The 144,179-nt window shown below is 34.9% G+C and overlaps 2 pseudogenes; one reads left to right on the top strand and one right to left on the bottom strand.

Moving 5' to 3' along the window:
• Positions 1-47,799: 47,799 nt before the first annotated feature.
• Positions 47,800-60,123, bottom strand: LOC141519032 (ribosome production factor 1 pseudogene; annotated as a pseudogene).
• A 48-nt stretch (positions 60,124-60,171) lies between these two features.
• On the top strand, positions 60,172-123,320 carry LOC141518964 (PHD finger-like domain-containing protein 5A pseudogene; annotated as a pseudogene).
• The last annotated feature ends 20,859 nt before the right edge of the window (positions 123,321-144,179 follow it).

The following is a 144,179-nucleotide window of genomic DNA, read 5'->3' as shown; positions in this document are numbered from 1 at the left end:
CGTAATGGGGGAACACCTGGAACTTTTAATCAGAAGTGACTTAATCAAATCTCTACTTTACAAATATCAATCTGTTAGCTGGGTGAAAGTTAAATTAGTGAATAAGCGGATGAGTGACTGAATCCATACCAATTAGAAAGGCAAGAGAATATGCAAGGTTATACCAGTGTTAAGTGTGTGAGTAGAAAAATTGATTCAACATATACTATAATGTAAAGGAAAAATCTATAAGACATGGCAAAGAATATTGAAATGAAAGTGAGGATGACACCAACATTACAAAACTAAATGACAGGGATGGCTAGGTGGCACAGTGGATAGAGACCCGGCCCTGGAGTCAAAAGAACCTGAGTTCAAATCCGACCTCAGACACTTAATAATCCTAGCTATGTGGCCTTGGTCAAGCCACTTAACCCCATTCGCCTTACAGAAACTTAAAAAATTTAAAACAAAACTAAATGACAGGAAGAAATGTAGTGCTTTCACCACAACCAACCACATATCAAGAACAACTGGTCAAATGGTTCTACTTTGGCAGGATACAAAATTCAAATCTCCAGAGTATTTTTGTAATGGCTTGGGTTCATATTTCTAATTTAGAGATTAGGGTATTAAACTTGTTCATATAAATAGTACCATCTCCCTGTCAATAGAAGATCTATGGAATGACTGTCCCTCCATGGGCTTAAAGGGAAAAGAGAGTGATGTTCCTATGATTCCCAAGATCAAATTACTAAATCTACTAAAGCTCAAGTCCAAAGTTATTGAAGTTAAGAGAAGTTACAGACTGGTAGCTGACTGAGATCCAGAATTGGGAAACAGCTATCTCTGCATCCCTGGAAAAGATAGGTTGGAGAGACCTTAAATTTGAGGATTATAATGAAATTCTTTACATTTAGAATTGTATCTCCAGCTTATTTTATAATATGGAGAATTGAGGCAAATAGGGTTAAGTGACTTATCTAGGGTCACATGACTAGTAAGTAGCTAAGACTGGATTTGAACTCATGAAGATGATTCTTCCTGATTACAAGTCCATTGATAGATTCTAGAGCTGTATTCAATGTGCCACTTAGCTGCCTAAAGATAAAGGAAAAGGCTATTTGTATTACCAGGGACTTTATTTTATAAAGAATTCAGCATAGGATTTGTTTAACCATCAAGGTCTTTAGTTCATTTTACTTAAGATTTCGATAAACAATATTTTTTTTTACTCACATTTGAACAACGCATTCTATTACATTATGTTAGATGTATAGCTATATGTACTCTGCAAAGGCTGCAATGCAAGCCTTTTTCAGTTGATTCACACAATAGTGAAAAAGTCACATTATTACCAGAATGCTAAATAGATATTTTTCTTCATCCAATTTTTATGTAGAGGAAAAATCCATGAAAGTTCATCACATTTTAAATATGAGAAAATAAGGGAGGGGGAGGAAAAAGAGGCAATAATAAAATTGATATTGATGATGATAGCTAGCATTTTCATAATACTTTTATGTTTTGCAAAACTTGCTACCAATATATTTCATTTGATCATTGCAACAAGCCTGGAAGGAAAGTGCTCTAATTACTCCCATTTTACAATTAAGGAAATAGGCATAGAGATTAAGTGTCATGCCCAGGGTCATTTCAGAAGTAAATGTATGAAGTGAGGTGAGATTTGAACTCATAGTTTCCTGAATTCCCCTAAATGGCTTAGTAAGTAGAGCACTAGACATAAAGTTAGGAAGATCTGAAATCAAATAAAAGTAGCTAATTCATACTAACTGTGAACCTGGGCAAGTCACTAAATCCTCAACTACTTCAATTTCCTATCTATAAAATGGAGTTAATATTTTCCTGATTACAGTTGTTGTGGGGATCAAATAAAACAATATTATAAAGTGTTTTGCAAACTTTAAATCTACCCAAATTCTAGATAATGATATTCTATATTAATTATCTAATAAAATATTTTATTAGCTGTTCCCCCACAAAGTTCAAATGTGTGATCCTTGTAAAATCAAGGAAGGAAATGGGTAACTTGTATAATTTTTGTTGTTACATTCAGTTAAGGACTTTCATGAAAGCTTACCTTTAATCAAATTATTGGTTGTTGAAAAACAAGGCACTTATATGGTTTTATAACATTTCCTCACATGCATTTTTGGTTGTTAGCAATATTAATGTCCAGGCTGCTAAAATACCTCCTAGAATGTGTCCCTGTTTATTTTACAGAATTTAATACTGTTGGTAATATGACCAATAAAAGTATAAAGTTAATTCCTTCCATGAGTGTTTTGCAGGAGAGTTATTCTCAGAACTTACATAAAACTCTATTAAACTGACATTGGTTTGTTCAAAATAACATGTAATTCGAAGCAATTGTTTTTCACCAGATACCTTTGATGCCCTGTTATTCTTTAATATGTGTATCAGATGTTCTTAAGCTCAATTCAAATTTCTCATCTCTAATTTCTCAAGGTTTTATTCTATTAGAATATGATTTTTGATTGTTCTAGAAGACATTAGAAAGCACATTCAGTAGGAGTAACAGGGAATTAATTTGTCATATAAATAAACTTTTCAGTGGTTATGTAAAGATTTTTTGGCATATGTTAAGTACAATGAAGAGTTAGATAAAGACATTATAAAGCAATAATGTAGATTAAAAAGAACAGTGTAATTCTGTTCTTAAAATCATGTTTATTAATGTCATCACATTGGAGTGGGGGTTGGGGGTGAGCCAAGATGGCATAGAAAAGTAATTTCCACAAGTGCTTCCCCAGACCACACAAAATACTTTTAAAATAATTACTCTAACCAAATTTTAGAGTAGCAGAACCCACAAAAAGACTGAGTGAAAAAATTTTCCAGACCAAGATAACTTGGAAGATCCATGGGAAGAATCTATTAGATCAGGTTAGAAAGAGTCCAGGCTGCACCTGAGCAAACTTGCTCCAGACATTCAGGAATAGACCTGTGGAGCACCTGGGTCACTAGGGACTCCTGAGTCTGCAGCAGTTTCCAGTAAAGTGTTTCATGGCCATACATTTTTAACCTATACAAAGCAACTTGCTTTCTCAATGTGGGAACTGAGGGGGGGGGGTGGAGGAAGGGAGAGAATTTGAAACTCAAGGTTTTAGGAGTTAATGTTAAAATTTGCATTTTCATATAGCTGGGGTAAAAAAAAAATCTATCACTTTTAAAAGCACTTGACTTAAGGGCCAAAGGCCTAGATCCAAATCTGACTTCTGATACTACCGTAGTCGAGGTTCTTCATCTCTTTGGGGCTAGGCTTTTCCATCTTTTAAATAAAAGGAGTTTGGATGCTATATGTGCCCTTTTAAAAAATCTTTGCCTAGCAGTAGAAGCTCCGGGACAAAGAATACTGACATTAAAAGTATAATTCCAAATTGCTTTCCAGAATGAATGAACTACTGCCAATAATGTGCTTAGTCTTCCACTTCCTCTCCCAACGTTGACAAAATTCATCATTTGTCATCTTTGCCAATTTGTCAGTGGGAGATTAAAAAAAAAACAAAATTCTGTTAATTTGCATTTCTCCTTTTCATGATTTAGAGTAATCTTTCATACAGTTGTTAATAATTTTAGTTGCTTTAGGTAGTCATTTGTTAATTTCTTCTTGTTTTTTATTCATTGAAGAATAACTCTTGGTCTTATGCTAGCTTCATATTAGTAATACTGCATGCAATACTCCCATTACTCCCCCTACCCACCCAAATAAACAGCTTTCTTTCTTATTCTTACTTGCAGCTATTTTTCCTTGCCAAAAAACCTCGTTACCTTGTAAATCAACTGTTTATCATCTGGAATCTTCTCTTCCCTTAGTTCTAAATTTACCTTGTTCATTTATCTCTTCCACATACTTCCACATCCCATCAGTCCAAATAACTTCATTGCTTTTAATATTTTAAATTGATCTTTCAATGAATTCTTACTAATTTTCTTTGTTATTTTGCAAATGAAAAGTAGTTTTTTTTATGCATCTCTGTTTAAAAACCTCCAAAGAGGCAGAATTTTTTTCAGGGTGACCTGGAAAGCAGGAGAGGTGTTTTATATCCATTAATTTCAAGTGTATGCTATTTGGGCATTTAAAAAAATACATAATGCCTATATTCCAAAAATTGATGCATATAAATTAACAAGAATAGTTCAAGAAATTTTATCTGAGAGGAAAACTCATGTGTATATATTTTTCATAACTTTTTAACACTTAAAATTATTTGGAATGTTCCTAGGATTGTCAAATGAAGTTGCCTCCTTACACAAGGGACCTATGGTTTTGCAGAGGTAGTTGGGCTTTGCGCCATCCCAATTAAATTCTTTAGGGATATCTAAATGTATTTTAATGTGGAATTTACTATAGGAAATGGGATCTTGCCAACTAGATAATTGAGTTGGGGGTTGATATTTATTTAATGAGCTGACACCATCCCTGAGGAGAACCTTTTTGCATTCTTCGGCAGGCTTAACTTTTGTGAAATAAAAAAAAAAGTTTGAGTCAGTTTTTAAAAGAGGAATTATGAAATCATTACTTCATAGATTCCAGCATAGGTTTCTCATCTTTTTTTGCCTTTAACAGAATTTCAGGTTTAAATGGATTGGGAGGCCATCTAGTTTAAAACAAGTCCAAAATGGTACTTTAGAAATAGTTATTAAATCTTTGCTTAGATTTCAAATGAGAAAGAGTAGACTGTCTCTTTTAAAAAATATTTATTTATTTACACATTACTAAAATTGTCTTGTAATAGTAAATATAATTCCCCTCTACCCATAAAAATTGAAAAACCTCACAAAAAATAAAGTGAGAGAAAAATAAAAAAAAAATTGTACTTCAGTCTGTGTTCAGATACCATCAGCTTTGTCTCTGAACTGGAAAGCATTCTTTATCATAAGTCCATCAGAGAAGTTGCTTCAATATTTTTTCCCACAGTTGCTGTAATTTCTAATTGTATTCCCCTCCATATCCATTCCTCCTCCTCCTCCTCCTCCTCCTCCTCTCTCTCTCTCTCTCTCTCTCTCTCTCTCTCTCTCTCTCTCTCTCTCTATCTCTCACCACTTCATCCCTCCTTGAACATGTATGTTGTAGAGCAACTGAATGGCACAGTGGATAGAGCACCAGCCACAGAGCCAGGAGGATCCAAGAACAAATACCACCCCAGACACCCAACAATACCCATTTTTTGTGGACCCTGGAAGGCCATGCAACCCCACTACCTTGCAAAGAAAAGTGTATTGTGTTGCTTCCTCTCTGATCTAATTCCAACAATAATGAAGCCTCACTTATTCCTACTCACCTTCCCCCCTTCCACTCCATTGCAAAAGTTTTTCCTTGACTCTTTTACGTAAATCATCTTTGCCCATTCTTACTCTCATTTTCCTTTCTTCCAGTACATTCCTTTTTTCATCCATTGACTCTATCTTTATATGTTATACCTTCATACTCAGCTCTCTCCTATGCCTTATCTATATATGCTCCTTCTAACTGCTCCATTATTTGAAATGGTTCTTTTGAGTTATCACTATCATCTTCCCATAGAGGAATACAATCAATTCAACATCATTAAATCCCTCATAATTTGCTCTTCCCATCCACCTTCTCTATGCTTTTCCTGTGTACTGTTCTTAGAGATCAAATTTTCAGTTTAGCTCTGGTTGTTTTAACAATTAAGTTTCAAATTCCCCCTCTTTCACTGAATGTCCACCTTTTCTACTGGAACAGGGGAATTACCCATTTTTGATGGGAAGTTGATTCTTTGTTATAGCCCAAGCTCTTTTGCTCCCAGAAATATCATATTCTAAGCCCCATGAGCCCTTAATGTAGACACTGCTAAAACCTGCATAATTCTTATTGTAGCACCATGATATTTGAGTTGTTTGTTTCTGGTTGGTTGCAATATTTTCTCTTTTGACTCAGGAATTTGAAATTTGGCTTTAATATTACTAAGTGTGATTTTTGGAATCTATTTCAGGAGGTGATGATGGATTCTCTCAATTTCTATTTTATCTTCTGCTTCTAAGATACAAGGGCAATTTTCCTATAGAAATTCATTAAAAATTAAGTCACAGCTCTTTTTCTGATCATGACTTTCAGAGAGCACAACGATTTTTAAATTATCTCTCCTGGATCTGTTTTCCAGGTCAGTTGGTTTTTTTTTTCCAATGAGACATTTCACATTTTCTTCTAGTTATTCATTATTTTGATTTTGATTTATTTTTTTCTTGATTTCTCAGTCACCAGCTTCCTTTAGCTCCATTCTACATTTGAAGGAGTTGTTTTCTTAAGAGAAATTTCTTATCTCTTTTTTCATCTGGCCGATTCTACTTTTTAAGTCATTCTCCACCTCATTAGCTTTTTAGACTGCTTTTTTCCATTTGATCTAAACTGGTTTTTAATGTTATTTCTTCATTTTTTTTGTATCTCCTTGACCAAGCTGCTGACTTGGTTTTCATGAGTTTCTTGCATCACTTTCACTTTTCTTCCCAATTTTTCCTCTTGATTTTCAAAATCTTTTTTGAGTTCTTCCGAGGCCTGAGACCAATTCCTATATTTCTTGGAGGTTTTGGATATAGACACTTTGACTTTCAGTGTGTGATCTTCTTCTGAGTGTGATCTTCCATGGGAACAAAGGGATTATCCATGGTCAGGTTCTTTTTTTTTCCCTGTATACTCATTTCTTCAGTCTAAGTCCCTGGTTTTGAGGTGCTTCCCAAGTTTTTGAGTGCTATTGGAATACCCCCACACACAAGAACCTCAGTTCCTTCAAGTATTATGAGAGGATCCAGCTGCTCTCCTGCTCTGTGTTCTGGTCTGTGGATAATCACAAGCATTCTCCTCTGCCCTGTAGCTGTGAGGAGGGTCGCTGCTCTGCTGTGACAATAGGGGTGCCCAGACCATGACCAGGGTTTGAACAAAGTATCGGGGTCCTATCCCAGGGATAGTGAAGAGACTTCAACAGTCTTCCCCCTTACCTGCCATAGGCTTAGCAATCTGGAAGCAGCTGCAAGGTGGCTCCCTGCTGGGTGGCTCTGCAGGCCTGCTTCCATTTCCCAGGATCAGGGATGTGCTTGCCTGGGCTCCCTGCTCCCTCTGGCAGAGTCTGTCCTGTTGATCTTCCAAGTTATGCATGGTGATTCTTGGGTTGGGAGATCTGGAAACTGCTTCCACTGCCACATGTCCAAGCACTTCTAGGGATCCAGGTGCCCCATAGGTTGCTCCTAGAAGGCCAGATCTCATTTGGTCCCACATGGTGTGACCTTGGCTGTACTGCCCCTCCCAATCCTAGTGGAACAGAACTTTCCCATGGATCTTCCAAGTTACCTTGGATTGGTGAATTGTTTCACTGGGTCTTTCTGTGGGTTCTATTTCTCTAAAATTTGGTTTGAGTCATAATGTTAAGGTTTTTGGAGTATTTTAGAAGAGAGCTTCTGGGAAATCCTGCCTTTACACTGCCATCTTGGTTCTACACCTAGAATTGAGTATCTCTTAAGGCAAGCATTACAGTTTTGTATAGTTCTAATAATTAGGATAGTGACAGCTAGATTGTTCAGTGGATAGTGCTGGTCTTGGAATCAGAAAGACTTTAGTCTGGCTATGTCACTTATCCTCTATTTACCTTAATTCTCCAAAGATGGAAATGGCAAACCACTCCAGCAACTCTGCCAAGAAACCCTCATAATGCGCTCACAAAGAGTCAGACAGAACTGATCCAGTGAAAGACAACATATAATTAGAATGGTTCTATCCTTTTCCCCATCAAATGAAGCTTAAATTTGATCCTTATAAAGCAATTCATTGTTCCTACTTCCCACTGGGACCAGGAAAAACAAGTTTGATCTGTCTCTCACATGGCAAACACTTCAAATATATAAGTCTTCTTTTCTGGCCAAAAGACCAATTCATCCAGTCCTCATATGAGATAAACTTGAGATCTTCCAAGATTCTTTCTACCTCCTTCTGATCTCTTTCCAATGTTTTTAAATCCTCAAATTGTGGAGCCAAGTATTCTAGATGGTGGAGCATTAATGGGACTTTCATCTTCATTTTATTTGAAGATATACCTCTCAATGCAGAACAAGATCATATTTACTTTAGTAACTACTATATAATATTGTGCAACATGTTGTCTGCAATTCACTAAGAGTTCAATATCTTATCAAAACAGATATCTGTAAGACTTTTCATAAACAAAAAACATATATGTTTACATAAACCTTCATCCTACTTAGTTTCATTGCATTAGATTCAATCCAGAGCTCCAGTCTTTTGGGATATTGACTGTATTCTCTGCCATTTTAGCTATCTTTCCTAGAGTACTATAATCTATAAATTCAATGTTTGTGCCCTCTATGCTTCAACCCAATTAATTCATTAAATGTTATATAGCAAACACCTAAGCAGAAATCTCTGGGATGCTCTTCTTGTAAGCTCCCACCAAGCTGATACTGAACCATTGACATTTATTCATTGAGTCCAGTCATTCAACTAGTTCTGAACTGAACTGTCTGCATTATTATCTAGCTAATACATCATCATTTTCCCCCCAACAGAAATGGTAGGTGAAAACTTTAAAAATACTTTGGTAAAATTTAGATAAGTTGGATGTACAGTATATTTTTGATCCACTGATTTGCAACTTTCTCAGCAAAAGAGTAAGCAGGCATAGCCTCTGCTTGATTAAAAAAAATGAAAAAGAAAATGGTAGCTATTCTTTTTTTCCCGAATACATATTTCTTCGAGAAAATAAAATCATTGCCTATCCTTTGAAAGATAGATATAAAGATGAGAAGGACAATGATCAAAGCAATATAAAGGCACTCAAAAAATATTGAAATACCACTTATTATTATGGAATGTCCCATCATGAGATGAATGTTACCAGTTGCTTTGATCTAGCTTTCAAAAAATGTTAATTTACCATCTATCTTTAACTGTTCATTCTATGCAGATATAGCAAAGGTAATGAGAGTTATCAATTTCCCTCATTGTAATCCCCCCCAGAGGACTTTCTACAAAAAACTGAAATAGTTGTTACCTAAATGACAGAGCATAACAGACTGAAATATACTGTCACAGTGAGGCCGAGTGGCAGGATTATTAACCATGGCAATGGAGAGTGGAATGATAACTTTTAAAATTATAATACCAAAGGGATGGACAGAATTTCTGAGAGATCATCAAGACTTTAAGAACTAGTTCTAAAATACCTTCAGCCAACCTATATCTATGTCAATGCTACCAGGGTGTGCATTATTGCAGTATTTATGGTATCTTATTCTACTGTACAATAATTTTCTTTCTAACTCATCTCTATATAGCCTCTATCATAGTTGGAAGACAAGCAAATGATTTTGGAACAGTGGGATGAGTGGGATTTAGGCTGAATAATTTGAGATGGTGTATCTTTTATTTTTATCTCAAAAGGACAAAAACATATTTTTTTCCCATTGTGGCAACAATCTTCCCAACACCTGTCAGAAGTACCACATTCAAGTTTTAACTATTCTAAAATTGACTGTATTGAATAATATGGGTTTTGGGTAAGGGGTGTGTCAACTCTCTGGTTTAAAGTATTTTTTCCTTTATTGAGAAAGTTGATTACTAACAATCTATGAGAAAATTTTTAAACCACACAATCCAATTCTAAAGTACCTTCACTTCTTCCATTATTAGTAATAAATCTTTTCATCTGTGTTTGTAAACTAAGGAGATATATATATATATATATATATATATATATATATATATATATATATATTATCCTCTTCCTCCTCCTTCACACACACACACAAACACACACACACACACACACACACACATACACACACACACACACAGAGGAATGAGGTTCTGTGTATTATCTTAACTGCATTTTTTTTCCTCCCCTTTCTCTCTCATTTCTTACTCTAAGCCATTATCTAAACTGTTCTATAGGGCATGCTGTCAATTGGTCCAACTTTTCATCTCTTATACTTTCTTGAAAAAAAATTAAAAATTTTGTGATAGCTATTTAGTCAAAAAGCATCTATTAAATGTATTAAATGTTTACATTGCTAATCACTGGGAATACAAATGCAAGTAAAAGTAAAGACAATTCATGCCTTCAAGGATTTTACCTTTTATGGAGAAAACAAAAAACAAAAGAGAACTGAAAAAGTAAGCACAAGGAAAATAAGAGTGGTCAAGTACGATGGAGAACTACAAGGGAGAAAAGTCTCCTTTGAAGGAGGCAGAAATGAAGAGATAACTGATCTGTAATAGTAATCTTTGATGAGTTACTGGACCTATTTTCACTTAAAGAATAATGTTGGATTGCTAAGTTGTGCCTGATTTAAGTTGTATTAAGTTGTGTCCATGTGACACCATGGATTAGTCCAGGGAGCATTTTTGGCAAAGATATCAAAGAGTTTTGCCATTTCCTTGTTCAATGTGTTTCCATTTTTCTGGATCTAATGGCTAGTTATGGATCAAGATAACTAGAGATGCCCCTGGAAACAGTGAGATATCTTCACCTTTAGGGTTAGGTAAAAAAGACATGAAGCAAAAAATGTTCACTTAAACCTAGTCCCTCTTCTCTTCCAAAAAAATCTGGAGGGGAAGAAACTCGTGATTTCTGTCCAAAACTGAAATCTGTTATTTACTTTCTATCTTAGCCAATCAATACCCAAACAATGACCAAGGTGGGATTGATCTGGTATTTACTGTTGATAAATCAATGAGTACAATTTGAGGCTTGTAAACCCCAAGCTATTTTGCCAGAGAAGGGGCCAAGAGTGGGTGAGTCCAGTTCCTACTACTCACATGTGTTATTACTTGTTCTTCATTCTCAAAAAGAACCATTATATGTTCTCTAGTTCATTATTCTCTTCTCCCTTCTTTACAATATATTCATATTGCTGACAAATGTGGTATTTAGATTTAGATTTAGATCAAATGCTCACAAAGTGATGTTTAGATCAGCACATTTCCCTACTTAATGGCCTCTAGTAGCTCCTTATTTCCATTAGAGAAAGTAGAGGGATTCTAACTTTTTTGGTCTTTGGTTTCTTTGGGACCTTTTCTTAGAATAATGTTTTTATATACATAAAATAAAATATACAGAATTACAAAGGAAACCAATATATTGAAATGTAGTTATCAAAATATTTTTAAAAATAGTTCCAGGTGGTGCAGTGGATAGAGCACTGGCCCTGGAGTCATGAGTACCTGAGTTCAAATCTGGCCTCAAACAATTAATAAAAGCCTAGCTGTGTGACCTTGGTTAAGCCACTTAACTTCATTTCCCTTGCAAAAAACCTAAAAAAAAATAGTTCCAGGGACCTTAGGTTAACCTCAGGTTACTCACGTGTAAAATATGAATTTCTTGTGTCTTTGCCATTGAAAATCCTTCACAGACTTCAGCCAAAATGGCAGAAAGAAACCAGGCACTATCCTAAGCTCTCTTGGCTTTCCAACAAAACTGATATGAATCAAGCCTCAACAGAATTTAGAACCACAAAACCCAGAGAAGAACAAAGGAGAAGAACATCTAAAACAAGTTCTGTATCAGAGGAGCATGAGGGATCTGGGGAGAGAGAACAAAGAGCCAGGGGTGGCAGAGTGAGGCCCAGGGACTAACTTGAGAATAGCCACAGAAGTTTTGGCTCTGTAAGTGGCAGGTAGGAAAGTTCCAATGAAGCCAGAGGGAGAGTTCCAGCACAGCCAATGGGAGAGTTCACCAACTAGACATCAATCCAGTCAGCTCCATTGATCTGGAAGACCAGGTTCACAAGCCCCTTTGTTTACAGCAGAGTATCCTTGTTTCTAGTTCAGTCCCCTTCCTCTCATCTCTGTGGAGAAAGTGACTCTTCCCAAAACAAACACAGTAACATCCCCTTCCCCCCCTCCCAGGCTCAGGTGTGGGCAGCAGATCTCCCTCAGTGCTGAGTGAGGATTAAGGAGATTAACTATATAGCCTGAGTGCACAGCCCACATTGTTCCAGGATAACCTGTATACTGCTGCACTCCCCACACCCCCAGGCCTAGGGAGCTGTTCACAAATAAAGGTCACAGACACTTCAGAGAAACTGTCTAGCATCTGCTACTGGCTGGTCCACTTGGAGTTACTAAGCCCAGTGGACTAAGTCATTAAGGACTTTAATACCAAAGGTTTGTGAACTAGCCTCTCCTCAATGCAAGATCCTAGGAAAATGAAGAAAAGCCAGCAAGGGAGACCCATTGAAAGCTACCTTGAAGACAAAAATCCTAACTCAGAGAGATCTAGAACTTCTGAGGAGAAAATGAATTGGTCTCTAGCCCAGAAAGACTTTTTAAAAGGAATCAGGAAAGATTTAAAAAAAACAATTGGAAAAATTGGGAAAAGAAATATGAGTAAACATTAACCCATTTGCAAGAGAAAATTAACATCTTGCATCAAGAAAATCAGTCCTTCAAAATACAATTGAACAAGTGCACAAAGAATCTAATTGTCTCAAAATCACAATTGAGCAAATGGAAAATTCCTTCAAAAATAGAATTAATCAATTGGAAAAGGAGTTGTAAAAAGTAAATGAAGAAAATTCTTCTTTTAAAAAAAGATTTGAATCTGCAGAAACTAATGACTTATTGAGACAATAAGAATCTGTAAAAACAAAACCAAAAATACCCCAGAAGAATAGAGGAAAATGTAAAATACCTCATCAGCAAAACACCCATCCTAGAGAATAGATCCAGAGACAACTTAAGAATCATTAGGCTTCTTGAAAACATAGAAAATATGGATGGATATCATGAAGGAAAATTGCTGTGATAACAAGAAATTAAAGGGCAAAATAGTTATTGAAAGAATATATTGATGCCCTCCTGAAAGGGACCCCAAAATGAAAGCACCAAGGAATGTTGTGGCCAAATTCCAGATCTATCAGATATGAGAGAAAATCCTGCAAGCAGCCCAAAAGAAACAATTTAGATTACAAGGAATCACAGTAAGTATTACACAGACCTGGCTGCATCAACAAAGAAATTCAAGAAGCCATTATTAAACTCCTTAAGAAAAAATCTCCAGGGTCACATGAATTCACAGGTGAACTCTATCAAATATTTAAGGAAAAATTGGTTTCAAAGCTATAGAAACTCTTTGGAAAAATAGGTGAAAAGAGAATTCTTCTTAACTCCTTCTATGACACCAATATGGTGCTGATACCTAAACCAGGAAGAGTCAAAACAAAGAAAGAAAATTATAGAACAATTTCCCTAATAAATATTAATGCAAAAATCTTAAATAAAATATTAGTAAAGCAATTACAACAAGTTATCACTAGTATAATGCACTGTGATCAAACAGGTTTATACCAGGAATACAGGGTTGGTTGCTGTAATATTAGGAAAACTGTCAGTATAATTGACTATATCAAGAACAAACCTAAAAGAAATCATATGATTATCTCAACAGATGCTTAAAAAGCTTTTGACAAAATGCAACACCCATACTATAAACATAGTAGAGAATATAGGAATTAATTGATTATTCCTTAGAATGATAAACAGTATCTATCTGAAACTATCAACAAGTATTATATGCAAAGGTGATAAACTAGAGGCATTCACAATAAGATCAGAGGTGAAACAAGGATATCTAAAATTTACCACTATTATTCAATATTATATTAGAAAAGTTAGCTTTGCCAGTAAGAAAAGATAAAGAAATTGAAGGAATTAGAATTAGAAAGGAAGTTACAAAACTCTCCTTCTTTGCAGATGACATAATGGTATAACTAGAGAACCCTAAAATATCATCTAAAAAAATTACTAGAATCAGTTGCAGGATATAAAAGAAATGTTCATAAATCCTCAACATTTCTATATATTACTTAGCAAGATATAGCAGCAAGAGTTACAAAGAGAAATCCCATTTTTTTGAAGAAAAAAGGCTTTTTTAATCTAGATAAAAAGGATCACAAACCTGTGACTTTGGGTCACCCATGTATCTGAGTATGTAGATGCCCTCGAGAAAAATGGGGAGGTGTGAGGTCTGATCATGAGGCCCTTGAGAGTCCACCCTTGGCATTCCACATTTTATTTGTTTTCCAATTATATACAATAGTAATATGAAACCATCATTTTTTGCAAGACTCTGAATTCTATAATTTACCCCCCTCCTCCCTTACCCTTCCAAGGCTGTCTGACAGTCTCTACATTGTTTCCATGCCATAAATTGATGTAAATTGAATGTTATAAAAGAAAACAAAAGAATAAACATAACCCCCCCCCCCCCGAAGATGGGAAACCTCAAGAATTGAGAGAGAGAAAAAAATGTACTTTAGTCTATTCATATTTCAATGGCTCTATCTCTGGGGTGAATTGCTTTCCCTATCATAAATCCACCAGAGAAGTTGCTTCAATATTTTTCCCTCAGTTGCTATTACTAGCTGTACTTCCACTCTATTTCTCCCCACTCTCATTTATTGTATTCTCGCTCTCCTTTCATCCTGGCCCTGTCCAAAAGTATATTGCATCTGAGTACCCTCTCCCTCGATTTTCCCTCTCTTCTATCACCGATTCCCCCTTTCCCTCCCCCCATTCCCCCTCATCCCGTCCCTTTCCTCCCATTCTTCTCCAGGGCAAGACAGATTTCCTCACCCCATTAATTGTGCATGTCATTTCCTCCCTGAGCCATTTCTGATGAGAGTGAAGGCTCACTTGTTCTCCCTTCCCTTCCCCCTCCCTTCCATTGAAAAAGCTGTTTTTTTGACTCATGTGACATCTCTCGGCTTCTTCTTCTTCTTCATCTCCTCTTCCTTCCTCCGAGTACTTTCCCCCCATTACCCATTGACTCCATCCCTTTACCACACAATGCCATCATATTCTGCTCCTTCCTATGTCCTATCTATATATATGCTCCTTCTAACATCTCTTATAAATGAGAAAGTTCATATGAGTTATCAATATCTTCTACCCATGCAGGAATACAAACAGTTCAACATCATCAAGTTCCTCATAGTGAGTTCCTCTCTTCCACTCCCTCTATGGTTCACCAGTATCCTGTATTTGGAGATCAAAGTTTCTGTTCAGCTCTGGTCATCTCATTAGGAAAGTTTGACAGTCCCCTGTTTCATTGAATATCCATCTTTTCCCCTGAAAGAGGATGATCAGTTTTGCTGGGTAGTTGATTCTTGGTTTTAAACCAAGATCTTTTGTCTTCCTGAACACCATATTCCAATCCCTATGAGCTCTTAATGTAGATGCTGCCAGATCCTGTGTAATCCTGACTATGGAGCGTCGGTAGTTGAATTGTCTGTTTCTGGCAGGTTTTAGAATTTTCTCTTTGATTTGGGAGTTTTGGAATTTGGCTATAATATTCCTGGAAGTTTTTCTTTTGGGATCCCTTTTAGGGGATGACCAGTGAATTATCTTGATTTCTGTTTTACCCTCAGCTTCTAAGATCTCAGGGCAATTTTGCTGTATTATTTTTTGAAAAAGGAAGTCTACTCTTCTCCTGATCATGGCTTTCAGATAGTCCAATCATTTTCAAATTATTTCTTCTGGAACTGTTTTCAAGGTCAGTTGTTTTCCAGTGAGATGTTTCACATTTTCTTCTAAATTTTGGCTTTTTTGGAAGAATTTTATTTTTTTCTTGATTTCTTGCAAAGTCATCAGCTTCCTTTAGTTCCATTTTGCATTTGAAGTAGTTATTTTCTTCAGAGAGCTTTTTTATTTCCTTTTCCAGCTGGCCAATTCTGCTTTTTAAGGCATTCTTCTCCTTGTTTGCCTTTTGTTTTGCTTTTTCCATTAGGTCTAAACTGGTTTTTAGCATATTATTTTCTTCAGTATTTTTTTTTTTTGTATATCTTTCACCAAGATTTGGTTTTCATGATTTTTCTGCTTTGCTCTCATTTCCCCCCTGAATTTTTCCTCCACCTCCCTTAATTGCTTTCCAAAGACTTTTTAAAGCTCATCCTTAGTCTGAGCCATTTTCTATTTCTCTTGGAGGTTTTGGATATGGACACTTTGATTTTGTCATCTGAGTATGTGTTTTGATCTTCCATGGGGCAAAAGTAATTCTCTATGGTTAAATCCTTTTTCTGTTATTTACTCATTTCCTCAGCCCAAGGCTAATTTATATCACTTCCATGGCTTTGGGCTGTTTTTTGGGGACACTTCAGTGGGACCTTTATTCCTCCAAGGTCTTATGCTCTTTAGCCTGTGCTTTGATATGTAGATGACCACAGCACTGCCCTCTGCCTTGGGCTTATAAGGCAGGATCCAATTATCTTAGTATGGAAGCCCAAACTGCAACCTGGGTCTGTTTAGGCAAACAGCAGAGTCCTACCCCAGGGAGAGCAGATAAATCTTTGCAGATTTCCCTTACTGTCTCTGGAGGTGCAGGTTGCTTTCTCCTGATTCTCACTACATGTTTTTCAGCTGGTAGTCCTCACTCCATGCTCACTCAGGCACAGCAGAGTTCTCTCACCTCCCCTTCAAGCTGTTGCAGGTGATCTCTGCACTGGGCTGGGCTGGGCTGTGAATTTTTTTTCCAGCCCCCAGTCCTGGTGAAGCACACCTTTCCCATAGAACTTCTAAGTTATCTTGGACTAGGAAAATGTATCACTCAGTCTTTCTGTGGGTTCTGCCTCTCTAAATTTTGGCTAGAATCATCCTTTGTTTTGGGGGGGATTGGGGGGGTCGGAGTTGTTGGGGAATGTTGCCTTCAATGCCACCATCTTGGCTCCACCCCTGAGAAATCCCATTTAAAATAACTTCAGACAATATAAATTATTTGGAAGTCTACCTGCCAAAGGAAACTCAGAAACTCTGTGAAAACAACTATAAAACACTTTTCACACAAATAAAATCAGATTTAAATACCTGAGCAAATATCAACTGCTCATGGATAGATCAAGCTAACAAAATAAAAATGAGAATTCTATCTAAATTAAACTACTTATTTAGTGCCTTACCAAACACACTTTCAAAAATTACTTTAATGAACTAGAAAAATATTGCAACTAAATTCATATGGAGAAATATAAAGTCAAGAATACCCAGTGATATAATGAAAAAAGTGCAAAAGAAAGTGACTTAGATTTACCAGATCAAAAATTATATTATAAAGCATTAGTCATCAAAACTGTCTGGTACTAACTAAGAAATAAAGTGGATCAGTGGAATTGTCTAGCTGCAAAAGAGACAGCAGGGAATGATTATAGTAATCTGCAGCTTGATAAACCCAAAGAGCTCAGTTTCTGGGATAAGAACATTCTTTTCAATAAAAACTGTTGGGAAATTTGGTAATTAGCATGGCAGAAACTTACATTAGAACATCCTACACCCTATACCAATATAAGATCAAAATGCCTATAGGATTTAGACATAAAAGACAATATTGTAAGCAAACTAGGAGAACGAGAAATAGTTTGCCTTTCAGATCTATGAAAAGGGAAGAAGTTTATGACCATGGAAGAGATGGAGAACATTATTAAAAACAAACTGGATAGTATTAATTACATTAAATTAAAAAAAATCTTTTACACAAACAAATCCACTATAACCAAGATCAAAAGAAATGTAATAAATTGGCAAACAATTTTTACAACAGTGTTTCTGAGAAAGGACTCATTTCTAAAATATATAGAGAACTGAGTCAAATTCTTAAAAATCAAAACAAGCCAGTCTTCAATTGACAATTGGTCAAAGGATATGCAAAGACAATTTGCATATGAGGAAATCAAAGGTATCAATAGTCCTATGAAAAGTTGCTCTAAATCATTACTGATTAGAGAAATGCAACTTAAGGCATCTCTGAGTTACCACCTTGCACCTCTCAGATTGGAAAATATGACTAGAAAGGACAATGATCAATGTTGGAAGGGATGTGGCAAATCTGGAACACTAATCCATTGTTGGTGGAGCTGTGTACTGATCCAAACTTCCCTGGAGATCAATCTCAAATTATGCCCAAAGGTCATTAAGAAATGTGTATACTCAAACTTGTATACTTGTACAAAATATTCACAGCAGCTCTGTTTGTGGTGGCAAAGAACTGGAAATCGAGAGGATGTCCATCAATTGGGAAATGGATGAACAAATTGTACTATATCTATGTTATGGAACATTATTGTTTTTTAAAAACCAGAAGGGATGGAATTTCAGAGAAGCCTGGAAAGACTTGTGCAAATTGAACACAATAGTGTTCCATAATGTACATTTACCACAGTTTGTTCAGCCATTCTCCAGTTTATGGACATTCACTCAATTTCCTATTCTTTGCTACCACAAATAGAGCTGCAATGAATATTTTTGTACAAGTTATGTTTTTACCCTTTTTCATGATCTCTTCAGGTTATAGACCCAGTAATGGTATTGCTGGATCAAAGGGTATGCACATTTTTATTTCCCTTTGGGCATAATTACAAATTGCTCTCCAGAAAGGTTGGATCACAGCTCCATCAAGAATGCCTTAGTGCCCCAGATTTCCCAAATCCCTTCCAATATTGATCATTGTCCTTTCTGGTCATATCAGCCAGTCTGAGAGGTGTGAGGTGGTACCTCAGAGATGTTTTAATTTGCATTTCTCTAATAAGTAGTTGTTTAGAGAAATTTTTCATATGACTATGGATCACTTTGATTTCCTCATCTGTAGATTGCCTCTACATATCCTTTAACCAGTTGTCAATTGTGGAATGGCTTGTTTTTTTATAAATTTGACTCAGTTCTCTATATATTTTGCAAATGAGTCCTGTGAAAAAAATACTAGTGGTAAAAATTATTACCTAACTTATTTTTTTTATTTTGGTTATAGTGGTTTTGTCTGTGCAAAAGCTTTTTAATTCAATGTAATCAAAACTGTCTAGTGTGTTTTTTTTTTTTAATGATGTTCTCCATCTCTTTCTCGGTCAGAAACTGCTTCCCTTTCCAAAGACCTGATAGTTAAAGTATTCATTGATCTCCTAGATTGCTTATAATATTTTCTTTTATGTCTAAATCCTATATCATTTTTGATCTTATCTTGGTATAAGGTTTGAAATGTTGGTCTAATACAAGTTTCTGCTATACTAACTTCCAAATTTCCCAACAGTTTTTATTGACAGGACAATTTTTATCCCAAAGTTGGACTCTTTGGGTTTATCAAACAGCAGATTACTAAATCATTTCCTGCTATAGTAACTAGTCTATTCCAATGATTCTTTGCCAATACTAGACAGTTTTGTTGACTGATGTTTTATAATATAATTTTATATTTGGTAGGTCCAAGCTACCTTCTTTTGCACTTTTTTTCATTGAAACCCTGGAAATTCTTGACTTTTTATTTCTTCATAAGACTATGCTTCCATTTCTTTTCTAATTCATTAAAGTAGTTTTTAGAGCATTAAATAAGTAGTTTAATTTAGGTAGAATTGTCATTTTTATTATAATAGCTCAGTCTATCCATGAGCAGTTGATATTTGGTCATTTCTTTAAATCTGTTTTTATTTGCAAGAGAAGTTTTTCTGTACTTGTTTTCTGAGTCTGTCTTAGCAGGTATTTTGTATTATCTGAAGTTAGTTTGAATGGGTTTCTCTTTCTAGCTCTTGATTCCATATCTTGCTATTAATATCTAAAAATGCTGAGGATTCATGGTGGTTTATTTTGTATCCTGCAACTTTCCTAAAGTTGCTAATTGTTTCCAGAAGTATTTTTAGATGATTTTTTCAGATTCTCTAAGTATACCATCATGCCCTCTGCAAAGACTGAGAGTTATGTTTCTTCCTTCCAAATTCTAATTCTTTTAATTTCTTTCTCTTTTCTTATTGCTGAAGCTGACATTTCTAAGACAATATTGATAACAGGCATTCTTGTTTCACCCTTGATCTTAATGGAAATGCCTCTAGCTTATCACCATTGCATATAATGCTTGTTGATGGTTTCAGCTAGATGCCGCTTTTTATTCTAAGGAACAAACCATTTATTACTATGTGCTCCAGTGTTTTTAGTAGGAATGGGTGTTGTATTTTGTCAAAGACTTTTTCAGCATCTATTGATAATCATATGATTTCTGGTAGGTTTGATCTTGATATAGTTAATTAAACTAACAGTTCTCATCATATTGAACCAACCTTGATCCTGGGATCAATCCTACTTGGTCATAGTATATTATCCTAATGATAACTTGTGATTGTTTTGTTAAGATTTCATTTAAGATTTTTGCTTCTATATTTATTAGGGAGATGGGTCTATAATTTTCTTTCTCTATTTTGACTCATCCTGGTTTAGGTATTAGCCCCATATTGATGTCTTAGAAAGTGTTAGGCAAAGTTCTGTTCTCACCTATTTTTCCAAAGAGTTTATACAGAAATTCCATCAATGGTTCCTTAAATTTTTAATAGAATTCATTCATGAAGCCATCTGGCCCTGGAGAATTTTTCTTAGTGAGTTCAATAATGGCTTGTTGAATTTCATTTTCTGAGATAAGGTTATTTAAATATTTAATTTCCTCTTCATTTAACCTGGGCAATTTATATTTTTGTAAATATTCATTTTTCTCAGTTAGATCATCAGATTTATTAGAACACAGTTGGGCAAAATAATTACACATTGTTACTTTAATTTCCTCCTCATTGGTGGTGAGTTCACCTTTTTCATCTATGATACTGGTAATTTAGTTTTCTTCTTTCTTTTTTTAATCAAATTAACCAGAAGTTTTTCAATTCTATTGGATTTTTTCATAAAACCAACTCTTGTTTTATTTATTAATTCTATAATTTTCTTGCTTTCAATTTTATTAATTTCTCCTTTAATTTTTAGAATTTCTAAATTGGCATTTGATTGGGGGTTTTTAATTTGTTTTCTCTAATTTTTTATTTGCATATTTAATTCATTGATTTCCTTCTTCTCTAATTTATTCATGTAAGTATTTAAAGATATAATATATCCCCTGTTAATTGCCTTGGTTGTATCCCATAAGTTTTAGTGTTGTCTCAATATTATCGTTATCTAAGATGAAATCATTGATTCTTTCTGTAATTTTTTGTTTGAGCCACTCATTTTTTAAAATGAGATTATTTAGTTTCTAATTATTTTTAGGGCTATCTTTCCCTGTCCTATCATGGCATGTGATTTTTATTGCATTATTATCTGAGAAGGATGTATTCACTATTTCTGCCTTTTTTACATTAAATTATTAGGTTTTAATTTTTAAGGCCTAGTATATGGTCAATTTTTGTGTAAGTGCCATGTACTATGGAAAGAAAGGTTATTTTTTTCTATCCTCATTCAGTTTTCTCCAAAGTTCTATCTGGTCTAAGTTTTCTAACACTCTATTTACCTTCTTAATTTCTTCTTGTTTATTTTATAGTGAGATTTATCTAAATCTTTGAGTGGGAGATTTGACATCTATGTCATCATCTAAGTCATTCAAACTCTCCCCTAAAAGTTTGGATGCTATACCACTTGATGCACACATATTTATTAATGAAATTGTTCCAATAATGTATGGTACCTTTTAGGAGGATATAGTTTCCTTCCTTATCTCTTTTACAGCTATCTAGTTTTGCTGCTGCTTTGTCTTAGATTAGGATTGCTATCCCTGCTTTTTTCACTTCAGCTGAAGCAAAATATATTTTGCTTCAACCTTTTACTTTTATTCTCTACATCTCTCTCTGCTTCAAATGAGTTTCTTATAAGCAGCATATTGTAGGATCTGGTTTTTAATCCACTCTGCTATTCACTTCCATTTCATGGGAGAGTTCATTACATTCACATTCAAATGTATATTTACTAACTCTTTATTGCCGTCCATGCTATCTTCTCTCTGTTTATATTTCCCCCTTTTTTTCACTTTATCTATATTTCTCAGTATTTTATTTCTGAATACCACCACCTACAGTATATTTGCCCCCTTGTATCCAAAACCCTCCCCTTTTGTTTCCCTTTCCTTTTATCCCTTCTTCCTTCTGCTAGTGCCTCTTTTCCTCCCCACTCCCCCTTTCCCCTTTTAATACTTGAAAGGTAAGAAAAGTTTTTCAACTTAACTGAATGTGTGTATGTTAACATTAAGCCTAATCTGATGAAAGTAAAATTCAGATGGTGCTTAGATCCTCCTTTCTTCCCCTCTACTGCCATAGGTCAGTTGTACCTCTTTATGTAATGGGATTCACCTCATTCATTTCCTCCATCCTCCTGTCTCTTTACTATCCCCCCATTCTAAGGAGATATTGTTTTTAAATAATTCTATCAAAGTCATGCATAAATCATGAGTGTCCATCACTTCTGGCTAAGTATATTTTCTCTAATAGAGTTACAATTCTAGAGAGTTATGAGAATCTTTCTCCCAAGTGGGTATATAGCCAGTTTTATCTTACTGAATAGCATTTTTTCCTTTTTTTTAACCTTTTCATGTGTCTCCTGAGTCCCCTGTTTGATGCCCACATTTTCTATTAAGCTCTAGTCTTTTCCTCAGGAAGAGATGGAAGTCTCCTATTTTGTTAAATGTCCATTTTTTTCCCTCTGGAAAGAGGGCACTGTTTGTCAGGATAGTGAATTCTTAGCTTCATCCTAAGCTCCCTTGCTCTTTGGAATATCATATTGTAGTCCCTTTGATCCCTTAATGTTGATGCAACCAAGTCTTCTGTTATCCTTACTATAACCCCTTGGTATCTAAATTGTTTCTTTCTACCTGCTTGCAGGATATTCTCTTTTTTGCTGAATTTGGCCACAATGTTCATCGGTGTTTTCATTTTGTGATCCCTTTCCAGAGGGAATCAATGTATTCTTTCAATAATTATTTTGAAAGAAGGTTCAAGCATATATGGCAGTTTTCCAGTCACTAAATCCTGTAATATTAAGTCCAAGCTTTTTGCTTTTCAATGTTTTCAGGAAGCCAAATGGTTCTTAGGTTGTCTCTCCTCATTCTATTCTTGAGGTCAGTGGTTTTGTCGATGAGGTATTTTACATTTTCTTCTATTTTTTTTATTTTTTTGGTTTTGTTTAACAGATATTTGTTATCTCATGAAGTCATTATTTTCCACAGATTCCTGTCTGGTTTTTAGAGAAGAATTTACTTCATTTATGTTTTGCAACTCCTTTGCCATTTGGTCAATTCTACTTTTGAAGATTTCCATTTCCTCAAGTGCAGGTTTGAGAGATTTCTTTTCTTTTTGTATTTTCTCAATTGAGGATTTGAAAGAATTATTTTCTTTTTGTATTTGTCCAGTTGTATTTTCCAAGGATTTTTTTTTGTTGTGAGATGATAATTTTCACTTGCAAAATGTTAATTTTCTCTTGAGTATCTTTTCTCAATATTTCCAATTGATTTTTAAACTTCTTCCTTATTTCTCCTAGGAAGTCTTTCTGGACTGGAGAATGATTTTTTATTCTTTACAGAAGTTCTAGATCTCTCTGAGTCAGGGTCTTTATGTTCTAGGTAGTTTTCTATGGACTCCCCTTCATTGGCATTTCTTCATTTTCCTAGGATCTTGTTTTGGGGTTGTGGCTGGCTGACAGAAGTTTGATTTTGAAATCCCTAGAGACTTTGTTCATGGCCAGAAAGTAGGGAGTGCTGGTTGCTTTCTCTGGAGTGTCTGTGATCTTGATTTGAGGCCCTCTCCCTAGGCCTGGAGGGGGTGAGGGGGGCAGCAGGGTCTGAATTATCCTTGAACAATGTGGGCTATGCACTAGGGTGAGAATGTTAATTCCCCTTTCAGGTGAGAGAAAGTTCTGTTGCCCACACCTGGGCCTGGCGTGGTGAAGGCACAGTTACTGTGTTTGTTTTGGGAAGAGGATTCTGTTGAATGTATGGAGCTCATAGGCCAGAGCTGAGCAGATAGATGTCCAGCAGAACTCTGCACTTCTCTGTGCTGGGGCTCCCCAGACCTCCACTCCCAAGGCCAAAGTCTCAGTGGCCTTGTACCCCAACTCCCATGGTCACGCCTCCACAACTGATCCTAGATTAATCCAGATTTCACCCCAGCCCCACTGACTCTCTGCTCTCTGCCTCTGGCTCCCCCATGATCCCTGGAGACAGAACTCTTGGTAGGTGTTCTCCTAACTTCCTTTCTTGGTTTTGTTGATAGAATTTCTTTTTAGAGGTTTCTTTTCTATTATTTCTGAGTGTAAACCAGGATACCTTAGCTCAGAGCTTGTCTTCTTTCTGCCCTCTTGTCCAGAAGTCCCAATCAATATTATTAACCATTTCATTATTTTCATATTCTATCAACGAAGTTGAGATCAATGTTGCATGGACAAGCCATTGCTACTATTTTGTGCTTTCTACTTAATAGATTATTGCTCACAGATCATTATATTCTTATCCTCATTGCCACTGATTATTAGTAGAAATAATAATAATAACAGCAATAATAATAATAATAATAATAATAATAATAATAATAATAATGACTAGCATTTATATAGGACTAGTTAGGTGGCATAACCAAAAGAATATTGGGCTGAGGACCAAGAAGATTCTTCTTCCTAATTTCAAATCTGACCTCACATACTTACTAGCTGTGTGATCCTGGGTAAATCACTTAATCATTTTTGCTTCAGTTTCCTATCTGTAAAATAAGTTGGAGAAGGAAATGGTAAAGTGCTCAAATATTTTTGCCAAGAAAACTTCAAATGGTCATGGAGAGTCAGACATGACTGAAAAGACTGAACAACAACAAACACATTTAAATAATGCCCACTATGTCCCAGACATTGTGATAGAACCATTTTACAAATATATCTGATTTGACTCTTGCTATATATTTATGTTCCTGTTCTATAAAATAGTATACTTGAAACTCCTGGAAGGCAAAAAATGCATTATTCTTATCTTTTTATTACTAGTGTATAGGACAGTGTTTTGCAAACAATTAATAACCATTCTTAGGTGTCTACTATATTTCAGCCATATTAAAAATACCTAGTAGATACTTGATAAATGTTTGATGACCTAAGATGAATATAAATATATATATATATATATATATATATATATATATATATGTTTATATGTTTATGTATGTGGATATGTATGTATAAGTATATGTATATATATACAAATACATATATATATATAATTTGAAAATATATATTTATATGGAAGCTGAAGACAGATTCCTATGGATGCCAGAAAAAGAATTAAAATATTTTTTGGAGTCATGCAATTTAGAGGAGAGATTGGAGACATTGCATAAGTCACTGATTGCCTCACACTTTTCCCCGTAGAATTTCCTTTCTTCTCTCAGAGACATCCTAATACAGAAAACTTGATTTTCATCCTACTGCTTAGACAATTTAGGAGCATTTACTCTGCATAAAGATATTTTGTGTGAATTAGTTGTACCCTTAGAATTGGAAAGAAAGCGATCTCTGAACTCTCTTCTGTCTGAGCTTCCATAAATTTTCTGCCTTGCTAAGGAATGGAACAGTCAGACTGCAGCAAGCAGTTGCATATTCCTTCAAACAATGATGAAAGACTGTTGTCTGGTGATAATTCTATTTCAGGTTTGCCAGAAAGATAAATTTTCTTTCCTTCCTTAGTAATAAAGCACAGCTGACTGAAGAGGTAAAACACATTAAAAAATTATCAAGATGGAGGTACCATTTTCTGAAAACAAAGTCAGCCAGGTGAGCAGTATAGGCATTGTAAAGCAATGCTTTGTGTTGCTCATCTCTCCTTGATGGCCTGCTGTCTAGAACATCCAACTCTCCTATCTAAAGCCTGAATCTATCCAAACTTCTATAAAAGCCTACATTTAATTAGAGGAGCTTTCATACTCCTCCTGTCATGCCTTCTGGGGCATGAACAAACTTCACAGCTGGCTCTGCAAAATCTCAGGTCTTCTATATGGTTTAGAATGGCTTTGGGCTATGGGATCAAACAGAGAATATAGCCAAAAGATGTGAGTTTGGAGGCATACATAGGTGAACTGACTTTCTCTCTTTCAATGATACTCTTGTGTATAATTTGAACAATGTCTTCTAAAATATGCCTCAGGAGAAACTCAATTATCTCATTATATTTCATATGCATATGATCCTCAGTGTCCTTGGAGGCTATTGAGGACAGTAGAACAGAGAGATATTTGAGTCAGTACTCAATTTTTTTAGTCCTTTTGAAAGGAAATCTTCTGGAAAGCCAATGTAAATAGGATTGACAGCATATATATGAAAAAAGTGCTTCTAAACTGAAAGGTATGTTTTTGCTGAAATAAGGAAGAAACCAAGCCAATAAACCCTGATTATTAAGACTTTATTATACTTAAGGTACACAGTATAGAGCAAATCATTCAATAACATTCATTCAGTTAGTCATTCTTTCATCATGTAGTTCCTGAATTCTTACTGGGTGCCTAATATTATGTTATGTAGTATATATGATGCACAGAGATGGGAACCACCGTCCCTTGCCATCAAAAAATATATAATATAACTGAGGAGACACATAAATAAATGAAAACTTTGTTGCTCAGTAGTTTTTCAGTTGTTTCTAACTCTTCATGAGTCAATTTGATATTTTGTTGCCAAAGATATTGGAGTGATTTGAAATTTCCTTCACACACACACACACACACACACACACACACACACACACACACATATACCCCAGGTATATATGGTTGTTGTCCTTCTTTCTTGAAGAGGACCAAAACAACTTCATTATAGTAGAGTCTTATTGAGTGTTTAACTCTGACTAATCAGACCAATTGGAACTCAAAATACTCTACTACAGGTTTGGCATAAACAGTCTAAGCTTGGAGGAGACACCACCCCCAACTTGCTGAAGAATTTAAGATCCTTGGTTATCCTCACCCTGCTTCTAATCTGTGAAAATGTTTTACTGGAGTGTGACCGCTGCAGTTTAGTGTTTGGGAGGCTTTGAGGGAAGTTGTGGAGAGAAGAGTTATTATTAGACTGACTACAGAGCCTTTGTGCTGAAGTCATTGTTGTATGACTGTGAAACCTGGATAATCTACCAGCACCATACCAGGAAACTGAATGACTTCCATTTGTCTTAAGATTTTGAAGATCACTTGGCAGGTAAGGATACCAGACACTGAGGTCCTTTCTTGATCTAAACTGCCAAGCTGACTACATTGTTGGAATTCCAAATGTACACTTTGCCAAAAAGACTATTTTATGCTGAATTCATGAAAGACTCTTGCTCATAGCAGGGTCAGAAAAAGCAATATAAGGTTAGTCTCTTAAGAACTTTGGAATTCAGGGCAGCTAGGTGGCACAGTTTATAGAGTCAGGTGTACTTGAGTTCAAATCCAGCCTCAGAAACTCTATGACCTTGGGCAAGTCACTGAACCCCACTGCCTTGCAAAAAACAAAAACAAAAAATAACTTTGAAATTGATGGGCAAAATGGCAGATATTAGCACAGGATTGCCCAGTGTGGCATGCTGTGCTCTATGAGCAAACCATAATTGAAAAAACTCAAGGTAAGAAATATGAGATGATCAAGTTTAGTGATGTTCACTTGGACTCCTTGTGCCTAACCTCTGGTAGGGCATTCTGAGCTAGTATTGGATTGATCAGTAAGAGACAGAAAGTTAAGGTCTTATTATCCCCATTTTATGGATAAGGAGGATAAGGAACAAAGGAATCTGTGGACTTCTCTAAGGCTAATTCCCACATTAATATATGATCCAACTGGACCTTGAATCCATGTCTTTTAATTCCAGGTTAAGTACTTTCCCCAGGAAACCATCTGTTCTTTCAATCACATGTAAAAATGATATATAATTATATCATCTACATTCAGATTTAGGGACAATTTTAAGAAGTCAATGATTTTTTACATGATAGAAAACTTTATAAAAACAAGAGTTTCTAGCAGAGGGATGCATCTAGTAAACTGTTACATCCTAAGTGGTATTGCCTTAATAGATGAAAGCTAGGAAGCCAGATAGCCTAAGGTAGCATGATAAAAGACACTAGCTTCATAGAATCTAAGAGGTGGATGAATCCTTAGAGATTAGCTTGTTCAAAATGTACTTCTGTAGCAACCTTAGTTAATCAATGGTCGTTCAGCCACTGATTCAAGGCTTGTGATTAAAGAGAATCTGCCATATCTTGAGGCAGCTGATTCTACCTTTGGACAGCTACCATCTTAGCAAGATTTCCTTACATAAAAACCATATTTGTTTGTTTGTAGCTTCTACCCCCTGTTCCTAGTATTGTTCACTGTAGCTACATAGAATGAATCCAATCCTTCCAGTAGACAGTCTTTCAAATACTCAAAGACAGCCATCATGTTATTCTAATATCTTTTTTTGTTCTCCAGGCTAAATGTCCCTAGTTTCTCTAAATGATCTTCGTAGGGCTTGTTTCCTAATACTCTCACCATCCTAGTTATTCTTTCCAGAATGTGCCTTGGCTCATCTATGTATTATAATGTGACTGACAGAATGGAACACAGATCTAGATGTGGTCTGACTAGGGATAGCAAAATAATCACATCCTTTGTTCTCAGAACTATATGCTTGTCAGCGCAGTTTAAAGAATGGGGAAGGAGGGAGAACAAGCATTTCTTAAGAGTCTACGATGGTAGAGTACACTTTACAAATCTTTGACTTCAATTTCACAAAACCCCAATGACATTTTTCTGATATTATTATTCCCATTTTACAGATGTGGAAACAGGTTTGTGGAAGCATTAAAGTTTTTGATTGTCATATCATACTGTTGATAAACATTAAATTAGAAACAATAAATGCACTAAATTGTCTAGCCCCATTTTCACAGTTCTCTATTTGGTCTTTTGAAATCAGCTCAAAGTAGATCATGACATAGTAGATGAAATGTCTGACTTGGATTGGAAAGATGTGAATTTGAATTCTCCTTCAGATAGTTGCCAGTTGTGTGACATTGCATAAATCACTTAAACTCTCTTGATCTCAGTTTCCTTATCTATTCCTTATTAGCTATGTAATTCTGGGCAAGCTATTTAACTCTAATAGTCTCAGATTCCTCATCTATAAATTGGGACTAATTATTTCACCTACCTCATGGGATTGTTCTGAGGACTGAATGAGATAATGTTATACGGAGCACTTTACAAACATTAAATAACAATAAATGGTAACACTATAAACATTACTATCATCATCATTATCATCATCAACTTTTACCATCAGCAGTTCTATTTTATGGATGAAGAAATAGGTGAAATGTCCAGATATTCATTCTATAAACCTTAGTAATGATTTTTCTGCTATATTCAAGCCACTGAACTGGGTATCAGGAATACTAAAACAAAAAAGTTAAATCCTCATAGTCTTTATATTCTTTTGATGGCATGCAACATATACATAGGTAAGTCATTAGAAAATCTATACAATACCATTTCAAGAAGGAAATAATGCTCATAACTGTGAGTGTCAGTAAATTTCCTATGTAGGAGATGGCAATTGAGTTATCAGGATTCTATAAGTTGAGGCAAGATGAGGAGGGGCGAAGTAGAACAAAGAAATTGGTATGGAAGTTAGAAAACCCTCTTAGGGAAACAAGCAGCAGGCTAGTTAGACTGGAGAAATATGGAAAGGGGAGTAATATAAAATAAAATGAGAAAGCTGGGTTGAAGACAACTTGTAGAAAATCTAATCTCTCAGTTTTCCAATCTGGCTGAGATAATATGCCTTCTTTATAAAAATTGCTATGAGGATCAAATGAATTACTATATGTAAAGAACTTTGCCCAATGTAAAGCACTATACATTAATTACTATTTTTATTATTATTCTCTAGCAAATCAAAGTTAGATGTAAATGAAGCTCTGAAGTTAACATAGAGATTCATAGAATGGGGAAAAAGATATAAATCCAAGAGACGATATGGAGAGAGCAATGGATATTTTTTAGTTATTTCAGTACTATCCTTCTCCATGTACTCCCTTTTGGGTTTTCTTTTGTCTTTTATAAATATTTTATTTGTTTTCCAATTATATACAATAGCTGTTTCTACCTATCATTTTTGTTATATTTTGAATTTTACATATTTTCCTAAACTTCCCTTCCCCACAGAAGACAGTCTGATAACCTTTATATTATTTCCTTCCTATACATTGATCAAAATTGAAAGTGTCAAGGGAGAAAAATCATATCCTTGAGGAAAAAAATAAAATATTAGAGATAGCAAAATTATGTAGTACATATGAAAACTTTTTTTTTTTAAATTGAAAATACTAGTCTTTGGTCCTTGTTTAAATTCCACAGTTCTTTCTCTGAATACAGCTGTTATTCTCCATTGCAGATAGGCTAAAATTTTCTCTTTTGGGGTTTTATTGACAAAGATACTGGAATGGTTTGCCATTTCAGGACAAAAGAGAGGCATAATATGTCATGAACATTTTGAGAAGAGAGGCCATTTTTTAACTGCAGGGTTTGGGTTGAGAATTTGGCACCTGAGGGAGAAGGAAAGTCAATGATAACTCTAACATTGTGAACACAAGTTTCTTATAGGTGGATAATACCAACTGTAGAAAAGGGAAAGTATAGAGAAGGTATGACAGGATGAAAAGGAATATAAGTTTAATCATATTGGATTTGAACTACCTATAAATATTCACATGAAAATGACCATCAGTTAGTTGGTGATATGTAATAATTTTTAGTAATATATAATTAGTAATCAGATAGTATGAGGCTGAGTTTCAAGAAAGATTAGGGATTGGAATATAGATTTTAGAATCATCTGCACATAGATAATAATAGAGGTAATTTTGGGGTGATGGGAGACATGTTCATATATATATATATATATATATATACATATATATATATATATATATATGTATGTATGTATCTAGAGAAGGAATTTAAATAGTCCTACTGATTCCAAGTAAGGCACTTTAAGTCCACAGCATGATAAACCTAAGCTTAGCCATGAAGGAAGGAATTCAAGGATACTGAAGGGCAGAGACAAGGTAGGAGCACATTCCCTAGTATGGCTAATGACCCCTGTAAATCCCCAAAAGCAGGAGAGAGAATGTTGAGTGTGGAGAATTGCAAATTAATTTCCTAGTTTAACTAAAACATATTGTGTACAATAGGGAATAGTATGAAGTAACATGAGAAACGTGTTGTGATGCCAAATTTGGAAAGACCTTACTAAGATGAGAAGTTTTATTTTATGCTATTGATTATAGGAAGCCAGTGAAGATTATTGAGGAAGGATAAGATGTTCTCATTAGAAAGAATTAATTTACTAGTTGTAAGATATATATATATATATATATATATATATATATATATACATATATATATATATATATATATACATATATATATTGGAGAAAGGAAAGAATTCAATTACTAAGGGATGACTTTACTTATACCAAACAATAATAGATAAATTTCTCAACTCTGGTTGCAGTTTGCAAAGAGAATGTATTGTCTAGAAGACAGATTGCTGTATTAGCATCAGTAAGACTTAATAACTAATTGAATGTTATAGGAGGCAGAAAGGGAAAAGAATGATGTAGAGGGCAAAGTCCCAAATGAGTCTGTCTGTCATTCAACAATCAAAAAAATTAATTAAGTGCCTATTATGTACTTAATAACTAGAGATTTAAAAAAGGTACAAAACAATTTTCTTTCAAAAAAAAATTTATAGTCTAATGGAATGGGATGGGTTGGAGTGCGGAGCCAAGTGGAGATGTTAGGCTTGCCAAGAAAGTTGGTTTCCTTACTCTTTGACACTGGACCAAGGAAGAAAATCTGAAGATGGGTGAGGATCTAAAAATATTTGAGAGCAATTCAAATGGGATTGGGGTACTGTAGGTGATATCAGCAGGGAAAAGAGGGAGGGGATCAGTCTGCTACTGGGTGAAGGCTAGGTAGTTAATCCCCAGTAAATAGAAAGATTGTTCTTTAGCACTGAAGAACGTGGTGAGGTTAGCCATTATCTCAGCTGAATTTAGAAAAGACCTAGTATACGTGATTTCAAGATTTTTTTCAAGGAACTTTCAGAGGTTTAAACTTAATATTTTGCTGCCTTTCCTTTCATAATTCATTTCTTGATTCTGCACTTATTAACCAAAGGTCAGACTCTCAGGTAAAACTATCTCGCTAAGACTAAATTTGGAATTTTTAAGCTAGAATTAGTGAGTTTGTGGTGATTATATATATATATATATATATATATATATATATATATATATATATTTCAATATAACTTATTTCCTTTATAATCTTATGTATTATATTTTATGCATTCAAAAATATAGTTCTGAGATGGCATCTATAAGGTTTATCAGTCTTCCAAAGGGATCCATGACTGATAAAATGATTAAGCACACCTATAAAAAGATGACAAGGCATTTTTCTTCCCTGGAGATTTTTAATTTTACATGTGATAAGGGAGGAGTCTTGAGTTTATTTTAAAAAGATCTTCCTTATTAAACAAGATGAGCTTAGACTAGTTAAAAGTTCAAGTAAAGACATTTTTCAGGACCAGATCCTGCCTCATCATCTTAAAGTTATCCATTCCTCTACCTTTTAACTGTTGGCACTGGGAGGATCCTCTTCTCCAGCATTCTGTTGAAACAGATCTTAGGCTTGAGACTTAGAGCAAAAAGTGGACAGGTAATTTCATCTTAGACAGGAGAATTCCATAACAAGAGAGAACCCTGTAGCTTTCAGCTCTCTGCTCACTCCTGTCTTAAAGGAGGATAAGGGCAGAAAACAAAGCCATCATGACTCTGTGCTGAGACAGCCCCTCCAACATCTTGTCTCATGGATCATTTTTAAGCTCCATGCCTGTCAGATTGGATGAGTCTGTGGAGGCTCTGGGCTTGGCCTTCTCACAGCTGGCTTTTCTGATAAATGAAGCCTTTAATTGGGGCCTTGTTCTTATGTAACCATGTCATTATTTGTCTGCTGCAGTATATTTGGAGCAGTAACATGTGCTGACTTCCTGCAGATCTTTTTAATGATGAAGCCCAGTCTCCTCAGGAAAAAGGAGGAAAAAAAACACTTTAGAGGAACAAGAAGAAATGAAGGGAAGTCATTAGCAGACACATGCTGGATTGTTCTGAGGATGTATACATGCATTTTAGACTAACCTTTTTTTTCTGATATAAAAGTGAAATATGTTGTTCTTTTTTTTTCCTGTTCCTATTTCAGAGGAGGAACAGCTGTTGGACTCTTAAAAGTAAAATGCCCATTAAAATGAATATGTTGTCAGTGATTCACTATAACCAGTTTTTGAATTTTTTTTTTTTTTTTGCTTTTTGTGGTATGTGTGTATGCGCTAATGTGTTTTTCCTTTCCCCCATATAGGAGATTTGCTTTAGGAACAAATAAAAAGGGGTAAGACTTTAAAGAACAACCTGCCTACTCCTGCACATCAAAATAAATCCCAATTTGAGGAACTGATTTGAATAGGCCTCAAAAGAAAAGTCAGCAATTCCTGAAAACAATTCTAGAACAATAGTTTAGGTTTTCCTCTTTACTTGAAAATGATCAGTCTATTCTACAGGATAAGAACCTGAAGATGAGAAGAAAATTTAAAGTGAATATTCTGGCCAGCAGAATAGAGTGACCCTCCCACATAATGCCTGTTTTGAAGGAATATGTGGAAAGAACTATGGAGAGGATTAGGTGTTGGACTTGCATAATGGATGTTATACTCATGATGATTAAAAAATTTCAGAGGTTCAGATTATAGAAACACAGAATAGGGGGAACTTTGCCAGGGCTGTGAAATTAATTTTTTTGATGACTAAAAAGAACATATTTTTAAGTTATTCTTTCTTCTTATATAGCACCACAAAACTAACTGTTGTCCACAGCAGAGAAAGACAATTTGTTATTTCATTACTGGTACAATTATGTACTTGAGTATTCTCCAAAAGTGCTGCCACCAGCTCTGACTCAAATCAGTTCTTAACCTTGTTTGTGTCAAGATCTGCTTTAGCAGACTAGTCAAGTCTATGGACCCTTTACAAAATAAAAATTTAAATGCATAAAATGAAATATATGAAATTAGAAAATAAACCAATTGTGTTAAAATGTAACTATCAAAAATATTTTTTTAAAAAAGCTGAATTCAGTGACCCAAGGTTTAAGCCAGAAAATGAAGAAACCTGGGTGCTACCAAAATGGTCCCACAGAATTCTTTTCTGGTCTGTATCACATTTTAGGAATGGCATTGATAAATTGGAAAGCATTCAGAATATGGACTGAAGGAACTAGGGAAGAAAAGATTCTACTGTGTACATGATAGTCATTTTAAGGCATTTGGATGGTTGTCAAAAAAGGGATTAGTCTTCTTCCATTTACCTCCTAGAGGGTAGGACTAGAAACATTGGGAGTTTTGGGTAGAGAGCAAAGGAATCACAAAGAAGTGAAAGACACAAAAACCTTCCCTACAATGAGAGTTGTTGAAAAAATGAACCAGGTTCATGGCAGCTAGGTGGTGCAGTAGATAGAGCACCAGCTCTGGGTTCAGGAGTGCCTGAGTTCAAATCCGGCCTCAAACATTAATAATTACCTAACAATCTGGCCTTGGGCAAATCACTTAACCCCAATGCCTTGCAAAAAAAACAAAAAAACAAAAAAGAAAAATGAACTAGGTTCACTGAAAAATAATGAATTCTTCCTCATTGGATATATTTAAGCAAAAGATGATGACTTGTGAGCAGTGCTCTTAATTCTTTGTACACCATGCATTCTTTTTAAAAGTGTGGTTTGGGCTCTTCCATGACCCATTGCTACCACCAGACAATCAACTCAGAATCGAAAATCATAAATGCACTCATTGTATACAATCTTTCAGGCTGGGACTGATCACTGTTTGCATTATCATTTACTTTTCCAATTCTAGTGCTTACTGCTTTTGATCTTTAAGATTGCACCAGATATGGTCCCTACTCTACCAAAGTATTCCAGCTCCAAAGATACTTGCCTTTCTTATGCATAGAGATTACCCACCTCTTAGTATAAGCCAAGAAGGGAGCCATTAATGATGTAAAGGTTCCATTTTCTTTAGTGTGCCTGACATGCTCTATTTCACTGTTGTTGCTTTTTTCTAGGCCAAATGAGTCTGTATAGAAAAGGGATTATAGCTTATTCATGTCTGCTTAATAATCTATGTACCTTCTTTTTGCAGCTCTCCCTTTCTGGAATGGCTTCTCCTCAGGGCCACCTCAATTTTATTTCTAACCTGTCCAAATCTTCAGGTTTTGCCAAGAAGCAGAGCTTGTTCAGTCTTGCATATTTACCTATTTCTATTTCCCCCCTTCCATGTTAATGTCCCAAATTTAAAACTCCAGTCCTCTGGAGTTTCCTTTTTCATCATCTCTATTTTTCCTCAATTAAAACAGGAAAGTATAAATACTGCAAAGAGCTGAGTCCCATATTCACTCAATATTTATTTGTTGGGGAGGGTTCTCTACCATTGTATATATCTCTTTTTCTAGTGAAATGTAAACAGGCAAGAAGGAGCCAGATCAACAAAGATAGCCAGGGTTGACTAACCTTTTGAATGCATTCCAGTTCAATTTAATAAGCAATTGAAGATCCTTTTCATTATGGGGGTCAGTGGACCAGAATTGGTTACAGTTTGAATGTATGCTCTAAAGTTCATTTGGAGATTCCATCAGCAGAGTACTCTGGGTGTATTCATAAGGACTGGGATCATTAGCTGTTCTCCCAATTTAATAGAATAGAGAATGAAACAATCCAATTTGACTCTTGTGTCTTGACTAGATAAGAGAACATTTTGAGTGAATCAAATAAACAGAGCTGAGCTTTAGTAGGATCTGTATACTTCCTTGAATCAATCAAAGCCATTGTGTGAGAGCTTGGTCCAGGCTCTAACAATTTACATAAAATGGAGAAGCTATTTTAGATCTCAGGGGGAGATTATGAGTTCCTGGATTCAAGATATTGGAGCAAGTATGCAGTTTCTAAAATGTCTTTGAGAAGGAAAGGGAAGACTGTATTTTGGTAGGGAAAGGAAGGAAGGATTGTTGGCTCAATAGACATCTCAGATAGGAGGACCAGTGCTAAAGAAAGTCCCAAGAAATATTAGTTCTTCTTTACTGAAGCCCATTTATATACAAATACTATACTATAATTTACTCCTTTTACCCAAATGATTTCAGTAAATTCAATTTTGCCATAACTACAAATTGGTGAAGGATCAATTGGAGAAAGATAGAAAGAGAACATAGGTATTAGCATTTTCCTAACAGGAGACTCAGAGCATTTGACTGAATACAGAACTTTTCATCTAAAATAAACTCCCTAAATCCAACATGTACCTTAGTGATCCATGTTGCCTATCAGGCTGTGAATGAGTTAATTATTGCTATAAGCCATTATAGTTGCATTGATATATTGATATATTTTTTCAGATAGCTCATGTTCAGTGATGAGCATTCTTCTTCTTCTGCTAGGGATCACAAATCAAACATAAACTCAGCTAGTACAATTTAAAAAAAGTGGCTTTAGCAGCAGCCTAAACTGAGTTCTAATTTACACTCTGGGCTTAATATTTTCCTAGTCTTAACGATAACCCCCTCCTTCAATTTCAGCTCACTTTTTGAGAAGAATGAGCCACACTCCTGGGTCAATGCAAAGAACACCCACAGATACCACAATGAAGATGAATAGTGAAAAGTATGTGGCATCAAACACTGCCCCTCCCAGCCTCCATAGTTCTCTCCTTACATTCCTTCTATTCACTTGATAACCCAAGTTACAGTCAGCTTGACAAAGACCAATTCAATCCAATGTTCACAATCTGTCTTCTTTCTATATTCTGGATGTCATAGGTCCCCTGAAATAAGTGAAGATGTAAGCATCTGTTTCTGTTTTCTTATTCTGAGCAGGCTTGATTTGAGAAGAGAATATCAAAGGAAATCTACCTTAGGTGAAAAACCAGGAGAAATAGTTAATATAAAGATTTGCCTTTACCCCCTCTTCTGCTGTCATCATAATGCTCTACAGCACGCCATCTTCCCAACTGTATTTTTTCTGCCACTAGTTTAGCCTTTGTGGGACTCAGTTTTTAGATTTTTTTAATAATATATAAAATCAGTGGGGTGGATTGTAAGATTTCTAAACACCCTTCTAGCTCTAACATTCTTAGAATCACAAGAAAATATCCTTTAAAAATTATTAATTCAAATAAATGGTAGATCATATTGTAACATTATACATCTTCAAGATAGTTGTTTTTATTTTCTCTCTTTTCTCTCTCTCTCAAGACACCCTAAGTGCCAATAAGTTCTGCTGCATTTGATGGACCTGTCATCCTGGTGTGCAAAAAAAGCCTTTAGGGATTCAAGCATAGTTGCAAAATTTAATGAGCTTTCATTTACTAGGTTTCTAATTAATCCAAACAGAACTAAATAATTAGACTTGAAAGCATAAGCATAAATAGAAGCATAGTTTGTAAACCTTCTAATTTTTCTTTGCTTTCATTAATAAATACCAGCTAGTATTGTAAATAGCTATATACCTTCAAGGATGATTCAAGACCTGTGATTGTATTGATATAGGGATCTCCCAGTGAAGAATTTTCTCTACCAATGCACTTTATTGCTTTTCTCTTCATTGTGTATAAGGGGAAAAAAATTAAGCAAAAATGATGATTGGTGGAACTAGCCCAATATAATGTTATAGAAATAGCATTTCAGTGTCCTTTTTTACAATTTTCATCCATTTGGACATGCATATTTCCAGGTTACAAAATTTCCCTCCACCTTTCCTTCCCAGCCCCCTCCCCTCAGTAAGGAACAGTCAGGTTAGCATTTTACATAGAAATTATGTTAAACATATTTACAAATTAGTAATTTTTGGCATAACGAATTAGGATTAAGGGAAAGAGATACATAAGAGAGATTTTATATAAAGTGTTCCTCAGATTCAGTAGGGATGGGTTATTTCTGTGTGTTTTGTTCTATCTTGTCATTCTCCAACTGATAAATGGTCAAAGGTTATGAACAGATAGTTTTCAAATGAAGAACTTAAAGCTATATATATATATATACATATACATGTAAAATCATATAAAAAGTGCTCTAAATCACTACTACTATAGAAATGCAAATTAAAATAATGAGGTATCATCTCACACCTATTAGATTTGAGAAAAAGGGAAGAAAATCACTGTTGGAGAGGTTGTGGGAGTATTGGGATACTGATGCATTGCTGGTGCAGTTGTGAATGGATCCAACCTTTCTGGAAAGCAATATGGAACTATTCCCAAAGAGCAATAGAACTGTTCATACCCCTTGACCTAGAAATTCCAATTCTAGGACTATATCCAGAAGAAATTGTAAAAATTGGGGAAAGTCCTACATTTTCCAAAATATTCATAGTAGCTCAGTTTGTAGTGACAAAGAATTGGAAATTGAGGGAATGCCCATCAATTGGGGAATGGCTAAACAAGTTATGGTACATGAATACTATGGAATATTATTGTTCTATAAGAAACCATAAATGATTGGATTTAGAGAAGCATGGAATAACTTACAGGATCTGATGCTGAGCAAAGGCATTAGAGTCAACATTAGCAACATTAGGAGATGAACAATTTTGATTGTCAGAACTCCTCTCAGCAGTCTAGAGAGCTTGGACAACTGACTGTATCCTCCCCAACAAGAGGAAGAAAAACAAAACAAAACAAAACCACTGAGAAATTCTATTGAACCTGATGAACATTTTATAAAAAGTATCACTTCTGTATCTCTTTCCCTTAATCCTGATCCCTCATGCCAAAATTACTAATTTGTAAATATGTTTAACAAAACATGTATGTAAAAAGCTAACCTGACTGTTCCCTACTGAGGGGAGGGGTGGGAAGTAAGGGTGGAAGGAAATTTTGTAATTTGGATATTAAAAAAAAAGGAAATGGAGAGAATGGAGAATACCCTTCTCAATACAGAAAAGCCTCAAAAGATTACAGGAAAAAATATTTTAACAAATATTCATGGCCAAATTTTTATATTGTCCTAGTCTTTTCTTTGGCATCCTTCTCTCTTCCACTTGTAGGCAATGTTCCCTGGAAGCTAGACACTTATGCAACTGATTTATCCACTGGCAGAGGTAAATAGGTTGGTGTTAAGCAAAATTGTGAAATAAGTCTATTCAATAAAATACAAGTGAGAAAATGTATGCAAAACACTCCGTAAACCTCAATATACTATATAAATGTAACTATCATCATCAGCATTAAAATATAGCAATCTGTTTAGAAGTTTACCTTCAATTTCATCTTCATTTTATCCCCCCTACACCTGCTACTCCCTTCTGTCTTCTGGTATGAAGAGACATCACATTCTCCCCCTCTTTCCTTTTCTCCTCTTAACATCTGACATTACTCTTTTGTAATTTAGCTTGAATAAATTTCAGTTAAGGTGTTTCTATCTCTCCCTGCAATATTTTTACTCCTTCAGTTTTAGTATGGAAAACTTTGTCCTCTGATAAAGAAATTTAAGACTTCATCAAACAAAATGAGAGAAGTATTTTGAGGGAAATAGAGTATTGAGAGTACCTATTTAATAAAAATCTGCCAGAATTAAAAAAAAAAAAAACTCTTTAATACAAAGGGTTCTTTATATTATAAGGGTAGTTTATTCTATATTTATCATTGTATTACAACGTAACTCCAATCACAAATCAAGGAATAATGGGTATACAAGTACATTACTTGGTTCCCACAATTCTGAGATGTACTATAACATTCAGGTGATTCTCCATTTATGACTTTTTAAAGTTCACAGATAAAAAAGGTACAGCAGCAACTAGAACTCCACAACTTTTGAACTCAGTAAAATCACTTTATTATATCTTACATTTGGGGTGCATTTTAGGATTGGTTGTTTATATTTAGTTATGGTGAATGAATGTATTACTCTTTAAGATGATTGTTCTTGACTTCCAACCAAGATGGCCTAGAGAAGACAGGCACAGTTCTAAAGTCTCCTGATCCTTCCCCCTCTATCATATGAAACAAACCTCTTAACAGAAATCCAACCCACAAAACCCAGAAAGAAAAGCCAGAAGAAAGAACATCTACCTTATGATTTGTCTGTCTCAGCAGCATTGGATGAAATCAGGCGGTTGAGTTTGGGCTCAGAGGGTGGATCAGCCCTGGATCAGCCAGATGAGCAGCTGAATTGGAGCCAGGGAGTCTGAGGGCCCAGAGCTGGACCTGCTGGATCAGCTGGGGGGGGGCCTGGGGGGCTGGGGGGGGGTAGATGGCAGGGCTTGAGTCAACTAGGGAGCAGGCACACTGACCCTCTGGAGCTTGCCAACAGGGCTGGGGGTGAGAGTTCTGGTGCAGGATAACTGTGGACACACCATCCCTGGACTTCCTCTGGTCTGAGGAACTCAGAGTCTACGCCTTCATTACAGCTGAGGCCTCTTCCTGGAACAAACAATTGCAGACTACTTCTGCCTCAGGCACAGGTGCATGAGCAGAAGAACCAGCCCAGCTGACAATAGAGAGAGGAATGAACTCAGGCTACAGTAAAAGCCCACCATTGATTGAAGGCTAAAGGATTCATTAGCTCCAACCCCTCCCTTCAAGCTAGGGGAGAAAGCCTCAATCAAGGTCACAGACACTTCAGAGATAGCAACCAGCACCTCCTACTGGCCATCCAGATTTCTCTGAAATTGCACTCAGTGAGTAAAGCCTCTAGTGAATCCCAAACCCCTGAGAACCAGCCCCTCCCCAACTCAAGGTCTTAGCAAAATGAAGAAGGGTCAGCAGAAAGGTGGATGCATAGAAAATTATTGGAAGGGAAAGACCCTAACTCAGAGAGAGCTAGAACCTCTGAGGAGAATAAAGCCTGGTCTTCAGCACAGAAAGACTTCCTTGAAGAAATAAGGAAGGAGTTTAAAAATCAACTGGAAAATTTGGGAGAGACAATTAATACCTTGCAACAAGAAAACAAATCCATAAAAAAATACAATTGGACAAATACAAAATGAGAACAAATCTCTTAGATCATTAATTAGACAAATACAAAATGAGAATAATTCTCTCAGATCCTCAATTGGGCAAATGCAAAAAGAAAATAATTCTCTCAAAACCTTACTTGGTCAAATGGAAAGCTCTTTCAAAAGTAGAATGGAAAAATTGGAAAAAGGAGTTGCAAAAGGTTAATGAAGAAAACTCCTCTCTAATAAAAACAATGGAGGCTGCAGAAACTAATGACTCCATGAGACATCAAGAGCCAGTTAAACAGAACCCAAAAATAGAAAAAATAGAAGAAAATGTAAAATACCTCATCAGCAAAACCACTGACCTTCAGAATAGGTCAAGGAGGGGCAACCTGAAAATTATTGGACTTCCTGAAAGCATTGAAGAGAAAAAAGCCTGGGCTAAATATTACAGGAAATAGTGATGGAAAACTGCCCTGATATCATGGAAACAGAGGGCAAAGTAGTTACTGAAAGAATACATCGAACCCCTCCAGAAAAAGATCCTAAAATGAAAACACCAAGGAATGTTGTGGCCAAATTCCAGAACTATCAGATAAAAGAGAAATTCCTGCAAGCAGCCAGAATGAAACAATTTAGATACCAAGGAGCCACAGTAAGGATTACACAGGACCTGACTGGATCAACATTAAGGGATCAAAGGGCCTGGAATGAGATATTCCGAGATGCAAAGGAGCTTGGAATGCAGCCAAGAATGTACTATGCAGCAAAGCTGAGCTTTCTCTTCCAGGGAAAAAAGATGGACATTTAACAAAATGGAAGAATTCCAAAAATTCCAGATGAAAAGAGCAGAGCTAAATAGAAAATTTGGACATCAAACAGGAAGTTCAAGAGACGCATGAAAAAGTTTAGAAAAAGGGAGGGGCAGCAAAAAAAAAAAACTGCTATCCAATAAATTGAAACTGGCTATATTCCAGCATGGGAAAAAGATTTTCATAAATCTTGAGAATTGTAACTCTAACAGAGAGAATATACCTAGCCAGAAATGATGTACATTCATGACCTATCCATGAAACTTCTATCCAATGGAATGTAACTGGCTTTAATCCCACTAGGGAGAAAGACTCTAATAACTCTCAAGAATGTTAACTCTATTAGACAGAATGTACTTAGCTAGAAGTGACAGATACTCAGATAGAATGATCTAAAAAGACTACTTCCTTAAAAAGGGGGACAGGAAGGAGAGGGGAAGAGGGAAGGGATTGAATGGGGTAAATCTCATTATACTAAGCAGTACAAAATACCTATGGAAATAGAGGTGAAGAAGGGAGGAGATAAGAAATACCTGAATCTTCTTCTCATCAGACTTGGCTTAAAGTCAACTTATACATACTTCATTTACTTAAAAAAATTTTACCCTTCAAGGATTAAAAGGGGAAAAGTGGAGGGGGGGATGGAGAAAGGGAGGGGGGAATGGGGAGAAAAGGAGAAGGAAGGGAAGGGAAAAGGGAAAAAGGGAAAGGGGAAAGAAAGGGGAAGGGTGATATAGGATGGCAAACACTGAAGAGGGTGGTATTCAGAGACAAAATACTGGGGAATACAGGTAAAGGGGGGGAGGGAGAAAAATACAAACAGAGAGAAGAAAGAATGGAAGGCAGTAAAGAATTAGGAATCATAACCTTGAATGTGAATGGGATGAACTCTCCCTTAAAAGGTAAGCAAATAGCAGAGTGGATTAAAAACCAGAATCCTACAATATGCTGCTTACAAGAAACTCATTTGAAGCAGAGAGATACATACAGAGTAAAGGTAAAAGGTTGGAGCAAAATTTATTTTGCTTCAGCTGAAGTAAAAAAAGCAGGGGTAGCAATCCTTATCTCAGACAAAACAGTAGCAAAAATAGATAACATTAAAAGAGATAAGGAAGGAAACTTTATCCTCCTAAAAGGTACCATAGACAATAAAGCTATTTCAATACTGAATATATATGCACCCAATGGGACAGTATTGAATTCTTAGAGGAGAATCTAAAGAACTAGAGGAAGACATATATAGCAAAACTCTACTAGTGGGAGACCTCAACCTCCCACTCTCAGATCTAGATAAATCAAATCATAAAATAAACAAGAAAGAAGTTAAGGTGGTAAATAAATTATTAGAAAAACTAGATATGGTAGACTTATGGAGGAAATTGAATGGGGATAGAAAGGAAAATACCTTTTTCTCTGCAGTACATGGAACTTATACAAAAATTGACCATGTACTAGGACATAAAAACCTAATGACCAACTGCAGAAAGGCAGAAATAGTGAATACTTCTTTCTCAGATCACAATGCCATAAAAGTCACATGCAATACTGGGCCAAGGAGATATAGACCCAGAACCAACTGGAAAATGAATAACACCATTTTAAAGAATGACTGGACCAAAAAACAAATTATAGAAAGAATTAACCATTTTATCCTAGATAATGATAATAATTAAACAACATATCAAAACCTATGGTATTCACTCAAAGTGGCTCTCAGGGGATATATTATAGCTTTAAATGCTTACATGAATAAATTGGAGAAAGAGAAAATAAATGAACTAAACATACAACTAAAAAAATTAAAGAAAGAACAAATTAAAAATCCCCCAATTAAATATCAAATTAGAAATTCTAAAAATTTTAGGAGAAATTAATAAAATCGAAAGCAAAAAAAAACTATTGAATTAATACATAAACCCAAAAGTTGGTATTATGAAAAAAACCAATAAAGTTTATAAACCCCTGGTCAATTTGATTAAAAAAATAAAGAAGAAAATCAAATTGCTAGTATCATAAATGAAAAAGGTGAACTCACCACCAATGAGGAGGACATTAAAGTAATAATTTGAAATTATTTTGCCCAACTCTATGCTAATAAATTTGATAATCTAAGTGAAATGGATGAATATTTAAAAAATATAAGTTGCCCAGGTTAAATGAAGAAGAGAGTAAATACCTAACCAACACTGTCTCAGAAAAAGAAAGTCAACAAGCCATCATTAACTCCCTAAAAAAAATTTCCAGGGTCTCATGGATTCACAAGTGAATTTTACCAAACATTTAAGGAACAATTGGTTCCAATTCTATATAAACTCTTGGAAAAATAGGGAAAGATGGAACTCTGCCTAACTCTTTCTATGAAACCAATATGGTGCTGTTACCTAAACCAGGAAGAGTTAAAACAGAGAAAGAAAATGATAGACCTATCTCCCTGATAAATATAGATGCAAAACTTTTTAATGAAATCTTAGCAAAATGATTATAACAAGTTATCACTAGGATAATACATTATGATCAAGTTGGATTTATCCCAGGAATGCAGGGTTTGTTCAATATTAGGAAAACTGTTAGTATTCTCAATTATATCAACAACAAACTTATCAGAAATTATATGATCATATCAATAGATGCTGAAAACCTTTTGAAAAATACAGCATCCATTCCTACTAAAAACATTAGGGAGTGGGGGAGTAAATGGACTGTTCCTTAGAATAATTGGCAGTATCTATCTGAAACCATCAACAAGCATTATATTCAATGGGGAGAGGCTAGAGGCCTTCCCAATAAGATCAGGGGTTAAACAAGGGTGCCCATTATCACCACTACTATTCAATATTGTATTAGAAATGTTAGCTTCAGCAATTAGAGAAGAAAAAGAAATTGAAGTAATTACAATTGGAAAGGAAGAGACAAAACTCTCACTCTTTGCAGATGACATGATGGTCTACCTAGAGAATCCCAAGAAATCATCCAAGAAACTACTGGAAACAATTAGCAATTTTAGCAAAGTTGCAGGTTATGCAATAAACCTTCATAAATCCTCAACTTTTCTATATATGTCTAGCAAGAAACAGCAGGAAGAGCTAGAAAGAGAAATCCCATTCAAAGTAACCTCAGACAATATAAAATACCTTGGAGTCTATTTGCCAAGACAGACTCAGAAACTTTTTGAAAACAATTATAAAATATTTCTCACACAAATTAAATCAGATTTAAATAACTGAGCAAATATCAACTGCTCATGGATAGGTAGAGCTAATATAATAAAAATGACAATTCTATGAAAACTAAACTACCTGTTTAGTTCTCTACCAATCAAAATTCCAAAAAAAATTACTTTAATGAGTTAGAAAACTTGTAAGTAAATTCATATGGAGAAATAAAAAGTCAAGAATTTCCAGGAACTTAATGGAAAAAAAGTGCAAAAGAAGGTGGCTTAGCCCTACCTGATCTAAAATTATATTATAAAGCATCAGTCATCAAAACTGTTTGGTATTGGCTAAGAAATAGAATGGTGGACCAGTGGAATAGACTAGGTGGAAAAGCAGGAGACGATTATTGTAATCTGCTGTTTGATAAACCCAAAGAGTCCAGCTATTGGCATAAAAACTCCCTCTTTGATAAAAACTGCTGGGATAATTGGAAGTTAGTATGGAAGAAACTTAGATTAGACCAACACCTAACATCCTTCACCACGTTAGACATAAAACAACATTATAAGCAAACTAGGTAAATAAAGGAATACTTTAACTGTCGGATTTATGGAAAGGGGAGCAGTTTATGACTAAGCAAGAGTTGGAGAACATCACCAAAAACCAACTAGATGATTTCAATTATATTATATTAAAAAGCTTTTGCACAGATAAAACCACTGTAACCAAGATCAAAAGACATGTAGTAAATTGGGAAACAATCTTTACAACTAATGATTCTGACAAAGGACTCATTTCTAAAATATACAAAGAACTGAGTCATATTTTTAAAACAAAAAGCCATTCCCCAATTGACAAATGTTCAAAGGATATGCAAAGGCAATTTATAGATGAGGATATTAAAAAAATCCATAGCCATATGAAAAATTGCTCTAAATAATTATTAGAGAAATGCAAATTAAAACTTCTCTGGGGTACCACCTCACACCTCTCAGATTGGCCAATATGGCCGGTCCCCATCATACCAACTTCATAGGATATGCTACTGCAAGATTATCATCTGATGAATAGATGTAGAAAAGTTCTTTCAGTGACTTTATGTGTGAACAGAAGTACTAGAATCTTGTTCGCCAGAAAGGATAATGATCATTGTTGGAAGGGTTGGGGTTGTGGGAAATCTGGGATACTATTACACTGTTGATGGAGCTATGAACTTATCCAACCTTTCTGGAGAGCTATTTGGAAATACGCCCAAAGGGCAACAAATATGTGCATACCCTTTGACCCGAGCAATACCACTACTGGGTCTATACCCTGAAAAGATGCTGTAAAAGGGTAAAAACATCACTTGTACAAAAATATTTATAGCAGCCCTGTTTATGGTGGCAAAGAACTGGAAATCAAGTAAATGTCCTTCAATTGGGGAATGGCTTAGCAAACTGTGGTATATGTATGTCATGGAACACTATTGTTCTATTAGAAACCAGGAGGGATGGGATTTCTGGGAAGCCTGGAGGGATTTGCATGAACTGATGCTGAGTGAGATGAGCAGAACCGGAAAAACACTGTATACCCTAACAGCAACATGGAGGTGATGTTCAACCTTGAAGGACTGGCTCATTCCATCAGTGCAATAATTGGGAACAATTTTGGGCTTTCTGCAAAGGAGAGTGCCATCTGTATCTGGATAAAGAGCCATGTAGTTTGAACAGAGCTCACAGACTATTCCCTTTAATTTAGAAAAAAAACAGATATATTGTTACCTTTTAGACTTCTTGTCTCTTCCTTAAGGATATGATTTCTCTCTCATCACACCCAATTTGGATCAATGTACAACATGGAAACAAACTAAAGACTGACTGAGTGCTTTCCTTGGGGGTGGGGTATGTAAGATTATGGGGGAAATTGTAAAACTCAAATAATATCTTTAATAAAAAAATTTAAAATGTTGTTCTTCTATGTAAACTTTTTTACCCTTTAGATTATCAAATCCAGTTTTCAAATGTCAGTCTGTGATGTGATATGATATAGTGACATATGAATTTTGACCAGTCATAGGAGAGTGAATTCTGAAGTCTGAAAAACCATGTACAGCAATGTGTCAATTTAATCATCCAAATTTCTACTTGTGTCAGACTTTTCCCAAAAGAAAAGTTTCTGCTAGTTCATACATTTACCAGAAAACAATATTCAGATGAAAATCACATTTTTATAGTTCTTTAAGGGTTAATAAGTTTCCAAGAATCATAGAATAAATCTGCAATAAGTGTTATATTTGTTTCAATGTTCATAAACATGATTCAGTTCATGCAGAATAGAGAGTTATTATTCCTATAATGGCAAATAGTTCTACTGAATAATTAGAGTCTCTCTGCTGGTCCCCATCATACCAACTTAATAGGATATGCTACTGCAAGATTATCATCTAATGAATAGATGTAGAAAGGTTCTTTCAGTGACTTTATGTGTGAACAGAAGTACTAGAATCTTGTTCTCCAGATTCTTAGTCTAATTCCATTTTAAACCATTCTATAATTATTCTTTTTTCTTCTATCAGATAACAACCTGACTTTCAAAGGGAGGGAGTTATTTATACTTTTTCAAGCTCTTACTACAAGGTGAAAGTTATAAAAAGTGAATATATTGAAGAACTTACCTTAACACATTTTATTTAATGTTACTACCAGATCTGATCCATTCAAAGAATAATCAATTGATGAAAGGATATTTAGTGATAAATGGCTGAGAAGTGAGTGTGTCTTTCTTCAGACAAGATGTCTTAGTCAAAAATAACTGACAAAGTTCAAAACAGCCCCAGTCCAGTGATCACCAATCCTTTTTTCTCAATACTTCATAAATTAAATTTCCTTCTACTTATGTCCATTTCACAGGGTTCATTAACTGATATATATATATATATATATATATATATATATATACATATATATGTATGTATATACTTCTTATTTGGAATTAAAGATTAGATTTCTTTTTTAAGAGATCATAACTTTAAGATAAAATGTGGTTAAAGTTCTTGATTGCCCAAGTTTCTATTCACTCTTAAAAAGATATAAGTAAAATCTAAAAAAAGATATAATCTCACTGATTATGGAATGTTGCAACTTGCCTTCCAATGAACTAAGGATCACATAGGAAGAGAGAAGCAAATATACATTCAAAGAAATGACTCCATCTTCTTGTAAATTTAGTTAGAATTACTTCAGATGAATGTTAGGTAGGTACTTTATCTTTTCTCTTTATCTTTTTGAGGGGGCAAACACCAAGCAGTTCGAGCTTGCCAATAAGTATGTTTGGTATGACAATAGATAGTTGTTTGCAGAACCTCACTGCTCTCCCACAATATCTGTCTGGTGTGATAATAAAGAATCTTGGGTGGTTTGTCTGTTGAAATGAGAATCTAATTCTTCTGAAGTGTCATCATAAACAACCTCTTATTCATTAGAGCCTACTATCATCTTATCATATACTCAGGTTTTTGATGGTCTTGGAAACTGGTTTTTGGTGGTGTCTCACCTTTAAGTGTCTCTTTTGATATTTTTTTTAAGTTTTTTTCTTAACTGTCAATTTTTCCTTTTGATTCTGATGCTTTCAGTACACAAACATGAAGTGGGATACAGCTGCTTGATCTTGATCTCAGAAATACTAAATCTAGGGATGAAGGCTACAGGTCATTATTGAATCTACTCCAAGGCCCTACTCCATGCAGCCCCTTCCCCAAGGGCCTCCCAAGGTGCTGTAACTGGAACTTTCCACTTCATATCCAGCTGGTCCTTATCTCTAGCTTGCTCACTCAGCACCATGCTTTGGCCCCCAGAGCATGGGCCTGACCACACACTTACTATTGCTTTTGACATCACAGTACATCTACCTATAAAGATTCTCTAGTAAGGGAGTATATCTTCCTTAATAATTTTATTATGCCAGATATGTGTCTCTGTCCAAGGGAGGGGAGTGACTATGGGTTTCCCTAGAAATGATGATCCAACAGTTTATTAGCTTTAAGTCTGGTAAGAGAGCCTAAAGCCTGTAGAAAGGAAAGCTATAAAAATTTGTTTAATTATATGGAACTTATAAGCCTTCATTTTCTATCATTCCAGTATTCATTATTTTATATTTAGTTGCGACAAAAGTTTCTTGATCAACTCCTGATGATCACTGAGACCCTTTTAGGACACCTCTCCCTATAATGTGTCTTCTGTCTCCATAGCTCTCTTTTGTCATGAACTTTGACAAACAGGACTTCATCCTTGACTAATAAAAACATACTTAATGTGTTAAATAAATGCAGAAATTCTAAAGTAGGAGTACTAATAATTGTTATCAAGAAGGCCGCATAACCTAACACAGGGAGAATAAGATAACCTAGATTCCAATTCTGTTTCACCTAGACTTTAAGTATCAGATAGATTGCTAATCTTCTTCAACACAAGGAGTTTTAATACTTGGAAATAATCATACTGATGAAATCACAGGTTAGGACAACATCAATAACAATGTTAAGAACAACATTTATAGTGGTAATAATAACAATTATTTCCAGAGGAAATTGCCTATGGAAAAGTACAAGTTCTGTAAATACCCCTGAGCCAATGACTCCAAAACAAAGAACCATCTTCTTGTTTAATATAAACATTCATCCAGTGCCATTATATGTCTATGTATCATATCATATGGTTGTTTCTCCCAAAAGAATTGAAGTTACAGATCATTCAAAGAATGGTGGAGAGGCACATAGTGGGAAAGAACCATGCAGGCACTCTTTATAAACAATACATTTTGAAAGAGAAGTAGAATAATGTATATAAAAGAAGAAAAAATAAGATATGGTGTATACTTTTGATTCCAAGAGAAGAAATACCTAGAATATTCAGTAGATCCCCAGGGATGGATCCAGAGGAAGACATGGATAAGAATATCATAGAATAGACAAGAATAGATGTCTGGTGATCTATGCCACTGGAAGGAATAACCTCACTAGAGAGGTCACTCATCAATTTGACTATAATTATTTAAAGACATATTACTGATTGATGTCACTGACATGAAGAGTTTACCACTTGTACTTAAAGAGCATATAGCATAAAGATGAAAGATACCATTATATTATATGCCCAATAATTTTATTTAAGGTTATATTTGTTATGACTATAAGCACTATTCATGTATAAGGTGTGACCTTAGAATGAAGAGCCTGATTTCAAAAGCTATACATAGAAACCTGTCACATTATTTCATAATCTAAAAACTCATTTTATATGTAGATATAATATATATATGTATACTCACACACATACACACACATACATATATATATATATTTGATTATAAAATTATTCATTGCTTAAAAAAAGAATAAAATACCATGATTTAATATTGTCATTAAAGATTAAGTATAGGAAAAATTTCAGATAGTGTTCTAGTCCCACCTAAGTCCAAACTCACTGGCATTGCATTCCTTAAATACACAAAGTAAAAATGAAATATGCATATTTGTAAAGCACATATCCTCCCTTCCTCCTCATAATGTAAGGTGCTACCTATCATGGCAGAAAGATGGTTCAGGTGCTATTTACTAAATGGCAATACTTTTTCTTTTCCCTCTCCTCTTGTCCATCTCTTCCCCAGTAAGTATCAGGACTTTCCTTGAAATGAGTTCATATATCATTTTTATTTGCTTGTGTTTTGCACCCCCCATTCCCTCATTATCTTTGGAGGACAGAGATTATATTTGAATCCTTAGAGACTAACAATGTTTGGAAGGTTTTAGAAGCAGAGTACAAAAATTGAATTTGTAGAACTGAAGGCAAAATGAATAAGACTGGTCAAGTCTTCATGACAAGGCTACACTAGCATCCTTTTCCTCTAAGATCACACCATTTTAGACTTACCATTCTGGATCCTTGTATGTAGCCAACTGTTCAGTTGTAGCTTAGACTGTACTACCTAACTCTTACCTCTCCATTTTCTGATAAACTTGCAGATAGTGGCAACAAGCATTCTGGGATTTGTGTTTTCATGTCACTACCTTTTAAAAGTAGAATCTGCATCTTATTTTTTGGCCTTTGGTGGATATCTCTCTCTCTCTCTCTCTCTCTCTCTCTCTCTCTCTCTCTCTCTGTATTTTTCTCTTTGTCTCTCTCTGTCTCCCTTTCTGTCTCTGTCTCTCTGTTTATATGTCTGTCTGTCTTCAACTCTCTCTTTCTCAGACACACATACATAGTACAGATGTGTATATGTTGGTTGCTGTCCTCCATTCTAAGAGGAACAAAATAACATCATTTTGTTAGTCAAGTATGTCTGAGTCTGGCTCATAGATCAATATAAGTTTGGAAGATTCTACCATAGGTTGGACACTCATAGTCCATGTAAACATTTGGGATGGAATCTCTAAATTTATATATCTCAAATTTCCTTTTTGAGCTCCTTCAATTCTGCCTTGTTCACAGAGCACAATGCTTACTTTGATATGGCTACACCATTCTGGATAGTCCTTTGTTATCAACTCCCATGTCAATCAATTCCAAATTTTTCATAACTTTGCATATATACACATATGTAAATAATTGCATATATAAATATTTTTAAACACAGAAAAATTTGGGCATGTGGATACACATGTATCTGTTAACACATGAGGCAGTTAGTATATTGGACCAAAGACCATTTTTGTTACCAGAAAATCCTAGAGTCAAATATTGCTTTTTACCCATATTGACTGTGAGATCCTTGGGCAAGTAACAATTAATCAATTTTCTAGACCAGTGCTGTCAAATTCAAATAAAAATGAATTTCTGCTGACTACATATTGACTCAGCAAAATACAAATTAATATTACTAATGTTGTATTGTCTTTTTTCTCATTTTGTTAAATGTTTCTCAATTACATTTTAATTAAATTCAGCCAAGAGCTGTGCCAGGTGCTTTCTGTTGGTGAGTTTGACACATCTGCTCTAGGCACCTTTGTAGTATTATAGGATTATATCAGGTACAAACTTGCATTGATAGGAGGAATTTTCTTCTGGAGGAGTTACCTGTATTGATCATATCAAAGGTTCAGTCCTGATTCTTATCTGAATATGTTTTCCTTTATTTAGTAAAGGATCCAGAGCCAAGGATCAGAAGACCTGATTTCAAAGTGAGTTGCAGATACTTCTGAGATATTTGACCCAGGAGAAGTAATTTAACCAATATTTGTCTCAGTTTCCTCAATTATAAAATGGAAATAATAATGGTACTACTTCCCAAGGTTGTTGTGAGGATCAAATGAGATAATATTTGAAACCACTTGTTAACAGTTCTCACAACTCATAGAGTACTATAAATAAATATTTTCTTCCCCCCCTTCCCAATTAAGAAAAAAAACCCATAGATTTCATGTGGATAGTCAGGCATTATCTATGTTCTTGTGTTTAGCTCAGGATACCATTGTTCAAGAGAGACATTGATAAAAGAATGTTCATAGAAGGTCAACCAGGACAGTGAAGGGTCACATGAGAATTGGTTGAAGGAACTAGGGATACTTGCCTTACAAAAGAGAATGATAGAGAGGAGAGATTATAGTTGTCTTTAAATATTTAAAGGATGGTTGTAGAGGAAGGACTAGACTCATTTTGTTGACACTAAAGAACATAACCAAGATCACTGGGCAGAAATTTTTAAAAGACCAGTTTAGGCTTGATATTAGGCAAAAAAATAATCAAATAAATCTTTTTTAAAAATTTAATTTATTTATTATTTTGAATTTTACAGTTTTTCCCTAATCTCACTTCTCTCCCCCGAACCCCTGCAGAATATAGTCTGTTAGTATTTACATTGTTTCCATGCTATATATTGATCTAAGTTGAGAGAGAGTACTCATATCCTTAAGGAAAATAGAAAGTATAAGAGTTAGCAAAATTACATAATAAGATAACATTTGTTTCTTTGTTTTTTTTTTAATTAAAGGTAATAGTCTTTGGTCTTTGTTCAAACTCCACAATTATTTCTCTGGATACAGATGGTATTCTTCATTACAGATACCCCAAAATTGTGCCTGATTGTTGCACTGATGGAATGAGCAACTCCATTAAGATTGATCAACAACCCCATGTTGCTGTTATGGTGTACAATAATCTTCTGGTTCTGTTGATCTCACTCAGCATCAGTTCATGCAAATAAATCTTCCAATAATTAGAATTGGTTATCCTAAAGTGGAATGGGTCAGCTAGGAGAAGATGATTTCTTGGGCATACTTGGGAGGTAGGGGCCAGAAAGTCAAATGTATTACACTCTTAGCTGCAAATTTATTTATAATGGTTCAAACTTGATTACTACTGGAGTACCTTTCATCTCTCAAATTCTGTTAGATTGATTATTCATTTACTGTCCTTCTTAGACTCTCCCATTCCATATTCCCCAGTAAACCCCTGCTCTTAATTACAGTTATCCCAGCATTCACATTGTAAAACTCAGTCCTCCATGCCCTTTCTACATTCAGAATATTACTCTTCAATTCTGTTTGCCCCAGATCTCCCTCTAGGCTCCTCCTCTGCCATTTCAAGTCAACTTTTGACTTGATCTGGATCCAATTTACTTTGTTCTCTGCTTTCTTCCAAACCTGTTTGCTCTTAAACTATTCTTGTGTATATATATATATATATATATATATATATATATATATATATATATATATATATTTCAAAGCTAGAAGAGATATTAAAGAGCATCATCCTCATTTGCAGATGAGGAAACTGAGGCCAATGAAGGCAAAATGGCTTGTCTAAGGCCACAATCCAAGATCTTAGTAGCAGAGCTTGGATTTAAATTTAGGTCCTGTGATTCCAAAATCAGAACTCTGCCTTCCATATTGGTGCTGTCTCTGTGTGAAAGGATGCCTTGTGGTTATGAGAAACTCTTCTTGGGGAACATCTTTTTTTTTAAAGGCCCTTCTGGGCAGGTAGGAACTTCCCCTGAACAACCTATAAATCACACCTTGGAAGCAGCTGCCTGCACCACCCTCCTAGGATCCCTTTCCCATCCTGCCAATTTGAAAAGCAAGGATGAGAAGGATATTGCTGTTTTTGTTTATGTATTTAATCAGCCTGCTTCCTTCCTTCTTTAAGGACAGCCATTTAAACATGTGGACACAATGATCCATCAAGACTATTCTGGAGTGGCTAGGCAGATGGAATTTATGATGCTCTAAGGGCCCTGATTCCTTTTATGCATTCACTAAATTTTAGTCATAGCTACACTTGTCTGCAGCCAGCATGGCCAAGGCTGACTCCTTTTTGCAATTTCATAAGCACAATAAGCTCATAAATTTCCAACTGACCTTTTTTCCCCCTCCCCCCCTTCAGAAGACTATTGCCTTAAATAAGTCTATGGAATTTAAAAGGGAAATGTCAATGTTAATAGACGTGCTACAAACCTTGAGAGGCAAGCTTGGATAAAGGTTACAGTATGGTTCATCTATAGCCTAGGGCAAGAGCCCAGGGTTTAGCTTATTCAAGAGAATTTGTTCAGTCAGCAATCCAGATGGTTTGCAGAGCTAGATAATAAGTATAAAAATGAGAATTTTGTTCACCATAGACCTGAGATACAGAGATATGGATATCATCGCCCAGATTTTATCAGTTATAGAAACTTCCTTATATTAGCACACAGTAATTTGCTCAAACTAGTGATTTTTCCAGTCAGTCCTAGTGAGATCCTCTATTTAAAAGTTCCATGGACATATCATTAGAACTTTCTAACTGAGCCAAGTCTAATGGTTAGCATTCATACACAAAGTGCAAGAAGACATAACTTGTCCTAAACTATCAAAGTGGCAAATAACCAATCAATGTGGCCAAAAGTTTATTGAATCAATGGATCATGTACTTTTTGACCAAGATGCAGAGTCCTTGGGATTCATTGCTTTCTATTAAGAATAGATTTATCTTTTCATTGACTATTTCTCAAATCTGGAATATTCTCTTTCTTGACATCCTTCAAGACTCACCTCAGATGCTAATCTCCTGAAAGAAGCCTCTCACAATTCCCCTCTAATCTAATGACTTCTCCTCTGAGACTACTGAAAATTTATATATCTTGTGAGAATTTACTTTTTTGGATGTTGATTTAGCTACTAGAAGTGAGCTCCACAAAGGGAGATAATTCATCTTTCTATTTCTTGCACACAGTAGCATGTCTGGCACATGGTAGGTTCTTGGTAAATAATTACTGACAGACTGACTTAATGACCTGATTTAATGTCTTTTGTTTTTCAATAAACCAGATTTCCTTCTTATTCCCTCCTCAGATTCATTATAAATTTTTAGATTTTAAATAAGATAAGAAGAAAAAAGTCAGCCAAGCAACCTATGCTTTGGAAAAAATTATATGAAACATTCTGCACCCTCTTCTTTAATAGTGCAGAAGAAGGTGACTTATAATTCTTGTGAACTAAAATTAGCAAATTTCTTTCTAAGGAAAGATGAACATCTTTTGTTGCTCAACAAAACATAAAATCTCACTGCAAGGAGTAGAATGAAAAAAATTGTTTCTATTGCTTTTCTGTGGTATTACTACTGATCAGTGAACAATAAACAGCTTTGTTGGTCAAAGGTTGAGTTAGTCTTTATGGAATGCAACCTTTCATAGAATCTCAGAGCTAGAAAGCACTATGGGCTTCACCTAATCCCAGGTATACCTTAAAGAGAAATCCTTATCACAAGAAGTATTCATTTAGGCTTTTCTTGAAGTTTCCAAAAGACAGCACCTTCTCAAGCTACCCCTTCCATGTCAGAAAACTGTTAGGAATACTTGTGTCAAACTAAAAGTTGTCTTTTTAAAACTTTCAGCCATTTGGTCCTTATTCCTTGTGGAGACAAACTAATTCCCCTTCCATATAATAGGTATTATTTCATATAGATTTTCAAATCTGAAAGAAATTCCAGTGACCATCTAGCGTAACATATTTAAAAAGAATTCCCTTATCCAAAATACACAATAAAGGGTTTCCCTAGTCTTTGTTTGAAGATCTTCATTGAGGGAAGTCCATTATATTTGAAGGTGATCACTTTAAGATAACTCTAATAATTAGGGAGATTTTTGTTTCCATTAACTCAAAGTTCCCCCCCCCCAGAAATTTTCATTCATTATTCCTAGTTCTGACTTTTCAAGAACTTTCACCATCTTTCTTGTCTTCTTTCTGTATGCTCTACGGTTTGATATTCTTTATAAATATGTTTCACAGAAATGATTATGAGAATCCATGTCTGGACCAATTCACAATACAATGGAAGCTATTGCCTCTTTATATCTGGACCCTATCTGTGCCTTTCTTGGAGTTGATAATGAGTTCCTTTTTTATACTTATTTTAAGGAATGGGGTTAAGTGACTTGCCCAAGGTCACACAGCTAGGCAATCATTAAATGTCTGAGGCCAGATTTAAACTCAGGTCCTCCTGACTCCAGCTCCAGGGCCCTATCCACTGCACCACCTAGCTGCCCTCTAATTTATGCCTTTCTTAAAGCAACTTGAAGCTTTTTGGGGGGAGCTATATTATTCACTTGGTTCATATTGATCATTAAATCCACCCAAATATTTAGTTTTTTTAAACAACCTGGGGTTTAGTGACTCTTTAAACATCTGTAACTTGTGACCCTGAATGCTTAAACTCATATAATACATTGTATTGATCACTGCTAAGGTATATCTTTTTTATGTCACCCACTATTCTATTTTGTCAAAGTCATTTTGAATTCAGGCATAAATGTTTGTTGACTTGATTTAACTTATTCTGCCATCAACTGTGCTAAGCTAACATAGTTAGCAAACCCAATTTTCTTTTACCTGCAAATTTGATGAGTATTTAAGACTGTTGGTTAAAATGTTATATAGCATAAGGTCAACCCCAGAATCACTGGACACCCTAATGTGAATTCTTCTCTTTGGGTCAAGTAATTCAGTCAGTTCCAAGTCTATCTAAACATATTTTATCAATCATGCCACAACTCCCCATATTTTCAATAAGAATGGCAACAAAGACTATACCTCTTTTATATTTTGCCAAAATCAAGATCAAAAATCAAAATGTCCTAAAGTTAAAATTTTAACAGACCTAAGTTTTACTCAAACTTTTGGGACATCATATATATTTGATAAATTCTTCTTGTCTACAAGTCGACCAGAAAATTGTGCTCTTTTTTTGTCTTTTTCTAGATTCACTAGAAAGGAGAAAATCATAATCACTTTTCTTTTCTTTTTAATTTTTGTACAAGTGATTTTTTTAAATATATTACTAAAATATTCTCGTTTAAGAACAAACATAAAACCCCTCCAGCAAAAAATATAGACCCTCATGAGAAATAAAGTAAGAAAAAGAGAAAAAAATGTGTTTCAATCTGTGTTCTGATACCATCACTTCTGTCTCGAGTGGATCACATTCATTATGATAAGTTCATCACAAAAGTTACTTCCATATTTTTCCATTGTTGCTATTGCTGATTGTAATTCCCTCTCCCCCATTCATACCTCCCCACTACCATATAATATATTTTCTACCTCCTTTCATTCTGTCCCTCTTCTAAAATGTGCTGTAGGGTAGCTGAGTAGTGCAGCAGACTGATTACTGGCCCTGGGGCCAAGAGTCCTCAAGCCCACAAGCCACCCCTGAGACCCCAGCAACTACCTGGTCCTGTGGTCCTGGAAAGGCCACCCAATCCCAGCCCCTTGCAAGAAATAAAAAAGAAAATTTGTTATATCTGATATTCTCTCCTATGAGCTGCCCTCTCCTCTATCACCCACATCCCTCCTACCCCTTTCCCCCTTCTCTCCATTTTACTCTAGATGTCTATACTCTATTGACTGCATATGCTGTTTCCTTTCTGAGCCATTTCTGATATGAGTAAAGGTTTCTTCATTCCCCCTCGCTTTCCCCCATCCATATCATTGCAATAACTCATTGCAAACAAAAATCTTTTATACGAAATATCTTAGCCTATTCCACCTCTCCTTTCTCTTACTTCCAGTGCATTTCCTTTTTAGCCATTGACTCCATTTTTACAATATATTATATCTTCAAATTCAGCTCTCTCCTGTGCTTCAGCTATAAAAGCTCCTTCTACCTGCTCTATTAAATGGGAAGGTTCATATAAGTATTATCAGTATCTTTTTTCTATGCAGGAATACATGCAGTTCATCATCATTAAGTCTCTCATAGTTTACCCTTCTCCTCTGCTCTCTATGCTTCACCTTAGTCCTGTATTTGAAGGTCAAACTTTCTATTCAGCTCTGGTCATTTCAACAGGAACATTTGAAATTCCCCTGGTTCATTGAAAGTCCATCTTTACCCCTGGAAGAGGATGTTCAATTTTGAGGGTAGTTGATTCTCAGTTGCATTCCAAGCTCTTTTGCCTTCCAGAATATTATATTCCAAGCCCTATGAGCCCTTAATGTAGTTACTGCTAAGTTCTGTGTGATCCTAACTGCAACTCCACAATATTTGAATTGTGTCCTTCTGGCTGCTTGTAGTATTTTCTCTTTGATTTGGGAGTTCTGGAACTTGGCTATAATATTCCTGGGGGTTGGGTTTTTTTTTTTTTTTTGGATCTCTTTCTGGGGGAGATAGGTGGATTCTCTCAATTTCTATTTTTTTCCACTGCTGCTAGGATGTCAGGGCAATTTTCCTCTAGGAATTCTTTAAAAATGAGTTCAAGGCTCTCTTCCCGATCATGACTTTCAGGTATCCCAATAATTTTTAAATTATCTTCCTTGAATCTGTTTTCCAGATCAGTTGTTTTTTCAATGAGATATTTCACAATTTTTTCTAATTTTTCATTCTTTTGGTGTTGAAGTATTGTGATTTGACTTCTCATAAAAGTCATCAGCTTCCTTTAGCTCCATTCTACAGCTGAAGGATTTATTTTCCTCAGAGAGCTTTCTTATCTTCTTTTCCATCTGGCAAATTCTGCTTTTTAAAGCATTCTTCTCCTCAATAACTTTTTGTACTGTTTTATCCATTTGACCTATGCTGGTTTTTAACATTTTGTTTTCTTTACCATTTTTTGGATCTCCTTGACTAAGCTGCTGACTTGGTTTTCCAGTTTTTCCTGCATCTCTGTCATTTTTTTTTCCCACAATTTTTCTTCTATTTCCCTTACTTGATTTTCAAAATCATTTTTGCGTTCTGTCATAGCCTCAGCCCAACTTCCATTTCTTTCTTGGAGTCTTTAGATGCAGGACTTTGTACTTCCTTATCTTCAGATTGAGTATTTTGATCCCTCTTGGGAGTATAGACAAAGTATTTCTCAATGGTGTTCCTCTTTTTTCTGTGTTTACTCATTTCTCTATTCTGTGCCTGATTTTGGTGTGCTTCCTGAGCTTCTGAGTATTACTGGGGCACCTCCCTCCCAAGGATCTCAATGTGTGAAGCTCTGACTGCTCTCCTGATCTGTGAATGAACACAAGTTCACCCATCTACCATGGGGCTGAGGTGGGGGGGGGGGGTCTGTTCTATAGGGGGCCTAGATTGCAATCACGATCTGAATGTGATCAGACCCCCCTTCCAGGGACAGAGGACAGACCTCAGAATTCTCCCTCTCCCATCTTTAGTGGGCTGAGAACTCAGGGCTCAGTTGCCTGGAGGCTTCTGCTTGCTGGCTCAACACCTGCTTCCATTTTCTGAATCTGGGCTGTAGTGGCCACTGATGCTGAGCTGAGTGCCCTGAGGGACTGGGCTTTGTGCTTGCTCTGGCAGAGATCCCCCTGCTGATCTTCCAGGTTGTGCCCGGTGCTCCCCGGGGTGCAAATTAGGAAACTGCTTTTGCTGCAGAAGTTGTAACTCCCAGCGTCCCCAGGACTCTGTCCAGGAGTCTGAAATTTCTTTACTCTGGTGGGGCCACCACTCTAACCCCAGTAGTACAGTTTTTCCAGTATTTTCCAGGTTACCTTGGTCTGGAGAATTGCCTCACTGGATCTTTCTATGGGCTATGTCTCTCAAAAATTTAGTTAGAGTCATCATTTTAAGATTTTTGAAATATTATAGAGAGAACACCTAGGGGAGGCTCTTTTCCTGTTGCCATCTTGGATCCACCACTTTCTTTGCTTTTTAAATGTATTTGCTGGCAACCTTCATAGAGAGCACCTTTTAGTATCAATTAGTTGATAAGTACCACTACACACTCAGCTCTGGTCTTAGGCGGAGAGAATACCAGAATCTCTAATTCATAACCTGAGCAACTTACACATCTCCCCATAGTCAGCACTGTCTTCATGTCTTGGTTTCCCCAATTTATTTGTTAGTTCTTCTAGAAACATTCTTGACTGACCTCAGTTATCATTCTCATTCTTTAAGGAACTCATCCCATGGACACTCATCCTCTTCCCTGGGTATCTGATACCTGCGGACAGCCTTCCTGGTCTCAACTTCTTACTGGTAACAGGATATTGATGTGCTGTCTACCACCCAACCTTCTTTAATGTTTACTGTCAGATTGCTTTAACCTCTTTTATGTAGGCACTTCTCAATTCCTTCTTCCAGCCCTGAAGTTCTATATGATCCACAACAATCAAATGACTATGATTATTACATACTAAATCAAACAAAATGCAACTTCATCCTATGATAGTTCTTTTCCCAGGATATCTCAAAATTCTTACCTGTTTTTTATGTATCCTGGTCATACCTGGGAAGCCTAAAAAGGTAATGCATGACGCTTTAAATGCTTACATGAATAAAATAGAGAAAGAGGAAATCAATGAACTAAGCATACAACTAAAAAAATTAGAGAAAGAGTAAACTAAAATCCCCCATATATCAAATTAGAAATTCTAAAAATTAAAGGAGAAATAACTAAAATCAAAAGTAAGAAAACTATTGAACAAATAAATAACACCAAGAGTTGGTTTTATGAAAAAACCAATAAAATTGGTTAACCTTTGGTTAATTTGATTTAAAAAAGAAAGAAGAAAAGCAAATTGCTAGTACCATAAATGAAAAACTTGAATTCACCACCAATGAGGTGGAAATTAAAAACAATAATTTGGAATTTTTTGCCCAACAGTATGCCATTAAGTTTTATAATGTAAGTGAAATGGATGAATATTTATAAAATATAATTTGCCCAGATTGAATGAAGATGAAATTAAATACCTAAGTAACCCTATGTCAAAAGATGAAATTAAACAAGCCATTATTGAACTCCCCAAGAAAAAATCTCCAGGTCCAGTTGGATTCACAAGTGAATTCTTTCAAACATTTAAGGAACAATTGGTTTCAATTCTATATAAACTCTTTTGAAAAATAGGTGAAGAATGAACTCTGCCTAACTCCTTCTATGACGTCAATATAGTGCTGATACCTAAACCAGGAAGAGTCAAAACTGAGAAAGAAAATTATAGACCAATTTCCATAATGAATATAGTTGTAAAAATCTTAAATAGAATCCTATCACAGAGGTTACAGCAAGTTATCACTAGCATAATACACTATGACCAAGCAGAATTTATCCCAAGAATGCAGGGTTGATTTAATATTAGGAAAACTGTTAGTATAATTGACTATATCAATAACAAACCTAATAGAAATCATATGATTATATCAATAGCTACTGAAAAAAATACAGCACCCATTTCCTACTAAAAAACTAGAGAGCATGAGAATAAATGGATTGTTCCTAAGAATGACAAGCAGTATCTATCTGAAACCATTAACAAGCATTATATATAATGGGGATAATTTAGGACCAATCCCAATAAGATCAGGGCTGAAACAAGGATGCCTGTTATGACCACTACTATTCAATGTTGTATTAGAAATGTTAGCTTCAGCAATAAGAGAAGAAAAAAAGAAACTGAAGAAATTAGAATTGAGAAGGAAGAAACAAAACTCTCACTCTTTGCAGATGATGATGGTATACCTAGAGAATCCTAAAAATGTCATCTAAAAATACTACTAGAACCAATTAACACCTTTAGCAAAGTCACAGGATATAAAACAAATCCTCATAAATCCTCAGCATTTCTATATATTATTCACAAATGTACAGCAGCAAGAGCTAGGAAGAGAAATCTCATTGAAGTAACTTCAGCCAATATAAAATACTTGGAGGTCTACATGACAAAGCAGATTCAGATACTCTATGAAAGCAACTATAAAACACTTTCCACACAAATAAAATCAGATTTCAATAAATAGGCAAATATCAACTGCTCGTGGATAGGCCAAGCTAATATAATAAAAATGACAATTCTACCTAAATTAAACTACTTATTTAGTGATTTAACAATCAAACTTCCAAAAAATTGCTTTAATGAGCTAGAAAAATTTGCAACTAAATTCATATGGAGAAATAAAAAGTCAAGAATTTCCAGGAATTTAATAGAAAAAAATGCAAAAGAAAGTATCTTAGTCTTACCATGTCTAAAATTATATTATAAAGCCTCAGTCATCAAAACTCTATGATACTGGCTAAGTAATAGATTGGAGGGGTGGGGCTAGGTGGCGCAGTGGATACAGTACCAGCCCTGGAGTCAGGAGTACATGAGTTCAAATTCTGATTCAGACACTTAATAATTACCTAGCTGTGTGGCCTTGGGCAAGCCACTTAACCCCATTGCCTTGGAAAAACCTAAAAAAAAAAAAAAAAAGAAATAGAGTGGTAAATAAGTGGAATAGACTAGGTGCAAAAGAGATAGCATGGAATGATTATAGTAATTTTCTGTTTGATAAACCCAAACAGTCCAACTCTTGGGATAAAAACTTTCTCTTCGATGTAAACTGTTGGGAAAATTGGAAGTTAGTATGGCAGAAACTCAGATGAGATCAACACCTTGTACCTTATACAAGATAAATTCAAAATGGATATGGGACTTAGACATAAAGACAATATTATAAGAAAACTAGGAGATCATAGAATAGTTTACTTATCAGATCTATGGAAAGGGAAGCAGTTTAAGACCAAAGAAGAGATGGAGAACATTATTAAAAGGAAACTAGATAATTTTTATTACATTAAATTAAAAGCTTTTGCACAAACAAATCCACTCTAACCAAGATCAAAAGAGTTGTATTAAAATGGGAAACAATTTTTGCAACTAGTGTTTCTGACAAAGGACTCTTTTCTAAAATATATAGCAAGCTGAGTCAAATTCACAGGGGAAAAAAAAAGCAAGCTATTCTCATATTGACCAAAGGTCAAAGGATATACGAAGGTAAAAATCAATGCTACCCATAATCATATGAAAAATTGCTCTTAATCATTACAAATTAGAGAAATGCAAATTAAATCATCTCTGAGATACCACCTCACACCTCTCAGATTGGCCAATATGACCAGAAATGATAATGATCAATGTTGAAAGGGATTTGGGAATTCTGGGACACTAATACTTTGTTGTTGGAGCTGTGAACTCATCCAGTTTTCCTGGAGAGCAATTTGGAATTATATCCAAAGGGCAATAAAAATGTGCACCATGTCCTTTGATGCAGCAATACCACTATTAGGTATATATCCTACAGAAATCATGCAAAAAGTGTAAAAACATCACGTTAAAAAATATTCACAGTAGTAGTTCTCTTTGTAGGAGCAAATAATTGGAAATTGATTGAATATCCATCTATTGGGGAATGACTGAACAAATTGTGTTATATGTATATTATAGAACACTACTGTTCTTTTTTAAACCAGAAGGGATGGGAATTCAGAGATGCCTGGAACAAATTGCATGAACTGATGCTGAGCAAGATGTGCAGAACCAGAAGAACACTGTATACTATAACAGCAACATGTGGGTGTTTCAACCTTAATGACTTGCTCATTTCCTCAGTACAACAATCAGGGACAATTTTAGGATATCTATGATAGAGACTACCATCTGTATTCACAAAAAGAATTGTAGAGTTTAAACAAAGGTCAAAGACTATTATCTTCAATTAAAAAAAGATGTCTTATGTACTATGTAATTTTACTATCCCTTAAATTTTATTTTTTTCCTCAAGGATATGGTTTTTCTCTCATCACTTTCAATTTTGATCTATGTATAGCATGGGAACAATGTAAAGATTATCAGGGAGGATAGGTGGCATAGTGGAAAAAGCACTGGCCTTGGAGTCAGGAGTACCTGGGTTCAAATCCAGTCTCAGACACTTATAATTACCTAGCTTTGTGGCTTTGGGCAAGCCACTTAACCCAATTTGCCTTGCAAAATCCTAAAAAAAATAAAATAAAATAAAGCAATGTAAAGATTATCAGACTGCCTTCTTTGGGGGGGTTGGGGAAAGGGAAGGGAGGTTGGGGGAAAAATTATAAAATTCATAACATTACAAAAACATAGGTAGAAACTACTTAACATATATAATTGGAAAACAAATACAATATTTATATCAATAACAATAAAACAAAAACAAAACAAAAAGTATAATTTCTACTTTGAATGTGGTTTCCTTGACTATAGGATTTTTCTTTCTCAATTTTTTTGCTGGCACAGTTGAGTAGATAAAAGGCTAGATGTCAGGAAGACTCATCCCTCATCTTTGTGAATTCAAGTTTATAACTCTGTGACCTTGGACAAGTTACTTAGTCCTAATTGCCTCAGTTTCTTCATTTGTAAAATGAGCTAAAGAAGGAAATGGCAAGCCACTCCAGTATATTTGCCAAGAAATCATCAAATGGTTCACAAAGAGTGTCAGACATGAATGGAATGACTTAACAATATTAACAACTTAATGACATTTTATCTAGCAATGGTCCATTTTTGTTCTTCTAGAATCTTGAGAAAACTCTCCAAGTTGGAAGAGTCTTTGTCCTAACTTAGTGATGCTTTTTTAGAGCACTGAGTAGAGAGACACTTACAGCTCCCTCTCTATACTATTAGGATACTGTTAGGATTAATTTCTGATATCAAATTCTTAGTCATGAGGTTTGTCATTCTCCATCCAAGAATCAATTCTAACCTAATTTGGGCTTCCATATATATTTCTGATAACTAGCCTAGAAACCCTACATGGAGCAGTAGAAAGGGCACTAGGTGTGACTATTGTTTATGAACCATATTATTAGACTCAGTTTTCCATCTGTAAATGAAGAAGCTGATTAGAGAGCCTCTGAGGTTTTTCTTATCTCTAAATCTATGATCCAATTACCACACTTAATTAGTTACAAATCTAGAGTCTATTCATTTATTAACTAAGTGAGTATACTTAAATTCCATTCTTTCTGGAACAGGCAGCTATATTCCCTTTGAGAATTTTTGGGTTCATGGAGCATCTTTTTCTCTCTCATTACTTTGAGTTCCTTCTGACAACATTTGTCTCATTTTTGAAGGGCTAGTGAATAGCATCCAAGATCCATTTGACCATGTATTATTGAGTAGTCTTTATAAGTGGATATTTGTTTCACATATTATATCAAAAACAAATTATGAACACAGAGCAATACTTAAGGAAATAATTTCACTTATATGACCTATGTCTTTGGAGAGCATGACCCAAAACTTAACGTACTTTCTATATGGTATATTGTTCCTACTATGTTCGTATTCAAAGGTGGCATCATTGCTGAGTCTTACTGCTTGACTAAAGTTCAAAGACTTTATCACTCTTTGTTTCTTAGGACATCAGTGCTAGACTGACTGCAACAATGTGCATGAATTCTAACTCTCAGTTTCCTGTGCCTCTATTCTCTGAAGTTAGAATGGAAAAGAGTGTATGAAAAACATCAAGGACTCGAGCCTATTTCTTTGGAGCCATATGAACTAAGAGGAGAAGAAAGTTCTGAAATCTTCACCCTTATAGCTTAGTCTCTTACTAGAAGCTTTCAATGAAAGAATCAGTTCATTTTACTAGAGGGGATTGTACCAAAGAAATGGTGAAGCTGATTAAATCTTTCTAAAGGCACTGATTGTTTGGGTTATAGATCCAGTAGAAAAAGACTCCTCCTAATCATGTGACTAGAATCAGTTAGAGAACGTGTTTTCATGCTCCATTCTCTCCAAGCTCCTTAACATATTTCCTGTAGAGGTTATATCAGTCAAGCAAGTCATAGGGTCTGCACTTTAACCAGACTATAGTCATATTAATCATTTACTGTGTACACACTAAGGTCAGAAAAAGAGGTGAAAAGGGAAAGTACCCCCCCCAGTGGTAGAGTGGGAAAAGATCTTCATAAAGATAAGCAGGCATGGTCTCAGTGAGTTCCAATGGCTAAGCTCCTCCTTTACATGGTCTCTGAGTAGGAAGGTAATTACATGTGTCATTATTATGGCAAGGAAGTAGAAAAGAGTGGATGACATAGATTACAGAATAATATATATGTGTGTGTGTGTGTGTGTGTGTATTCTGTGGTTTTTTGCAGTAGATGTACATTTATTTTTCTAAAATAAATGTTAAAAAAATGATGTCCATTTCCTGAATCTACAATGAGTCTTGATGAGACACAGGTAGATAGTACTGCATAAAGGATATGAGAAACCAGTTAAGAATTGATTGCTTGTTTTAAACCACAACCAAATAATATTGAACTTTAACCAAAAAAATGCTATATGCATTGGGTCCCATCCTTTTTCCTCTTGGTTTTTGTTGGTCACAAATAAAGATTTGTTTCTTTTCAGGACAAAGGAAGGGTCAAAATTAAAAAGCCCAACATCTGAAAGTGAGAAGAGAAATCAGTGGTTTACTATAGCCCTAGAAGAAAATCAATATGAATTGGGATGAGAATTCAATATCTATGTTCAGTATAATTGGAATTGAGAAAAGAAATGTGACAATTGGTTAATAGACCAGGTCCAAACTAATATGCTTCTTGTATGGGATTGTTATTTATGTTTATATTCTTATCAAGCAGGTTATATAGAAAAAGTTCATCTTGATGGAGGAGAGAATTTTAAAATTATAGAATGGGAAACTTAGAAAGGACATTAGAGAGCACTTTGTCTAATCCTTTAATTTTACAATGGAAGAAACTGAGATTCATAAATTAAATGTGTCTCCAGCAATGTTACATTACTAGTTTGTGGCAGTGCCTGTACTAAGACCAAGCCTTTTATTTAAGCCTGTATCTCTACCTTCAAAATAGTTTGGATATATTTAGTGTAAAAAAAACACAATAGTAGACAGAAAATACAATTGGACTTTTTGTTATAAATACTTGTTTTGACTGAACTTCCTCCCTTTTGCCCAATGGTTTCAGTAATTCTTTGAGAAAGGAGCAGTCAATTTTCATTTAGGTCTGAAATCTTTTGGAAAGGAAGAGTTAACCTGTCCCTGATTGTGGACACCCATGGCCTCATCCATCTTCTGGACAGATGCTGATAAAAAGTTGTTTCCCACTTCAGGATGATGGAACCCAAGGAGGTTTGTGCTCTTAATTACTTCTGGAATTTTGGCCACATTGTGAGAAGATTTAGGAAATGTTGTATAACCTTTTCAAGAGATAGTGTTTTGAATTTTCAATGGAGATAAACAGTTTTTAAAAAAATTTCCTGGGTATAACACTTCATTTACGTTCTTATCAAGGCAGAATGAAATGTCTTAGTACAAGAAATATAAAAAAAGCTATTCATTTTAGTCAAGTATGTCTATAGGTGGATGGGAAATATATTGTCTTTATGCTTCTTTTTCCTGTGCTTTGTAGAAAGAATTCATGGCAGAATGATTTTCTTAAAATAAAAGTAAATGTTCCTGAATATTTGGAGATGTTTCCACTTTGTTACAAAGTTGGCCACTCTTTCAACATACATGTCTGTAAAATACCTATTGTTAGCCAGGATCCTGAGCAAAGTCTTAAAAGAAATACTCCAAGTGGTCCTTGCCCACTTGGAGCTTATGGAAAGACACAAAGATAATCTCAAAACCAAATATTAAGTACATAAGACATGGGCAAAACAATGCTTCTTTTTGGAGCTAAAGATAGAAGATAATTTATGACAGATCACAGAAGATATCATGTAGGAAGAGGAATTTCCTTTGGGTTTTAAAGGAAAGATAGTAAATAAAAAGGGAAATAGCAAATATTTCAAATTTAGGGGACAGAATGAATAAAGAAAGTGGGACCAGAAAACTCAGAGAATGTTTAAAGGATAGTTATTAATCCAGGTTAAATGGAGGAAAAAAATAGGACATAAATCTGGAAAGACAGGAGATGTTGTCCAATGGTGAAATACCTTGAATATCAGCAAAAGCATTACTGATTCAGCACACACAGATTATTCAATTAATAAAGGAATTCATAGGCTCAAAGACTTCTTATATGGAGAAATGAAGACAGTAGGCTGCAATGACTTGCAAAAGACATACAAGTGACTATACTTTTGAGCTCAGATCTGAAGATCAAGCTGACTCCCAGCCTCTGGTCTTAGGGTTCCTCTACATTAATTCTTTGTATTACCAAATCAGTCCTCACAATTGCCTTAATTCACTTAAAATCATTTGGTTTACAAATTTTTAAATGATATTTATAAACATATTTATTTGTATTATTGCTTTACAAAGAGTGTTGTTTCTTTCTGGGTTCTTGTTATTATGTAAAGTAGTCACATCTTGATCTCTCATGGAAGGTTTAATGATTAAATACCACCTTAGCAACTTTGTCTCTTGCTATAATTTCTGACTTTGACAGGTAGTTCATGACCAGAAATTAGCCTTTTGGGTCACAATTTCTTTGGGCACCACTTCTCTAGCAAAATGTACTGTGGTTGTCTCCAAAGTCAATTGGTTACAACATTTATTGAATGTCAATTTATGGGAGGAATAGAGTACTGGTGCTCTGGGGAGAGAAAGGAAAAGAGTAAATCTGTCCCCTGACTCTAAGGAATTTATAAAATCCAAAAGGAGTGATTGCACCAACACAAGGGAATAAACAACCCTCCACAAAATGCAAGCAAAGAAAAGAAAAGATTCAAATATTGCATTATTAGGAGCAGTGGATTTGTAGCTGGATTCAATCTGACCCTGAATTCAGTTCCCAGATATGTACTTAATCCTTTTGCCTTAGTTTCTTCAATGGTGAAATGAGAAGGGAAGTAGATGACCTCTAAGGTCTTCCAATTTTAAGTCTATAGCCTCTGTTCAACTCTAAGGTATTAGACAATGAAGGACTGGATCAGAAAACAATCATAGCCTTTAAGGGAAGGAGAACACTAGATTAGTCAATCAGTCACAGAGTCAAGAAATAAATGTTTAAGTGCCTGCTGGGCACTGTGTTAAGCACTTAAGATACAAAGAAAATTTAAAAGATAGTCTCTTCTTTCAAGGAGCTCACAATCTATGGGGGAGATGGAGATAGTAAGCAAATAAGTATGTATATAAAGTTATACTCAAAATAAATTGGAAATAATTAACAGAGGAACACGAGAATTAAGAAGTCTCAGGAAAGGCTTTCTTTGGAGATTAGATTTTAGCTGAGGCCCAACAAAAGCCTGGAGGAAGAGATGAGTAGGGAGAGCATTACACACATGGGAAATAGCCAGTAAAAATGTTTGGAATAGAATTTGGAATAGAGTTTAGTAATATAATGCCAGAGACAATACTAGATATAATCCATCCATTTATCCATTATTTTGCTCAATTGTTATTCAACAATTATTTATTAAGGGTCTTTTATGTATAAGGTCTATGCTTAACACTATGTGCGATAGAGCGATATGTAAGACAAAATTTCTGCCTTCCAGAAATTCATAATCTTTTTTGAAGAGACAAGAAAGGTAGACAAATCACTGCATTACAAGGCAATATTTGATAAATAGTATATGGGTGGTACAGACAATAGATGCTATAAGAATTCAGAGGAAATAAAAAAGCCGATTCCTCATCATATACCAGCTAGAACTGTAAAGACAACAGGAAAACAGGCATACAGAAGAAATAAAGCACTAACACCTTAACTCTAAATTCAAGGGCTTTAGGGGTAGCTAGGTGGCACAGGGGATAGAGCATCAGCCCTGGAGTCAGGAGGACTAATTCAAATCCTTGTTTGACATCATAACCTTTCAAATATTTGAATATCATTAATCATGTTCCACCTAGATTTATCTTTTTCTCTTCTCCAGTCTAAGCATATCAATTTCGTTCAATTCTTTGTCATGTACTCAAGGACCTTCATTAGCCTAGTTGATTGTTGGCTTCCCCTAGAAGGGTCCATTCTATTAGAAAGCAGATAATTATAATTCAGTTTTATATAAATACAGCATAAAGTTGGGGTGAGAAGGTAATGTGAGGACTGAGATGAAGATCATTACTCAATGAAGAGGTAAAAGAAATCATGCAGAATTACCATTTGAGTGGCACTTTGAAGTGTGGGTAGAAAGTCAGAAGATAAGGGGACAGCTGAGATATAGATAACAACAAAGCCACAGAGGTGAGAGGTCAAAGTCCACATAGAGGAGGGGAGGCAAAGGGAGTTTTTGACTTACTGCGATCTTTACCACTTTCACCTTTTCAGATTACATTTTTTTTTGGCTTCCTAGATTCTTTTTTTTATTTTTGGCTTCCTAGTTTCTTGAGAAAAACACCTCCCTATTTTGTTTGGGGAGTCATTCCAATAATTCCTGTGTCTCAAAACATTGAATTCACAAGAATGCCTGAGACAGTGGAAGTTAGCCAGATACCACCAAATACAGAAGAAAAAAAATATTGCATTGTATTCATACAGGGCATTAGATGAGACCCTGAGTTGGTGATCAGAACTTATGGAAATAAGTTAGTGGTAGGACTTGATAACGACATCTTCCTGGTTTTATGTCCAAAGGGCCATGCTAGCTCCTTGAATCATCATAATATCATAGATTTTTGATCTCTAAAAGACTTTAGAGGTCAACAAGTTCAACTCCATTTTGCAGAAATGTTCACACAGAAAAAGAATGTTTGTACACAGAGCACCTTTTCTTCCAGTTCCTCAGGTCATTTTATGTCTAACCCAGATGTAGAAATTCAGGATTGGCTAGGGTGTGCTTGAGTCTTAAACTGAACTGCATATCTAGACTTTCCCTGAAGTAGATGTGAATCCTAGAGATGACTCTTAGGCTAACTGGATTTTACAGAATTCTTCCAAAGCAGGGGAGAAAATACTGAAACTGTATTCTTGCCATACATCCTGAGACTTGAGCTAGAGGTAACATGCTACTCAGAACTCAGGTCATTAATGGGAACCTCCAATTTGGTTTGAAGGCTATTTGAACATTGGTTAAGAACAACCATGAAGGAGTCAAAGTTTGCCTTTAGGGGCACCTAGGTGGTACAGAGGATAGAGCACTGGCCCTGGAGTCAAGAGGACCTGAGTTCAAATGTGTCCTCAGACAATAGTTACCTAGCTGTATGACTTTGGGCAAGTCACTTAATCCAATTGCCTTAAATAAGTAAAAAAATCATATATATATATATATATATATATATATATATATATATATATATATATATATATATATATATATATATATATGTGTGTGTATACATATATGTATATGTACATACATGCATATATATATATATATATATATATATATATATATCCAGTTTATTTTTAGTGCTTCATCTCCTGTTCTTGTCATCTTTTACTCTTAGCTAATCATCTGCTTTCAGTTATTTATATCTTATCATGAATTGCCCATTGGTTACCACTCCAGATTTAACTACTTTTTTAACCTTTATCTATAATTGTAGATTGAGGGATTTGGTCTCTTATCAAAAGAACTTCAGGTATCATTAGATTACCTTAGGAAAGAGGGTACCCCAATAGCCTGCCTGAAATTATACCAATCAGGATACCTCATTGCTTATTCCTTTGTAATAAAGTGATAAGAAAGTTTTAAGATGAAAAGAATGCTGCATTCAGAGACATCACCTGAGTTATAACTATTCCTCTGCCTTTTACTGCCTGTATGTCTTTGGACAAGTCCCTCTGACATTCTAGGAATCAGTGTTTTCTTCTTTGTGAGTTGAACTAAATGATTTGTAAGTTTCCTTCTAGAACTAGATTCTATGAAAGAAATGAGTTTTATAATATCAGTTGGGTGAATTAGTGGATAGAATACTGTACTATAAGTCGGAACATAGTTCAAATCCTGCCTCACACTCTAATTACCAGTGTGGTGTAATTAACTGGTTGTCAGCTCCAGTTTCTGTTTTGGTAAAATAGGTGATAATAATACCTCCTTTATAGGACTGTTTGGAGTATCTAATAAGATAAGAAGTATAAAGAATCTTCTTCCTTTTAAAACTAGTTGCCATCATCTTTATCATAATCATCATCATCATCATCATGAGTCTTTTATCATTAGTATCTCCTAAGTCTTAACTTTCTCAAAACTTATCCTAATACTCCTTTTAAAAATAATTATTTACTATTTTATTTTTCCAATTGCATGCAAAAACAATTTTAATAATTATACTTAAAACTCTGAGTTTCAAAGTTTCTTTCACTTTATCCTTCCCAACTCTCCTTAAGAAGGAAAGAATTCAATATGTTATATATTTGTAGATATGAAAAGCATTTCCATAATAGTCATGCTATAAAAGAAAACATAAAGCAAAAGGCATCCTCAAGAATAATAAAGTTTAAAGAAAGTATGCTTTGATCTGTATTCAGATATAATCAGTTCTTTCTTTGGGGATAGATAGCATTTTCATCATAAGTTCCTCAGAATTGTCTCTAATCTTTGTATTGCTGAGAAGAGTTAATTCATGCATAGTTGATCATTACACAATATTACTTTTACTTTGTACACAGTTCATTGCACTTTATATCTGTTCCTTTAATCCATCTAGGTTTTTCTGAGAGTATCCTGCTCATCATTTCTTATAGTACCATAGTATTCTTTCATCATCACACACCCCAATTTGTTCCACCAGTCCCAGTGGATATTCCTTCAGTTTCCAATTCTTTGGCACCAGAAAAAGGTACTATAAATATGTTTGTTCATTTTGTTCTATTTTTTTTGCTTTTTATCTCTTTTGGAATGAGACCTAGGAATAATTTAAGGTATAATAAAGGATATGCATGATTTTATAGATCTTTGTACGTAGTTCCAAATTGCTCTCCCGAATGGTTGAATCAGTTCTCAACTCTTCCAACAGCTCAGTTGTCTCATTTCCCCCCACATTTCCTCCAAAATTTGCCATTTACCTTTTCTGTCCTATTCATTCATCTAATAGCTATGACATAGTACTTGAGAATTGCTTTAATTTTCATTTCTCCAAACAATAATGAGTTACCCTAATACTCTTACTTAAAGCCATATACACCCTTCTATCTGGATTTGCCATGCCTTGCAGGTTGTGAGATTAAGCATCTCAAAGAGCACTGAACTTCAGTCATTAGACTGAAAAAAACTGAAGATGCCATAGAAAACTATAGCATTCTGTGATCAACTTTTTTTTTAAACAAAAGTACCAGAAGACTTACATCCAAGTTAATGCTGTCCTAGTCTTCCAGAGAAGTCATCCTGGACAGAGATGCAGATGTAGAATTTCTGGCATAGCTCAAAATCATTTGTGGAACACCAAAGTGTGTGACAAATTCTTTGGAAGATTCTCAGGGATGACATACTTTTGCCAGAATGAATTTGATTTTTGCAAATAGCCACAAATCTTTGTAGCTAAATCTGTTGAATAAAAATGAATATTTTGACTAGGCAATACTATTTCTTTGTCAGAATGGTAGTTCATTCAGTTATAAAATCAGAGACTAATTTCCCTTAGGTAGCTCTAAACTATCTCAGAAGACACTGTCCGAAAGAGAAAGAAGACTTTGAACAGCAACAGAAGATTGGAATGAGTACATTGTCTTTCAGCATTACCATTTTGTCAGAGGACATCTAATCTAACCTCATTATTTTTAAGATAATTAAGATGAAGAATCCAGGCCACAGGATGGGAAGGTAAAAAGTTTTTATAAAGTATCTATTATGAACCATTCTAAGCATTTTTAAATAAATACTACCTACTTGATCCACTTCTCCTTTTTGAGAGATGCTATTGTCATTCACATTTTACAGTTGAGGAAAATGAAGGAAATAGAAGTTAAGTGATTTTCCCATGATCATACAGTTATAGTAAATACGAGATATAAAGTTGCATTTTCTCTGGTTGTCTGCCTTGTCTGGAATTTTTTTCCTTTTAAACTTTACCTATTGCCCTCCTTGGTTTCCTTTAAGTCTCAAACAAAATTGCATCTTTTACAGAAAGCTGTTCACAACCTGTCTTAATTCTAGTGTCTTCCTTCTGCTAATAATTTCATATTTATCATATATATGTATATATATAGCTTGTTTAGTATATATATTTGCATGCTTGGTGCCTCCTTCAATGAGGGCAGTGACTGTTTGTTTACCTCCTTTTTTATCCCCAATATTTACCAGAGTACTTGGAACATTTTTAGTTTTAGTCATTTTTTCAATCATGTCTGATACTTTGTGATCCCATTTGAGCTTTTCTTGGCAAAGATATTAATGGGATTTGCCATTTCCTCATCCAGTTCATTTTATAGATGAAAAAACTGAGGAAAATTGGAATAAATGATTTTCTTAGAACCACAGAACTAGTAAGTGTCTGAGACTGAATTTGAACTTTCTGACTCCAGGACCAGAATTCTATCCACTGAGCCATCTTGGCTCATAGTAGACACTTGGATTGATTGAACCCAGGTCTTTCAACTCTAGAGTCAGAACGCTTTCCATTATACCATCTCACATTTTCTCAACTTACATCTTTGTATAATCATCTGATCCTATTCATTAATTTCTTGAGGAGCTCATTTGAGCATATTTGTTTGACTGGAATTGTATAGCCCCAAATAGTTCTGAAAAAATCTAAAATGTATAATATTATTGAGCCTATATCATTGATTTGATTTGTGCCCTAGTGAAAAGCCAGCTGGAAGGTGGTGATGACTTGTAAATTCTATTTCTTTTCCTCTAAACTGTTTTATAATATTAAACCCAAAATCAAAAGCAAACCACCTGCCTCCATAAGCTTTCTTCTTAGAGCTTGGTCATCTTATAAAATTGGTCTCAGCCCCCCTGGCAGGCACTGTTTTTTCTGAGATGCCCTACTGGACATAGTTGACAGAATCGCTTTGTGAAAGTTTGTTGTGAAAATCACATGCACAATTTGGCAGAAACACCTTTAATTGACCACATGGTTATAGAACATGGAATTCAATCAACTCAATGACATCAGAAACTTTTTCTACAGGAAATGAGTTTCATCCATAATTTTTGTTAAAGTCAGGGCCAGCCATTTTGTCAACTAGACATTTATTTAATAAGCAGTGCTATGTGGTCTTAAAATTGCCAAAATACAGAGCAACTATATCTAAATCCCCATTCACCAAAACCACCCCAAGTCAAATCTTTAATATGATAAATGTTTGACAGATGAATAATATAGAGATGGAGAATTGAGAGCAACCTCATGGAAGCAGGGAGTGAAGAGTAAGTTTCTTTCCTCTGATTAAATGCACAGCAATCAACAGCTATTTCTGGGCCTTGGATCAGTGGCAGACTATGGAAGATACAAAGAAATATACACCATCCCTGCCCTTGAGTGATTTGCAATCTAGTTCGAGAAAGAAGACAAATAATAGTAGAGAGGAGCAATATGACTGTCACAAGATAGAAAATAATAAATTACAAAATATCCATCTCTGAAAGGAATGTCAGAGGAGGATAAAGATCCTGTGGTCTAAGTATTTTGGGAAAGTTCCATGATTATTGAAATGCTGTTTAAGGGAAATAGCCCTGTCAAATCACTCTGACAGAGACCAGAATCTTTGAAAATCAATTTTTCCCCTAAAGGATAACTCTGTTGTTTGGTATAGAAAAATAGTAGACATCTTTGAGTAAAATACTTTGTGAATTGTCAAATACATTATGACTCATCCTATTTAAGTTTAAGAACAATCTTATTACACATCATAGAATGAATCATGAGATTATTGAATAAACTGGAAGGGATCTTAGAGGTTACCAAACCCAACCCCTTTAAGTTTACAGATGGGGAAAATTGAGACTGAGAGTTGCAAAGTGATTTGTCCAGGCTCCTTCAGTTAGCAGACATCCAAGGAAGGAACTGAAATTAGGTTTTGTCTGGCCCTAAAACCCAGCAATCTCTGCACTGAGTCAGCTAATTGCCTCAACAATTTGACAAATAAAAAAGTCAATATTAAGAAGTACAAAACTGGTAGAACTTAAACAATCACCTCTCCATGACTCCCTTCTTTTTTTTTCCTTACTAACATACATAGTTTAACCTGGACTTTTGTCTATATATTTTATTTTTCCTTTCCTAAACATTATGAAAATGATTTCCCAATTCCAGTTTAAAAGAATGACAAGAACACATTGTTTTGGAGATAGAGGACGTTCCAGAGCACTACTTAAAGATTGTCTTCCTTCTTTTTGACTTATACAATGTAAAATACATCTTTATCTTCAAACCTTTCTCCTTACAGACAATGACTTGACTCTGCTATGACTAAATGATGAATAGTTTGTTGTGCTTTTCAAAGTCATAGAGGACTCCATTAGCATCATGAAAGTTTTAATATTGATAGTTTGGTATACTCCAGTTTTGGTCTCTTCTCCTGTACTTTTTCCTCTCTTCTGTTTACAACTCCAAATAGATCTGCACGGACAGCTCAGAAGAATGTGTAAGGGTTGGTCTTGATGGAGTGAGTAGCTATTTGCATGGTGGTATTTTAGTCAAATGTCCTGAGAAGCCATCCCAACCACCAAATCCTTCTATACTCTATTCCACACACACATATACACTATGCACTCTTCCTTCTTGTGATTCAACTGCTTTTCTGCTCTATGATCTAGTACAGGAGTGGGGAACATCCATCCATTATATACAGTCAGTGAATTCATTTGCTCTGGCACATGCAGGTGGGATTCAAAATTCAAAATATCTATAAGTTTTTTAGGGGTTAATTAATTAAATGTTTGAACAAATATAGCAGGTGAATTTTTAAGTTGATAATATTTTTATCCACTAATGATGTTATAAATATCCAGATGGACCTTGGAAGAAAAAAAGTTTCCCCACCCCTGATCCAGTAAATGTGGGGACGAAGCTTTCACTGCAAGATTAGAAATGGAGTTTAAAATGCAAATACTCCCAGGAGAATAAGTCTCTAACCTACATTTCCAAAGGAATATTATTTTTTTGGGGGGGAGGGGTATAGATTAGGGTAGAAAACCTTGGGGAGAATTTTCCATCACAGTGGAATAGATACAAGAAAAAGAGATGGGAAAATAGGACAGAAGAACTGACTAATGATCAAATCTGCCTGATTCTGTACAAATCTTGGTGTTTTAAGGTGACTTGATCTACTGCTTCTATGGATTAGGGAGGCATTTTCCATTACATCAAAGAAGCATGGCCTTCCTTCAGTGGGAAAGCAGTAAATAGGAGCTAAGAAGAGGTAGGTTTGTATATAGAGTTCTGCAATTGAGAAATATCAAATATTTAAAATAGTATTATATTTTATTAATTTTAATAAATAATATATTATTTCTAAAATAATATAATAAAAATGATATAAATTTTATAGTATTTATAAGTATTAAACACTCAGTCATTGATCAAGTGCCATATATCAGTAACTTTGCTAGGCTCCAAGGATACAGAGATAAATATGAAACAGTCCTTGTCCTGAAGGAGCTTACATTTTATCATGAGAAGCATATATAAGTATGTTTAAATTCTTTACAAAATAAACACAAAGTTATCCAAGGAGAAGAGGTTGTTAACAACTATAAGATTATAATATGACCAACAGGTTGAATAACTAGAGCAACATGTCTACTGAGTATTACATAAGCATCAATACAATGAGATTTAGATTGTCATTCATTTGAAAGTCAGAACTCTATTAGATTTGATAAATTGCTAGCTGATTGTGATTGTATGGTTTCATCCATTATTTTATTATTCTCCTATGTCAACTATTCTATGTGACAGCATATGTTCATAAAGATTTGATTTTGAAGGGCATCAGGAGTTGACCTCTGATGGCAAACTGTTCACCCCTGGAAATGGAATGATTCTCCTTTGCTCCCTGATGGAAATCTTATCCCCAGAAGAAACAATAGTTAATTAGTTTACTGACCAAAGGATCAAGTCACACTGTAGAGTATGACATGATTCCCTGAATGAAATTCTGTCCCTATGCCCATATTTAGATTCCAGAAAACCAATGGAAGGAAAACATTGAATTAATCTGATTGTGACAGAAACCATTCTGGACTCAAAACCTCTTATTCCCCTAGTCTGCCTTAATGAGGAATCAAATGTGATTTGTGTTGTGCAGAGATGATTGCTGATTGGTAATTATTCTAAAATATCTCTTTCCAAATACTTCATAGAGCAATCAAGTAAGAATGTGAGAGGTTAGGCATTACATTACTGGGGTTATCAGTAGCATGTAATTTCCTAATTATGCTTTTTTACAAATGAAGAATAAATACCTGCTAGAGGATTTCCTGAATTTTTTTTTTTTTTTTTTTTTTTTTTTTTTTTTGCAAAATGAAGGAGCAGTGGAAGAAATATAACCCCCGCATTCCCCCAGAGTGTAGCAATGAATCTCTGGATAGAAGCAACTAAGAGATCTTGTCTTCTATACCACTGCTTTAAGGCCAGTCTTCACTAAAAATCTTCAAATGGATTTCATTGGGATGAAAGCTACTCTGTAATTAATCTTAGACTTCAGGTACTGACAGGGACAATGAGGAGAAACAATGGTTCTCTAAGTAAGAATTTGGGAAACCTCTGGGGAAAGTACTCTGTACAGTTCATTTTTTCCTAAATCTCTGTGTTACTTTACTATTGGACAGGGATTTATTGTTTGAACATAGAAGCCATCTTAAAAACAAATTACTGTATTTAATTATATACTAGACTCACATGTCTCAACTTTGAGAAGGAAATAGGAAAATTTTGTTTTCCTTTTAAGAAATGAAGTCTTCAGTTGAAGAAGGAAATACTTGTGTCAGACTTCTCAAAGTAAAAGGAATTGTTTATTTACTCTTTATACCTTTTTATTCACTTTTGTCTGATATTGGCATTCATACTAAGGACACTTTGAGTTCCTCTCATGAACTGAAGATATTTACCAATATAATAATATTGCCAATAATCTCTTTTCCCTATCATTCTGCCTTCATTTAGTAGTAAAAAATTCTATTTGCCCAAGATGTATGTGATGATTCACTCCCCCCACACACACACACACAGACACAAGCTTAAAAATTATTTAGTTTAGTGGACATGGGTTTAGAGTTAAGAAGATCTGGATTCAAATCCTGGCCCTGATTCATAAAAACTTTGTGACTCTGAGCAAGTCATTTAATCCCCATATGAATAGGGAAATTTCTACAACTAATCTATCAAGTCAGAGCCTAGCACAATGATTCAAGTATAATAAATGCTTAATATATGTTTCTTGATTATTCAATAGTTTGCAATTTACATTTTTGAATGTACGTTCCCACACTGGAAGTTTTCCCATAGTGCTAAAAACATAGTCTTCATTCATTTTCATATTTTAAAATAGTTAAGAAACAATCTCTTCAAGTAATATTATCTACCTCTACTTATTTATCTACTGTCACCCTCACTCCACTCCAGGGAAAAATACAATTGTTCCTACTTTTGACTTTATTATCTTTACCTATATAATTCTGAAATCTATCTGGTCATAATCTCCTGTTATTCCATTGATCACTGTTTGCCTTTCATAAACCTATTCTCCTACCTCATAAACAATCTTTGATCTCTCTCCAGACGTTATAGGGTTTCCCAGAACATCAATCCCTCTACTCTGGCCTAATTTTTCTCCCTTCAAAATCTTGACCTTAGAGTTGATGAATTCAATTTTATGTTGGCCTTTACCCTTGAATCCCTAGACATCTTGTCCTATGACTGTTTATCTCTTTTTAAAATTTGGACTGTTTCCATTATCCACCTTCATCACTCCTACTGCAAACACTGCTGAATGCAGATGGAGGAAGTCACACAACACCTGTGATTAAGGTTCCCTACAGATTATGTTAGTTCACATCAGCTGTACTGCAGATTGGTTCTATAACACTCCTCCAGCCCTTGCTTTACATTTTTCTCTTCATTTTTCCCACAACCTACACCACTTCCTTCTTATTCACTTTGAATAGAAAACCTTTAATTCACATATTTCACAGGGATAGCAACATTCATCATAAGCCCACTCTTCTCCCTAATTCTATACATTATTCCCAATTCTCTACTATTTTGCTTCAGTCTTCAAAAAAAGAGACAACCCTTTTCTTTTTCCTATATCTACATGATTACATGTAACACTGATGCCATTTCTGCTGTCTCCTTCCTTACATCTTCAATCATGCCATCTCATTCCTTATTTTTTTTATCTTGCTTAATCCATTTGCCTTTTTCCTGCTGCTTCCAACCATGCCAAGAATCACAAGATTAAACAAGATCAAAACAATCCATTTTACCTTATCCTCTCCTCAAGGTGTCATGTCATATCTTGACTTAAAAAAGTTAAATTCCTAGGAAAAAAGTGTCTGTATTCCTTGTTTTCACTTTTCAACTCTTAGTTATTTCTTAACACTTCCTTATCTGACTTCTGACCCCATTGCTTATTCTGAAATGTTGAAACCAATTATGTTTAATGTGTTCAATCTCAACCTTAATTCCTTTGTAGTGTTTAGCACTGCTGACCAGTCTTTTTTTCCTTAAGCATTCACACTTCACTGGATTTTTGTGATGATGCTTTCTCTTTTTTTCTACCTATCCAAATCCCTCCCTCCATGTAAAAGTACACTTTGCTGAGATTCTCTATTCTTCTCTCTATATACATACTCTCAATGATTGCATGAATATATATATATATATATATATATATATATATATATATATATATGTATATATATGGCTCCAGCTATAGCTATATAATCTTAGAATCTCTGTGGCACTATAATCCTATATTGGATATCTCCATCTTATGGAATCTCTATAAGAAAATCAAGGTTGGTTATAGAGGAACATGCCTGCAGTTAATTCTTCTGGGAAGTCTGGGGCTGTTCAGTCACTTTGTTTGGGGACTTATGAGTTTTAGTAGGACAAAAGCCAATTATATATCGGAGCAAAGGGGTACTAGGTTGCCTAATGGTGGATCCATTCAGATTTGAAAAACAGCAAAAGTTAAGTTCTTATGCTCATCAGTATTGGTATCATGAATCCTAGGAGTGGCCATTGTACTTCCAGTCTGGGTAAATTAGGGAGACCCAACATCAAAATTATACAAATAACCAAGCAAATAAATAGGTAAACTAATCAAATGAATGAACATACAAAGAAACACAGGGAAGTATAAATGAATGGATGAATGGCTAGGTAAATCATATAGAATAGATAATTATTAGACTCTTAGTTCCTTGCGGGCAGTGACTATTTGCCATTTTTGTATTCCCATACAGTGCAGTGCCTTAATACTTAGTAGATCCAAAATTAATATTTATTAATTTATTTAAGGAAAAAAATTAAATCTAGCTAAATATGCCCAAGAAGCACTCATATCTTCCCAACTCCCCTATTTGTGTTAGACTACCATTATACTACTATAGTATCATCTAAGTTTGCAACCTAGGAGTAACCCTTAGCACTTTCTTCCCTCTCACTCCTTTTATGCAATCAATAGTCAAGAACAAATGATTCTATTTCCATAATCCAATGTCTGGCCAGGTCTATCCACTCACAATCAGCACAGTCAAATCCTCACTGTTGTATGAGGGTAAAATTTCCTCCTAATTGATCTCTCTTCATTCTCTCCCCTTTCTAATTTATCTTTCTCACAGATACAAGTCTGACTTATGACTCCCCTTCTCAAGAAAATTCAATGATTCAATCTTTGCCTCCAGGATAATATGTAAACTTACCTTTTTGGCTTTTAAAACTCTTCACAGTATGGTTTTTTACCTTCCTGAGCCTCTGTCTTACTCTCTCTTCTACCTTATAGAATCCTTAGTTTCTTTCAAAAGATCTCAAAGAGCGACTTCCCACCAGAATCCTTTGTGTCTTTTCATCTATTCCCAGTGCCTATCCAAGTACTAGCATCAGAACAGACAAGAAGGCTTATTAAATAAATGAATGAAGAAAATCAGACCTGAATGACAAACTCTGTACCCTTTTAACTACCGGCATAGGGGCCATTTGCAAAGTTCCCCTTTCTATGCAATCTACAAGATAATGACTCTCCTTACTGAGATGGTATCATCTATAACTTTCAAAGGTATGTAGGCCCTTCTGGTTATCCATTACCAAAAACTCCTTTGAAATTGGCCCATCTGGTACTATGCCCTAGGGAGACAGAAGGAAATAAACATGAGTGAATTAAGATATAGATGAATTAAGGATATTCAAGATGAAATCTGCTTACTAATTAAAACTATTAGAAAGGTGAAATAAAGGAGTTTTTGTAAATAAAGTACACACTGACCTTTGAGAACCCTAAGAAATAGTTCACATGTAATAAATATGGTTTTATAAAGTATATCACTACTGAAAAATATTAAGAATTAATTGATTTAATTAGTATTAAAACCCAGAATGGGAGTTCAGCAATGAGGAAGAGAAAAATCATGTTTAGACAATTTAATTTCCACTGGTTCAAAGATTTGCATTATGGTTCAGATATTTTACATAAGTATAAATTAGCTAGAGTGTTGTGAAACACTGAGCAACAGTACCACTTACAGGGAAAATGAGCTCTTTGGGGAAGAGAATTTATTGGCATATTTATACCTTCAGGGCTAAGAGACAATTTACATTTTACCTCTTATAAGGACTCTAAATCATGATTAAAGTTTAAATCTGAAATTTGTCTTTTGATGACTTCTAACTACTCTTGTACAGTCTGGAATAAAAGAAACTTTGCAACAAAAAACTGTGGCATGTGCATTTTCCTGGGTTTCTATGTCTCTTCTCCTGAAATAGAGCAAATATTCATTTGCAAGAGTTGAAACTGTTTCATAAAGCTGAGAAACATTCTAAATCTTTAACCCAATATGAGAACCAAACAATATTGAGAAATTTGGCATATCATTAGTGTTGGGCAAGACATACATTTTTAATTCCTGGAAAGTAGTTCAATAATCCAAAGAGTAGGAGTCTATTCCATTTATTTTTCATTTTTTATTTATTCACATTTCTTCCTCACTTGTTTTAGTTCAGGGTCAGTATGGTGTCATTTGCAAATATGATGAGCATTCCATCTAAGCCTCTATAGAAACCATGAGTAAAATGCTAAAAAGCAAAAAGATAAACAGATTTCTGGGACTCAAGGAAATATCCTATAAAGATGAAATTTAGTCATTAACAACCATCCTTGGAATTTAATCTTTCAACTAATTCTGAATCTACCTTGATTACATTGTACTACTACATGTACACATCTCTCCTTTTCCAGAAGAATAATATAGGATACTTTATTAGATAGTTTTATTCCTCTCATGTTATGGTGATTCATTTTTGTTCAACATATCAGTCAATTGTTCAACAGGTACTCCTTGCCAGAATGTGTAATAAAAAGACAAGTTTTTGAAAAAGAATATTCCTAGGATCATTGGATATGTATTGTCATCTTTCTAAATGTAATCTTAAGCAATATAATCCAAATAAAGATTTTTCAGAAAGGAAAAGTTACTAAAGGAAAATAGCACAAAAGCTAACTGCTGAGAAAACTTTCATCAACAAGCCATTTCTCATCTCTAAAAAGTATATAACAACCCAGATTTTAAATTGTGGTGTCATACTTGACTTGGTACTGCTTTGTAGTCCTCAAATAAAATCAGTTGTCATTTTTTTTCTTTTTTATGTAGGCATGCAATGGAATATTTTAAAGTGGTTTTTATATAACAAACTTTGTGCTAAAGTTCTGAGAAGCAAAAAGAAAGGAAATTCCTGCCTTCAAAGAACTTAATTTCTAGTGCCAAAAAGACAACAAAGAAAAGAAATCTGTCATGTTGGCAATGTTTGGTGAGTCAAGAACATAAACCTGATTTCATGTCCAAAAGAAAATCATGATGCTAGAATACCTCAATTCCACCCTGTTAGCTGCAAACGTAGGACAGCATAGATGCAAACATATTTTTAGAAATTTTTCCTGTTTATTTATAAGAATCAAACATTAAACCCAGCAATTACCTTTCATAGAACTTAAAAAAACACAGTTAAGGAGAAGCAAGGCAGAAATGGGGTCTCTAGACAGGGGTGGAGCTACGACCTATTTCTCAAGTCTGATTTTCTCTCAGCACTCCTACTATTGGAATCAGTGAGTACCCTTTCCATCCCCAATTAAACTCACACACACACACACACACACACACACACAAACACACACAAACACACACAGTCACAAAACTTAGATCTACAGGTTTCTCCTCATGATCTTAAAGAAGCAAACTGTCATGAATTGGGCAGTGGCTAACCATCTTTGTTCTGCAGCTGCTTAAAGACAATTTCATTTTTTCCTCTTCACTCCATATTGTGAATAAAAGCCTTTATCTCATTCTCCCAACTGAGTCAGGGCTGATGTTGAATTAGTTTCCTCTCTTTACAAGCTGGAAAGAAGTATAAAAATCAGTATTTTTGGGAGCAACCACTGCCTCATTAGAGATTTTTCATTCTGTTGGTTAATTTTTATTTTTATCTTTTTTTTTCCCATGTGAGTCTTATTGTCTCATTTAGATTGGAAGCTCCTTTCAGGCAGGACCATAGCATACTTATTTTTCTTAATTTCCTAAATACCTTTGCTCAGTACTTAACTTAGTTTATAAACAGTCTTTATTAACATTTGTTAATTGGTTAACCTATAACTCTGTGCTCCTACTTGTTTAATCAGATTTTAACATTTGTTAAACTATACATGAGACAAAGGTTCACTATATATTGTGTTGCCTAATCCTAATGCATAGAGCCAGAAATTTTCTGGTTTTCTGTGATCCTCACTGAAGTCCCAAATCAAGAAGTTTAAGGTATTTCTGGCACAAAGATAATGAGGTTAGAGACTTTAGGAGTCTTGTAGGACTTCTTGATGTGGTCTAGAAAGATTGGTGTAGTACATAAATGGGCAAACCCCGATGGGAGCTCACACAGCAAAATCTCATCATAATATATAACTTTACTTATACTTATATATTGAAAAGGAGATGAGGCATGGTAAATTCAAAGAAGATGTAATCCTGAAATCATTCATAGAGAAAGCATGACATGTGGTAAAGAACATTGGATTTGGCATCAGGAAAGATATGGCCTTAAATCTTTCCCCAACAGTTGCCAGTAGGGTGACTTTGGATAAGTAACAAGTTTTTCCATCCTCAGTTTCTTTACCTATATATTGGAGCTATGAAGAGCTATTAATGAAGAGCAAAAAGGCTTGTTTGTCTAGACAACAGAATGCAAAATTGGAAGAAACAATTTGGAGTTAGAATGGGAAGAGTTTTAAATGAGAAAAGTAGAACTTTATATTTTATTCCAGAAGTAATGGGAAACCACTGGAGAAAGTTCTTTACTAATCTTAAATTACTACATGAATACAAGTTATTATAATTTGAAATGCAGGCAGACTACATGCACAGATATACCCCAGCCTTGTTTCTATTTCTACATTACTAATCTTACCATATCTGTCCCCACCCAATGAAAACAAAAATTGAAAAGTACAAGGTTGACAGAAAGAGTCTATAAAATGATTGACCTTGATCATTGTATATTTTTGAAGTTTTAAAAATGTTGAGAGAGAGGCAGGATGAGAGTGGAGAGACAGAGAGAGACAGAGAAGAGAAAAGTAAGGAGAAGAGGGTGAAAGAGAAAGAGGGAGAGACTGAGATGGAGAGAGAGAGAGAGAGAGAGAGAGAGAGACAGAGACAGAGAGAGACAGAGAGACAGAGAGACAGAGAGACAGAAACAGAGACCAAGAAGGGGGTCTATTGTGGAAAGAACTAGATTCTAAGCTAAGAGAACCTAAGTTTCAATGCCAACCTCTGACACATATAGTTTGTAATAACACTTGGAGATTTATTAAACTTCTTACTGGCCCTCAGTAGACTCTCAAAGATTAGAATTTGTGGCCAGATTTGCAATGAAACTTCTTCTATTGAGACAGCTGGGTGAAGCAGTGGATAAAGTTCTGAGCATGGAGATAGGAAGTCCTGAGTTCTAATTTGGCCTCTGACCCTTACCAGCTCTTTGATGCTGGGCTATCACTTCAGCTTTGTTTGCTCAGTTATCTGGACAGTAAAATAGAGATAATAACATCATCTACTCCCAGTGTTGTTGTGAAGATTAAAAATAAGATATTTGTAAAGTACATAGTGCCTATTATATTCTGCTCTATATAAATGTTTATTCCATTCCTTTCCCTTCTTCATGAGAACCTCCTTATACAATAGAATTACAGTGGTTTAAAAATAAAAATAAAAAAAAAATCCTCATATAATAGAAAGTCTTTAAACATGGTAATATAAACTTTTACCATATGGAAACATTTCCTAAGTCTAGGATGACTACAAGTAGTCCCCTGAGTACTTAAGTGTGATGGTTTATTGTACTTAGGAGGCAGATATGCATGCCAACATTTTAGGTCTTCCATCATGGGCTTTAATGGATCCTGAAGAGCCACATTAACATGCAAATTATATATAATTAGATGGTTAGGCATGTGACCTGATACAGCCCCAGAAGGGGAGTCTTTAGAATACTAAGTTTATGTCTTTTTCAAAGACAGGATCTTATCTCATTTGGAATGGAATTTGCATCTTTAGTTCTTTCATGGCAGGAGTTTCTTGTCCATCTTGATATGGAGGTGGAAGAAGCCATATAACTTTACAAAGGATTCCACCTGCAAATTATATTTTTTTGTGGAGTGATGGTGGTGGTATTTTATTGAGTCTAATATCTTTGACTAAGAGTTGTCATATCCAAAGGTACAAAGGAACTTTCAGTTGTGATTCAGTTGTAAAGGATTTTATTTTCAGGTGTGTACTACTCTTTGTAATCCAGCTATAGCCTAATATTTGATATAACTTTCTTTCATATATTGTGTGTTCTATCCAAATAGAACACTTTTTAGTCCCTTTAGGATTAAAAGTATCTGGCCCATAGTAAACACTTGTTAGTTGTTTATTCCACTACCATCAAGTTAATCAACTCGCTTCATGCCTTTGCAGAGACTGTCTCCAATCATTGGAATAAAATCCCTTCTTATCTCCAACTTTTGTAATATCAAGATTCATGATGCTGCTAGTTGTTATAATCTGCTTCCTATTCACCTGATCACTCACCTGTATAGTTTTATTTATTTACATGTTGTATTTTTAGAGTAGACTACATTCTCTTTTCAGGCCTAGACTGTTTTGTTTTTGTGGTATTTATTGGGGTGTGTGTGTATGTGTGTGTATAGATTGGTATTTATATCCCTAGGTCTTTACATATATAAAACATTTACTTAATAATTGTTGGATTAAATTGCTGAATATAATCAATAATCAATAAGTGATTTTTGAGAAACTGTGGAGTCATCAGAAGTGGAGACATAAAAACATTCAAATTTGCAAAAAGGGAAAGAATATAATAGGCACTAAGGGCTTTTACAAGTGCTTTACATATAGCTTATAGATCAGTGAATTTGACATTACCCCTTCTGCAACTTTCTAAAACAGATGATTAAATGGTTGGTTTGTGGGTACATCAAACAAAGACTGAATGACCACTTGTGAGGTATGATGTGGATGACATTTAAAATCCTTTCAACTCAAAGACTTTAGATTCCCTTATTCCATGAATGCAGATGGAAGCTCTGAAATTAGTCAACCTGCTAAAAATTTCCCCCTCACATACTTCAACCTCTCCTTAGTACTACAAAGAAAGAATCTTAGTTATTTGGTCCATATTGACAACCTATTCAGGTAGAGTTTGTGCTTGACTGAGCTGTTTTGTCCGTCTATACATCATCATACTGCCAAATTTCTACTCCATTTGATGTTATAGAGTCATGCAGGCACAGCACCAGTTCTAACTTACTCACAAAAGCTAATTATAATAATCTTGGATATAACAGTTGTCCCTTTTTTGAAAAATGGAAATAAGATATAACCTTAGAGCATCATGCAAGCTGCATTATTTTACAGTCTCCAATTTTGAAAATTAAAAGCCACGTATAAAGCTAATAGAAAATTTGCCAAATTTATTTAATGTAATGGAAAACACTATGTTCTAACCTGAACAATGAGTTAGCATAATCTCATACAAGGAAAAAATAATTTCAGACTCAGTTTAGTTTTCATATTGGAAGTGTCTAAGGAAAATAAAAAAAAAATAAGAAGACAAGTGGATTTATATTCATTGATTTTATTTCTTATTGTATCTACTTAAGAAGTCTATAGATAGTCCCAGTAGAGAGTGGTAAATTCAAAAGCAATGTGGGTCAATTTTTAATCCAGCTGAAAGTTCTATAAACATGCCCTTTCTCTATACTTTAACATATTTCTAGATGTGAGTTGTAATTCATATTGACTCCTACTCTGTTTTCTTACCCCAAATTTTTGTGTCAACTTAAAATAGTAGAGGAAATATGAATTATGTTATGTTTCAAAATGAAATGCAGAGAAGATGGATATTGGGCAAGGGGGTTATCCATAATTGTCACCATCATCATCATTATCAGTCACTGTTGTTATCATTATCATAATGATGAGGTGGTATGGTACATTGAATAGAGTTCTGGTTTTGGATTCAGGAAGATCTGAATTGAATCCTGCCTCTGATGTATACTAGATGTACGAACATGAACAGGTTACTTAAAACTCTCAGTGTTTCTAGGTAATTCTCAATATTCCAAGTGACAGAGTTGAGGAAAGAATTTGCATAGAAAATAATGAAATCACAGATTAAGATCCTTCCCTCCCAACAAAATGGATAGCAATCTTCACTAATATTCACAATCCACTGAAAGTGTTAAAGTTCAATTAAATTTATCAAATATCTATTAAGTTCTGACAAAGCAAACAAGGCCTTATTTAAATGCTATAGATACAAAAACAAAAATGGGTGACAGTTCCTTTACTCAAGGAGTTTATTTTCTAATAGGGATTACAACATGTAAATAGCTGAATTAAACCAATATAATTTGATGAGGAAGAAAGGGCAGAAAAGCCTAGAAGAGGATAAGAAAAGACTTGATATAGGAGAAGACAATTCTGATTAGACTAAGGAATCTTACAAGCAAAGACAAGGAGGAAACTCCTTCCAGGTAAATGAGACAACTAAGTACAGAGACCAGCCACTGGAATGCAAGGTATGTAAAGAGGAGCAATGTCCTAAAACTGGAAAAGTAGATTAGAAACAGACTAGGAAGAATTTTACTATAAATAACAATCTTAGGAATGTTTATCTTACAATAGAATGAGCCATTGAGGAGTATTAAAAGACACAACACATGTCCTGAAGATCATTTTGGTAGATTCATGGGAGATGAGTTGGAAAGGTGAAAGAAGGAAGTAAGAGGGCTTGAATTAGCATTGGGCATAAGAATGGAGAATGAAAGATCTGTTATGGATGTAGAAATAATATGACCAAAGTAGAAATTTGGATATTGGGAGTGAGATAGAGAAAAAAAGATATAATTCTAATTTAAAATTTTCCTAACCTCACTGACTTTTCTCAACTAAAATAGATATAGTTGGAAGTAAGGGTCTTGGGGGGGCAGATAAAATCTATTTTTAACATACACAAAGATTGTAAGAAACATGTAAGAAAGATGGTAATTTTGTATTGTTTCTTTTGACCACCAAATAGCTAAGTACCTAGATAGCAAAGTAAGACATTTCTTTCTATTAAGGAGCTCACACTCTAATAGGAGAGACAAACTAAATATGTATTTCAACTGAAAATACAGATAGAAAAGACCAGTGTCATTTTGGTTGTAAAGGAAAGCAGGTTGTAGTAAATCTTCTTTAATCTCATTCGCATTAATAAAAACATATCTATTTCTGATTTTAAACTATTTGACTGTATCAAAGACTTAGGGGACAAGAATTTCCTGTATTTTCCCTAGTTGTGGGAGACAGGGGCTGCAGCACCTGCAAAAACAGTTGAAAGATCATATTCCTACAAGTGACATTCCCCTCAGTGAAAGCTAAGGGTTTTAAATTGGAATTTAGTTGGGTGGCAGCAATTCCTAGGTCCTTTGTGTGCTCGATTCTAACATGTCTTCACCAGGATCCAAAGAAAAGTGGAAGTCAAAGTGGTAGTAAAGGTTTGACTTTCTGATATATGGTTAAGATGATTTTCTTGAGGGTGGAGCCAAGATGGTGACAAGAGAAGATCCTCTCTTAGGCACTTTCTCATAAAACTTATAAACTCTAAATAAATTTTTGAGAGACAGAACCCACAGAGGGACCCAGTGAGGCAGTTCTCCTACTCAAGGTAACCTGAAAAAGAGCAGAAAGGCTCTGCTCCCTGGGGTTGGAGGGGTGGCCCAACAGAGGGGTAGCCCACCAGAGGAAAGAACTTCAGCCTCCCAGATGCAGTCCCAGGGCATTAGGAGCCATGGCTCACAGCAGCTGGGGAGTTTCCTGACCTACGCCCCGGGGAGCATGAAGCACAAATTGGGGGAAGAGTGGGGGGACCTCTACAAGAGTGAGCACATCATTGACCCTAGGGAGGGGAGTGAAGAGAGACTGCCAAGCTCTGCCCCTGGAACAGGACTCTGGGGTTCTGACCACATTCAGATCCTGATTGCAACCTAGGCCTCCCCATAGAACAGCAGCCCCCCCCACCTCAGCCCCTTGGCAGAGGGGGGTACTTATGTTCATTCACAGATCAGGAGGGAGGACAGAGCCTCTCACACTGAGATCCCTGTGGGAGTGTACCAAAAGCTCAGGAAGCACCAGCAAAACAGGCTTAGGCCGGGTAAATGAGCAAGCAGAGAAACAAAGAGGAACACCACTGTGAACCCAAGAAGGATCAAAACAGTCTGAAGATGAGGAAGCACAAGCTCCTTCATCTAAAGACTCCAAGAAAAACAAAAATTGGGCTCAGGCTATGACAGAGCTCAAAAAAGACTTTGAAAATGAAATGAGGGAGATAGAGCAAAAATGGGGAAATAAATGAGCAAGATGTAGGAAAAATATGAAAATGAAGTCAGGAGCTTAGTCAAGGAGATCCAAAAAAATGCTGAAGAAAATAGCATTCTAAAAACCATCTTAGGTCAAATAGATAAAACAGTTCAAAAAGTTATTGAAGAGAAGAATGCTTTACAAAGCAGAATTGGCCAGATGGAAAAGGAGATAAGAAAGCTCTCTGAGGAAAACAAATCCTTCATACAAAGAATAGAACTCAGGGAGATTGCTGAATTTATGAGAAATCAGGACTCAATACTTCAAAGCCAAAAGAATGAAAAAATAGAAGAAAATGTGAAACATCTCATTGAATAAACAACTGCTATGGAAAACAGATTTAGGAAAGATAATTTAAAAATTATTGCAATACCTGAAAGGCATGATAAGGAAAAGAGCCTTGACATCATTTTCAAAGAATTACTACAGGAAAATTGCCCTGATATCCTAGAAACAGAGGGCAAAATAGAAATGGAGAGAATCCACTGGTCTCCCTGAGAAAGAGATCCCAAAAAACCAACCCCCAGGAATATCATAGCCAAGTTCAAGAACTCCCAAGTCAAAGAGAAAAATAGTACAAGCAGCCAGAAGGACACAATTCAAATACCATGGAGCTGCAATCAGGATCTCACAGGACTTAGCAGCAACTACATTAAAAGCTTGTACGGCTTGGAATAAAATATTCCAGAAGGCAAAAGAGCTTAGAATGCAACCTAGAATCATCAACTACCCAGAAAAACTGAATGTCCTCTTCCAGAGAAAAAAATGGACTTTCAATGAACCAGGGGAATTTCAAATGTTCCTGTTGGAAGGGCCAGAGCTGAACAGAAGGTTTGATCTTCAAATACAGGACTCAGGTGAAGCATAGAGATTGCAGGAGAAGGGGAAAATTTGAGGGACTTAATGATGATGAACTACATGTATTCCTGTGTAGAAAAATGACACTGATAATACTTATATGAACCTTCTCAATTAACAGAGCATGTAGAAGGAGCTTTTATAGATGAACCACAGGAGAAACTGAATTTGAAGATAAAATATGCTGTAAAAATGGAGTCAATAGAAAAAAGAGAAATGTAATGGGAGAAAGAAAAAGGAGATGGGGGAATAGGCCAAGATATTTCATATAATAAGGGGGAATGAGGGAATCTTTGCTCTCGTCAGAGGTGGCTAGGAGAGGAAACAGCATGTATACTCAATGGGGTATAAACATCTGGAGTAAGAAGGAGAGAGCAGGGGAACAGGGGGAAGGGGTGGGGATGTGAATGAAGGAGGAGAGGATGGACCATGGGGGAAGAGTGGTCAGATATAACACATTTTCTTTTTTACTTCTTGCAAGGGGCTGGGATTGGATGGCCTGTCCAGGACCATAGGACCAGGTGGATGCTGGGCCTAAGGGGTAGTATGGGGGCTCCGGGCCTTTTGGCCCCAGGGCTGGGGATCTGTCTGCTGAACCACTCAACTACCCTACAGTGGAGTCAGAGTGAAAGGAGTGAGAAAATATAGTACATGGTAGTGGAGAAATACAAAAGGAGGGAGTTGTGATCAGCAATGGCAATGGTGGAAAACTATGGAAGTAAATTTTGTGGTGGACTTATCATAAAGAATATGATCCACACACAACACAGTTGGTGGTGTTGGAACAAGACTGAAGCATATTTTTAATTATTACTATTTTGGTGGGGGGGTTCAGGGCAAATAGGGCTAGGTGGCCTGCCTGGGGCTACATAGCAGGATGATCTTTGAGTGTCTGAGGCCTGACTTAGACCCCGGTGCTCCTTGCTCAAGGGCCAGTGCTCTGTCTGCCTCCCAGCCACCCCTACTATTATCACTATTTTAATTCATTTTAGGTCATTTTTTTTCTTTTTTTGATTTTTTTTGCAGGGCAGTAGGGTTGGGATGGCTTGCATGTCACACAGCTGGGTGATTGTTGGGTATAGGGGCCGGATGTAGGCTTGGGTGCTCCTGCCTCCAGGGCTGGTGCTCCATCCACTGGGCCACCTGGCTATACCTGCAATTTTTACTATTATTTTTTTAATTTTAATTTTAATCGTTTTCTCTCCCCTTTATTTTATTGCTCAAGTAAGTCTATATTTTGGGAGGGGGTATTTTATTTACTCTTAAACAAGAATATTTTATTAATGTATAAAAATTTATTTGTACAAAATGAGAATAAATAAATATGAAATTAAAAAAAAGTTGATTTTCTTCTCCAATTGCTGGAAGTTGGTTGGCCATGTAGCAATACTGTTGTCTTCTTGGTATGGTAGCAACTTTGTCCAAGGGTTTGTCCTCTAAATGATAGAAACTAGAGCTGATAGTTTAGGAGCACTGTCTTACAAAGGTCAGTTGGGGTGAGCGGGATAATATGATGGTTGCTCCCCCTTCAGGATAGGTATGAACATTAGGCTGGAAGCTAGATCTGTGGTCTGGGGACACTAGAGTTCTTAGAACTCTCAGGTTATGTATCCTGGTTCTGCTGTCCTGAAAAATATATCTATACTAATACTGTTAAGTGGAGAATTGTTCATTCGATGATTAGATTTACTTGATATAGACAAATAAATTGTATAATTCAGTCAAATAATTAAATAATGGTAGATTCTGAGTACCCACTTATTGGCCATGGATATTGGTTGAATTAGTCAAATGCTGGACAATTCATTTTGTGTTGAGTAAAAGTACTAAAATAAACTAGGCTTCAACATCAAATGGAGATAAATGTAAGGTTTTGCACTTGAGTTCAGAAATCAACTACACAAGGGCAAGATAGAAGAGAAATATTTAGGAAAATCTTAGTTTTGAATGAACTAAAGATAGATATGACAAAGAAATATAATATGATAGGAAGAAGTTTAGTGTGATTTCAGGCTGTATTGAGATGGATAGCTTCTAGTAAAAAAAAAAAATCCTCTGAATTTTTTATCTCCTTAAGTCCTTAACCTACTATATCATTCCAAACAAGACAACATAGGCATTGTCATTATGCACAAGTATTCTATTCAATCAAAAACTTGACATGCCTTAATCTGATCATAATCTCTTCTCATTTCATCTCTCCCTATGCCTTAACAGTCCTAAATGTATTCTTTGCTGTAACCTCAACTCAGTACACTCTCTCTCTCTGTCTCTCTCTCTCTCATTCTCTCTCCTTCCTTTCCTCCCCTCCCTTCCCCCTCTCTCTCAATGGCCTTATCAACTTCCATATTGTATTTTAATTATCACCTCTATACAAATGACAAAGCTTCAGTGATTCTGATGCCATTCTTCTTGGACTTCACTTTTCTCCTTTACATTATCCTTTCTGTACTCAGTCAATTTAACTTTTCATTGCCCTCTACTCTCAAAACTTTCATCCATCTGTCCTGCTCATCCCTTGTCACTAACCTCAGTCCCAGATTATTCCCACTAACTTCTTCCCTGTGTATTAAAGAAAAACAAGTAAGCAAATTTTACACAGAATAAAAGTAGGGGGAGGATTATAGTCTTCCTGACTGGATCTATTGAAAATTCACATTGTTCAATTTCATCTGAACTTTCACTGAAATAAGGCAATCCTTTTATTCCTCCCTAATGGATTACCCATGTCACTCCCAATAGAAATCATCTCCAACCTTCTCTTTTCTTCTCCAACCTCTCCTAATTCCTCCTCTCTTTCTTTCCGTGGAAGACCTGACTTAATTTTACTGAAAAAAGGGCCTATTCACCAAAACCTTCCTTTTCTCCCTTATTCTCATCTCAAAACCCCTTGATATTATTCCCCATTTTCCTTCCCATTCCCCTCAGTGTCTGACATCCTTGCTAAAAAGAATCCCTCAACATGTATACTTGATCTCATGTCCCTTTTCTGTATTCTGCAGCAGTTTCCAACTTCAGTCATTCCCTCCATGCCTCATCTTTCAATCTTTCCCTATCTACTAGGTCCTTCAAACATTTCAAAACCCCTGGAAATCATTAAAAAAGTTTTTATTAGATCCCTTATGCATCCTCTCAAGCTATCTTCCTATGTCTCCTATGACTTTCTCAACTACATTTCAAGAAAAACTTTTCTACTATCATCACTTCATTTCCTCCCCTCTCATTTTCTTAACCCTTTAAATCACTTCTCACCTTATAATAACTTGACTCTGAAGTTGTCAATAAATTCTTAATTGTGAAATCTGAAAATTTATGGTTGATCCTTCTCCTTGGTTCAATTTATGTGCCGCATTAGGTACTGTTCATTATCCTTTTCAACTAGGGTTTTCCAACCTTTTGTTCCCCTTTCTCTACATACATCTTTAATTACTCCTCCTCAATCTCCTTTGCTTGATGTGGCATCCATATCCTGCCCCTAACTATGGATTTCCCCCCCCAAAGATTCTCCTGCCCCATATCTTCAATATTCTCTCTCTCTCTCTCTCTCTCTCTCTCTCTCTCTCTCTCTCTCTCTCTCTCTCTCTCTCTGCCCTTCATCTTTTGTGATTGAAAGAAATCTAAAAGTCATTATCTTTTCCTCAGAATTTAACCCTCTTACAAGCTCCCCTATTTTTGATTGAAAAATCACAATTTTTCACATTTCCCAGGTGCAAAACCTCAGTTATCCTAATCTCCTCATTTTCTCTTACTTATTCAATAAGTTGCCAAAGCTTGACTTTTCTTCTACAACACCACTCACATATGAACTTTTTGTCCTGTTCACATAGCCACTACCAATTTAAACTAGGTCCTCATCACTTTTCTCTTGATTATTGTATCGGCATCCTAAACAATTTCCCTACATCTAGGTGATACAATTGATAGAGAGACAAACCTGAGTGAAGAAGACATAAATACTACTCTGACCTCAAACATTTACTACCCATGTGAAGCTTTCTGTAAAATGGGAATATTAATAGCACCTACCTCCCAGTGTTATTGTGAAGATCTAATAAAATATTTAGCATAATGCCCAGCATATAGCATGTAATTGAATGGTACTTACTATATAATAACAATGCTAACTCTTATTGTCATAACAATGATCAAAATGATATTCTTTAAGTACAGATCTGACTGTTTTACTTTCTTACACAATCAACTTCTTGACTCTAAATCAAATATGAACTCCTCAGCTTAGCTTTTACAGCACTTCACAATCTCACCTCAATTTATTTTTCTATTCTCATTGGAAATCCCTCCTCCTCTGATACTTTGCAATCCAAATGTATCACTTTGTGAGTGGCACATAGTAGTCCTTTAATAAATTATAGAATTGAATTGTTCCTCACATAAGACACTATCTTTTCTGATTCCCATAACTTTGTACTCACTCTTCACCTCCATCTTAAAAAATCTCTAATTTCCATCAAAACAAAAATTAATACGACCTTCTTGCATCAACCTTTCCTAATTCTTCTTTCTGCTATTGCCCTTTTCCCCAAGCTACCTGAGTGTTATTTATTTTTTTATTTTTGTGCTTGGTCTCTTTTCATTTTCTCTCAGATTTATATATGTGATTGTTGTCCATCCCATTAGAATGTAAGCTCCTGGAGAATAGAGATTATTTCTTTATACTTGCCTCCACAGTATTTAGAAGTACCTGGAATATGTTTTTACTCAGTCATTTTTTAATCATATCTGATTCTTCATAACCCATTTGGGCTTTTCTTGGCAAAGATGTTGGAGGAGCTTGTCATTTCCTTCTCTAGCTCCTTTTGTAGATGAGGAAACTGAGACAAACAAGTTATGTGACTTATCTAGAGTCCCACAGCTAATAAGATAAATTTCTTGACTTCAGACAAAGTACTCTATCCCCTGGACCACCTAGCTGCCTTTTTATTTTACAAGCAGGAAAATGAGTTCCATAAATTGATAGTTGACGAGGGCATGGACATGTTCCTTTTTGCTTCAGCAGATGTCTTACCTGGAAAATGAAAGTTCTTAGCTGGAAAAGCAACAAGGCAAGCAGGGTCAGATTAGGACAAATTTTTCATGCCCCTGAAGAAAAAAAGAAAAAAAACTTTAATGGAATAATGGGGCCAGGAATATTATCTTTATTTCTGAGAGATAGCTGGTAACTTTATTAGGTGCTGAGAAATTATTAGGTCCCTGGATAGCAAAGTGAAATTATGAATTCAGAACAAACAGAAGTGATGAGCATTTGTGCATCTAAGTGTTTCTATGCCAGAAAGCATTGATTTTGGGCTTAAGTATTGTTTTTATCTAGCAACTTTAGAAATATTTAAGAAGCCAATTACCTTATTTTAAGCATATAAGACAGATGGATTCAGGAAAACTGCTGACTAGGCATTAGATAAGCTATGTAAAGAGTCACCTGATATCTGTCTTTGCATTGGATTAGTATTCCTGGTCCTGTATTTATCTTTGAGCCTGAGTATCTTGTAGAAACTTGAGGAGCTTTAGCTAATGGGAGACTAGGAACAGGTGTACTAACCCTGTCAAGTTCCCTGTGGCTTTAAGTCTTTTCTTCTAATCTCTTTACCTAGACATTGACTGACTACAAGCAAGTTAGTATAGAATCAGGGAAGGTGTTTGTAGGGGACCTCCCCTTTTGAGGAATTATAACTACTCAACTGACCCATCTACATATAATCAATGAATGAATGTACTACCTAATAACTCATCAAAATACAGTTCATTTATCTCTTCACACACAAGTTTTGAAACTGTTTCCAAAGGATGTCACCATACTTTGATTCTCAAAGTAATTTGAGTTAAACTATTACTGAGATGATATTTGTCCTTCATTCTTGAAGAAGACAGTGATATCAGGGAGGTGATGCTATGACATTCACATGAATTGGATTTGAGTGAGGGGGGCTATGCCAAGCCACCAGTTTCACTTTCTCCTTCAGAATCATCTGAGCCAGTGGCCAGATAAGGTTCAGATGACTAGAGATGGCCACAGATATGAGGCAGTCAGGGTTAAGAGACTTGCCCAAGGTCAAACAGCTATTAAGTGTCAATTGTCTAAGGCTGGATTTGAACTTCTGTCCTCCTGACTTCAAGACCAGTGCTCTATCCACTGTGCTACCCAGCTGCCCACTGTAAGTGAGATAGAAAAGTAGAAGAGAGGATAATTGGTGAGTACTCTGTAGTAGAATCACCAAGAATGAAATAAGGGAGGAAAGTAGTAGACTAGAACTAAAAAGACTTATCTATTAGTCCAGTTCTATGATTAACTATCAAGTCTACTACTTACTAAGACAGTCTCTAATTCCCTGCAAGGATCTGTGACCTCATATATAAAATGAAAAGATTGGTTTAGAGGCCATTAAGTTCTTAAATCACTGATTTTTACTGACATTTCTAAAGAAGAGAATGGGAATTTTAATTATACATATATATATATATATACATATATATATATATATAAATTAATCAGATAGCTATCTGGAAAGAAGAGAATTAGGTAAAGAGGAGGATTGCATAAGGAATCAGAAATAAAACAAAGGCACTTCATTATAAGGGTGTTTGGGGATACTGGCTTGATCTTTTCATCCTCTGCTAGTCTTATATGTTACTGTCCTGACTAAGTGGAGCTGCAGTCCCCTACAATAATGCTGTCCAGATAGCAATTCTATTATTAAAGATAGATATGAAAGGATTGGTGGAGGGGGTGGGGGATATATACTGATTCCAGGTCATACCCTGGAAGTGGTGGGTTTATTTTATTTTATTGATTCTTTTGTTCTTTATATCTCCCAATACATTTCAACCATACCATCTTCCCTGAACATCTCTGTGTAATAAAAAAAAAACCAAAGTTAAGTAAGCAAACCCAACTGATATAGCAGCCCTTCTGACAATTATTCACTATGATGTATCTCACTCATAGTCTCTTATCTCTAAAATCAAAGAGATCAAGTATAATCTCATCATCAGTTCACTGGAATCAAGATTAGATGGCACTTAGAATATGAATTCATCATTGTGTATAATGTTCTCTTGTCAATAGGTTGCCCCCTCCCCACTTAAGTTTCTAGTTCAGGGCTACTATGAATCATTTTGTAGAAATCAATCTTTTCTTTCTTTGATCTGTTTGTCTAGTAATGGCAGAGCTGGATCAAAGTGCATTTGGGGATAGAGTTCTAATTTGCTTTTCTGAATAGCTATCAAAAGTGCACTAATAGGTCCATTTTCCCATAACCTTTCTAATATTTGTCATTTTCCTCTTTTGTTAGTTTGACAATATGCTAAGTGTGAGATGGAGCGTCAGAGCTGTCTTAATTTTACATTTATCTAAATGTTGATTATTTGGAACATTTATAGTAATATCTTGGAATTATTCTTTTGAAAATTGTTGACATTTTTGATCAATTGGAAAATGGATCTTATTTTTTAATTTGATTCATCTCCTTATATATCTTGAATATGAAGCCATTAACAAGAAAATCTTACTGAAATCTTTTTGACTACAATTTTCTATTTCTATTCCAATTTTAATTGCATTGGTAAAACAAATTTTGAGTGAAACCTTTTAAATATTGTATAATGAAAATTATTAATCTTCTGTGACACTCTCTATCCCTTAGTCATAAATTGTTTCTCTATCCATAGGTATGAAATGTAATTTCTTCTTAGCTCTTTTAATTTGCTTCCATAGCACCTTTTATATCTAAAACTTTTTTTCCCATTTGGAGTTTATATTATTATACAGTGCATGATGTTGTTCAGTATCCATTTTCTTCTAAACAACTTTTGAGTTTTGTTAGTCATTTTCATTTGTTTTTATCAGAGGCTAATGATGCTTTATCCTTTGGCTTTATCTAAGACTAATTTGCTTATTATTCATTTGCTTCTCTATGATGAATACCTAATCTGTTCCCCTGATCAACTTCTCTTTGCATTGTTAAATACTTTGAAATCTGGGACTTCTGGCCCCTTTCTTCACTTTTTTCAATATTTTTCTTTAGATTCTTGACTTTTTTCCTTCCATAAGATTCTCATTATGATTTTTACTAGTTCTGTAAAATATTTTTTTAATATTTTATTAATATGTCAATAAATGAGTAAATTGTTTTGATTTTTATTAAATTGACATCACATACTTATAAACAATTACTATTTCTATAATTACTTAGCTGTTTCTTTAAGGAAAGGGTTATGTAGTTGAATTCACATAGTTTTTAGATATATTTTGGCTTATAACCTGCCAGATGTTTCATTCATATATATATATATACATATATATATATATGTATATATATATATATAATATATAATTATATATATACTGAAATTATTTTATGTAATTTCTCTATCTCTTTTTTAGTAATATATGTAAATGCATGTGACTTATGTAAATTTATTTTATATCCTGGAGCAACTAGATGACACAGTAGTAGAACACTAGCCCAGGAGTCAGAAGAACCTGAGTTCAAATCCGGCCTCAGACACTTACAAGCTATGTGACTTTGGGCAAGTCCCTTAACCCTGGCCACTGGACCCAAATGGCTCTGGAGGAGAAAGTGAGACTGTTGACTTAGCACAGCACCACCTCACTCAAATTCATTTCACATGCTTGTCATGGCATCACCTCCCTTACGTGGTGGTCTTCTTCAAAAATGAAGGACAAACGTATGTGTTGCAACTTTTTTGCATTTACTGCTTCAATTAATCTAATTGACTCATTAAGATTATCTAGATAGACCTTCATATCATCTGAGAAAAGTCATAGCTTTGTTTTCTTCTTGTCTGCGCTATTCTCTCAATTTCTATTTCTCTTACTCCTATAGTTAGTATACAGCACTATGTTAAATAGTCAGTGAGAATGGTCTATCTCGTTTTACCTCTGAACTTACTGAAAAAGGTCTCTAGAATTTCTTCAACATAAGTCATTTATTCTTTATTTCTGATAGATATTATTTATTATATTAAAGAAAAAGTTAATTTGTTTTTAATGTGTTTTTAATATCCATTCTTCATTTCTCTCCCAAATCTGCTTCTCAATCTCTAGACTTTGTCACAGTGCCTCAAGTTGTTTTACTTTAAAACATGCCTCCACCTTGTGGGTGATTTTCTGTTGATGATTTTCTTTCAGAACCTCCATTTTAAAGTAGGGTATGGTCAACTCTCCTGCATTCATCACCTGGCTCATATTCTGACTCTCTAGACTTTTGCCATCATGCCTAGCATGTGTGTTTGTCAAGACTTTTAAATAGTGTCTTACATATTGTCTTCTTTCCTTATACCATATAGCATAAGTCTCATGGATCAGAGAATTCAAGGCCTAGTATTTAGCAGAGTACCTAGCACATAGAAAATGTTTAATAAATGATTGTTGCCTGGATTTAATAAAAATGTGTCTAAGGATTCATCAAAATCCTTTTCAGCATGTTGTGACATAGATATTTTATTAAGTATATTATTAATATGATTTATTATTTTCAATCACCCTTATATTGAATCAAAACTACATTTATGGAATGAATCAAAACTGGTCATAATATATGATCTTTTTAAATATGTTATTGTAGCCTATTTGCTAATATTCAAATATTTACATAAATGTACATTAGGGATTTTAGTATATACATTCTTTCTTTGCTTTGTTTCTCCTTGGTTTAAGTATCAAAATTATATTTGTATATTTAAAGATATGGGTGAAATTGCTTCTTTTTCTGTTTTTGCAAATGCTTTATTCATATAATAATAAAAGTGATTATTCATTGAATATTTGATAGGATCTGATTGTAAATCCATCTAACCCTAGAATTTTTTAATACCTTTGAGAGCTTATTTTTGGTTTCCTTATTTATTCCATTAGGTTATTTAAATAATCTACTTCATTTTCTCTATTTAGGCAACATATTTTTGTAAGTTTTCATCCATTTTCTCTAAATTACAACATTTGTTGGCATGTAATTGGGAAAATAGTGCATGATAGTTTCATTTTTTCCTCTTCATTTTCACTTTCTATTAATTTTTGATATGAACCATTTGTACTCTGCTCTCTTGTAATCATAATAGGTAATTTAACCATTCTATTAGTTAAAGAAATGTCTTTGTTTTGTTTAATTAATTTAATGAGTGAGTTTTTCTTGTTTATTGATTTTCTTTAAATTATAAATTTGTTGTTTAGTTGGGAGTGCAATTTGTTGTTCTAGCTGTTTTTAAATTTTTTGTCCAAATAAATGAATTTTGTTAGACAAATTATTTATTGCTTTACAATTTGAAATCTGGTGATATCAATAATAGCACCTACTTCATTGGTAGGCTATAAAGATTTAATAAAATTATGTGGATAAGGCACTTTGAAAACTTTAAATTTTATAAATATCAGCTAGCAAAAACAACAATGCTTTATATCACTTTAAAAACATGCTATTGTTTAGTCAATTTAGACATGTTTGATTCATTGTGAAGAGTCAGACCTGGCACACTGCATCACCAATTATTGACAGAAGACTAGCACCTCTAGTTTAAGTATGTACTGGATCCTGTGCTGCTCATTCAGATTTTGTACCTACCTATTACCTATGGTTCCAAGAATCTGTGGCATGTACAATGGTCACATCCTTATAAGACTGTATAGGAAAATGGACTTAACTAGTTTGAAGGCAACTAACAATCCTCAAATCCATTAGCAAGTGAGGAGAATGACTACTCCAAGCATGCAAAGACTTCCCCTGGCAGAATGGGCATATGAGGACATTTTGTCCTAGTAGCCATAATAGCATCCGAAGCAGACTTTGAATAGTTAAAATTAGTTCAAGCATTGAAGAGACCAAGCTCATCCATTGCAACTTGGGTTTTTGCAGTCAATGAGGCTGACACCTTTTCACAGCTCTGCCTCATTTAAATCCAATTCACACATGAGTCAAGACATCACCCATGATGCCATTTATTTCCCCATTTGTAAATATTTTCTCCATCCTTAAATCACTCTGTATTTCTGTATGCATGTTCTCCAATAAATTTCCCTGAAGAATCTAAAACTTCTTCAGGATAAATCTTATAAGAGGCCAATTGGAGCTAATCCTAAACAAGATTGCTCTCATGTTCTCCCACTCCAAGTTACCTGAGAACCTACTTAACATTCCTGTCAATATCCCCCCCCCCCATTTTCCTTGCAGGACAGACAATTTTGACCCAACCCACTATTAATTCATGCTGAAAGGAAATTAGAATCCCTACTCCTTCCCTATTCTAATGTGCTCTACTCTTTTCTTAATGATGGTGAGTTGCTCCTTTCCAGGCTCCCCATCCTTCGTGAAAAATACTTCAATGCATCCAATAGAATCCTGTCCCTTGCCACCCATGTTATAGCTGAAACTTAGGACCTTCTGAACTATCTATCTTCCCCATTTAGACTGTTCTTCCTAGAGCAAGGATTATTTTTTCACAATATCTTAAAGATATTTTAAAAAATACTTAAATATAGTGATTATTTTTAAATTAATACACTTAAAATTTCATTCAACTAAGGACTATTTCATTTTTTCTCTATAATACCATAATCTCCTACATTGTATTGCATTTAGTAAGCTAAAAAATAAAAGTCTTTTACCATAAATGACTTAAGACAGTTCTCTTCAATGCAATAACTTGTTTGAACAAGGTTACAGGATACCTGATATGTTCTACACAGTTAATTCTGAGTATTCTCTTCATTCTAGAATTCAAGACCAATAAATGATTGATAAATGAGAAAAAATGATTTGTATCAGGGAAACCAATGAGATTAGGCATCATACTGTCATTCAATTTTTGCCTGAGGAAAGACCCTCTCCAGGAAAGATCTACGGAGCCATAGTCATCACTTCTGTCTAGAAGGATCCACAAATTAAAGCTGAGGAAAGAGGCAATTCAAAATCACCACAGGCCCAGACATCCCACAGAGATGATATCCGAATATATGTATCTTGTTAGCAGAAGTTCACACACATTCAGTGAGAAAGGAGGAAAGGAGTCAGGGCTGCCTTTAGGTTTTACTGTTTCCCCCTTGTGGTTCTGCAGAGAGCATCCTCTCCTAACATTTGTTGTAATTAGAGATTCTTTATCTTGTCATTGCTTAAATCAACCTTGCTAAATTATCCTCCTGAACCTCTCCAGTCAGATGAAGTATGGCTAAAAAGAAAATATTTCAAATTTATTAAGAGTTCTCTTCAAGGTGTCTATTTGAGACATCATGGCCCTAAGTTGACTTAAAATGTACTGGGAGACATGGGAAAGTTGTCCTATTTCTTTCAAATAAATAGAAATAGCTCCATCTTACCTAGCCTGAGGAGATATAAGTGGGCATATTTATTCTCATTCTCTTCGTATAAATAAATGTTTGTCAAATGGAATTGAGGTTACAATAATAATAGTTGACATTTACAGAGAAATTTCTGATTATGAAATAAATATTTATATACATATAAAATGAGGCTGAAAATGAGCTAATGCATTAAAAAAAATTTTCACATACCTCAAGGTGTTATACAAAGTTTAGTTAAATGAAAGAAAATTATCTAACAAACTTTTCACATAAACTCAATAAGATGGAGAGGGCAAGTACACTGTTGCCATTATGAAAATATAGAAATAATGTAAGGAATTCATTCAAATTCTCATTCTAATTTGTACAATTTAGAATAGGGAATCTTATTTATCACTTGACTCAAAGTCAAGGATATATTCAATGAGCAGTGCTGTCAAATTCACTTCCTTATTTTCATCTTTATCATTTTTTTATATTATCAGATCAATTAATTCAAGTATCAAATGTCAGAACCCTAGATAATTAATATCTTGTCTTAAGGAAAGCTCAATATAATATGCATTTAGGCAGGTATGGAAATTAATTTTAATTCATACATTAAAAAGTTAAAAATCAAAGTGAGTCTTTTGGCTTTTAAACTTTATCTAGTCACATATTGTCTTCCCTTTGTGCTAAAAGAATGGACTGATTTGATGACTAGTTGAATGGCCAGAAGTTAAAAGAACTCTTTGACCTTCTATTTTAAGCAAGTTCACAAAAGTTAATTCTCATATAAATGCTGGGCTATGCTATTAGCACTTTCATTTCAGTAAGATCCTAACTCCATCATGACTGCAGTAAGTATTGCATCTCTAGTAAGGACAGGGGCGGCTGCAATTTCAATATCTTTCTCTACAGTTCCCACTCAGCTGCCCAATAGGATTAAAATGAAATTGTACAGCATTGGAGTCTTGATTAAAGCCCTATAGACAAGCTCCCTAACCTGGAGTCCATGACCTGTTTTAATTTGATTATTATATTTCAATATAATTGCTTTCCTTTGTAATCTCATGTTTTAATTTCATGCATGCAAAATTATTTTTTTTTCTGAGAAGGGGTTTATAGGCTTCACCAGATTGACTACCAAAGAAAGGAAAATCCTTTTATATGACCCTGCAACAGTTTAAAATTACTGCTCTGGACCCATCTGTGAACACTAAGCAGGACTAGCACTACCCAAAACTAAGGTAGGGAATTAGTAAACTCCTTAAACTAACAGTTACAATATAATCAACCACCCTAACAGCAACATGGGATAAGGATCAACTTTGATGGACTTGTTCTCCATCAGTGCAATAATCAGGGACAATTTGGGGCTATCTGTGATGGAGAATACCATCTGTATCCAGAGAACAAAAGAATTCTGGAGTTTGAACAAAGACCAATGACTAATACCTTTAATTTAGGAAAAAAATATCTTATTATGTAATTTTGCTTTCTCTTATACTTTATTTTTCTTCCTTAAGGATATGATTTCTCTCTCATCACATTCAATTTGGATCAATGTATACCATGGAAATAATGTAAAGACTGGCAAATTGCTTCTGTGGGGGGTGGGGGCAGGGAAGTAAGATTAGGGGAAAAATTGTAAAACTCAAAATAAATAAAATCTCAAAACTGAAAAAAAGAAAGATGCAATCAAGAAGATAAACCCAATTGTAAGAGAGAGGGGGCAACTAAACTCAGTGGATAGAATGCCAGACATTTTCCTGAGTTCAAATATGAATACTTACTGTGTTATCCTGGGCAAGTCATTTAAGTCATTTGCTCCAGTTTCCCAACTATAAAATGAGCTGGAGAAGAAAATGGCAAAATCACTCCAGTATCTTTTCCAATAAAACCTCAAATGGGGTCATGAAGAACAAGAAGACTGAAAAATGACTAAACAACATTAAAGGAACAAAAGGAAATAGTTTCTTTGGCTCCCTATATGCTTCTTATGTGTGAGTAGAGAAAAGAAGAGAGTATGGAATCAGAGAAAACAAGAAGTCTTCAGTAAAAGAGGCAATTTAGTCAACAGGTTCCTTTTGAGCTAAAATCATTCTTGTTCAAGAGAGAAAATTTATACATTCTTCCCCTGTGGACCTTGTCATATAATTGGTATCCTGAGAAAGGTAATGAGCCCCAGCTGCTGGAGGATAAGGTGAATGGCAGGGAGAAAAATAGCAGAAACTATAACTATAGAAACTATAACTATAGGAAATGAGGTAAGGGCCTATAATGAATGATCATCATCTGTTGAGAACTGTAGAGAAACACTAGAAATCAAATGAAGAGCAATGTAGGACAGCAATATGGCTGGTAGAGGGGACAGTACTATGGAGAAATAATTCCTGGATAACCTTTGTACTGTTCTCTGGATAGACTGACTATTGCTATATTTTCTATTTTGGGTATTTGTATTTTCTCTATAATTTCCATTAATCACTAAGTAAACCTCTTAACGTTCAAAGTCTTGTAAACTCACGTGCTTATAAAGGAAATTATTGAGTTTAGTCTAGTTGATGTGGATGTGAGAACCTTACCTTCCCAGACTATAGTTGAATCTCCTTAGATATAGTTAAAGATCAAATGAAAATGACTGTAGATTAATTAAAAGCACTTCACACTATGAGCTTACCTAGTTGGGGAAGGGAGGCTACAAATCAGAGAAGTGATAAACCACAAAGAGTACCAAGATAGTTTGTGTTAATAGTGCCTTGCTAATAAGGGATAAAAGCCACATAGACTTATCAAGACCCCATACTCAGTTCTCCACTTCTACAAGAAATTCTTATTTCAACCTTATAACTAGTTAGTTAACTAGAAAATTTCTATATCTATATTTAAAAAATTGTAGAGGTACACATACTAGTACTAATGGTTAGCATTTATATAACAGTTTAAGATTTTTCAGGCTTTTTTCAAATGTTATTTAACTTTATCCTTACAACAACTTAAAGAAGAAATAGCCTTTATTATCTTCCATTTTATATACAAGGAGAGAGGTTATTTGATTTGCTGAGGGTCACTCAGCTAGCAAATGTCTAAGGCAGAATTTTAAATCATCTCTCCCATACACCAGGTCCAATATTCTGTCAGCTGTGCCACCTAACTGCCTACTATGTTTGTGTGTTTATATGTATATATATGCATACATATATGCACACATGTGTGTAGATGAACACATGCATATATATGTGCACATATATAAATATATATTTTTAATAGTACTACTCAAAGTATTTTTGCCTTGAAGGTGATACTGCTAACAAATTATACTTGTTATGTAATTAAAATTATTATTGTTGTTAATAATGATGATGATGATGATGATGATGATGATAGTGAAGATTATGGAAATAAATCTAAATTAGAATGACTTGAAGCTAAGGCATTTTGACATATCTACATAGACATTATAAAGAAATAAAAATTAAGAAATGTATATATTTGGAAGGTACTGAGAAACTTTTGAATAAATACTGATATAGAGATATCCAAGCTATTTTTTCTGTCTTAAAAATAGTTAATTTTCTTGATTTGGTTTTAGTTTTAAATTATTTTTAAATTAAAGCAGTTTTGATAACTAAAATTGTAACTCTGATTGAATCTACCTAGATATAGTTAAAGATCAGATGAAAATGTAGATTAATCAAAAACACTTCACACCATATAAGGAAATTTACAAAGATTTTCCTTTAACCTTAAAAACATGTCTATGTGAGAAATCTTCCTTTTGATTTTCTTATTTGTTCTAAGAGAATATGTTAAAAGATACTTTTTAAGAAGATTGCTGTGTTGGGGCAGGTAGGTGGCAAAGTAAATAGAGCACTGGCCCTGGAGTCAGGAGGACCTGAGTTCAAATCCAACCTTAGACACTTGATAATTACTGGCTATGTAACCTTAGGCAAGTCACTTAACCTCATTACCTAACAAAAAGCAAAAGGTTGGTCTAGGAAGGAGGGAAGAAAGAGATAAGGAAAACAATAGACTATAAAAAAATAGATATCTCACCAAGATTGTTTTTTTAATGGAAAACCAGAAAGACATATCTAGAATTTTTCATAGCTGAAAAATATCCATTGAGTAAATCTTTTCTGAAACAGATAAGTGGCTCTGTAACAGAAGATAGTGGAAGGGAAATGACAAAAATCCAGAGATTTGGGTGCTAAATAGTTCTATTACTTAATACCTGTGTGACCTCAGGTAAGTCATTTAAATGAGAGATGATAAAAAAGTAGAAACAGGACCTGAGCACTGATTGGATATGAAAGGGGAGTAAGAAAGGATCCTTCTTACAGTGCAAATAGCTATTTGGGGGTGGTAACCATTAACCACTGAGGTCATAATTGAGTTTATCACTTGGTAGAGAGTAGAGCACTGAGAACAGAACCTGGGATTGATATATTTTATTGTATAAGGAAGTAGAGTACAGATATATTTTGATGTATAAGCATCATATCTTGAATATGGAGAGTGGCAGGTCTTTCTGTACCCCAAAATAACCCGTAGGTCCGTTAAATAACTGAGTATGCTTTGACTTGGAATGATTGGAAAAAGGGTGAATAACATCAAATAATAACTCTATCTCATACTCCTGCCTATCATTTGTGGTTCTATCCCTTGAGGCAACAAGTGAACTTATCCTTTAGTATTTCTACCTCTGAGTTTCTGATTATAACTGGACTGACTCCCATGCCTCTAATATCCATTAGTTGAAATTTCTCTCATCTTTCACACTCAAGATCAAATGCAGTCTCTATAAAGCCTGCTCACAGCATCAGCAATGAGGCCTCCCTCCTTTCAAAACCCATAGCATTTTTAACTCTCATGTTCTTCCTCATTCTGTTTTATTTAATTACTTGTAAATTTTGTTCAAGTTCATGTTTGGTCACTGCAACAAAATTCCTGTGAGCAAGGAACATATTCTATTATTGTAGAATACCAGGGTCAAATACTGGGCTTTTCACAAATGTTAGTTTCATAGATTTGGAGCAGGAAGGGATCATCACCATCATCATCATCATCATCACAACAATAATAATAGATAAAATTTAAATAACTCTCATTATGTACTAGGCATTGTGCTAACCACTTCATAAAAGTTATATGATTTTATATCAACTCTATGAGATTTATTATTATTATTATTATTATTATTATTATTATTATTATTCCCATTTTACAATTGAAGAAACTGAGCCAAGCAGAAATTAAGTGACTTGCCCAAGGTCACATAGATAATGAGTATCTGAAAGCAGCTCTGAACTCAAGTCTTCTTGATTTCAGGTGCAGTACTGTATCCACTGTACCATGTAGCTCTCTCATAGCATTTATAGTAGCAATAGAAGCAAGTAGTTATGATGGTAATAGTATATATATTTACATATTTATCATATTTTATACATATGTGTATATATATATACTTGTACATACATATGATCATGTTTAAGTTTACAAAATACTTTAAAGACATATCATTTGATTGTCAGAGCATTTTTGCAATATAAGTACTATTACTATAATACTATATAGGGGAAGCTAGGTTGTTCACTTGATAGAGCATTAGTTTAGGAGTCAGGAGAAACTGAATTCCAATCCAACCTCAGAAATTTAACACTTCCTAGTTGCCTGACCCTGAGCTAGTCACTAGCTAGTCACTACACTATTACAGGGAAAATTGAGATGTAGAGATATAAAATAACCTACCAAGTTCACAAAATAGTAGTAAGTAACTGAGCCAAGACTTTTATTCAGGATTTGCCCAGAATTTTCATTCCCAATCAATTCTAATTTTTCCTATTCTATGCTTTTGAGTTGAAATGTATTGGAGGAAAATTTCTTTGCTTTGCATCTTTATCTTGAAACTCCTATTATCCTAGGTACAAATTGGGTTTCTGTTTGTGAGAAGAAAATAGTAAGGAACCAATAACAAAGCATACCTTGCTGGAAAAATGAACAAATGTTTCCATTAAATATTTGCAATGTTACTATACCACACCTCAAAAAGAACTGCTACTATTCTGGACCCTTCATTCTTTGTGACTCAGAAGGGTGAACAGAATGGACATATTATTGGCTAGTATAATGGTTGTTTCCTCAGTTTTTCACAGGGAAAAGGATAAAGAAGTCCTGGTTCAAGCTTAGAGGTAGTTGGAGAAGGGGCAGTTTAACTAATCTTTGGTAATACTTTGGATATTGAGAATGATTCATTTCTGCTGAAGGGTGAAAGGGTGAAGGGGAGAAAATAAATGCAAAGGGAGAGTAGAAAGATAAAGAATAATTGCAGACAGACTGACAAAAATCAACAAGGGGGGAGAGAGAGAGAGAGAGAGAGAGAGAGAGAGAGAGAGAGAGAGAGAGAGAGAGAGAGAAAGAGAATTATTACTTAATTTTCTATATTCATTGGAACATAGTACAGGTAGACACACCAGTTTTATAGCTGTCAGTAGATAACTGTTAGGGTCTTACCTGGGAGTATAGGTTATTTTTAGTCTATAAACTGGAGTTCATAATAAATCCAACCAGAAACTCAGTGCATGGAGTCAGAGGAGGATGGTATAATGCATAATTTAGTAGACGTTTAAAAGAAAGGAGAATAATGGTAGAAGGTGATGGTAGAGAGTAAATACATGGTATGGAAAGTTTTCTCTTTGCATAAGCAATGTATACACAGTAAAACTTACTTAACCCATAATGTTCTCCTATTCAAAATGTAGCTGAAAATCATGAAGTATACCTAAGAAATAAAAAATTAATACGAATAATAGGAGCAGCAGTCTCAGCAGCAGTAGCGGTTGGTAGATTTACCAGAGGGAGCTGGGGGTGATGGTGATGGTCCTAGAATCAGGAAAATTTAAATACAAAAGATCCTCAAATTCTTACTGCTTCCATTTATAATAGAAGCAATTATAAAATAGAGATAAAAGCATCACCTACCTCATAAGGTCATTGTGAGGATCAAACGATATAATATTTATAGAATTAAGTGCAGAGTCCCTGGCTCTAGGAGCTTTTATAAATTCTTATTTTCTTTCTTTTGTTATGATTAGGAATGTGATAGGTGACACTTATGCAGTGCTTTAAAATTTTCAGGGTTCTTTTGTGGAATTTATCTCACTAGATCCCCACAACCACCCATGTAAGTTTCAGAGAAGTTGTTGTTTTCCCATAGTCCCCCAGGTATCAGACAGGATTCAAACTCAGTCTCTTTTTCACTACCTCTTCTCAAAGGAATATTCTTTGAGAATTCAAAATATGAACAAAAAAAATGAACAAAATACAAGAATCAAGGTTCATGCACTTAACTCGGGGAAGAAGTCTTAGTTACACACTTAGAGGCTATTTATTCTTATTTTATAGGTAATTAATGATTTAATAAAATAAATTTGCTGCATATTTAATAGATAGTACATACCTATAATGCAGTTACCTGTTAGTCTAAGGCTGGTAGATGGCTTGAGTCTGGAAGCTCCAAGCTGCAGTGAGCAATGTCAAATGAGTGTCTGCACAAAATTCAGCAGCATTAAAGTAAGCCTTCTTTGGGGATGTACTACCAGATTATTAAGGAATAGTGAATCTCACCTGATGAGAAATGGAGAAGGACAAAGGTATTGTGTAGATCAGATTTGACCTGTAAATGGTCCTTTTCATTCTCATTTGAGCAAGTTAGAAAGACCTAATATTTTTTTGTAAATAGCAGAGCCAAGATGGTGGCATGAAAGCAGGAATTCCTAGAAATTCATACCCCCAAAACTTAAAAAGCCATCAAATTATTATTCTAGCCAAAATCTACAGGGGCAGAACCCAGAGAAAGACTGATGATACAATTTCCAGGTCCAAGACAACATAGAAGATCTGTTCCACCAGGACCAGGGCTTGGAAAAACCCACAGCACAGCCACAGCCTCAGTGCAGCACAGCCAAGCTGGACACCTGGGTCTGTAGCAGAGGGGGCAGTTTAATCATCGGTAACTGCTGGAAGGGGTGTGTGTGATAGAACTCCACAGTACAAGAGTGAGTATGGAGTGGAGCTTTGGCCTCAGAGCAACCTTGTTTTGAAAACCTGTAATGGGAGTCAGCAGAGCCACAGAGCAGGAGCAGAGTTCTCTGCCCAATGACAGTGGGGATGGGCAGACTGCACAGAGGTTTCTCTGCCCTCCCTGGAGAAGGACTCAATTGCCTGCCCACACTCAGATATAGGCTGCAGTTTGGACTCCCACAACACCACCGTAGCCAAGCAAGGACTTTCCTCACATCTCCAGGGCAGAGGGAAGGGCCTGAACACAGGCAGGAAAGCAGTTGGAGCCTCTCATGGAACCTTTGAGGAATTAAGATACCTGTTAGTTGTCCCCAAAAGCCCCCAAAGTCTTGGAAGTGTGGTAAATCAGTAATTGGCTGAGGAAATGAGCAAACAACAGAAAAAAGAAGAAGAAACAGACTATAGACAATTATTTTAGTCCCATGGAGTATCAAAATACATACTCAGGTGATGACAAAATTGAAGTTACAGTATCCAAAAACCTCCAAAAGAAACAGAAAATGGGCTCAAGCTATGAATGAGCTCAAAAAAGACTTTGAAAAGCAATTAAGGGAGGTAGTGTAAAAATTAGGAGGAGAAGTGAGAGCAATGCACATAAATCATGAAAACCAAGTTAGCAACTTGGTGAAATACGAAAAATACTGAAGAAAATAATATGTTAAAATATAGGCCAAATGGATAAAGCAACAAAAAAGGCAAATGAGGAGAAGAATGCCTTAAAAAGCACAATTAGCAAGCTGAGAAAGGAGATAAAAAAGTTCTCTAAAGAAAATAACTCCTTCAAATGCAGAATGGAGCTAAAGGAAGGTGATAACGTTGTGAAAACTCAAGAAGATCTAAAACTGTACCAAAAAATTAGAAGAAAATGTGAAATACCTCATTGGAAAAATAACTGACTGTGAAAAATAGATCCAAGAGAGATAATTTAAAAATCATTGGGCTACCTGAAAGTCATGACCAGGAAAAGAGACTAGATTTCATTTTTTTTTAAAGAAAGATTTTATTTATTTTGAGTTTTACAATTTTACCTCTATTATTGCTTCCCTCCCCACCCCCCCACAGAAGGCATTCTGTTAGTGTTTACATTGGTTCCATGTTATACATTGATCTCAGTTGAATGTGATGACAGAGAAATCATATCCTTAAGGAAGAAATATAAAATATGAGATAGTAAAATTACATTATAATATAATGCTTTTCCCCCCCTAAGTTGACAGTAATAGACTTTGGTCTTTCTTCAAAGTCCATAATTCTTTCTATGGATACAGATGGTATTCTCCATTGCAGATGGCTCAAAATTGTCCCTGGTTGTTGCACTGAAGGCATATCCATCAGGGCTGATCATCACCCTCATGTTGCTGTTAGGGTGTACAATGTTTTTCTGGTTCTGCTTATCTCGCTCAGCATCAGTTCATGCAAATCCCTCCCAGCTTCCGTGAACTCCCATCCCTCCTAGACTTCATTTTTAAGAAATAATACAGCAAAATTTCCCTGAGATCCTAGAAGCAGAAGGTAAAATAGAAATTGAGGAAATCTTCTGATCTCACCTGAAAGAGATCCCAAAAGAAAAACTTCCAGGAATGTAATAGCCATAGTCAAAGAGAAAATATTAAAAAGCTTCCAGAAACAAGCAATTCAACTACCAAGGCTCTATAGTCAGGATTATACAGGATCTGGCAGCATCTACATGGAGGGCTTGTAGGTCTTGGAATATGATATACTGGAATGCAAAAGATCTTGGTTTACAACTGAGAATCAACTACCCAGCAAAACTGAACATCCTCTTCAGGGGAAAAGATAGACTTTCAATGAAACAGGGGCCTTTCAAACTTTCCTGTTGAAACAAATAGAGCTGAACAGAAAGTTTAATCTCCAACTGCAGGACACAGGTAAATCATGGTTGGGGGGGGATGAGAAAGTTCATTATGAGCAACTTAATTATGTTGAACTGCTTGTACTGATGCTGATACTGATAATTCATGACCTTTTTCCTTTTTAAGAGCAGTTAGAAGCAGCACATATAGACATGGCACAGGAAGATGCTGAATATAATGATATAATATAGTAAATGTTTGGAGTCAATGGATGATAAAGGAAAGTACTGGGAGGAAGGGAAAGGAGAGGAAGAAGGGGCTAAGATATTTCACATAAGAGTGAAGAAAATGCTTTTATAATGGAGTGGAACAGGGGAAAGCAAGGAGGAATGAGTGAGCCTTCATTCTCATCAGAAATGACTCAGAGAGGAAATAACATGGTTACTTAATAGGGTATAGAAAGCTATCTTACCCAAGAGAAAAATGAGAGGAAAGGGATGGGATAAGGCAGAATGGGAGGAGGAGGTGGTAGATGAGAGAGAAGATTGTGGGAGAGGGTAATCAGCTACAACACACTTTTGGACAGGGACAGGATGAAATGAGAAAGAGAACAGAATACATGAGAGTGGGGAGGAATAGAGTGGAGGGATGTACAGCTGGTGATAGCAACTGTGGGAAAAATATTGAAGCAACTTCTCTGGTGGCTATGATAGGGAAGGCAACTCATCCCAGAGACAGAGCTGTTGGAATATGAACACAGACTGAATTACACTTTCTCTCTCTCTCTCTCTCTCTCTCTCTCTCTCTCTCTCTCTCTCTCTCTCTCTCCCTTTCACTATTCTTTAGGTTTCTCATCCTTTTTTCTGGGGGAGGGGGATCATGATTACTCTCACAGTGAGATTATAGTAACATTATAAAATAAATTTTAAAAAATATAAAAAATAGTCACAATAATTTAAAAAATGATAATAATCAAAGACTATTATAAAGGCAACCTCTAATCTTATAATTTTTACTGAACTCTCAGCTAAACTCTCCAGAATGACTTTCTCCAGTTTTCAAATGCAAAGGGTTATACAAGATGATTCAGAATTCTTCCACCTCTTCACTCTCATCTCCTAAAATTTAAATATTTTGCCTTTATTCCCAATAAAGATGAAAAGCGTCAACTATGAAAATTTCAAAAGACATAATTTCCTACCCTATGGCTTTCTAATCTTCCTAATATAAAAGTAGCATCAGTTGATAAAATCAACTCATTATAGATGGAAGGGACTTCAGTGATCATCTATTCCAACATCATTTTATGGGTGAGGAAACTAGGGTTTAAAGATTTGAAGTGTGTTGTACAAGGTCACACAGGCAGTAGCAAAGATGGTATCAGAATCTAATTTTCCTGATTCCTATGGAAACTATCTTTATTTATATAAATGAAGGTGATAATGAATGTGCTAAAGTTCCCTGAACTTCATTTCTCATTCTCATTCTCTTGAATTTTACATGTGCCTCTTCACCACAAGTCTCAAAATTCATAAAAAATCTTAGATATTCAGATTTGTTCTATCTTTAGGATATATCACAAAAGTCAGATAAACTTAAGAAACTTCTCTACTTTGACATTTTATGAACAATCTAGTAATTAGATTCCTCATTGATTTACTATCTGAAAGAATCTTAAATTATAAATATATTTAAATTGTTCAGTAAGTCCATTGAAGAAACTGAGCTATTCTCTAAATCAGGGGTTCTTAATTTGGTATCCATGAATCTTCAAGAAGTTGATGGAGAAATTTCAGTAGGTCTGTGAATGTTTTAAAAATATTTTGATACCCGCATTTCAATATACTTGTTTTTTTCTTCCTTCTTTATTTTCTTCTAATTACATACATGGGTAGTTCTCAACATTCAAGCTTTTAATTTCCACATATTTTTATCATCCTGCCTCCTTCTTCCAAGCTAAACAATCTGATACAGTTGTACATGTATAAGAGTGTTCAACAAATTTCCATATTAGGCATGTTGTGAAAGAAGAATTAGAAATCAGGGAGTGGAGATCATGAGAGATTAAGAAACACCATAAAAGAAGTTTTAAAAAGTAAGCACTGTATGCTGTGTGCTGCATTCAGCTCCCATAGCTCTTTCTCTGGACATGGGGGGCATTTTCCATAACAAGTCTTTCAGGACTGTCTTTGATCACTAAACTGCTGACAGAGCTGCATCTATCATAGTCTACCATCTCACAATATTGTGGTTATTATATACAATGTTTTCCTGACTCTATTCAATTCATTCAACATCAGTTCATGCAAGTTTTGCCGGATTTTCCCAAAGTCTATCCACTCATTATTTCTTACAGAAACACTGTGGAAATTGTTTCCCAGTTTTCAGCATCCCTTTTTTTCCTTTCTTTAGAAAGATTTTTACTAATTTTGAGTTTTACAATTTTCCCCATATTCTTCCTTCCCTCCTTCCACCCCCCACAGAAGGCAGTCTGTTAGTCCTTACATTGTTTCCATGGTATACACTGATCTCAGTTGAATGTGATGAGAGAGAAATTATATCCTTAAGGAAGAAAAATAAAGTATAAGAAATCACAAAATTACATAATAAGATAACAGGGTTTTTTCCTAAATTGAAGTCTTTACTAAAACTCCACAATTCTTTCTCTGGATACAGATGGTATTCTCGACTGCAGAAAGCCCAAAATTGTCCCTGGTTGTTGCACTCATGGAATGAGCAAGTCCATTAAGTTCTGTATTCCTTCTAATCTTGCTTGCATTGTTTTTAATTCTGTAAAACCTTTTTCTTTCCTTCCATCCCATCTTACCCCATTAGTACTTTCTCTTTATCCTTTCCCTTTAGCTCTCCTCATCAGTATTTTTCTTTTGATTGCTGCCTGCTTCTGTCCTTTCCTCTGTTCCCTCTTAACTTCCCTGCAAGGTAAGTTAAATTTCAAAACCCAACCTGGAATGTATATCATCCACTCTTTAAGTCAAATCTATTGAGAGAAAGACATACTAAGTATTTAGACTCTCCCCTCTTTCCCTCTACTATAATGGTTCCTTTGTGTCTCTACACATTGTGCTAATTATCTTCTAATGCCTCCACCTTCCACCTCCACTTTTTTTCAAGTCTTAATTATTTTATACCTATCTATTACCCACACCCTCTTTTAAATTAAACTTCTTTCAACTGTACTGATAAAAGTACAGTTCTCAAGAGCCATAAATATCATCACATTTTGGTCTTGACCTCTGTCCAAGTACCCTCCCCCCATTTGTCCTCTTAGAACTAATCACATCTTTTGCCTGATTTTGTTCCTTTCTACTATCTTAAGAGAAATACTTCTCAAAATATTTCTCAAGAGTTACAGGTATTGTTTTCCCATTTAGTAAAATTAACTATTTTTTCTTAGTTTTGTTTATTAACATTTTATTTCCTTTCCATTATCTTTTTATACATCTCTTCAGTCTTGTATTTAAAAATAAAATTTTCTATTCAGTTCTGGTTTTTTCATCAGGGAAGTTTGAAAGTCTTCTATGTCATTGAAAGTCCATCTTTTTCCTTCAATGAATATTCTGTTGATTCTTGGTTCAATCCAAACTCCTTTGCCCTCTGGAATATCTTATGAGTTTTCATTGTTGAAGCTGATTAAGACCAGTGCTGTCTTGACTACGATTCCCTGATATTTAAATTGCTTCTTTTTTGGCATCTTGCAGTATTTTCTCTTTTAGCTAAAATTTTTGAAATTTGGGTACAGTAATTGATTTATTTTTAAATCCTATTTTATTTCGTGTACTTAAAAATATTACTCTGAAAAGAAGTCCATAGGCCTTACTAGGCTGCCAAAACAATCCAATCTATCTCTCTCTCTCACTCTCTCTCTCTCTCTCTCTCTCTCTCTCTCTCTCTCTCTCTCTCTCTCTAACACACACACACACACACACACGATTGATATAGATGGAAAATTTCAATTATTAATTGTGTGATGATTGGCCACTTTCTAGAACTTAGCTTACTTATTAGACACTCCACATTTAACCACTGATTAACGTACAAATTCTCATTTACTCAATATCAGTTTTCAATTTTTTTTCAGAAAAGAGTTACAAAGCTCTCCTAACTATTATCAGCTAGACAATGTAATTGAATTCACTTATTTAATGTTGGTAAACTTTTCTAATCATAATGTCCTTGTCATTGATAAAGGGTTGGGAGTCACAGTTCAGACCACTTGCTGATTTTCTGCCCTTAAGATTCTCTTCCCATTCAAACCCAGTGAATCTGATCAGCCACAACAATCAGATACCAGATACTGGGTTTGTTTGGTATACATATGCAACTGTATGCCTAAGCAAGCTTCCATTCATACATCCATGGGTCTTGTAGAGTTGGGAAACTATACGCTTATCTTTCTATAAATAATAAACTACCTGTCTCATTATCATTGAGAACTTTTGTTTCTTCTTAGTTCCTTACAATCTCCTCACATATTGATAACAGGAAAGAGGTCCAGGAAATTTAGCAGATGCTAAATTTCATCTATATCTACAGGAGAACAGGAATCAGAATATCCCAAAGTTTAGTCAGTCCAAGGTTAAAGCTAACACTCTGGTAAGTTCATATGTCCTTTATGAGAGCTGTGCATGAGAAATCTAAAACCTTTATCTAGATTGCCTGTTAAAATCAGGTCACTTTAGTGGATAAAATATCATAGAGATCTCAGGAAAAGTTCTTCTTGTCTCTTGGCTTTCTTCAATTATTTTATCAGAATTATGACCCAAGAAAGAAGGTGCTATTTGATGTAAGTGGATCAATATGTTAAAGCTGAAGACTTGTCCTCATCAGCCTCAGCTAAAATAAAAGAAGTCAGAAGCCAAACTATTTCTCTAAATTATTCTCCCAATTAGGAAAACAGATGGCAAGAAGAAAAGGTCTACTGTCGATAAGGTTACAGCTAAGTCCTATATTTCTTAATGTTGAATTTTATTTGAAATCATTTTCCAAAGCAAATCCATAAATGAGGTGACCGCTTTTGCTATTTGCAAACAATGCATAAAACATAACCTAACAGGCACAATATTCACATTTTAAAAATTCAATTTAGAGCATAGCACTCCCTTGCTTGTTTTGAAGCTGGCTGCCAACACATAGGAATAACAAGATCAGAAGAATCCAATAAAGCTTAAGTGTCCTTGTGGGTCATTTCCCCATCGTTTGGTTGTTTCTATTCAGATAAAGGACAGATACCTGTAACCTATGCCATCCACTTTGTGGGAAACAAAGCCAAAAATAACCTTTCATTCAAATATTTCATTCAAATCCATCTTGAACTATTCATTCAAGCTTACTACCGTTTTGGCACCACCACATATCTCGACTGCCCCCTTATTACTAAGCCTGTTGCTTCTGTCAAAATGATTAATATCAGACACCTGAAATGGGAGTTTGAGAAAACAGCATAGAATTAATGAAACAAGAAAAGGAGCTGGTATTGTTTCATGATTTTTTTGTATTGTTTATGGAGAGGGGAAAAATGTTTAATGGATACAGAGGTCAGGTTCTTGTTCTAGTGTCCACAAAACTAAGGGAGAAACAAGAGTGAAAAAAAACCACACAATTTTTGAGTAATCCTGGTTCTATGATTGAGGGGAGGTGTAAGAAGCATGACTCTTCAGCCACTCATTTAAATCCAACCCACATAAACCATGTTCTAGGTAATGACATCAGTGAGAGGTTGGAAAAATACCAGAGTGTTCCCCAAAGATTCTAACAGATAGGGATCAATGGATTAAAGTTATTTTTATCTCTAAATATCAGAATCTGAAGGTTTTTATGGCTCTGAGTTTCATGCTGTGGAGGAAGGGCAAAGTACAGGATACTGGAGATAAATTGTACTGACTGATGTCTTGCTTGTCTTCAGACACCTTTCTATGATCCAAGGGATCAAGTCCAGAAGACATAAGCATCCAAGTTTGGTTTATAATACACATTTTTTCTTGCTATTTAACCTTCAGTAATTCCAAAGGATAAAACAATCATATTTCACAGCTACAGATAGAAATCCCTCTTCCCTGCCCGCCCATATATTTTTCTTGCCATGCCTAACTGAATTTTTAATATCTAATGACATTTAGCTAGATAATTGTAATCTCCTAAAGGGGAACAATGATTCTCATCCCTGATAATAGTTCCTGCTTATTGATGCCAATAACTATGAAAAAAAATCACAAATATGATCACATTAACTTACTACTCCAGAATTTTCAATGGTGTGCCATTGTCTATGAAATAAAAACTACATTCTTAGTCTGGCATCCAAGGCCCTCTACAATCTGCCTTCTACCTGTCAATCGACCAATTGGCATTTATTTAAGTACCTGTTATAGATTTCATACTGGTGATACAAGAATAAGAGTGAAATAGTCCCTTGATGTCAGGGAGGCTGTTTGTTATTAGGGGGATAATATGTACCCATAGAAAAATAGAAGATAATATTTACAAAATAATCACACAATGATGGAATGGGAAGGATTGAGGTACTCATAACTGGGAAATCAATAAAACCTTCTTAAGGGGGGCTTTTGATTTGAGCTTTGAAAGACAAGATTCTAATCCATGGAAGTGAGGTGAGCAAACATGTAAGCTTGCAAAGCAGCCTGTATTGAGTCAGAGCTAGAGATAGACTGTTGTACATGGGGAATAGAAAGGAAGCTGGTTTAGCTGATGCATAAAGTACAGGAGGGGTAGTAATGTGTAATCAGCCTGAAAAAAACATGGCTGGAGCCAGATGGTGAAGGACTTGAAATGCCAAATAGATGAGTTTGTGTTTTATCCTAAAGGCAATTGCAACTGCAGAAATTACCTTTACAGGTTATTTCAAAAAACTTACCCTCCTTTCCCAACCAAACTACATAGTTCTCTATCCTCTGAAAATGACTGAACTTTCAATGATCTTCTTTCCCACTGTTCCCTACTTGTAAAGCTTCCTACACCTAATCTTTGCTTATTGACTCTGCAGAGGTCTTCAAGTTATACGTGTTTTCTCCATCATTTGATATACCACTATAGTTTTACTCTCCTTATACATTTATATTCTAATTTCTGTTACAATTATCTGCATTGCTGCCTTGTTTCCTACTACCAAATTGTGTATTCTTAGAAGGCAGGGACCTGATATTACTCAACTGTAGTTCCCCCAAGGTCTAACTTAGTTCTTTTCATGTAGAAAGCATCAAATTCATTTTTGTTGAAAGGTGAAGGAATTACAGTAATAACACAATTCATTGATAAGTGGAAGCATTTATGATTTATAAGTTTATTTGAATCCACTAATTTAACATTTTATGCAGAGAACTAAATGTTATCAATATTTAGCTCTGCTGTCATTTCTGATCAAAACTTGAGTTTATCTGCATAAACTATAAATTGGGAAAATGGGGAGTATAAATAGCAATATCATCCATGAATTTATTGATTTTAGTTTTCTGTTTGTGGACATCAGCTGACTTCTTATGTCTAAAGTTTAAGAGAATATTAAAAAAATTAGGAGGATATTAATTGCTGCTCTTTATATATTATTATGCATAAAAGAATCAGCATGAAATTGGAGAGAGTCTTGAGGTCCCATCAAAGGATCATTGAGGAATTCACTTCTGGATATTTTGTGGTTGCTGTCATTAAGATGAGGAAGAATGACAAAGGATTGTGATGAGTTATCTAATATCAATTAATTCTCTAATTGACTTCTAACAAGAAAAACATATCAAAAAGAAACTGAAATATTTTATTTCACATGCAACAAATTGACAAAAATGAAAAAAATAACAAAATTAATATTAGGGTATGGAAAATTGGGAACACTGGAATATTGTCATTAGAATTGTGAACTGATCTAAACCAGAGGACAATTTGAAACTATAAAAAGAGATGATTAAAATGGCCACACCCTTTGATCCAGAAATTTCATAGCTATATGTAGTCCCCAAGAAGGTTGATGACCACAATAAAGTCCTGATAGACACTAAAATATAACTTTTTGTAGTACAAAAGAACTAGAAACAATTAATAGTAACTAACCTTTAGGATTGCTTTAAGTTATTTCATTTAATTTTCACAATCACTATTATTATCCCCATTAATTGATGAGGAAATTGGGATTGAGAGAATACAGGTGACTGTTCCAGATTCTCACAAATAATAAATATCTGAGGTAGGATTTCTTGACTCTAAGTAGAATATTCTAACTTTACTGGCATCCAGCAAAATAGATATACATAAATGTGGGGACTGCTAAACTAATTATGGTATATGATACAATAGAATATTAGTATTCATTAATAAATGATGACTATAATAAATACAGAGAAGTGTGGAAAAACATGACATCATTCAAAGTGAAGCAAGCAAAACTAATAAAACATTACACAAAATTACTAAAATGGAAAGAACAAGACTAAAATGATAGAACTAAATGCTGCAAAATTATTATAACCAATCTTTAAAGAAGAGACAGCAGACATATTGTTTCATTTTTTTCATATTTTTTTAGGATCATGGGTGAACACTGCATATATCATAATTTATTCATTTATTGGTTCATTTTGTTAAACTTTATTTTTCTTCCTCTTGTTTTTCTTTAAGGGTTATAGTTCTGCAAGTTGAGCTGGGGAAGGAATACGATGGAAAATTTAGGTACCATATAATTAGATTTCATTAAATCTTATTTTTAAAAAATAAATTCAAACATGGTAGAGTTCCTCAGTCTCACAAAGTTTATAAGACAAGAAATGATGCCATATTTGAACATTTATTTAGTTTGATACTTCTTAAATAAAACAAGACACACAATTCAATTCAACAAACATTTATTAAGCATTATTATTTCCTTGATTTCTGAAGTCTTTACAATGATTTTTTCAGATAGAAATTAACTATTTGTTTCAAGAACAATTTTGCTCTAAATAGAATTCACTCGGATCTTCTGCCGCAAGCAGGCCGGTGTGGCCATTGGCAGGCTGTGTGAAAAATGTGATGGCAAGTGGGTGATCTGTGACTCCTACATCTGGCCCTGCACCTTGGTCCAGATATGCGATGAGTGCAACTATGGCTCCTATCAGGGGCGCTGTGTGATCTGTGGGGGCCCTGGGGTATCGGATGCCTACTACTGCAAGGAGTGCACCATCCAGGAGAAAGACAGAGATGGTTGTCCAAAGATCTTCAACCTGGGGAGTTCCAAAACTGATCTTTTCTATGAACAAAAGAAGTACGGCTTTAAGAAGAGGTGATTGTCTTGATCCCCTCGCCATGCTGCCACCCCAGTTCAAGAAGATACACTCACCACCCTCATCCCCACGGAAAGGGGAAAAGAACAACCAAGTATTTGCCAATTTATCAGATTTGCCGATGACTACCTGTCCCCCCTCTCTGTTTCCACCCCTTCTCCCCTTGCCAGAAATGTGGCATCAGTGCCCCCTGCCTAGGGGTAGGACAGGGAACAACTAGAAATAGACTCTCAGCTGGACCTGAGAAGCTGGGGCACAGTTCTCTCTTCTGCAATACCATCTCTGCACCAGTGGATGCCTTCTCCAAGGCTAGATGCATGTTAGTCCAGGCTGTGGGGGATTGCTCATGAAACTCCAGTCTTGGCACCAGAGTGAAAAATGGGGTCTTGCTCCTCAAGAATCACCCTCTTTACCACCAGCAGCGCATTTTAGGTGGGGCCCCTGTGGTTTGCTGAGTTGTCCAGATATGCCTTTGGGAATTAAATTGACTCATGATCATTACATTTTCTCCTGTGTCCTGTCCAAGAAAACATAATTGAAGATCTCTGTAGCTATAGCCGGTATTAATAAAGTTGGTGTTTCTTTTCTATAAATAAATAAATAAATAAATAATAAATAAATAAATAAATAAATAGAATTCACTCTCTTTCATTATCTCCTAGACAGAATTTTGCACCTAGTATCAGAAGAGATATTTTTAACTCTTTTTGATCACAGATCCATTTCATAGACTAATGAAGCTTATAACCCCCTTCTCAGAGTAATGTTTTTTTAATTCATAAAATAAACAGGATTTCAGAGGAAACAATATTTTGGAATGCAACTATCAAACATTTTCTTTAAAAAAACTTATAGACCCTAGGAATTATAAGGAACAAGAGCATAGGAATCAAAGGAACCATAACAGAGAGAGGGGCCAGAAGAAATAAATTTTATCAGCAAGCATTATGCCAGGTACTATGAAACATATATGTTCTTCTTTCAAGGAGTTTACAATCAAATCTGGCATTTAGGATGGAAAAAATGAAGTAATTAAGAGGGGAAAATTCAATTGGGTGACACATAACTAATAACTAAAAATAATCTACATAGTGAGAGACATGGGAGAAATCACTGTGGCTTTATGAATTCATAAGGAAACTTTATTGAGGCCCTTGGTCTTGAGCTGGATCTTGAAAAGTGACTAGCATCTGACCATTGAGAAGTATTTCAAGCAAAAGGAATAACAAGTTGTCATTGGGAAGTAAAAAAATTCTGATTGCTGGAAAGGAGAAATAATAAAAGACATTCTTAAAAGATCAGCTTCCATTAACTATTCTTTGCTCTCCTACTTCCCTTTCCTATCACTCCATAAAAAGGAGCAAAGATGATATAAAAATGCTGTTAAATTTACCACAGTAGGATCAAAATTCAGTAATGGCAGCTTCATCTGTTCTCCTGGTGTGAACAAGGAAGGAAATTCACCTATCTTCTTGATAGGATACGCTTTATTTTCTTAGAAGTCTCTTAGAATGGAGAATAGTAGGATGATTAAATGGAATAATAATAACAATGTAACTTTTATTTCTTTCTGCTCTAACCAAACTATACTGAAGCCCAGTTTGTCATCTCCCATCGTAGCATCCTGGCTACTCTTTACAAGGATCATTTTCCTTCCTTCTTTCTCCCATCATTCTGTAGTTACTTCCATTCCACCATGCCCCAACCTAGGTAACATTTTCCTGAATTCAAGATAGTTAACTTCCAAAGGTAATTCCAGATCAAAATCAATAAGGCACTTGATTTGAATTAAAATCTACCCATTTATTTGGGAAATATTAGAATTCTTTTTTTTTTGGTTTTGTTAGCTGTATCCTTATAAATCACTTTCACACTATGATAAAAGATATCCTGATGAAGCAGCACTTTGATCCCTTTCCTTCATTTCATTGAATCAGATAAGGAAGAGGACTTTGAGAAGGGTCATACAATAGCTAGACAAAAAAATCCTTTCAAAAGGTGTAATAATTTAGGTCACTGTAATGTATAAACATTCTCTCCTTTGCTTGATAATTAAACTCATCCAGGGTCACCAGTTCTTCAGCAGGGCCATATTTTCCCCAGAAGCTCTTGCTATTTCCTTAATGTCAAGCTAGAGATGATCAATTCTAATTTAATTCAGGAATGTGAAAGGAATTATGCTCAAGAGGAAAAAGTATGATGAGAATGAGTGGAATGGGAGCAGACTTCTTGATTCCACATTTTGTGAATTGTAGTGACTTTTCTTGTTTTAGTTTATAATTAATTTCCTAACCATTGATAATTTTGCCAAGATTATGTTCTCTGGAACCAAACAAGAAAAACAATGTAACAGAGAGATTAGGAACAACAGGCTTTGTTCTGAAGGATGGTATTTGGGGAAATACATTAGGAAATTTTTTTTACATTTTTCAGTTTTGAGAGTTGAAAGAAAGAATGGTTTTACTCCTCCTTTCACTTTCTAAGACTTGTCCTTCCACTACTGTTGTCTTGTTATGAAGAACAATTTCAGTTTAATAAGCTTCATCTTTTTTTTTTTTTTGCAAGGGGTTAAGTGGCTTGCCCAGCATCACACAGCTAGGTAATTATTAAGTGTCTGAGGTCAGATTTGAACTCAGGACTCAGGTACTCCTGACTCCAGAGCCAGTGCTCTATCCACTGCTCCACCTAGCTGCCCCCAATAAACTTCATCTTAAAAAATAAAGCAGAGCTTCCTTTTATAGATAGGGCTTCTTCTTTAAGATGGCAATGAAAAGAATGATTTCTTTATTTTAGAATGAAGGATATTTTAGATCACATTCCTTTATCAACCTCATTGTACAGACATTGAACCATTTTTATCTTTGATTTCTAATTCACCCTTCATTACAAAACACTTGTTGGGTCCAAACACAGTTTTAAAAAAAAAAAAAACAGGGCAGGGGAAGACTTAAGTATGTGCCTAAGAGGAAAGTTGATTGTAAAGGGAGCTTGACACAAAACAACAAATGCTTCAGATTACCCAGAAAACTAAGAAATTAGGGATTTTTTTTGGGGGGGAGATTCTTCTTTCTTTAAATAAAATCCTCTTTATTCCATTAATAACCACAATGGAGTTCTGAAATTCTTCCAAAAGGCATGCTAGCCATGGTCAACATAAATAGGGAATAATAGGACAGCACCATCAACTAGATTTTCTAAATCCTCTCTATATATATTAAACTCAACTGTCAGGAAGCAAAGTACCAGGTCCATTTTATCTCTATTCCTCACTAAGTTGCCTTCATAGAGTTGCAATTTAATATTATGCCTTCTGCCTTTATGAAGGTTGATATGGAAATCACTCATATATAAAGCGTTTCTTTATCTTTCATAAAACCATTGTAGAAGATAGTGTCCACTATTTTATCCAGTGTCCTTTATACAAGGACCTTTAAGATAAATTCCTGCTTGAGTTTAGTTAAAGGAAAAATACTGTCTTTGCAAATAACCCAACTCATTCTAGGAAAGACCATCTGTGTGACTCGGGAAGAGAAGGACAAAGCATATCCCTCACTCTGCCTTTCAGACTCATTTGAATGATGATCAAGGAAAGAAAGGAACCTATAAATGACATTGGCAGCCTTCCTAATGGAGGTTAAAGATGATGAAAACTTTCTCATTGTACAGTAAGACTGTAATTGTACAGTAAGACTGACCTTGGGGAAAACTTTTTTTAAAATGCCTTTTTCTATACAGAAGGAACATGACAATTGTCTATTTAATTTTGTAACATCATAGGATCATTATAAAGCATTGAAGAACAATGGGGAAAAAATCAGAATTTTTTTTTGAAGCTGGCAAACTTGACTTTTCTGGGGGGAGCATCATTCTTCCTTTAAATTTTCATAAAATTGTAGGGCCAGAGTTGAAAAGATCCTCAGATTTCATATAGTTACTTCCACATTTACAGGTCAAGAAACAAAGACAAACAGAGATTAGTGGTTGCTCCAGATCACATGGGCAGTAAGTAGCAGTTAATGCCCACACGCAAGGCTTCTGTCTCCAAATACAAGTCAACTTAAACAGCATTTATTAAGAACCTACTGTATGCTAGGTGCTATGCTAAGTACTAAAGATAAAAAGAAAATCAAAACAAACCAAATCAAGTGAAAAAAAATCTCTCCTTTCAAGGAACACACATACTGTGACTGAAAACTAAGATATAAAAACACAGACCTTAGTTAAGTTACTTGAATTAAATTAATTGAACACCCTGATTATTTACTTATTTACAAATTACTAAAATAACCTTGTTGTAAGAGTAAACATCATTCCCCCTCTCCCCACAAAAGTTAAGAAAAAAACTCACAAGAAAGAAAGTGAAAGAAAGAAAAAAATGTGTTTCAGTTTGTGTTCCGATACCATCAGCTCTGTCTCTGTGGTGGATGGCAATTCTTTATCATGAGTTCATGAACATATATTTATTAAACACTCACAATGTCCATGAGGAACTAGGTGGTACAATAGATGGACTTCCAGCCCTATAATTAAGAAGAGTAATATTTCTGAGTCCGAATCTGAGCTCAGATATTTACTAGCTTTGTGGTTCTGGGCAAGTCATTTAATATTATTTGCCTCAGTCTTCTCAATTATAAAATGAGTTGGAGAAAGAAATGACAAACTGCCTTTGCCAAGAAAATTCAAAATCTGAGCAGTCAGACAAGACTGGGATAACTGAAGAAATGTAAAAGGAACCTGTGGTAGATACTGGAAATATAAAACAGAGTTGCACTATGTTACTCAAATTCATACCACAAAACAAAACTAAATTGTCTGATTTGGTTTTCCATGTGAAGTCAAATAAAGCATCATTGTCACTAATGGAGCATCTAAGACTCAAAGAGATTAAATGAATTCTTCAGAACTAAAAGCTGGTCAGTAGAAGAGAGAAGGGATTAAACTCTAGGTCCTTTGCTGCTTAGTTCAGTGACTTCCTACCACATCATGATACACACACACACACACACACACACACACACACACAAACACACACACACACACACACACACACACACACACACACACACATATATATATATATGTATATAATTCTTACTGTTGAATCATTCTATGGTTAATTAATTGCTTGCTACTTCTAATTCCCATTTCTTTAGTGCTTATTATATGTTCTAGTCCTATATGAATGAATGCATAGGGGTTTTTTAGTTCATGGTGTCCACAACCTTGGAGACAACTTTTCTCACAACAAACTTGTGAAAAAATAACATAAATATAATAACGTAAAATAAAATTTTACTAATGAAGAAACTGAAGTCCAGAATGCTAAAGTGAATTGCTCAAGATAATGTTGCTGTTAAGTATTGACACTGAAAAACAAACTAAATTATATCAGAAAATGTATTTAGAGATCAGGAAATAAAAACCAACAGGAAGATTTCTAGTTAAATCATCTAAAGATCACACAGAATTTGAAATTGGAGAGGATCTTAGGGGTGTACTAATTTGAACAAGTGATTTTACTACTTAATAACCTAGAGAGATTAAATGTAAGGGGACCCATATGTACCAAAATACATAAAGTAGAACATTTTTGTTGCAGTGAAGAACTGGAAGACAAAGTGGGTAGCTATCAAATGGGGAATAGTTGAACAAATTACGGCATATTAAAGTTTTGTTTTGAGTATTCTTAGGGTTTTTTTTTTTTTTTTTTGCAAGGCAAATGGGGTTAAGTGGCTTGCCCAAGGCATACAGCTAATTATTAAGTGGCTGAGGTTGGATTTGAACTCAGGTACTCCTGACTCCAGGGCCAGTGCTCTATATACCACACCACCTAGCTGCCCCTGGCATATTAATGTGATGGAACATTGTGGTAGTTTAAAAATAATAATGGATTCAGAAAAAAAAATTGTAGAATATATGCAGAATGCAGTGATCAGAATCAAGAGAACAACTTTTATACACTGACAACATTAATGTAAAATAGAACCATTTTGAAGACCTCTCCAAACCCTGATCAAAGTAGTAACTACAGAAGTCTGGTAAAGCATGTGATAGGCTGGAAGAGCAGAATAAGGCATATATTTTTATACTGAGTAAATGCACTTATTTATTTTGCTTGAATATTAAAAATCTTTGCGAATGTGAATTGGTGAGTAGTAATAATGATGCACAAAAAATGATAAAAAAAGAAAAAATAAGGAAAGGAAAAGAATATTTTTAAAATATATAGAAGAGATAAGAAGAAAAAAATTCCAAAAAGGGCAGAAACAAGCAGTGTAATTCAATGCACTTGTTGAAAAACTATGAAGTTGTAGTTCATCATTTCCTCTTCTTTTCTGTTCTTTGAATAGTAAAGTATTATATATATATGTATAATAAATATATACATACACACACACATATATATATATCATATCTATATCTATATCTATATCTATATATCTATATATCTATCTATCTATCTATCTATATATATATATATATATATATATATATATATATATATATAGTAAAGTTTCTGGAGGTTTCAGTTTATGAAAAAATAATTAAAATGAAGAATTGATCTAGTCCAACATGGTATTGTACTTTATTCATGGATGGCTCTTAATGAATGTCCACTGAATGGAACCCCTTGGTTTTATAAATTAAGAAGCTGATGTTGATAGACTTGGTTTTATAAATTAAGAAGCTAATGCTGATAGAGCAGAAATGATTTGCCCATCTGGCTCTCTTTTGCTCTCAATCTCACTACTACTTCCACCACACTCCAAGGATGCTGCATTCTTTACACTGCAAAGCAAAATCCATTCATGCTTTCTTATCTTCTACCATTCTTTTGTTAAAATTTATTTATTTATTTATTTATATCCATATGTACATATATATTTTTAAGTTATAAAATGTCATTCCACCCTCCCTTCCCACCCCTCTCCCCTCAACAGTGAAAAGTCAGATTAACATTATATATATATATATATATATATATATATATATATATATATATATAGAGAGAGAGAGAGAGAGAGAGAGAGAGAGAGAGAGAGAGATATAGAGACAAACCTGTTTATAGATTATTTTCAGTATAAGGAATTAGGATTATGGGAAAGATATGGATAAGAGATAATTTTTGTAAAGCGTTCATCAGATTCTGACAAGTTGGGTGTGTGTGTGTGTGTGTGTGTGTGTGTGTGTGTGTGTGTGTGTGTGTACTTTGTTTTTTTTTTCCTTCCTCTGGATGGAAATAACATTTTCTATAGCAGTCTAATGCAGTAGTTCTAGCTCTTACTGCTAAGAGGAATTGATTCCATCAGGGTTGGTCATCAACAACAATGTTGTTCTTAATGTGTACATTCTTCTCTTGGTTCTACTCCTATTGTTCAGCATCAGATCCCATAAATTATTCGATGCTTCTCTAGAGTCCAACCATTTATGGTTTCTTGTAGAACAATAGATTTCCTTGGTATTCATATATCATAATTTATCTGACCATTCCCCAACTGATGGGCATCCCCTCAATTTGCAATTCTTTGTTACTACAAAAAGAGCTGCTATGAATATTTTGAAACATGTAGGACTTTTCCTTTTTTATAATTTCTTCTGGATATAGACCTAGAATAGGGATTTCTGGGTCAAAGGATATGAACAGTTTTATTGTTCTTTGGGCAAAGCTCCATATTGCTCTCCAAAAACGTTGAATCCATTCACAAATCCAGGAGCAATGTATTATTGTCTCTACACCTCTCCCATATTGATCATTTTCCCTTTTCTCATCTTGGCCAATCTTATAAATGTGAGGTGATACCATGGTTGTTTTAATTTGAATTTCTCTAATCAATAATTATGTACAGTATTTTTTCATATGATTATATATATATATATATATATATATAGTTTTAATTTCTTCAATTGAAAACTGTATTAATAGCTTTTTACCATTTATCAATTGGGGAGTGACTTGTGCCCTTATAAACTTTATGCAATTCTCTATTTATTTTAGAAAAGTACCTTTATCAGAACTCCTGGTTGTGAAGATTCTTTCCTGGCTTTCTGCTTTCCTTCTAATTTTGTCAGCATTGATTTTATTAGTGCAAAAACTTTTTATTTTAATATCAAAATAATTCATTTTGCAGTTTATAATGTGCTTTAATTCTTGTTTGATCATAAATTAATCCCCTCTTCTACCATTTTTAACCCTGTTGTTTCAGAGATCTTATATGAAGGACCAATCCAAAGATCCAGAAATCTTCCTCTAGTATTTTACTTTTGGAAGATTCCAGTAAAGCATTTGGGCTGATTGCTGTGTTGTTTCATGCTACCTAATTATACAACCTCCTTTTCTGACAATACATTTTCTCAGATATCTTCCTATGCTATTTCTATTGAAAATATATTTCAGCTAACCTGCATACAGTCATACCATTTGAGTAATCTTTAATCCCTGAGAAATCACAGTGGTTCATGATTTGCAACTAGGGAGTATTGCTGAGAGAAAATTTGTGTTAAAAAGAGGGTATTTACATAAAGGAACAGATCTTTACAGTCTCTGTATGATTTCTTAAATGCAGGTTAAACTTTAATTTATTTTAAATTACAAAATGATCATCATATTATATATTTAAATTAGTATTTTAATATTTATAAGTCCTTGAGAGCAAGGCTCATAATTTTAGTATATTCTTCTTTTTGTTTCCTATAGCACCTAACACCAAGACATGTACTCAGGAAATATTAGTTTATGAATTAATGAAATGACTGAAAGCTTTCCCATGATTGTGAGATCTTCCTTCTATAACTTTGGTCAATGGTTCAGGAATGATGATCTTTTTCTGTCCTCCTCCACCTAATTACTTCTGTTTTCTTTCCTTTGGCCCCAAGAACTTGCTTAAAAGATCCACGGAAAACCAATTGACTTTAGGTAACACCTAGTGTAAATGGAGAATAATGGAAGTTGCTATTAGAGATATGACACAGGCATCGAGTCCATCATTCTCTTTGCTGAAATAGAGAATAAAATTTATTTTGACTTCACAATCTGGAGAGCTAGGATTTCCATTTGAATCTTGCAAAGTAAGAGAAACTGCATTCCACTCTGTAGGGAATTATTCCCCTTGAGTTAAAAGAAGATTATTTTGAATAACAACCTAGGCAAGTGAGATGATTAGAAAGCTCAAACTTGCCAGGATTTCTGGAAGAAGCTGTTTCCTATGGAGGGCACCCAGGATATCACCATTAGTTGCCCATTGTCTCATTCTCCTGATATGGAGCTCAACAAGGCACAGCTGATTTGGATGCTGCTGGAAAAACCTAGTTCATTACTAATGCCTACATTTGTTTCATGCCAAGGTTTGTGGGTTTGTAGTCCTTGATTTGCAGTGCTGTGCTTCATACAGAGAAGTGGCATGCTGAATTCCAACTTCTATTTGAAAAAGCTCAAGCTCCACTCACACTGTATGACAGACTTGTATGAATATAAAAATCATTACACATCAATTTGGCCAAGCTGAGTTCCAGTAATGCTGCCTTTGGTGCAGGAATATCAAAGATTTCAGGCTATTGCTGAAATATAATGCTATTTAAATTTGGAGCCTACAATATTCTTCAAAATACCTCAAAAAAGCCTCCTTTGACATGTTCAAGGGTATTAAACATTAAAATTAGAATTTAATAGAATCAGCAAAAAAAAGATCCTTAGCTACAGTGAAACATTTCCCACGATGACAGAAATTCTTTCTAGACTTTGGAGAATCACAGAATTTCAGAGATGGAAACAGTATCAAATGATGCCTTGCACAAATTAAAACTGTAACATACCTAATGAGTAGCCAGTCAGCCTCTACTGAAAGACTTCTAATAAGGACTATACAACCTTGAGATATGGCCCATTGTCATTGATGGATAGCTAGAGGAATGGATTAGGAGAATGGGTACAGGTCCCTGAAGTGTTGTTTACTTCCCCTGTGGGAAAGGGAAGGACTAATGGCAATTCAGAGATTCACTGTACAGATACTCATCTTGTTGTCCAGACACCAAGTCTAAACTTCTGGTTAAATCACCCTTTGTTGCTGACTCTACCCTCATGAGCCTAATCAAATAAGTCTCATCTCTCTTCCACATCTCAGGTCTTCAAATATTTGAAGACAGGCCACAGGTACTTTATGTTTTCTCCAAGGCTAAATATTTTTAGTTTCTTTAATTGATTCTCATATGGCATTAATAAAGGTTCTCCACCATCCTGGTTGTCCTATTAAATTGAATTCTGACAAAAGAAATTTGGGGTCCATTTGTTGTATTTTAAGAGCTTAGCATACCTCCAAATACAGAGTAGGCACTTTATAAATGTTTATTCATACTGATTATGGATAAAACTTGTAGACTTGGAGTTAAGACCCAACTTCAAATCTTGTTTACAAAGCTAAGATCTTTTACCTTGTTTCAGTCATTTACCTTGTTTCAGCTTCATTTATCTCATTTGAAAAGTGGGGAAAATCATAGTTATTTCATAGGAATTATTGTGAAAGTAAAGTAAGATAATATATGCTAAGTGATATACAAACCTTGAAGACTTACATAAACATTGTTTGTTTGTTTTGATCAATGACCTTCCTTAGCTGTGAAACCTAAAATTGAACAAAATACTCTAGATGTTCTCAGACATATCAAGTCATGTAAAAAGGGATTACCACTTTTTTAGTTCTACTTAATGCAGTTTTAGATCAAATTAGTTTTTTGGATGCCATATTCCATAACTAATTCATGATGAGTTTACACCCTGCTGAAACTCCTAGGTGTTTTTGAAACTACTGCTTTTTCTATGATTTCATACTTAGGAAGTCTATTGTTTGAACCCAAGTTTAGGATTTTACATTTATGTGACTGAATTTCATCTGATTTGATTGAATCCAATAGTTTTGCTTTCATTTTGCATCCAGACTGTCATCCAGTGTATCAGAAATATCTCCCAGTTTTGTGTCCTCCATACTTTGACATAGTAATAGCATAGAGTTAGTATAATTTCCTTAGGGATTTAGTATTCAATATCTTGGTGGTGGCATAGTCTTTCAGATGGCTAGTCTTTGTACTAACAATATGATACTTGTGGAGGGGGGTAGCAGCTGGTGGCACAGTGGCCCTGGAGTCAGGAGGACCTGAGTTCAGATCCAGCCTCAGACACTTACTAATTACCTAGCTGTGTGACCTTTGGCAAGTAACTTAACTCCATTGACAATATATAGTATTAGGAGGGGGAATACAGACAAAGCCCTTCAACCTCCAAACCTTGAGTGAAGCACTTGTGAAAGTTTACAAGGGCACATTAACAAATTTACATGGATGAGCTGTGATCTTGGATGTACCTCTTAGATGATGTATATACCATGAGGATCTCATAAGACATAGATTGAAATGGAAGTAACCTAAAAGACCATGCAGTCAAACCACCTTAGCTTACAGATGAGAAAACAGAGTCTTATGTAGATTAAGTTACTGGCTCAATGTCACATATGTGGAAGATGAAAGAGTACCACCTCCTGTCAGAGAAGTGATGGACAAATGTGCAGAATGACATATGCATTTTTGACCTGTCCAATATGAAAATTTGTCATTCTTCATTGAGATGATTTAGTAAAGTACTTGTTTTTCCCTTTAGAGGAAGGTAAATAAGTGCTTGACAACTAAACAGTATAATTTAAAAAAGAAAATTCATGTTGATTCATTTTACCTGTGTCTGACTCTTCATGACATCATCAGGGCTTTCTTGAAAAAGATGCTGCCTTTTCCTTCTTCCATTTCCTTCTCCAAGATGAGGAATTGAGGCAAACTGTATTAAGTGATTTGCCCAGGGTTACACAGTCAATGAGTATATGAGGTCATATTTCAACTCAGGTCCTTCTGACCCCAGGTTGGCACTTTATAGACTGGGCTACCTACATGCCCCCCACCCCACAAAAAAGACAAAATGGCATAACCTAAATTAGGCTGTTTAGGTATTAGAGAGGATAAAGTATTGGACCTGGAGTCAGGAAGAAGTGAATTCCAAATCTGCCTCAGACACTTGCTATCTATGAGACCTTGCACAAATTGCTTATCCTTTCTCAGTCTGTTTGTTCAACTGTAAAATAAGAGTTAATTTCAAGGTCTCAAAGGATCCTTCCAGTTCTAGATCTATGAATCTAAGATTCTATGAAGTTGGGTCCCCTAAACCAAAATCCAGTGCTTTTCTCATTATGCTATACTTTATTGAAACCCATAAAAATCATTCAATTCTTGAAAGGCTCTAGATTATTTTTGTAAGACTATAAAAATCAAGTCTAACTTATTCAGTTTTCTATTCAAGAGTCCACCATATTTACTCCATATTCTTTTCCCCAGTTTCCTCAGTGATTTTAGGAATACTTACAAGACTTTTCTTTTCCTTTTAAACCATCCTGGACCTCTGAAAGTTTGGTTAGAGAAGAGAGTGAGATGTGAATTGTGTTTGTTTAAAAATTCTTTGCAGGAGGTAAATTCAATTGTGGCCAACCACTGTTCACACCTCTTCAACTCTTCAAGCTTTTAGAGGTTTGCTATAAAAGGTACGCCCTACTGTTCAGCCACAGCAGCCTACCAGGAAGAAATGTAAAGGGAGAATTACAGGAGTAAATATAGTAATTGCACAAATGGCTTTGAATGTACTTGTTCTAAATTTGGGAGAGTGAAAAGAGTAACTTTGAATGATCTGGATCAAGTTATTCCCATCTCTTTGAGCTCCACCTAACAAGCTAGAATTTTTCACTAAGACAGACAATTGTTTTATATACATATATGTATATAAGATAGGTATGTTTGTATGCATATATATATACATCAATACATATATATATATATATTTACAACATAAACTTATATGCACCTGATGCCTATATACAAGGACCTATAATATATACAGATATAATGCAGTACATTTATATCCATATAACATATTATGTTTAAACATATATATTCTTTACATATATTAACATATATGCATATATACAATATAAAAACACACATATGCATACATTCACAATATATGTATATACACACATGTATACGTGTTTCCATATACAAATATAGATACATATATAACTTTATCTTTGCATGCCTCTATTTCCTTAGCCATAGGATGGGTATAATAATAAGTACTACCTCCCAGGATGGCCATATGTCCCAAATGAGATATTTGCAAAATGTTTAATAATGTCTGGCAAATAGTAGGCCTTAATAAATGCTTGCTTCTTTGCTTCCTTTAGATAGACAATGTGGCACAGTGAATAAAGAGGGATCTAGAATCCTGAGTTCAAATCCTATTTCAGACACTTGCTATGGGGCACTGGATAATTTACCTATCTGAGCCTCAGTTTTCTTCATCTATAAAATAAGGATAATAATACTTGTTAGCAGATAGATAAAAACATACAATAAATGCATACAATGTGCCAAATACTTTAATGACTACTTTAAAAAGTGGTCATGATGTACAAAGGAAATAATTCACATAAAGTTTTTACAAACTTAAAACTCATCTATCATAATTAAGAAAATGTGCTTTTTTAAGGCAGAGCTTGAAACAAGGGAAGCTTTTTCCTGCAGCATTCTTCTGAATTTCTGAAAACCATTTCAATCATTCATTTTTACTGAGTATCTATTATGTAGGGCACAGTGCCAGTGAGGGTGGAGGTGGGGGAAAGCGTTTACCTCAAAAACAATCTATCTAGACATGTATAGATGACAAGATTACTGATAATATAAAGCAGTGAATGAAACATATCCATTTCCAACAGGGTATATATAGACAATAATTACTAAACAGATTTCAAAGCAAGAAATGATCAAATGGTCATTGTGGACAGGGTGATTAGGGAGCCATTTCACAGAGTGGATCAAAGATATAGTTGGTAATTAAAAATACAGTGGAAAGCAGAGTTTACTTAAATTCACCTTATAAAGGAGACCAGGGACATACAGAGATGTATAAGATCCTGAGAATAGCAATCAAGGGCAAAAAAGGGGGGGGGGGGGTCAGGAGACAGGAAGCAAAATAAATAACAAATTGTTCTTTCATCCACTTGAGTACTGGGTGATTTCACTTGACCAGCCCTGAATTCATTTCCTTCTAGTGGCGCAGTTGAGTTGAAGTGACATGTCAGGGACATACTTTCTATAATTCAGTCATATGCCACTCATCCTGTGGGAATGACCTTTGTGAGCAGATGGAATTAATGTGGATGTTTCAAGAAGGAAATATCCCATGTAGGCACCCAGGGATAGACATATAGCAACAGTTAACAGAGTTTTGTGGTGTCCTAGAACTTCTGAGATGAAAGGAATATTGGAATTACTTCTGTCTATTCTCCTTAGTTAACAAAGAAACTTGATCATTAAGTTGAATTAACTTATTCAAGGTAATCCTGTTAATATATGGTAAAGACTGTATCTTAAAGGCTCATGAGCTCTCCAGTATTTTCCTGCAAGTCAGGAAGATCTGAGTGTTATTCTTGCCTAAGCCATTTCATAGTTGTATGACATGACCCTGGGTCAATTAACCTTTCTCAGTCTCAGTTTCTTCATCTGTAAAATGAGGATAATTGTAGTATTTACTTCATGGGTTTGTTGTGAGGAACAAACAAGTATCATAGGCAAAGTCTTTATAAATCTCATAGTACACTATATATATTTATTTTTTTCTTAAACATCTTAGTGAAGCTTCCACTGAATTGTAGAAGTCAACTAGTCCTTCTAATTGTGATATTTGAAAAGATTCTTTTTATTCTTTATTCTCTCTGATGTTGGATTGCCCAGTATCTCAGAATATTTTCTGACAGGTCCTTGTGATTTGTATCAGTTCACAAAATTAAAAAATACAGACTTGCAACTCTGATTTGTTAGAATTCTCAACATCCCTTTCATCATCTCTCCACTGCCAAGATGGAAAGTAACATCCTCTTTAATAGCATCTGCTCCAATAATATTTTTTATCCAGGTGGCAGGCAAAGTTCAGGCAAAGTGTGAGAGATAGATATGGCAAGACAAAAGCAGTCACAGGACCTCAACTAGTTTAACTGCATTGATGCAAACAATTTGGAGGCTTTTCATTTTGTAACCATTTTAAAAGGAATCTTTTTTAAGATTTAGAGGTCTGAGCTACTAAACAAGATGTAAATAAATCCCACTTCTAGATGATATTAACTATACTGTGTCCTCACTTCCTTCTAAGAAAAAAAATTAGTATCATTAATATTTCAAGTTATAGTTTTTGTACTTTGATCTGTTTTTCTATTTTATTTTGGACTCAACTAGTAAACCAGGCACCCCACCAAAAACATATCCCAGCAAATTTTTAATGGAATTAGACATAAAGGAAAATGAAGGATATATATATATATATATATATATATATATATATATATATATATATATGTATATCACCAAATGAAAAAGCACTAAACCCTTCCCATACTGCTTGATTTTACTGTTTTCCTCCCCAGTGAAGTACTGTGATTGTTGAACAAGCTCCACAAGCAAGAACAGATCATATAATTAGCAATGGGCTTATTTTCTCTAGATTTCTGGGAGGAAAGGGAGCTATTGTTTCTTTGTGCTCATGGCAAAACTGCAGTAATTTGTTTTACTTTATGTGGAAAAGAACTGATGAGAGAGAAGAAAAGAGAGTGACAGCTGTTGGGGGTCACAGAGGAAGAAATCCACATTGGTAGGGAATTGAGGACTATTCATCTCGTTAAGAAATAAATTTCCAGCATATTTTCATTTATTCCCACAAAAAGACAGACCTGGAGGGAATAATACAAACTCTGTGTGACTGAAGAACTGTCTTTTAAGTTCTTAGGTTATCATTCTCCTGCTATTGGTTTAATGGTCTTAATGTGGTCAACATGAAGATGGTCCTAAAAGTCACTGATTCTTAGTGAAAATATTACCACAAGAGGTTTTAACAACTTTTTTGACTGGTCTTACATCAGAGGAAAAGGACCCTCAGTTTCATCAGAATCAAATTAGTAATTTTGGTCCCATCATGAGAAACAGCACAAAACCTTTGTTGAATGCTAGTTTCAAATATCCAATTATTGTTACACATGATGAAACAGACATCCCATAGACAGGTCCAAAAATGAATTTGTTATAGCTTCCCCTCCCCCACTCCAGCTTTCCCCTCTGCCTATTGAGGGAACCATCTTCAGCTTAGGTGTGTAATAATCGGTTGAACAACTGAGTTTTGGAGTCATACAGTGAGGGAAAAGGGGTATGTAGTCAAGTATGTAGAAAAGATCATTGGCACCTGGAGACAGAGGAGCATCAAAAAGGGAAAAGAAGACACTGGAAGAGGGTATGGGCAGCCAGGCTAGCAGAGTAGGAGTAGGCAGTATAGCCTAGTCAGTCCAAGTAACTCCAAAACATGATTTAAGAAGATGGACAAAGGGGTAATGGGGAATCAAAAGTCACAAATTAGAAATACAGTCAAATTATTAGATCAAATATTTTAGATTGTGGTAGTCTGGGATCATGGAATGAGATTCCATATTTTCAAACTAGGCCAACAGTTCAGTGATGTCACACTAAGCCCTTTATTCAGGCAAAAGGTCTCCCTGAGGGGCTGAGAATGTAATCTTAGACCCTGGAAGAGGTCAGAAACATAGTCTCCCAGAGTAACGAGAAGTATCAAATCAGTTCCAGGAACTCAAAATGAAGTATCATTCAAAACAGATTGTGGATGTAGTTCCCAAATCAAGCAGGGTTAGGTGGCAATTATATCTCAGAGGAGCTTGGATCACAGGCTCAGCCCCCAGAGCTCCCAGGTAGTTATGGTTGCTCAGACCAGATCATGAGAAAAATGATTAAAAATAAATAAATCAAAAGCTATTAATGAGACCAGAGATGTACCAAACACAAACCTAGAAGAGAATAATTCCAAACCACTTACAAGCAAATTTCAAATGATAACACAGTTTGCCCATAAATAAATTAAAATACTTAAAATAAAATAAGTAATTTAAGAAATAAAAGTTAAAATGATATAAATGAAATAAAAGCAAAAGATAAAAGCATTGAAATTTAGAGCTATGGTTGACAGATATGAAAAGATCAATTAAAAAGGAAATTCAAGTTAGCAATCACAAAAGACTTTATGAAGAGGAAGATAAAATATTCCCAGAAGAACTGTAGCCATAGAGTCAAAAGCTTATCATAAGAAATTTAAGATCTTCCCCAAGTAATAGACTGTTTAAAAATTAGAATGGATGGGGGCAGCGAGGTGGCGTAGTGGATAAAGCACCAGTCCTGGAGTCAGGAGTACCTGGGTTCAAATCCGGTCTCAGACACTTAATAATTACCTAGCTGTGTGGCCTCGGGCAAACCACTTAACCCTGTTTGCCTTGCAAAAAAAAAATTAGAATGGATGTAATAGAAAGTATGGCATGATTAGAATCCATGATTCAAAAACAAATATTGAAAGTCATATAATGAAAAAATAGAACAAAATGCAATATATGCTATATCAAAACAACTGACCTGGAAAACACACTGAACAGAAATCATTTAAGAATCACTGAGCTAGGGACATCTAGGTGGCACATGGGCCCTGGAGTCAGGTGGATCTGAATTCAAATCTGCCCTCAGACACTTAATAATTGCCTAGCTATGTGACCTTGGGCAAGTTACTTAGCCTCCTTGCCTTAAATAGATCATTTTTTTTAAAATCACTGACTACCTGAAAGCTATGACAAAAACAAATTAAAAAAATAAGACACATAGCCATTGTATTTCAAGAAATCTTGAAATAAAATTCCTCAAAACAGAGGTCAAAATGAAAAGAACAAACAATTCAATGGCCAACTCTTGAAAGAAACTCATAATGAAAACTCCAAGAAGCATCATAGGCAAAATCCAGAGCTTCTATATTTAAAAAGAAAATTATTGTTATCACTTTGAACCAGAGTTCTATTATTGGAGAATCACAGTATGCATAAATTTTAGGAGCAACCTTTATGAAGAAATTGAGAATGAAATATAATACTCCCAAAGGTAAAAAAGATAAAGGTCTCCAGCCAAGAATAACTTACCAAAAACCCTGAGTATAATTTTATAACAACAGCAGCAGCAGCAGCAACAATAAAAATAACTAATATTTATAAAATGCTTACCATGTTCCAGGCTTTGTGCCAAATCTTTTGCAGTGTTGTCATTTGATTCTCATGAAACTCTGGATTATTATTCTCCCCATCCTATGGATAAGGAAACTGAGATAAACAAGGTTTAAGTGATGTGCCCAAGATTACCCAACTAGTAAGTGGGGCTAGATTTAAACTCAGGCCTTCCTGACTCCAAGCTAGCACTTATCACTGCACCACCTGATTGTATTCTATAAAGGAATAAGAGAATCTTTAATGAAATAGTCTAAGATGCATTCCTGGTTAAACACTGAAGCTGTAAAAATTTTAAAGTACAAAGGAATAAAAAGAAACCAAAATACAAAGACAAGTTAGCAGTCAGAAAAGATTTTATAAAGCAAGTTTTATCATGCAAGGTTTTCCTGAGAATTGTAATGTTAATGTGGTCATAGAAGGAATCAAATAATTTATTATCTCAGTAATCAAAGGGTGCAAGTAGCAGCCTATATGAATAGTGAAAGGATGAGTGGAGTGTGTGTCATCTGTACCTCTTTTCAAAATGATTTAGAGAGGAGAGTAGACCTAGGGAACAATTTGTACTATAACAATGTTGGAAAAATGAACAATTTTTCAAGACTTAAGAATTCTATTCAATGCAATGATCAATCATGATTACAGAGAACAATCATTTAGAATAGTACCTTCCTTCTGTCAGAGAAATGATTGACCAGATATGCAGAATAAAGCACAGATTTTTGGACAGGTCAGTGTTGGAATTTATTTTGCTCAGCTGAGCATATTCATTGCAGGATTTTTTCTTTATTTTTCTTATTGTAGAGAGAAGAAAAAGAAGTCAGAAATAAAGAGTGAAAAGGTACATGTTCACTTCACAACTTTGTTTAGAATTTACCCTCTAGGTAAATGGGAAGATATTTCAACATCCAAACTTTCCTATCTACTGGTGGCATGGTTGGTGTTGTACCATAATTTGCGAAAACTCTACTCTTGTTATAAAGTTGTAGAAGGTTCACAAAAGTGTGCTTTAAATTAAAAAGAAAAATTCAAAGAAACTGAAAATGTTTATTCTGAAGAAGAAAAGATTCAGGGAACTTGGCAGACATATTCAATTATTTGAGCATTAAACTCATACCATTTGGGAGAAGCTAGGTGGTGCAGTGGATAGTGCACTGGCCTTGGAGTCAGGAGGACATGTCCAGATGCTGGACACTTACTAGAATGACCTTAGGCAAGTCACTTAACCTTGATTGTCACTCATCCAGAACATCTCCAGTCGTCCTGATCCATATCTTGTCATTGGACCCAAATGGCTCTGGAGGAGAAAATGAGGCTGGTGACTTAACACAGCACCCCCTCACTCAAATCCAAATCAATGTGCTTGTCATGGCATCACCTCCCTATGTCATGAATTTCTTCAATAAAGAAGGACAAATATCATTATCATCATTATCACTCCATTTGACTCTAAATGAATGAAGTAGAAACAATTTGAGCTAATAAAGGGAAAAAATACATTTAGGGCATAATTGCCCTGAATTGTTGTGTAAAGAAAATTAAGAAATCAACTTATGAAGGCTATAAAGCAATGCTTTTTTAAATATGTGAACTGTTTGATTTATGAAAGTGTCAGAAAAATTTTCTCTATGATAAACTTAAAATTCACATAAAAAGAAACAATTCTGATGATTAGACATGAGGATAGACTATAGATTGTTAAGGGGCTAAATAGAGAACTAATGAGATCCATTGTGGGACAAAAGAAAGGAATGAGCTTTCTTGGCACTGGAGACTCTCAATTTATTTCCACATGTTTAGAATTTAAAAGGCTAAAATGCAATGTAAATAAATATTTGTGGAAAATAAAAAAAATAAATAAGAATTATTGGCTTCATAGCTAATAGAAAGTTGGATTTCCTGAGTTTTACCTTGAAAGGGAAAGGCAAAAATATCAGGTGAGGCACTTTGAGGTGCATGGTAAGGTGGAATGATTTTTTTAAAGCAAAAGTTGAAATTAAAAAATGAATTTTCATGAAATAGAATATTTGTATGTGATAATATCAAGGGGGTGAATATCTTTGTAAATCTGAAGTTGGAGAATTGCAGATTGTGAGGATTGAGTAAATTGAAAAACTGAGAAGTTTTGAGGGCAGACCAATAAGTAACTTTGAAGTTCCCTAGTATGAAATAGAAATTCACAATGGATGCTAAGACCTACATTCAGCTCATGATCCCTCAAGTTGTTGCCTATATCAGAAAATTATGATTCTGTTCTTTTGTATACAGATGAAATTTTACCTCTTATCACTTTTTAAAAATATGAAATAATACAAGCTGGGATTTAAGTTGTGTTTTGCACTTGATATGTATTATCTCATCTTAGTATGGGGAAGGACCAGGTATCAAGGATTAAATTTGGAATCAGTGCAAATCAAGGAGATTTGAATTGAAATTCTACCTAAGACATTTACTAGCTTTGTGATGCTGAAGAAGTCACTAAATCTTTCAGGTTTTTCATCTATAAAATGTGTGAAGACAAAGGAGGGGAGCTAAATGATTATTTTTAAGGTATCTTCTAGCTCTAAAACTGTTATGCTATGATCTTTATTTTAACCATGAAGAAAGTGAAGTTTAGAGAAGTGGAGTGAATTGCACAAAAATAAAAAAAATAAAAATAAAAATAAAAACAAAAAAATTACAAAAATCCCCA

The sequence above is a fragment of the Macrotis lagotis genome, chromosome 1 (assembly GCF_037893015.1).
Source record: "Macrotis lagotis isolate mMagLag1 chromosome 1, bilby.v1.9.chrom.fasta, whole genome shotgun sequence".
Taxonomy (NCBI): Eukaryota; Metazoa; Chordata; class Mammalia; order Peramelemorphia; family Peramelidae; genus Macrotis; species Macrotis lagotis.
This window is presented reverse-complemented; position numbering and strand designations above follow the sequence as displayed.